A 118,058-nucleotide genomic window follows, 5' to 3' on the forward strand; every position below is an offset into this window, starting at 1 on the left:
TAAAAAATAAGTTTTATTACTTAAATGTTAAAAAGGCTGTTTTAAATTAGGTTAAATTCTATTAAAAACTAAACTAAATTAGAGTGTAAAATAGTTTTATACGAGCATTTAGAAAAATGTTTATCAGATTTTTTTTCCATGAGTAAATAGAGAATATGTTATAAAAATTTAGTATATTTCAATGCTGCTCAATTTTCTTAACTTGATGGAGGTTCAAAATTGTTTATAAATTGTGCCGTATATTACTTTTTTTTTTTTTTTGGTTTATATTTTACTCAAAACAACGTATTAGTACTTTTGTTTTCTCAAAACCACTTTGTTAAGTAAACTCTACGGTATAGAAAACAAATATTTAACAAAAGCAAGTTATGGAAATTAAATAACGGTTTGTATTTTATTATTAGTGTTTTTAAATCTAATTTCAGTTACTGTTTACAAGCTTAAAGTATCTTGTATACAATTAAAAGCAGTTAAAACCTTGGTATAAACAATAAAAGTTAATATTTTTAATCATAAAACACGCAAAAAAAAAAATTCGCTTTGTCAAGAATACATAACAACGCTATATTAAATAAAATAACTAATAAAATATATGTTTATCGATTACTAATTAATAGTTTCAAGTAGAATTTTATGCCTTAAAACTTTACAAATAATACATTTTATTAAATTTGAATTAAAATTGAGTTGTAAATTAATTGTATTAATAAAAAAAAATGACCTGATGTTATTTTTAATTATTGTAAAAACTCATATTTAAAAAAATTTAAAAAAGCTATTATAAAGCTAAATAAAAAGACTGAGTTAAAATAGAAACTATGTTAAATAATTCAGAAACTTTAATTAAAAACAAGCTACATAATACTCAAAATTTAGAAGTCTTAATAATATTGTAAGTGTAAAACAACAATGTTTAGAAAAATGATGAATTTGATTTGCTTAAAGTGAAGGATGACTTGAATAGAAGATAAAACTTAAAAATATAAAGATTTTAAAGCTGACATAAACAATTGTTCGTAACAAAAAAGAAAAATAATTTATTGTCCTTGTTTTGCTCGTATTTTTTTGTATTAAACTCGTATTAAACTATTAGTTTTTGATGTAATCGCTTTGAAAATTGTTTTAAAACAAAACTAGTCATAAAATACTAAATAAGTTAGATTTTAGTACGTGATCATTAAATAAAATCAGTTATGTTTTACCATAAGTTAGTTATTAAAGTTAACTTACATAAAACTTATTATATATATCTCTGAATTAAAAAAATTTGAATATAACTTTTATTGAGAATTAGTTGTTAGTTTTGAAGATTTTAATAGTTGAACTTATTAAGAAAGTTTTAAGAACGAAATTTGATAAGTTAAATAAACTAATAATCAATGTTTATCATTTATCAATGAGCATTTAAGTGTTTTGTTAGCTTTTAAGTAAGTATAAGTTTTATGTGAGACATTAATCTTTTCAAAACTCATTAACTATAGGATGTAACAATTATAAGATCAGTTAATGATAAGCGTTTTACTATGTTTTTAATGAATTTTCGGACGATAATTTGCAAACTACTTTGCCCGAAAAACAATATGAAGAAAAAATAAAAGTACGTAAAGCTACTTTGATGTAATTGATTTATAGTGCGAATAACTAAATAATGATGAATTGTTTTGCCAAGCTTGTCATAGTAACAATATGTTGTGTACTAAACATGAGTCTCAAGTAGCATAGAATTTGTACATCCAAGTGTAGCAAACATGAAATATAATAAGTTTTTTTTTCATAAATTTGAGAATAAAACTTTTGCTTTGACCAAAAATTGTCTACTTTTAGAACTAATGACAGTTTTTTGTGAACTTCTTTCTGAATACTTTTTGCGTTATTTTTTACAAATCGTAATAACATTAAAAACTAGTTCAAAACTAACTTAAAACGGACAATAATATCTAATATTTTTTAAATTTTTACGTTAAACTTATATCTTATGTGTTTTTTTTTAGTTTTAAAACTAAATTTAAACAATATTTTTAAAACGTTGGGCTATTTTTATTGAAAGTAAATCTATCTGCTTTAACAAACAATTACTCAAACCTAAAATACTGAAACATAATACTTTTGTTTAAGAGTACGTGTTAAATATTTTCTTAGTGGCCTTTTTATAAATTTTTAGTGAAGTAAATTATTTAAAAATAAACATGAAATTCATGTATGTGTGAAATATACTTTATAATACTTTACATGTCATGTGGCGAATAATTTACTTCAATATCCGCGTAGCATAATATTTCGTATCAATATGCTGCGACTATTAAAAATTATAACGTTTTTACAAACGTAGTTAAAAATAGTTTAAGTAAAATCTAACAGTAAAATTTAAATCTGTCAAAGTATCTTTAGAAAAATTTGTGCATTTTAGGCTTACCAGAAATAACAGTTATGAACTGTTTGTGTAAGAAGTCTGTTTCTTAAAATTTTCTATTTTGTGCTTATAAAACTTTATTTTAGCTAATTCATATTATTTTAAAATCTTCTTATTTTATACTAAGCTTAAATGTGTTTATGGAGTAGAAATAAAACACACAGAAAATTGAAAAATGATGATTATTACCAAGACAACAAATATTAGTTATACTAACATTAAAGAAGATAAAAATCCATTTCAATTATAGTTTTGTATTTTCATACTTTTTTAATGATAAAACTTAAACTTTTGGTTAAAACTCTATAATAAAAAGTTTTGAATATAAATGTATATCAAAAAGATTTCAAAACAAAGCTCTGTAATTATTTAAAACAAAAAAAAAACATTAGACAATGTTATTTGAAATGTATTAAAATTAAAGTAATGACCAGTTTTTATCGAAAATTTATTGTTTAAAACTAAAAATATTATTAAGCACAAGTTAGTCTCTCACATAAAAAAAAAGCAACATACTTTTGATTCAATCGCAAGTATACAACTTTTAGGAAGATCTGTAAAGTTATTAATTTAACCGTTGTATTAAAGTGTACAAAACTCTACAAATAGAAAAAAATTTACTTTTCCGTTAGTAAAATACTAAAAAAACATTCTCGTTATTGTAGTATACAACTAAACAACCTTCATCTTTAATCTTTATTTTCACCTGTAAAATTAAGTGCAGCCAAAATCAAATGTGCTTTTTTGTTTCCGTTGATAAACGTAAACATAAAAAATGGTTTGTTTTATATGTCTAAGCTTACATAATGTTTATAAAAGTAAAGTTAAGTTCTTTTACTAGTGTTCTAAAAAATATAGTTGCTTTTAGTTTTACCTTAAAATAAATTCGGTTTTTAAGTTTAACCTGAGTTAAATTTACTAACATTAAATGATATGTTAAATAATATGTCAAGTACGGGTTTACTTGCGAAAAAGCAAAGTAATTTTTTCGTAGTCGACGAATATATCAGGATTTTTACTTAATTAATGTTGTATGTAAAGTTTTTTTTATCGAATGCAGTTAAAAACTATTTATCAAAAAAGGCAATTAAGTTTTAATTGAAAAAAACTTTTAGTTTCAAAATAATACTAAAACATATTTCGTTTAAAGTTTGTAGTTTTGTTACAAAAATAGATAATTTAGATTCAAATAGACAGTTGGTCACACATTTAAAAAACCTAGAGGTATTAAATGCTTTTCGACATTAAAACAGCAAGGTTTGATCAAAAAAAAAATAATCTAATTTAAAGCGTTGTTATGAGGTCAATATATTTTTCAATCATAATACAGTTTTGACCTTTATAAGATTTTTTTTATTAAACCAATACACCCTAATCTTGTATATAAACAGCGGTGCAACCGCTCAATTATCTTTTAATTAGGCATAATATTTAGAAACTAACATTTTTATTTTTTTTAAATTGTGTGTTAATATATGTAAACAGTGTTAATAAAGTCTAAAAACTGATTTGCACAAACTAGGTAAAGTTTTTAATAAACGTTGTTCTAGATAAACTAAAAGTGTTTAGAAAAATCTGACAAAACTTTATTGTTAATATGTTTGTTTGACGCATTATTTTACTTAATTTTTATCTTAAACAAAAAACGTTGTGCTTTACTAACGTACAAAATTGTATATTTATTTACAAAAAAAATTGTGAAGTTAACATTTTAGTCAGTTTGGCAGACGTTCTTTTTTAAATAATGGTCAAGTTCTTCAAATTATTTTTTTGAAATTATAAATGTACAAAATATAATTATTTAAATATTTTATAACTAGATTTAGTTGTGATTAAAGGTCTTATTTCTAATTCAATAGTAAAACTAACTAGTCATAAATTTTAGTTTATATAAACATATGATAATTAAAAACTACTAATTAAAATAAATCGATTTGGTTTTAAGAATTGGTGGTTCTTTTCTCACAATATAAGTTTTTTTTATTCAATTTTAAGTTTAAGTTTCTAGAACAAATATAATTACAAAAATTTAGCAGATAATCTAAAATATAAGTTTTTAATACTTCCTTTAAACTATCTGTTAAAATTTAAACAACTACGAATAATAAAAACTAGTTTTACTTAATAAATATCAAATGGTAGCTTTATACAATAGGCTATGAAAAAATTGAGCGCTTACAAAAACTTATCTACAAAAACTATGTATGTGTAAAGACTTACTGGCTTTATTGTTTATTTTTCATTAGTTAGCAAGTTACATGTTGTTAGAATTTCTCACTTTTATCAATTGGCAACTTATATTTTAGCTAATTAGGTTTTTTTAATTTTAAGCACAGATGAAAACAGGCTAGCGGGAAAAAACAATTAACTGCTACTTAGTTTAAAGTATGGGACATTTTAAGCCAAGTGTAAATAAAACAACATAATAAATAATTTTATGTTTTATGTAAAAATTTAGATTTTCTAATAAATAAAAGTTATAAATTAAAGTATTGTTATACAATATGTATTTGTATACTATCAAAATACACTTGCGTTTAAAATCCACCATCTATTTTTTTATTTTTTCTTTATTTATTAAATTTTCTTTATATATTTTTTGAAATTTTTAAATTAATCTTTTTATTTCTGTTTCACTATCACTGTTACCCCTTACTCTTACTATCGATAAGTAAGCGGTTCTCGTATTTTAATGAGTGGAATTTGAAAGTGTGGATTTTGAATGCAGGTGGACTTTGATCCCGGGTTGATTTTGAACGTGTCCCTATATATTAGTTTTCTATTTTGGCTAATATCATTATAGGTAAGTTTATATTCACCGGTTTATCCAAATCCAGTAAAAAAATTAAATAAAGCTGCTTACTACGTTTTAACCTAAAATTAATTATATACTTCAAAGTAAATGTTTTTGTTTCGAAAAAGTTTTGTGCGCAATACTTAAGTATTATTAATAACAGTTTAAATAAACAAAAATTAGTTGATTTTGTGTTATTTTGAACTATTTTTGTTTACAACTTGCTAATAACTTTTTTTTAATGAAAAAAAGTCAAGCGTCAAAACTTATTATAAACAGTTTTCATTTGTTTATTTCGTCTCTATTGGGATTAAACCAATTTATAATGGTAGAAGATGAAGAGATATTTATCAAAATCGTCTAACGTATTTTAATTATAATAATTTATCTACAATAACTTTTTGTTTTAACTTAAAACTACAAAATCCCCAAGCTGTATAATTGCTTTGAGAAAAAAAAAACTTAATCAACGAAATTTTTTGTTTTTAATAAAACAAAAAACTTACTAAAATTTTATTTAGACGTAGAATGATTATAATGATAGTTTGATTTATAATTCCAAAAAATATCTATAATAAAGATAAAATCGACTAAAACTATTTTGAAGATCGAAACGGTGTGCCTTGTATAACAGAGTTAATATATTTAGTAATTTACCTAAAAATTTTAAGTCGATAATTTTTTTATATTTAATTTTAAAAAACTTTAAAAAAACATTTTTAGTTCAACATCATGTGATTTTTATTCTTATTTACGACTTTGTTTTTTTAGCATGAACTTGTTATGTCAAAACAACATATCTTATAACAAATTTCAGATTTTAAATTGTTTAAATGTTTTACTAAAAGTCACAAGATCGAGTTTAAAAACAAAATACCAAAAGAAAAAGGCGAACGAGAATGTTTGTAAACTTCAAATTTAAAAACATTAGTTTGACAAGTACAAACATTAAAGTTTTTAAAAATAGAATTCAAAGTAAATGTGTTTCAAGAGTAGATTTAAACAAACATAGTTTCTTGTTATATTGTTGGTCATTTTAGTTTTTAATAAGTTTTTTTAATTATAAAAGTACAAATGTACCAATCAAGATAAGCACTAAAGAAAGCTTCTTAATAAAACTAGTAACGAAAAGTAGCTTGTTTTTATGATTTTTCTCATATAATAATAAAAACTGAACATAAACTCATAACAATTGATTTTATTTTTGTTTTTAGATATGTATAAACAAAACTAAATCATATATTTATGCAAAAATAAGATTTTTAAAGAGTTCAATAACGTAAATCTTTAAGTTTTATGGTTCCTTACAAACAAATTTAAATTAATTATAAATTTTGATAAAATTGTTATTCATCTTCAAATTATAAATTCTTTTAAGTTCTTTAAAATACTTAGTAGTAGAAAAAAATCGTTAAAATATAGATTGCTTAGACACAAGTATAAACAACACTGCAGAAACTTTAATATTTTCAATCTATTAAAAAGCTTTTAGTTTTATTCTATAAATAATACTTAAAAGCTCAGGTCAATGATAATAATGTTTCAAATGCTTCATTAAGAATAATGATAATATTGATAAGGCTTAGGGTAAAATAACGATTTAAAAATGGTTAAAAATTGCAAATTCGATAATTAATTAAATTGATAACAGTTAAAGAAACCTTTTTTTCAAAACCCAAGTTAGAGATAAACATGTAATTGAAGCACGAGCGTATATAAGTTAGCAATTAAAAAAATATTTATACTTTACGGAACAAGTGTTTTAACAATGAATTAGCTTTTTGATAACACTTTAAATACAGAGTAAATAGCTATAATAGTAAGAAACACATTACAAAAAAAAATCAAGTAATAAAATTTTTTACGATAAATCAAACATTGACTTTTTATTTTATTGACTCATCAAAAAAGTATTTAATTACAATAGTGTACATGTTTTAGTTTATATTATTTAATAATATTAAAAAAGAAAAAATTGCGAACGTCTATGATATTATATGTTTACAACTAAATGTTATTGCAGCGTACTTAAAAAATAAAAGTATACTTCAATTACTTTGTTTTATTTTCACATAATTGCGACATTACTTTGTTTTGCTTTATTTGACTTGATAAATATATCTAGGAATTAAATTTTCTTTGTAAGAAAAAGTTTTATTGCAAAATAATAACTTTAAAAAAGTTAAAACAATAAACAAACAAAAAATAAATTTGTATTTACTAATACTTGTTTAGCACACTTGATTATTTTGGTAAGTATTATTTTAAATTAAAACTTTAAACTAACTTACTAAACTAATTAGTGATGGGTTTGTAACAATAAGAATGCTAAATTGAAAACTCAAAAGTCAAAACTTAAATGTTATTAGATTTTTTATAAGTTTCATTGTTTTTTGTTATCAAAATATTTTTAATTGTTTCAAAAGTACATATACTTAACTTTAAAAACTTCAGCTATTCTATTTTCAAATATGTCTTTTTATAATAACTTGTTTTTTAATTAAAATTAATATTAAAAAGTCCATCAGCTACGTAACTGTTTTAATATTAGAAAAGTATTAAAAAATTATTTGTTGAATACTGCAATCTGTAGCAATTATAACCACATCTAAAAACAGAAATAACAAATAGTTATAATTATAAGTTATAAAATGCTTTATGTAACATAATTACATGGTAAGTATATTCAAAAAAGAAATTCTTGTAAAAGTAAAAGTTTTGTTTTCAAATTACATGTTTTTTTTTAGTATTACAAACCTAATTAGTTAAACTGTATTTAGGTCAAACTCACATGTTTTTATTTACTTTTACGATCTTACTTTTGTTAACTTATTTCTAGGCCAAATCACATACTCTTGTAATATTTTTACTAATTTTTTTCTAGTTTTTGTTTATGTCAAAATTACGTGTTTTTTTTTAATAGTAGCAATTTATGTTTTTGAATAAAATTCAGTAGATCAACCTAATAAAAAAGGTAATTAAAACGAAAATAGACAAAAAGATATATATATATATAAACTTGAAAAAAGAAAGACTTAAGTTAGCTTAATACAAGTATTGTTGTTGTTTGTGTTTAAAAAACAGAGTTAGACAGTTATGGTGATATACTTTGTTAGAATATTGTTTATTTTTAGTTTTGAATTAGTTTCTAAGTCTAAAAAAAGTAATTATACTGAAAATTAAAGATAATGTCTTAGAGAAAACTTTAAGAGCTTTTGTAAAAAAAAACTGTTATAATCACTAATTAACTTAATCTTAAGTTATTTTTAAACAATAAATAAACTATTAAGTTTCACTTTGTATAGCAATTTGCATAAAGGGTTTATATACATAAAATTAGATTATTTAAGTTTAGGAGCTGAACAGTTAATCTTACACAGTTTACAGAATAAAGGCATGGTGAAAAATTAAATTATACGATGAAATTTGCTTTTACCCTCCTAGTAAGTTCTAAAAAAACTACTAAACTTAACTTAAATAAATAAAAATTATTTTGCTTATTAACTTAACTTTATAAAATTTTGTTAAAGTTCTATTTATTACAAAAAATCATTAAGAATAATTCAAATAATACATCTAATTATAAAATAGTATTAATAGATGTGTTTTTTGCTACAAAAGTAGTTGTAAACATATTCATGTGTTCTAAATATTTAAACTGCTAATTAATTCAATCTTTTGCAGGTTATAGCAACGTTCATTGTATCAAGCCATTCTAGTGAGTTTAAGTTATAATTGATATTCATCTTGAGATACTTGTCTGTCTAAGTTTCAAACCTGAACAAAATTGTTGCCATTGTTAAATCAACAAAAGTTAAAATAAAAAAATATGAAATTTTTTACATAGTAATTTTTATATTAAAAACATGTACTATGTTTGAGTATAGTGGAAATAAAAATTAAAAAAAATAATTTTTTATAAATTAACGCAAGTTATATTTGAAAAAATTATAGAACCTCTTTTAACTTAATTCTCTAATGTTCTTCCAAGTATAGTTTTATCGAAATTAGCTTAGCTCTTCAAACAAAAATTTTTATATATAGTTACACCAATTAACAGTTCATAGGATTTTTAAACTTAGTTGTGACGACATTCGACAACAGCTATTGTGATTTCAGCAACTGGAATGGGGTAACTCCCGAATACGGGAACACTTGCGTCAGAAATTATAAGACCTGGGCTTGGTGGACATCGCCCTACCCTTGGTGCTACCATGATGATGGAAGTTGGGACTACTGTCAAGGTTGATTAGTTTTTTGTTGTATATTAAAAAAAGAGTATAACTTTTGTAGTTGAGTTATAATTATATTTTACAAAGTTATATGAAATTTTGTCTACGTTTAAAAAACTTGCGAGTCAGTTTTATTTCAATTTTTTAATTTATATGTTAAAAATGATATTCAATCAACACTTTTTGCTACAAAGCTTTAAAATCATTAAGCTTAAAAACACCTGTGCACCCCATGTACAATTTTCTCATTATATCTATTGTAAGTTTCAAGATTAACTTTAAAAACCCTCGAAACTTTTTTTTTGTTCTGCATCAAGAACTCAAGATTATCTAGTTCAATATTTTAAGAATATTTTTCCTGCGCCCCAAAACAGATTTCGTTCACCCCAAAACTTTCGTGCACACTTTGATGACCACTGCTTTGAAGCGTTGTATGTTTTTAAAATCTTTGTTATAAAAATGTTTCTTTTTTTCTATAAATTAATGTATAAAGTTCCTATAAGTAAAAGTTCTATATAAAATTGAAAACACACATAAAATAGTTTTTCTTTTTTACTTGTTATTTTCAAATCCTCTGCAGTTTAAATTTGGGAAATTGAATTACCTGAGGACAGACATTTGATCGAGAAAGAATCGATAAGGAAGCAATATTATTACAATTATTATCAGACTAGAACTACTTACGACGATGCGAGAAAAATTTGTCAGGACAAAGGTGAAGAGTGGGATTTTGCCAGCTTTCAATCGGAGATCGTATTGCATTTAAAACATGGCATTTTAAAATACTATTGAGTTCATAGAACTAATTATGAAACTTTCGAGAAATCAGTGAAAATTGTTAAGTGAGTCTGTTTAAAAAATTTTTTTTTTGCAAAGTTTGACTAAAAATTAGTTTACACCACGTGTTCGAAATACATTTACATGTTGATTTGATGGGTTGACTAAAAGTAAAACAACCGAAACTAAAATTATAGGCAGGCACTCGGTCCCTTGATCCAAACTTGGGATGCGTTTTGGATGAGAAATGTAAACAATGATCATGTGTATGTTGATGAAGGATCATTACGAGCTGTGTGGTTTGGTGTTGGAGAGTTGTTACAGAAGAATGCTCATCTCGCATGGTCCAGAAGTAGGACGGAGCTCGGCAAGTTTGCAAAACCGAAAAAGTCTAATTTTGTTTGTGAGAGAGATTTAGACTGATCAGTTTAACCACTTCTGCTTCTTATCGACATTATTTTATTCGAATAATTTTTAAGACTAAACAATTGAAATATTTTGAAAAAGCTATAGTGTTATAAACAAAACGGTGTTCGTTTTTATTGGTATTACCAAGCTGATGATGAATTGTATGATGTTTACTGTAAAGCAAACTGACAAAATATATGCTTTGGAATTTCGACTTTGTTTGTAAGTTTTTTTAGATGTTTATAGTAATCATCAATAAACTAGTGTACTTGTAGACTTTTTTATCCTTTTTAGTTTTCTATTTGTTTCGAAATTACTCTGATTTTAAATAAAAATTTTAATGGGATAAGTACAGAGACGAGAGTCTAATTAAATGTAGGTTGCAAAAGTTTTTTAATCAAGTTTGTTATAACTCAAATTTATTGGAAGAATTCGGTTAGCACTTATTGTAAATATTATCTTCAATAATAAAAATTTAAAGTTTGAATATAAGTTAAAAGTGTTTAAGCACTAAAATGTTTAAAATTTAATTTAAAACCTGTAATTTTTGAATTCTTAATCTTTTTCTAAAAAAAATGTTTTTAGTGATTATGCATATTAAAATTTTCTTACTTTTATTAAAAACTGTTAGTATTATAAAAGTTTTACTATGGATTGGTTTTAAAAATAGGTATTTAATGTTAAGTTCAAAAATTAATTCTAACTTTCAACTAAAGTGCAAATAACATTTAGATACATTGTAAATTGGGACAAATTAAGTAGCGTAGATAAAAATAAAAAATATGGTTTTAGAAATAAGAGTAGATAAAAGTTGTAAAAATATTAAATTTTAATTTAATAAAACTTTAAAAAAAATATATAAATATTTATCTTTTAGTTTTAATAGTTTCATTTGTCATAGACATCTTATAAGCTTAAGTAAGGATTTTATTCAAAAAACAGCGAAAAAATAATAGGTAGTGATTGTAATTATGACGACTTCCGCAAAAGTTTAAAATGAAAGATCAGAATACAACTTTTGTACCTAATATAAACATAATAATTTACTTAATCAATTTTACGATAAATATCTTTTTTTTTTATTTTTTAATATATTTTTACAGATAATTTTATTTTATAATTTGTTTTCTATAACTAACTGCTAAAAATTGTTTAAGTTTTAATAATTATAACTTTAAACTTTTATAATTTGATAAAAATTTGTAGTGTTCTAATGTTTTAGGAATTTACTTAATCAATATCTATATGATTACCTCTTAACGATGGTCCAGGTCGTTTATGAATAACGTTATTGCCTAGTAATCATTTTTAGGCAGGAAAAATAATACGACCTTAACTACAAGTCAAAACTGTCAATTACATATAAATACTAAAGGAATTTTAGCAACTAATATATACGTTCTATCGCGGTTTTTAAAAACTATATCAACTCTACTTTTATTAGCATAAAAAAGTTAATAGATCGTTTATATTATGACAAGAATGTTTTAAATGATTTTTAAGTTGGCAAACTTACATTTTAAGTATTTTTTTGGTCTATCTTTTTCGAATTTAAAATGGTAGGCTTTTTTTTCTAATTAGCCGCAAACATAGTTGTCAGAAATATCCATCCACCGATCACACTCCTATCAGATTTAAAAGAAAATCGAGGTGTACAATTCTTCAACCGTTCAGTGTCGCCAAAGATCTAAGTTTGACTGTCTTAGAAAATAAATGAATGATTTTACCTACAGATAAAAAATTAAAGTAGATTGCTTTTCTCATGAATATTTAGTTTACGAAAGTAAATTTCTTTAAAAAAAACACTTTTGCAACCGAGTAGTACGAAGTGCAATATTATTCTTTAGCTGGTTGAAAAGTTGCTTTAAACATATGCACTTAAGCATTTGGCACTAAACTCACTTAATTACCTGATTAAATTACTTTAAATGTTTCCATTGATCTTAATCATGTGAAAATGTTTCTCAGAAAAGTCCCAAAAGGAAGTTTTGTTCCAATAACCTTCTCTTAATCTGACTAATCATTAAGCTAAAATGATTTTATTAGTAAAGTTTTAAATATAAAGATAAGTACTTAGTTTGTGGTTCGCTACATGCTAATTCAAGTAAAAGTCTTAAAGTCCAAAGAACCTTACTAGACTTATGTTCATTTATCTGGTATAATATTCAAAGAAATTTTTTTTAAATCATATAATTAAGATGTTTGGTTCCGTGAAAATACTTAAAAATCTAATGAGAAATGAACAGTTTAATTTTATAATAAATCCAAATGATGTAATACTTTTGTGTTTAAGTTAATGTTTAAAAATTTTTTGGACAACTAATACATTTAACTGCTAGTACAAACATTTATCATGAACAAATGTGCACTTTCCATGAAAAATAATATTTTACATAGATCTAGTTATTAAAAATATAATAATAATCGAAATAAGCAAAAAATGACTCGAAAAGTTTGATGTACAGAAAATAGAGAAGAAAACTATAAATTTCAAACTTAAAAGTATTTTAGTACACGATTGTTTTTCGAAATAAGTTAATTGCTTTAGTGGTAATCAATAAACACAAAAATATTTTTTTGTTGCTAAAAATTCACAACAAAGTTTAAGTGGGATCACAAGCAATTTAGTATGTAAATCGTGTTATCATTGTATACAATTTATGGGTAGTTTTCTCTGCATTTGCTTATATAAACTACTAATTTCAAGTTCACAATTAACAATAGAAAAATGCTTTCTGGGTCGTTAAAACGACACTTAAGAACCCTTGGTTTTCGTTGTTTATGTTGCAAAAACTCCAACTTACTATTGACACATATGTCTGTCTAAGTTTTAAAACTAAACAAAACTGTTGCCTTTGTTAAGTTAAAAAAAAATTAAGATGAAAAGTATTTTATAAAAATAAAGATGTATTTTATATCGTGATTTTATTTTTAGTTTAAGTTTAAATAAATTATAAAAACTAAAATTAAGAAAAAAAAGTTATAACTTAAAGCAGAGTATATATTGAAAAAATGTAGAACCTAACTGTATAATGTTCTTCCTTATAATAAATTTAATCGAAATTTTCTTTACTCATCTCACCATAATTTTCACATATAACTTATTTAATTTAAACTTCAAAGGGTTTTCAAACTTAGTTGTGACAACTTTCGACAACGGTGTTTGTGATTTCAGCAATTGGAATGGGGTAACTCCCGAATATGGGAACACTTGCGTCAGAAATTACAAGACCTGGGCTTGGTGGATATCACCCTACCCTTGGTGCTACCATGGTGATGGAAGTTGGGACTACTGTCAAGGTTAATAAGTTTGTTGTTGAGCATTTTAAAAATGTAAACTTTTGTAGTTGAGTTGAAATTAGGTTTTATAAGGTTATATAAATTGTCGTCTACGATTTAAAATCTTACTAGTTCGATATATTTTATTTGTTGGGTTTTATGTGTCATAATTGATATTCCATTAAATTGTTTTGCAACAAAGCTTTAAAGCAGTGTTCAATAAGCTAAAAAACATCGTTGCGCCCTGTGTACAATTTTTTCATTATATCTAGTGTAATTTTCAAGATTAGCTTTAAAACACTTGAGACCATTTTTTGCTCTTCATCAATAACTAACGACTATCTAGTGAAAGGTTTTAGGGATATTTTTCTTTCGCCCCAAAACAGACTTCGTTCACCCTAAAACCTTTGTGCACACTTTGATGATCTTTGATTTAAAGCGTTACATATTTTCGATACCATTGCGATAGAAAAGTTTTTCTATTTTTCTTTAAATTGATGTTTAATGTACCCATACGTAAAAATCTATATGAAATTCAAAACATACCTTGAAAAAAGTCTCCCTTTTTTTACTATTTACTTTTCAAATTCTACAGAGTACACTTGGGAAATTGAGTTTCCCGAAGACAGACATTTGATCAAAAACGAATCTAGAAGGAAGCAATATTATTACAACTATTATCAGACTGCAACTACTTACGATGATGCGAGAAAAATTTGTCAGGACAGAGGTGAAGGATGGGACCTTCCCAGTTTTCAAGCAAAGCCTATATCGCATTATGACGATACCTTTGAAAAATTGGATTACAGCCCCAACCACGAGACCTACGACAAATCTAAAAAAAATATCAAGTGAGTTTGTTTTGAAAAAAGTTTTAGTTTTCGATTTTTGACTGAAAAATAATTTACTCTACGTGTTTGAAATACATTAACAAGTTAGATTGATTTATTCTAAATCACGCTACTAAAACTAAAGGGAAGCGCTTGGACCCTTGATCCAGACTTGGGATAGTTTTTGATTGAGAAAAGTTTATCTGTACTCTGACAGCTGGCCTCTCTTATACTTCAACGGTCACATCAGGTGTAACAAGCACAAAAGATACGGGGTTAAGTACAACAAAAAAGATTTCTTCTCGCTTACTAGCAGTTTTGTTTGCGAGAAGGATTTGTACTGACCGGTTCAAATCGTTTTTTGCTTCTTATCGATATTATTTTATTCAAGCATTTAAAATAAATAAGACAATTGAAATGTTTTAAGTAGCTATTTTCTTCAACACAAAACGGTGTTCGTTTTTATTAGTATTACCAAGCTGATTTTGAATTGTATGATGTTTACTGTAAAGCAAAATGACAAGGTGTATGCTTTGGTATTTTGATTTTGTTTGTACTTTTTTTTAGATGTTTATAGAAATCATCAATAAATTAGTATGCTTGTAGACTTTTTCGTCCTATTTAGTTTTCTATTCGTTTTAGAATAACTTTGTTTTTGTAAACATTTTAAATTTATAAGTACAGAAACAAAAGTCTGAACTAAATTAACGTTGATAAAATTTATTAATGAAATTATTTTTAAAGCAAATTATTGGAGGAAGTCGATAAGCTATTGTTGTTAATGTTATCTTCAAAAATTAAAGCTATAAATGAAAATTAAATTAAAGTGTAAATAGCACTAAAATTTTTGACAACTAAATTATAAATTAACTAAATTATAACATACAACTTTAGAATTTGAAGTCTATTTCGAGAAATAAAAATGTTATTAGTGTTTTTTATACATTAGCATTTATTTACTTCTAATGAAACTGTTAGTATAATTCAAGTTTTACAATGGCTTGGTTTTATAAATTTGTAATTCACTTTAAGTTCACAGTTTAATTTAAACTTAGTGCGATGAACTTTTAGATACTATGTTAATTGGGACAAGTTTAGCGTAGATAAAAATAAACAAGTCGGTTTTAGAACAAAGATTTAACAAAAATTGTAAAAACATTGAATTTTAATTAAAAACTTTAAAAAATGTATTAATTTTTATTATAACTTTATACCAAAATAATTATTATTACTATTTTATCAAAAATTCATTGCTTAAAATAGTTGTGTTGCAAAGTAAATTTCTACAACCTGTTTTAGTAGCAACTAATAAAAATTGATTAAAATTAAACTATTAAACATTTTGAAAAAAAGTAGACATTTTACAAAAGTATTTGTTCCAAAAACTACCGTTTGAACCCTTAACTCTAAAATATAAAACTTATAAAACTTCTTTGATAAACTTAAGTATAAGAAGTCAATAACTTATTAAGCTGTCAATATATTTTTAATGCATTGTTTTAATGTGAACTAGTTAATGTTTGAACGTCTATTAATACAGGTTTTCATACGTTAGAAAGATAAATATAGTTACACTGGTTTGTAAAGTACACTCGTTTTAGTTAATTTCAAACATAGTAATAAAAAGTTAAATATGTTTTTAGCGATAGTATGTTTGTATATTAAAGTGCAGATTTGTAATGGAAAGGATGTTTTATTTTTTTTATAAATTGATACTTCAGCATTAAAGTATTTAAACTATGAAACTATTTCACTAATATACTACAAAAATAAAAGAACACACAAAAATAGTCCTTAAAATTTCAATATTTTATAGAGTTTTGCAATTCCAACTTATAAGCGATTCTGCAACGAACTTAGCTAAATAAGTATCAATAATTATGTTCATTTCGTTTTAGAATTTTTAAGATACTCATAAAATTATAAATCATGTAATTGCCTGTTGTGCACAGTTTTTTTTTTCAATTTTACGCTGGTTAGTTCAATTAACCGCCAAAACATATATTTTTTATGCAATTTAAAAAAGCAACTATGTTTTTTTAACTATCATAAGAATTATTTTTCGATGATTTACTTATCAAAATGGAATACAAAACACTAACGCAAGAATCTAACTCAGGGGTCGGCAGCCTTATGTGACTCGCGGGCCAATTTTCTTAGAAAAAATTTCTCGCGGGCCGGATTATTTAGAAAAAATCTTTGAGGGCCGCACTTATCTAAAAAATATTCTAGTAATCAGTAGAAAAATATTATTTAACATCAAAAATATAACAAGTTAATTGATATTAGACTATTAATAAAGAGTATTTATTGAATTAAGAGCCTGATGTAAGTTTTTTTCACAAAAAACATAATTTTTATTGTTTTTGAAATATGTATATTTTGCTGAAAAGGAGGTCGCGGGCCGCAGATTTTGAGTTAGAGGGCCGCATTTGGCCCGCGGGCCGCAGTTTGCCGACCCCTGATCTAACTGTTAATTTATAGCATGTACAAAAAAATGTTTTAATGAACCTTAATAGACCAGTTTTAACAAGTTCATTTGTCATACACACTATATAAGTTTAAACAAGGCTTAAATTTCAAAACAAAAAGCGAAAAAACAAAAGGTAGTAATTGTAATTATGACGACATTGACATAATATACTAAATAAAGATCAGAATCTAACATTTATACCCAATACAAAACATAATAACTTACTAAATAATACTTCGGTAAAAGTCTTTTTCTTAATCTTAAGATAGAATTTCTATATTATATACATATAACTTTATTTCACAATTTGTTTTTTATAACAACCTGCGAAACATTGTTTATATTTTAATAATTACAATTTTAAAATGTTTATAGTTTGATAGAAGTTTGTAGTGTAATAATGTTTCAGGAATTTACTGAATCAATATCTAAATGATAACCTGTAAACGGTGGTCCAGGTCGTTTATCAATAACGTTATTGCCTAATAATCATTTTTAAGCAGAATCGATAATACGATCTTAACTGCAAATCAAAACAGCCAATTACATGTAAAAACTTTTTTTTAAACTTGTTAATTTTAGCAACTAGTATATACGTTCTATCGCGGTTTGTAAAAACTATACCAACTCTACTTCTATTTACAAAAAAAAAATGTTCATAGATTGTTTACATTATGACAAGAATATCTTTTAATAATTTTTGAGTTTGTAAGTTTATTATTTTTATTAGTTTTTTTCGGTTTATCTTTTTCGAATTGAAGAGTTAAAACAAATAAAAAAAATATCTAATCAACTACAAACAAAATTGCCAGAATTATTCATCCATTTATAGTCCTCATATAAAATATATAAGATAATTGACGTGTACTATTCTTTAATCGTTTAGTGTCGCAAAAGAGTTAAGTATGACTGTTTAGAATATAAATGATTGATTCATTCTACAGTTAAAAAGTTATAGTACATTGCTATTCTCATAATTTTTTAGTTTACGAAAGTAATCTTCTTTTAAATTTAAACAAAATCAAAAAAAAATAATATTTGCAAGCGAGTAGTAAAATTTCCGATATTATTCTTTAGCTGATTGAAAAGTTGCTTTAAACTTACGCACTTTAACATTTGGCGCCAAAACTTAGTTGGTTACCAGATTAAATTACTTTAAGTATTTCCATTGTTCTTAATTATGTGAAAATGTTTCTCAGAAAAATTCAAAAAAGAAGTTTTGTTCCAAAAACAATTTTTTAATCTAATTCATCATAAAGCTAAAGTGATTTTGTTAGTAAAGTATTATAAAAAAAAGATAAGTTTCTAGTTTGTGGTTTGCTATGCTAGTTCAAGTAAAAGTCTTAAAGTTTAAAGAAGCTTACTAGATTTATATTCATTCATCTGGCATACTATCCTAAGAAAATTTCAAAAGTTATGTAATAAAGATGGAACTTTCCGTGAAAGTACTTAAAAGTATAATGAGAAATGAATGATTTAGTTTTATTAGTATTCCAAGTTATGTAATACTTTTGTGTTTGAGTTGATGTTTTTAAAATTCTTGAATCAGTTAAATAATTTAACCGCTAGTACAAACATTCATCATGTGCAACTGTGCACTTTTCATTACAAATATCTTACATAGATCTAGTTATCAAAAAAAAGAATAATGGGAATGTGCACAAAATAACTCGAAAAGTTTGGTGTACAAAAAATGGAGTAGAAAATTATAAATCTAAAACTTTAAATTCATTTTAGTATACTAGCACTTTTTTGAAATAAGTTTGTTGTTAGAGTGGTAATCAATAAATACAAAACATTATTTTGTTGCGAAAAATTAACAACAGAGTTTAAATTGGATCACAGCGATTTATTATGCAAAATCGTGTTATCATTGTTTATAATGGATATGTAGTTTTCTCTGCATTAGCTTATATAAACTATTAACTAATCAAGTTCACAATTAAAAATAGGAAAATGTTTTCTAGCTCGTTTCAACAACACTTTAGACCCCTTGGTTTTGTTGTTTATGTTGCAGAAACTTCTACTCACATGAAATTATATAAGCAATTAATCACAATAACAACAAAAGCACAATAGTATTTATGCTTTATTAGGCAGAAGTACATAAGTGACATCTATAAACAATGGAAAACTAAAAACTTTTTATGATGGAGTGCTTGGTACAAATTGAAATTTTTAGTGGAAATAACTTATAAAGTTGAACTTTTTGAGGATGTGAAGTGATAAACATGTCAAATAGGCCAGAAAGCGGCTTTTCAAAGATCTTAAATCGTTGGCTGCATTATCACGTCATTGATTTTTTTTTTGTTAGGTTGGAAGGTATTTAAAAACTAATACTAAGGGAAAAAGCTAAATATACATTTTTTGTTTTATAAACTCAACGTTTTATAACTATAATAAATTTTCCGTGAACTATTAACCAGTGAATATTTTTGAGGTTACTTTAATATAAAATATAACGACTTAAAAAAACTTTAAAGACAACACACGTGTTGGCAAATGATTAAAAGATATTCTATTAACCACAACACTAAACACACGCCAAAATTTCCACGAAAACTTTTAAATAATGTCGTCATAAACCTACGTCTTTTTCCTTTGCCAAGTTACTCCAGTTTTTCTTCCTATTTTGTAAAAAGTTTTTTTTAATTAAAAGAAATACGTTTAGAAGAATTATGAGCAATTTTTAGTGTAGATATTATCTAGTTTACTATAAAACCAGTACAATAACTAAAGAAAAAATTAATTTAAAGTAAATTGATGAATTAAAAAAAGTTTAAGTTTTTCTATAGTGCAACTTTTTTTTTCAGAAACAGACTGTTGTATCGAGTTTTTTGTTTACTACAAAGTATGTGTCAAGTGATCATCATAAAGGCACTAATCTACTAACATAATTGCAGCATTGTTACGTCATAATCGTTGTCGAATGGCAATTAGTTTAGCATTGTTATAAACGTATACAAATTTAATTACAACTACATTTACCGTATAATCATCATTCGAACTTATTATAAGCGTTTTTGAAAGTGAGAGTTTTTAAATTTAAAATCTCATGGACAACAAAGTTTTGAAATATTTAGTCACGCAAAAAGCTTTTTAATGCTTTGTATAACCGCAAAAATACAAACGTGTCTACGTTTTGATTAGAAATTGAAAATTTAAAAGTCATTCAATTGTCATTGACAGTATAAATGTCGCCTTACATAGGTCTACTTTATTCTTATTTTTGATATCAATATCAGACTGGTTTTAGGTAACAGCTATATAATATTTTCTTTCATGTTTCTGGAAAATTTAATCTTTTAAGTAAAAATAAAATTTGATTGAAAACAACTTTATTTAATCTTTTTATTTAAAACGGGCTTTGAGTTTTTATTTACTCAGTCTATTTTAGAACAATTTATAAAAAGATTGTTTTTTTTAAACAATAAGCATTTTTTTTGAATTAATCGAAATTATATTCTTGCTTACTATAATAAAGCAACTGTTACAGGTTAGGAAAAAAATAAACATAGTTTTGCATAGTGAGTTATTAAACGTACATTTCGTCATATTTTCTGTTAAAATTCCAGACTATTCCGTCAAAATGACCTAATTTATTTCAGATGCGACTTCTTGAGAATAATATTAGCAAAAATAGTTATGATATCATTTACAGAAGCTATATTAGCAACTTTTCATAAACATTTATACAGAAAATAAAAGTAATTTAATAGTGTTGGTAGTAAATCAGATATCCAACAATGTAGAAGTTATCCAAAAATATAATTTACATTTACTAAAACGGCTACTAAACTTTATAGTAAAACATGCTATACTTTCTTACTGAAAACAATAACTTGTGTTTTCTTAATTTATTTAATAATTAAAGTGAATTTATATTAATAGTGAAATCACGAGTTAGCAATTAGTAAATGAGAACATGTGATGTCAATAAAAAATTGAGCACGTGAGTAGCCATGAGGAATTTCAGTAAATACTTGAACTTTGTAGTATTGAGTTGCACCAATGATGTTTTTGTATGAAGCAGATTTTTTTTTTGTGCTTTTAACGTCGGCAACATCAGACAGAAGCTAAATGAAAACATATTTACTTGTTGCTTTGTTAAAAACTAATAGCTAAACATTTTTGTTATATTTTTAGCTTCGTAGCGTTAGTCTAAGTTACACTGCTTGTGAATAAGTTTAATAAAATATTTTGTGTTTATTTTTTTGAGATACTGGTGTTAATGTGGTTTTTAATTTTTTAAGTTTTTTCATCTAAAAGATGCTTTTATATGATGACAACAAATAATCACAAAGAAACAATTATGATGGCTTATTTTTTGCAGACAGATAGTCATCTGTAAAAAAAAATTATATTGATTGTTAGATTTAATATACTATCATTGATTTTCTTTTTAGTCAAAACACATTTACTAAATAAAAAACGTTCAGCTATTTTTCATTAGAAAATCAGCATTTATCTTTTCTAAATAGAGTTTTTAAACATTTTAAAGGTAAAACTGTTCTATGTATATCATTTATAAGAATTTGTTTTCTACATAACTGACTACTTCAAAGGAAATTCTTTATAATTACGCGAATCAGTTTAAACTTTTACACACTTACATCATAACACTTCTTTAAATCAAAGGTAATTTGTTATTAAATCTTATGATTTTATCAAATAGATGATTACAAACAGTTATTTATTAGACTGTAACAACTAAAACAATTTAAGAAGGTTGTAATAAATTTTATTAGAAGTTTCATAATTTTCTTAACTAAACTTTTTTTTTAAAGTTCTAGTACAGAAAACGTGTACCATTAAGTTATCTAAAACTAATGTTAAAAAATCTTATAAAAACTAAAAAAGTGCTTAAGTATACTAAAGTACACTATATACTTTTAGATATCAAGAAACCTTGTTTTTATAAAATATTAGGTGAAAAGAACTTTAGCTGTTTGTTTTATTAAAATGTTTTTTCGTGCACCATGCCCTAGGGCCAAATATTTTGGACATTTTTTGTTGTGAAATAACCTTGGTTAAACGGTAAAATAAAAGTATATTTTACTTAATACTCGTGTTTTTAATGAAAATCGCAGCAAATGAAATTAAACTTCAAACATAAAGTTACTTAGAAATTGAACTAAAAAATTGTCTAAATTGTGCTTATTGTATCACGAACATAAAATGTTTAATTAAGCCGGCGACTTAAATCAATTATGTCATGATTAAATCTATAATTTAAAAATATTTGATTAAGATATAACTTTGCCTAAGGTCCGGAAATTTAAACTGATAAGAGAAAATAATCTAATCAAATTCAACCAGGTTTTATAAAAGTCACACGAAGGAAACTTCTAATTAAAAAAACTTTTGCCCAACATTTTTGCACATGGTTAAACCGAATAAGGTGAAATTTTATTATGACGTATAAAGTTTAGCCGATTGCAGCAAATATTATGCAATAATTGTGCAAAGTTTTCGCTTACAATTTACACTTTCACTACATGTTTGTATATTACATCTTAATTTTTAACAACTTTAAGATCTAGTGTTAATTTTTTTAAAAAAAGGAATACAGTTAAGTAAATAGTTAAGTTTTTATTTTAAAAAGAAGCACGTAGTAGTATCATTAACTGAATAATATAAGTTTAGCTAATTTCATAAGAGTTCAAAACTGACTTTATATAACAAAGTTGTCGATAAAAGGGCTTTTTGCATACTCTAATTTCGATACTTATCTCAAATATTATTAAGAAATTGAAGTTTAAAATAAGTGAACTGATATCGAGGTATTAAATAAATATAGTACTAGTAGTATTTTACTTTTTTTTATACTTTAGGTATTTGATAATAACTTCAAAAAATATCTATTGATATTGTAAAAAAAAACTTTCTAATTGTCGATGTGTATTTTTTCTGAGTTTTTTGTGCCAAGTTTTATAGTGTTATTTGTTGTTCTTTGGCCATGAATCTAACTTAGCAAAATTATTTTGTTTTATTAAAACCGTTACTAAAAAAAATCTTAGATAAAATGTTTATCAACAAACTAAAAAATTGGTAAATGTCTTTAAGATTACGTTTAGTGTCAAATTTTCATTAACTGCCCACTTTTATCACAATTTTTTTTTTGTCTAAGTTGCTAAAAGTGTAAACTAAAATATTTTTATTGATCACGGTAGGTAGATAAACATCAAATAAAGAAAAATTAAAATTAAAAAAAATAACTGAATTCTATGTTGGAGAAAACAATAATTTAAAGGTAAAAGCTAACATATCAATGTTATATAAGTACTAAAAATTTGGCGCTTTGTTTGTTTTATGTTACTTTTAATTTAAATAATTTTAAATTTTAAATTAAAAAATGCAGTTTTTAATTTACTTGCAAAGTATTGAAGCTTCAGCAATAGCAACTTTTTCTCTTTTCAATTCTCTCATACTACACTTCTATCGTATTTAAAACTCTATATTTAAAGAAACTTATTTACAATTTTTAGTCGAATTTTTCACGAACTTAAATTGAAGTCACAGTTTGTTTACAAATCTATACACATATTATTGTATATTATGTTAATGTAATATTATTTGGATAAGCGAAAAATGTAGGTTTGCATATGCTTTGTACTCGATGTTATAAAATACTTAGAAATATTAGTCGAAGTAGTAGTTATTTACTGTTAAATTGTTAATGTATTAATGCCTTATTACTAATTGTTGATAAAATTTTATCTCCAAAAATAATTTGAAAATAGTTAAAGTTAAATTGTCTTCAGATATTAAAAATTTTCAAAAACAAGTTAAACTAAAATAATAAAAAAAAATACAAATTAAATTAAAGGTCATGAACTTAAAATTAAAACACATTATGTCATTTTTCAAATATAGAAATAGCTTAATAATATGGAAAGTGTAAAACCACAATTTGAGGAAAATTTATTTATTTGATTTGCTTTGATTGATGCATGACTTAAATAGGAAATAAGACTTGGATTTTATACTGACATAACGATTGATCGTAAAAAAAAGTAAAAGTTATTTCTCATTATGTATATTTTATTTGGATTTTTTTCATATTTAATTGTTCATATCGGGTGTAATCTTATTGTGGTATGTTTCCGCACAAAACAACACATGAAAAAAACTGTTTTTGAAAATAACATAATCGTCATTTTTAATATTGTAGATAACGTAAATAACTGACAGGCTTTTTGTTTTTTTTTAAGTTTTGCATGTTTTACTAATACTAGAACTTTTAATCAATAGTGTACATTTTAATAATTTATATTACCGACGACTTAATAATAACTTTATAACTACTCAATTGTTGTAGGAATTTTATAAACCATATGTTGACTAGTTTTGGTTTTTTTGACGTAATAAAACTTTAAATCAACTTTTAAAAAAGTACAACTGGTTTTGAAAAGTAAAGCTATGTTCAAATAAAATTTGAAAAGCTCATAAATTTAACTTAAAAACTTTTGAAAAAAAGCTATATAATATATACCATCGCAATCCTTAAAATACAACAAGATTTTTAATTCATCAAGTTTTAAAGCTTAAGATAAATGTTATAAGAAACAATATCTAATTTTCTTTTTACATAAATAATTTATTACTTGTAATCTTAAAAGAGAGATATTGTTTTAATGAAATTCTTTTAACTTAATGAAACTTTGAACAATGTTTATATATTAATCAGTTGTTGCAAAATTTGTTTTTGAGCAAACTTAATTTAAATTATTTATAATAGTTTCTTATTTTTACTGCTTCAAAACATTTAAATGTTTTAAAATTTATAACGTTAAATTAAAAAAAAAACTTTAATAAAATAAGCACTAGTAAAACAAACCTAGGTAAACCTTTTTTATTTATTTTGACGTGACAATGATACAGCTAACTAAATATGATTATGTTTTAGTAATTAGACTGTGTTTATTTTACTATTTATAAATCTTTGATCAAGGTTTACACACAAAAATTAAATTATCACGATTTGTATTTTAAAACGTGAAAACTTGAAAATGTTCTTTGATGTTTTAACCCTATAGACTAAATACGCTTGAAAACGTGATTAAATTAAGTAATGATGTTGAAATTATTTTTTTCAAATTATTTTAACACTAATAAAATGTGCATACTAAACATAAATTCAAACATTAAAGAGCATATTTTTTTACACTAAAGTATAACATAAAACATGAATATAATAATCTGTCATGTCTATAAACAATTTTATCTTGCTTTTATAACTTGAACTTTTGACTGATAACTACAAAACTATAATTAATAATATCTTAAAAGTAATGACAGTTGATTTTCTATTTTTTTAATTTACGTTTTTAATATCAAAATTGTTAATTTATTTAGTTATCAAAGCTAACAAAAAGATGATTGTAATAAGTACTGACATCAAAGAAGTTTCGAGTTTAATTAACAATAACAGTAAGTATATTTAGTTTCAAGTAAAGAAACTTTTATTTCATTAATTTAAGTGTTCATCATGGCAAATGAAAATTGTTTTATTTTCCCATCAAGTATTGACTTGTTAAAGCAATTTAACCCTAAGGTTACAAGCACAAAAATTAACATGTACAGTAACCTCTCGTATCTTTACGCACTCGTGACGTTACGCACTCATGATGTTACGCACTCTCGTTTGGTACGCATTTTAAAATTCTAAAGTTTTTCTTTTTTTGGCAAAAATTAGGTTTATTGTACATTTTTATTTTAAAATATATTATAATACCAACTCACCTCTCTATATCTTTAGATTTTGTAAACTTATGTTTGTTGACTGATTGATAAACATTTAGTTATACCTCAGTATATCAGAAATTTTGTTAACAATAAAAGATTAAATTAAAATTCTAAAAGAAATATGACTGTGTAAAATGATGAAAAAGTAATAAGAGTTCAAAACCCAAATAAATATTACAGCACTTTTGCCCTAATTATAAATTGAATTTGCATTGTAGAATAGAATAAAAATGTTAAGCATCAAATAAGTCACATTTGAAAAAGATAAAATCTACTTATTATTAAATTTAGTAAAATTTTTCAATGAGTATTATTGTTTTAAATAAATTAAATCCTTTTTTTATAATATATGTATAGTTTTATCTTTTGTTTTCATATTTATAAATAAAGTAAACAAATTGTTAAAAGTGGGAAAGTCTCCAATCTGCTTTTAACTAGAAGCAATATCAAAAAACAGCAATTATAGTAAGTTTTTGGTACCTCTCGTATCTTTACGATATCTTATATCTTTACGCATTTCTTTCTTTCTGTAGACACAATGTGCGTAAATAAGCGACAGGTTACCATACTACTTTCATGTTAGATAGTTTAAACTAAACCATAAAAGAAGTGATTTGGTTTATCAAACATAAAACAGTTATAATGTGAGCCTTTAAGGTTTTAAGGACCAAAAAATAAGCACATATAATATTTTGTTTATAATTAAAAGAGAGAAATGAAAGTATGTAGAATAAAAATTACTTTTTCTTTAAAAAAAATAAAATAATCATTAAATAATAAACTTCTATAAGCTTGTTATATATGGTTAACTACTCTAAAATACTTAAATCAGTATGCAGCATATAATTTTGCTAAATAGTCGCGTGGCAAAATTTTCGCTAAGGATGGTAAGATTATTAAGACTTATAAAGCTTCGAGGATAAAAATCTAGTATTTTACTACTGAATTACAAGTATGTTTAAATTTGTCAAAATACTTAAAAAAAGTTATTTTCAGAATAAACTAAACTTATAACAATGCTAAAAATTATAGTTTAAAGTATTTGTATTTCGTAAAACATATTTTATAGAAGCACAAATGGTTATAAATCGTTTGAATTCATCTTTTGCAAATATATTTTCGTATATTTTTACTGCTTTATTCATTTAATAAATTTTAGTAATCAATACTTTTAAGCAACTTTGATTCAACAAGTTAAAATCAGTATTTATGTCTGATAGGATTCAACTTATTATTATATACTTTACAACTTAATTTATCAGTTCAGAAAAGCTAATCCTTTCTAATATTACATTTGAGAAACTAATATTGAGTTTTAAAATTATAATAAAGACTTAGAAAAATTTCGCTTGGTTACCAAATGTAAAATTGTTTTTTTTATTTAAATCATTGATCAAAAATACTACTTTTTTTTTTTGACTTTCCTATTGTTTTCTTATTCGTTTAAATTAATCATTTATTATCATTACTAAATATAAATGTGCATTTTAAATATAACAGTTATTCATTTTGTAGTCTTTGAATACTAGCACTTTATTTAGTGTTACATTTTGATTTTACAAATTGTTTAACAAATGTCCAGCCATACTTTTACAACTTTCTAATTTGCTTAAAACTTTACATAATACCAGGTATACAAGCAAATTTAATTAAGATTAAAAATTAAACATGCTTTGAAATTGTTTTTAGTTTATTTGCTTGTAATTAAAATATAGAATGAAAACAACAAATCGAAATAACACAGACATATTCATAAAACAAGAAACTTGTATTTTTGAAAATTTATAAGTTTGAATTTATTTTCACTTAAGAATAGCAAAACTAAATCTTTAAGATATTTTTATTTTATTTAAGGTTTTCTTCAGAAATTTGAATAAAAATATTTTAAACAAAAACATAACTGTATAATTTATTAGGAAATTTTAGTTTTGAATTTGATCTTACTTAGAAATAAATTAAAACTATTTTAGGCTAATACTGTATTTAGTTTTAGGTTCAATACATAATTTCGTACATTAAGCTATCTAAAGAAAGCACTGTAAGCAATAAATACGAAAGCAAAAAAAAAAAAAGCTCTTTAGACAATTGTTAACTATACACAACAAAAGTTTAGAATGTATAAAATTATGATTAGTTTAAAAAACAAAATTGTTCAATATTAAAAGAAAGTTTAAAGTTATGTACAAATAACTAAATATTAGTAAAGTGATTAATCTAATTTCAGTTTATTAAACAATAAATTGTTATCAAAAATTAAGTTTGTTTTCAGGAAATTGATTAAAAACGTCATAAAAATTTAATTAATCCATAAAATTCACTGAGACCACAGATTGACATGTTTTAAAGACTTCACAAAAATAAGTTATAACACCGAAGAAGTTTCGTAAAATCTGTTTTGAAAATAAACAGAACGTTTAGTTTTGAATGACATCTTTAAATTCGCACACTTGTAGGTTTCAAAAATAAATATACATACCAAAAAACGTATAGTGACAAAAATAAGTTGCACCTTTTACGTATCTATTCCGCAAATTTATCAGAAGGTTTGGTAAAACGTGACTTTTTGGTAAGAAGGAAAGTCTTACCTTAAATAGTTTAACTTAGAACTTTACTTAATTATTTTAAGTTTAGTACAATCAAGACATACTACACATTAAACTAATAAAATTATTTCATAGAACTACACATAAAATTTTAGGATGTTAATAAAACAAAAGCTAATTTGTTTTACAAACTTTTTATCAAAAAGTTTACAAATTTTGGACCATGGGCCGGTGTGCCATTGGGGAGGACAAATTACGTCAGAGTTGCATTGTTGCATCGTTGCAGGTTTTGATGACGTCACACATTCGTAATTACGAAACAAAAGATCCCCGGATGCAGTCAATGACATGCACTTGACCTGCCTCGATTTTATGCCGCCCCCGCAACTTCTGCTGCATTCACCTTAATCATCCGACACCCATCTGGATAAGTTTAAATAATGATTTATATTGAGAAAAAATTTTACGCTATTATTTTTTGAATTTTACAGTTGTTTTACTAAAGTTACAGCGATTTTTAAATGCTTAGAATAAGCATTTGAATTCTTTATGACAAGTATTTTAGATTATTTTAACATTAATGGTAAACTTAAATCTAATGTTTATTTTAAATTACTGTATATTTTTTATTGTTACAACGCCTTGTAATAACAATTTACAAATTAAAAAAAAAATTTTAATTGATGATTCGCAGTTATAATCAGATACTGTTTGTTTTTTTATGTAACACCTTTTAATGTTTGTCTCCTAATACAGCTTACTTGCAGGGAATTAAGTTTTAAACGGTTACTTTTACTAGAAGTTTGCATTAGTTTGCTATTACAAAATACTTTATTTAATCTAGGTTTTTTGAGGATAACAACTACAAAATCAAAAATGATATGTTAAATTTAAACTTCGAAACAAGGTTTTCTATTTTATATATTAATCTTAAAAAAAAGTATGTAAATCTGAAAATTAAAACACCAAAAACAAACAAAGGAACATTGAGTATATTTACAAAATTTTGTTTAAACTACTTTATCTATTTCTTTTTTCTTTTTTATATTTCAAAAACTTTTTATGTTTTAAATCTTTTTTTTCTTTTTTTTTGTTTCAATTAAGCTATTATATGTATGAATTTGCAGCAACACATAAAAAATTAAATTAAGTAACTTACAAGATTGTATCTAAACTTAGTACTTTCTGTAGCTAGCATATATTTTGTTTCACAAATTTCTATTCTTTCACAACATTAAGTCTTACATATTCCTTCCTAAATATATTTGTTATTTCATAAGTTTGCAAAAATAAATAATGTAACGCTACTGTCCTTTTAGTTACAACTACCAGTTTTAAATTTTAGCGCTAATACTTAAATTGACTTAGCACATAACATAAATAAAAATTAAATGGAACATTCTTTTAATTTTGAAATGCTGGTTAATTAAGGCTTAAAAAGCAAATAAAGCAAACTGATTTAAACTGAATTAAACTAGAAGTAAATTAAATGTCAAAGGCAACTTTGTGTAGTTAGCTGTGTAAATATTATACATCTACAAAGACTTGCCGGCTTTATTGTTTGTTTTTAATTAGTTGGCAAGTTATAAGCAGTTAACATTTCTCTCTTTTATCAATTGAACACTTGCAAAGCTAATGACTAACTTGACTTTAGTATCAATGCACTGGTGATAACCGGCTTATTAGTTTTTTAAATCAGTTTTTATAGTTCAGTAAATGTTAATCTTTTGCTTTAACTTACTTTGTAACTTTCATTGTAAACTTACTTAACTGCTGTAGTAAAGTTTAATTGTTTTACAGTAAAAGCCATTAGCATTTAAAAGTTAATCAGCCTAGATTAGTATCATATCTTTGGGATCTATAACAGTGTTAATTAATTAACTTAGTCGTAAAACCAGCTACTAGTTAACGTACCGTAGCAGGCTCAGATACAATTAACTTGTAATTTATATAAAAGTTACAAAACAACTAAATTATTTTTATAACAAGTTACCACCTGCAAAAACTTAAAAATGGACCTTTAAAAAGAATTGCAAACTTAGTATACGAATTTTCTTAGAAATATTATCAGGCTAGTAAGTAGAACTAATGTGACTTAACTGCTAATCTACTGATTTTGGCGCTAAAATCTTAAAATTAAAGTAGTGCTACTATTTACTGTACACTTAACTTTTAATTCTATAACTAGAAAACTAATGTAAATACATAAAAGTAAGAATTCAACTAACAATTTTTTAATGGAAAACAACAGACCACTAAAAGTTTGAGTTTACCTAAGAACAAATTTGTAAAATTTTTAAGAATTTACACAAATTAAAGCTATGCATATACAGGCGTTGTAAATATAATTATTAAATGCGTTATAAAGCTGATATTGCTCATAAAAAAACCTTTAATGTTATAACGTAGTTAGCAGATTCGACTGGTAATTAAAATCATAGGTTTTTTATGTTTACAGTTATTAAACTTTTGAAGAAAACTAAATAAAAGTAACATTATAAACATAATAACATGTTTAACACCTGTTTATGCATAGCTTTAATTTGTGTAAATTCTTAAAAGTTTACAGATATGTTCTTATTTAAACTTCTACTTTCAATTGTCTGTTGGTTTCTTTAAAAAAATGTTGTCAGTTAAGTTCTTATTTCTAAAAATTTACATTAGTTTTAAAGCTATAAGATTAACAGTTGAGTGTACAGGTTAATGTATTACTCTAATTTTAAGATTTTAGCGCCAAAATTAGTAGGTTAGCAATTAAGTCACATTAGTTTTACGCACTACCCTGATAATATTTCAAGGAAAATTTAAATACTAAGTTTACGGATCCTTTTAAAATGTTTTTTAGTCTAATTCATAAAAAACATGTAAACTAATAGTAGAGTAATACAATTTACAGTTAAGTACATAACTTGTAGTGAGGTAATACGTAAAATCGGTAAAATTTTGCTACAGCGAAACGCACATAGGGTTTAATCGGCAAATGTTTATGACGAAATGTTAAGTCATTGAAAGTTTGTATTCAAATACTCATAAATATTTCAAATAACTTTATTTGCGCAAGTCATGTAAATGCGATATTACTTAAACAAAATACTATGGTGTTACAAGATTGATTTTAGTTTAAATGTATCTTATTATAAACTTTTTTTTAACTTTAATCCTTTTAATTTACATCCAAATAAAACTTTTCTATATTCTTAATTTTCAATAAGTAAACTGTTGTACTCCTTTCAACATTTTTATGCTTTTCAATGAAGGTCTTGTCAGCGACCACCGAAGTTTCAATTCTCTTATAACTAATTTTTCGTCTCTCTCATAATAACTCGATCTTCCTCTCAAAATTGACCTGCAAATTACCTCTCTCTTCTTTTTCATGTTGATCTTCCTGTGAAGATGTACGAATTTCTTTGCTTGAAAAGATATCAGGGTCTTGTTTTCAATATTTTCACTGACTTCTACTGGGTCTGTTGTAAAATATAAGTATCACTTGATTAACGAATATTTTAATATAGAATAATTTAGGGAATAGTTATATGACCAGCAATTAGAAAGATAAAATAGTCTCATTATTATATTAAGTGTTCAAAATGGCATAACATGAGTTTAAGTTAATGTCTACAACTGTACAATTAGTTGATAGAGACAAAAAAAAATAAAATACGTCAATTACAATCTGACTTAAGCTTTATGCCGAAAAAGTATACTATTATATAGCTATAATGGCTTTTTCCGTTAAAACATTTGAAAACGATACTAGGAAACGAAAAGTTTGATTTTATGAAGTTAATACTAGTGTACCTTTATGTTTAAATTTTTAATCTTTGTTTAGTTTCGTTCAATTTTACGGCTAATTAGTACAATTATCCACCAAAACAGATGGTGGTCATGCTATTTAAAGATAGAACAGCTTTTTGGTCAATAATAAGACATATTTCAAGCTCATTTAAGTTGTTAAATAATCACCATACAAAATTTAAAAGTGTGAGTAGTTATTAGTTTATATTGAAAAGATAGATAGACATAAATCACATGTTTTTGAAATTCATGATTACTTGTTTGGTTTGTAGTATATATTTGCAGAAGTTTTAAATTAAAGCTTAGTTTGTTTAGCAAAAAAAAAGTAACACAAATAACTGCTTTTTCATTTTAGACACTGTAGAAATTACTTGTATGAAAATGTTTCTTATTATTATAATTCTAATATTAAAATTTATACTTGTTGATATTTCTTCATTATAAACGTGATAAATGAATTAATTGTTTTATTGTTATTTTAACTTTAGCAAAGAATTAGAATTGATATCACAAGCGATTTGGCTGAGTAAAATCAAGCTTATCATTGTTTAGAATAGAAAGGTAGTTTTCTCTGTATTTGCTTATATAAGCTACTAATGTCAAGTTCAAAATTAACAATAGAAAAATGCTTTCTCGGTCGTTTCAACGACACTTGTGACCCCTTGGTTTTTGTTGTTTATGTTGCAAAAACTCCTACTCACATGAAGTCGTATAAACAAATATTCACAATACCAACAAATACACAAAAGACTTTATGCTTTACTAGACAGAAGTACATAAGTGACATCTTAAACAATGGAATTTGGAAAACTTTTTGATAATTGAGTACTTGGTACATATTTAAATTTTTATTGTAAATTATTTTGAAGCTGAACTTTTTAGAGGTGAATGATTAAGTGGTAAAAATGTCAGGTAGGCCAGAAAGCGACTTTTTAAAGATCTTAAATCGTTGGCTTCATTATCACGTCATTGAATTTTTTTGGTAGGCTGAAAAATGTTTTAAAACTAATACTAAGGGAAAAAGTTAATTATACATTTTGTGTTTTATAAATTCGACGTTTTGTAACTACGATTAAAATCTTGCGTGAACTTTTAATCAGTGAATATTTTTGTGGTTGTTTTAATAAAAATATAACGACTGAAAAAAAAAACCTGTAAACACAACACACGTGTTAGCAAATAGTTAAAAGATTTTTATTAATCACAACACTAAACGCACGCTTATTTTCACGAAAACGTTTCAACTATGACTTCATAAACTTACGTTTTTTTTTCAACTTTAATGTAGTTTTTCTTGCTTTTTTTGTAAGTGAAATATTAAAAGTCAACAAAAATAGTTATAAAAGAATTATTAGCAAACGTTAGTATAAAAATAACCAGATTTAATTAAAAAAAGTTCAAAAATTTATAAAATAATTTAATTTTATCTAAACTGATAAGTTAAAAAAAATGTTTAAGGTAATCTATATTGTAAAAAAAATGTTTTATTTTCCAAATAGCAAGGTCTTGTGTCGAGTTTATTGTTTACTACAAAGTTTGTGTCGAGTGTTTTTTATACAGCACTCATCAGGTTATATAAGTACATCATTGTTACGTCATTGTGCTTATAGATTGTTGTAACTAACAGATGGCAATGAGATTAAAATGTTTTAAAATGTATACAGCTTTAATAACAACTACATTTACTGTATAATCCACATTCAAACTGTTAGCACTAATGAAAGTGTGAGCTTCTAATTTGAAATTGAAAAAATGTCAATAAATTTCATGGAAACCAAAGTTTTGAAATATTTAGTCACGCAAAAAAGCTTATTATACTTTGTAGTTTGTATAACCGCAAAAATACAAACGTTTTCACGTTTTGATTAGAATTTGAAAATGTAAAAGTCATTCAATTGTCGTTGACTCTACAAACTTCGCCTTACATAGGTGTAATTTATACTTATTTTTGATATTAATATCAATTTGGTTTTAGGTTACTAGTTTTAATTTTTTTTTTTTTCATGTTTCTAGAAAATTTAATCTTTTAAGTAAAAATAAAATACGATTGAAAAAAACTTTTTAAATTTTTTATTTAAAATATGCTTTGAATATTTATTTACTCAGTCTATTTTAGTATAATTTATAAAATCATTGGTTTTTTTAATACAAAAAGCATTTTTTTGTGAATTATTCCTTAAACAATACTTTTGCTTACTATAATAAAGCAACTGTTACAGGTTATAGAAAAATAAATATAGTTTTTCATAGTGAGTTATTAAACGTAAATTTCGTCATATTTTTTGTTAAAATTCCAGACTAATTCGTCAAAATGACCTAATTTATTTCAGATGCGACTTCTGAAGAATAACTTTAGCAAAAATAGCTATGACATCATTTACAGAAGCTATATTAGCAACTTTTAATAAACATTTATACAGGATATAAACGTAATTTAATAGTGTTGGTTGTAAATCAAAATATATGCAGCAATGTAAAAGTTATACAAAAATATAATTTACTTTTATTAAAACGGCTACAAAACTTTATAATGAAACATGCTATTATACTTTCTTACTGAAAACAATAATTTGTTTGTTCTTAATTCATCCAATAATTAAAGCGAATTAATCTTAATAGTCCATTCACGTATTAGTAATTAGTAAATGAAAAATTGAGCACATGAGTAACCATGAGGAATTCCAGAAATTAAAGTCAAACTTTATAGTATTAAGTTGCACTAATGATGTTTTTGTTTAAAGCGGAAATAATATTCTTTTTTGTGTTTTTCACGTCGGCAACATCATACAGAAGCTGAATGAAAACATAATCTAATGTTGATTTGTAAAAACTTATAGCTAAATGTTTTTGTTATATTGTTAGCTTCGTAGTGTTTGTCTAAGTTCTACTACTTGTGAATTATTTGAATAAATGTTTTGTGTTTATTTTTTGGAATACTGGTGTTAATGTGGTTTTTAATTTTATAAATATTTTCATTTAAAAGATGCTTTTATATGATAACAATAAATAACCACAAAGAAACAATTAAGATTTTTTTTTACAGACAGATAGTCATCTGTAAAAATAATATATATTGATTATTAGATTTGATATTCTATAATTGTTTTTTTACTAATAACACATTTACTGGATAAAAAACGTAAATAATGAAAAAGACAACTTTTTTCTTTTCTTAATAGTGTTTTAAGTATCTTAGAGGTAAAGTTGTTCTATGTATGTCATTTATAATAATTTGTTTTTTTTTTTCATAAACTACTTCAAAGGAAATGCTTTATAATTCCGCAAAAAAGTTTAAACTTTTACACATTTACATCGTAACACTTCTTTAAACCAAAGTTAATTTGTTAATTTAAATTTAATAATTGTGAAATAGTTAAAAGTTATTTATTAGACTGTAGTAATTAAAATAGTTTAAGAAATTTGTATTAAACTTTAAAGCTTTTTTAGAAGTTTAATAATTTTTTTAACTAATTTTTTTTTTATTCTAGTATATAAAAGTGTAACATTAAATTATCCAAAATTAAGTTTAGTAATCTAAGAAAGACTAAAAAGTGCTTAAGTATAATAAAATACATTATATACTTTTAGATATCAAGAAACTTTATCTTTATAAAATATTTAGTGAAAAGAGCTTTAGATGTTTTTTTTTTAACCTGCGTAGCTGGTAGATGTTTAAATAATTTTTTGTGCACCATGCCCTAGGACCAAATATTTGAGCATTTTTGTCGTTCAATAACCTTGGTAAACGATAAGATTAAAGTATGTTTTACTAAATGCTCTTGTTTTTAATGAAAACCGTAACAAATAAAAATAAACTTTAAACATAAATTGACTTATAAATTAAACAAAAAAAATTGTTCAACTTGTGTTTATTATATCAGAACAGTGAATGATTAATTAAGCTGGCGACTTATATCAATTATGTCATGATTAAATCTATGAGTTTAAAAATCTGTAATTAAGATAAAACTTTGCCTAAGGTCCGGAAATTTAAACTGATAAGAGAAAATAATCTAATCAGATTCAATCAAGTTTTATAAAAGTCACACGAAGGAAACTTCTAATTAAAAAAAGCTTTTTGCCCAATATTTTTGCACCTAGTTAAACTGAATAACGTGAGATTTCATGATGACGTATAAAGTTTAGCCGATTGCAGCAAAACAACTATGCAGCAATTGTGCAAAGTTTCCGTTTATAATTTACACTTTAACTACATGTTTGTATGTAATATCTTAATTTTTACAAACTTTAAGATCTTCAGTTAAATTTTATAAAAAACAAAAATAATGCAGTTGAGTAAGTTGTTTAGTCTTTGTTTTAAAAAAAGCATATAGAAATGTCAGTAATTGAACAGTATAAATTTAGCTAATTTTATAAGAGTTCAAAATCGACTTTATATAACAAATTTGTCGATAAAAGGTGTAATGTATACTTTAATTTCGATACTTATCTCAAATATATTTTAGAGTATATATTATTAGGAGGTTGAGTTTTAACATAAGTAACATAAAAACAAGGCGCCAAATAACTATAGTACTTGTAATGTTTTACTATTTTCTTATTTTTTGCTTTAATTATTTCTAGAAAAACTATTTATTGATACTGTAAATAAAAAAATTTTATATGTCGATGTGTAGGTTTTCAAGTTTTTTGAGCAAAATTTTATGGTATAACTTGTAATTTTTTGACCATGAATCTAACTCTGCAATACTATTTTGTTCAATTAAAACAGTTACTAAAAAAAGTTCATAGATAAAATGTATATCAACAAACCGAAAAGTTGGTTAATGTTTTATAGTTGTTTCCGTTTAAGGTCAAATTTTTATTAACTGCTAAACTTTACTATAATTTTTTTTTGGTCTAAATAGCTAAAGGTGTCAATTTAAATATTTTACGGATCACAGTAAGTAGATAACATCATAAAAAAAGGAATTAAAAAATACTAAATACTATGTTGGTAAAAACAATAATTTAGTAGTAAAAACTATCAAATTAACTTTAAGTATTAAAAAACTTTACGCTTTGTTTGTTTTTTTGTTACTTTTTATTTTCTCCCGAAAATACAGTTTTAAATTTATTCGCAAAGTATTGAAGCTTCTGCAATAGCAACTTTTTATATTTTTCAACTCTATCAAACTACACCTCTATCGTATTTCGAATTCTATATTTTAATTAAACTTATTGCTAGTACAAAAGATGTACAAAAGCCAACTAATATATTTGGTCCGCATATTTTTATTAAGCAAAGTTGAACAGCGATGAATATATAAATTAATCGAGTTTTTACACGAACTTAAACTGAAGTCACATTTTATCTTTACGAACCTATAAACGAAGTACTATATAAAGTATTAACGTAATATTATTTAGAGAAACGAAAAAATATAGATTTGCATACATTTTAAACTTGATGTTATAAAATGCTTAAAAATATAAATATTAAAAAAAGTAATAGTCATTTACCTTTTAAATTGTCAATATACAAGTGTGATAATACTTATTGTTGATAAAACTTATCTATAAAATTTAATTGAAAATAGTAACAGTTAAAATGTCTTCAGATATTAAATTTTTTTTTTAAAAATAGTTAAACTAAAATTATAAAAAAAATTACGAATTAAATTAAAGGTTAAACACATTGCATCATTTTTCAAATATAAAAAGCTTTATAATATGAAATGTGTAAAACCATAATTTGTGGAAATATTTGATTTGCTTTGATTGATGCATGACTTAAACAGGAAATAAAACTTGAAATTTATACTGACATAGGATTGATCGAAATAATAAGTAAAAATATTGCATTTTTTTTTTGAGATTTTTTTTTCATATTTAATTGTTCTTATCGGATGTAATCTTATTGTGATGTGTTGTCGCATAAAACATAACATAAAAAAATTATTTCTGAAAATAACATAATCGTCTGTGTTTAATATTGGACATAACGTAATTAATTGACAGGCATTTGTTTTGAAGTTTTGCATGTTTTATAAAGTTTTAATTCATATAAATATTACCAACAAGTTAATATTAACTTTATAACAATTCAACTGTTATAAGAATTTTATAAACAATATGTTGACTAGATTCGTATTATTGACATGATAAAACTTTAAATCAACTTTTATAAAAGTACAACTGGTTTTAAAAAGTAAAGTAATGTTCAAATACATTAAGAAATTAAGAATTTACATTAAGAATTTGAAAACCTCATAAACCTTAATTTAGAAACATTTGAAAAAAAGCTATATAAATAAATACCATCGCAATCCTTAAACTACAACAAGATTTTCAATTTATTAAGTATTATAAATTAAGGATATAAGAACTATAATCTAAAAATTTTATTTTATATAAATAGTTCACTGGTTGTAATCTTAAAAGAAAGCTGTTATTTTAATAAAATTAACTTAACTTAAGGAAAATTTGAGCATCGTCCGAATCTAAATCAGTTGTTGCAAAACTTATTGATTATCTTCCTTAAAATTACTTAATTATTTATTGTAGTTTATTGTTTTTACTGTGTTATAAAAGTTTAAACGTTTTGACATGTAAAATGTTGAAATTTTGAATATAAAACTTTTAATAAAATAAGTATTTCTAAAACAAACTGAAAACTAAAATATTTTAACCTAGGTAAAGATTTTTTATTTATTTTGATATGACAATGATACATAGCTTACTAAATACAATTTTATTTTAGCTTTGTTTATTTTAGTACTTATCAATCTTTGGTCAAAATTTACAAGCCAAAGTTTAATTATCACGGATTGTATTTTAAAACATGAAAATAAATAAATTTTCTTTGTTGTATTAACCCTATAGACTAAATACGCTTAATAGCGTGATTAAATTAAGTAATGATATTGAAGTAGTCTTCTTCAAACTATTGTAGTACTTATAAATTGTGCATACTAAACATGAATTACAACCTCAAGCAGCATATAATTTTTACATCAAAGCATACCATTGAACTTTAATATAATAATCTGTTTTGTATATAAATAATTATATAACTTAAGCTTTTGACTAATAATTACAAAATTATGATTAATAATAACTAAAAAGTAGTGACACTTGACTATTATGCTTTAATTTAATGTTTTTAATATCAAAGTACTAACTACATCAAAGCTAACAAAAAGTAGATTGTAATAAGTATTAACATCAAAGATTTGAGTTTAATTAAAAGTAACAGTAAGTATATTTAGTGTCAAGTAAATATACTTTTATTTCATTAATATAGGTTTTAATCATGGTATATGAAAGTTGTTTTATTTTCTCGTCAAATATTGACATTTTAAAGCAATTTGAACCTAAGCTTACAAGCACAAAAAATAACATTTACTAATTTCATAGTTTCAACTAAACCAAAAATAAAAGTGTATAGTTTCATTAAATATGAAACAGTTATAATGTGCCTTTAACAAGCACATATAATATCTTGTGTCTAATTAAAAGAGAGTAATAAAAGTATGTAGAATGAAAATCACTTTTTCTGTAAAATTAGTAAAATAAAATAAACATTAAATGATAAACTTCTATAAATTTGTTAAATATGGTAAACTACTTTATAATACTTGAATTATTATGTAGCATATAATTTTGCTTAATAGTCGCGTGGCAAATATTTTCGTATTAAGTTGCTACGGCTGTTTAGACTTATAAAGCTTTAAGGATAAATATCAAATATTTTACCACCGAAATACAAGTATGTTTAACTTTGTCAAAATACTTATAATAAAAAAAATCAGAATAAACTAAACTTATAATCTTGCTACAAAGTAATTTTATATTAGAATTAAACTTTAAAGTATTTTTATTTTGTATAATATTTTTTAAATAAGCACAAATGAGTATAATTGTGAATTTTTATCTTTTATAAATATATGAAGAATTAGTTTTACTGCTTTATTGAACAATATTTTTAATTAAAAACGTCATAAAAATTTCACTGAAACCACAGATTGACATATTTTAAAGACTTCACAAAAATAAATTATAACACCCAAGAAGTTTCGTAAAAATTGTTTTGAAAATAAACAGAAAGTTTAGTTTTGACTGAATTCTTTAAATTTGTACACTTGTAGGTTTTAAAAATAAATATACATACCAAAAAACGTATAATGACAAACATAAGTTGTACCTTTTACGTATATATTCCGAAAGTTTATCAGAAGGTTTGGTAAAACGTGACTTTTTGGTAATAAGGAAAGTTTCCACCTTAAATAGTTTAACTTAGAAATTTATTTTAATATTTTAAGTTTAGTACAATCAAGACATACTACACATTAAACTAATAAATCTATTTCATAGAACTACACATCAAATTTTAAAATGTTAATTAAACAAAAGCTAATTTGTTTTACAAACTATATACCGAAAAGTTTACAAATTTTGGACCATGGGCCGGTGTGCCATTGGGGAGGACAAATTACGTCAGAGTTGCATTGTTGCGTCGTTGCAGGTTTTGATGACGTCACGCATTCGTAATTGGGAAACAAAAGATCCCCGGATGCAGTTAATGACATGCACTTGGCCTGCCTCGATTTAATGCCACAAACTTTTATATGATTATATTTTAAAAGTTTACAGTTATTTTACTAAAATTAAAGCTACTTTTAAATGCTTAAAATAAGCATTTAAGTTCTTTATGAGAAGTATTTTAGATTATTTATACACTAATGAGATACTTTAATTTAATGTTTATTTTACCCTGCTGTATATTTTTGAATGTTACAACGACTAGTTATAGGGTGCACGACGATTTAAATTCGAAAAATTCAATTACAAAATAAAAATTTAACGGCAACAACTAAGTTGTACTTATTTCAAAAAATTAAAAATATGTTTGTTCGTTTCATTGATACATTTCTTTTTTTTTCTTTTCTGAAAATATTAAACTTTTTTTATGATATGGCTAAAATAAGTTTAAAAATATACTTATTTTTGTAATTTTTAAATATATTAAGAAATGTTGAGTATTTTACAAAAATAAAAAAATGGCTTGTAGATATTAATAAGGCAAACACACATATTTTTTATTTTTCTTAAACAGATAATATTCTTTAAGTTGTAACCCTTTAAATTAATCTTTTAGATTGTGAATTGTCGAAATTTGAATTGTTCGAATTTAAATTGTCATCTTACCCTTGTAGTAAAAATTGGTTTATCTGATGATTCGCAGTAATAATCAGATACTGTTTGTTCTTTTTATGTATTTCCTTTCGATGCTTGTTTCTAATACAGCTTACTTGCAGGGTAAGTGAGAAGTTAGATTTCAAACGATTATTTTTATTAAACGTTTGCGTTAATTTTCTGTTACAAAATAATCTGTTTAATTAAGGTTTATTTTGAATTAAACAACTACACAATCATAACTAATATATTAAATTTGAATTCAAAACAAGGTTATTTGTTTTGTTTATAAATTAAAAAAAAAAAATGTAAATCTGAAAAATAAATAACCAACAGCAAACAAAGTATGTTAAGTATACTTACAAAATTTTGAATAAACCATACATTCTATTTATAATTGCTTTGTAGCTTTTTAAAAAGTTTTTATGTTTTAATATTTTTTTTTCATTTTTTTACTTCAAAGAAGCTGTTACATGTTTGCATTTGTAGCAACACATTAAAAAAACAAATTAAGTAACTTACAAGGTTGTTTACAAGAGAAAACCCAAATTTAGTACCTTCTGCAGCTGGCATATATTTTTTTTTCACAAATTTCTCCCTTTTCACACCATTAAGTCTTACATATTCATTCCTAAATATATTTTTTATTCCATAAGTTTACAAAAATTAATAATGTAATGCTGTTGTCCTTTTAGATACAACTACCGGTTTTAGATTTTAACACTAACACTTAAATTGACTTAGCACATAACTTCAAAAAACATTGAATGGAATATTTCTAATTTTGTAGTGCTGTCTAATTAAGACTTTAAAAAGCAAATATGAATTGAATCGAATTAAACTAGAAGTAAATTAAATTCAAAGGCAGCTTTATCTAATTAGCAGTGTAAATATTTAAGATCTACAAAGACTTGATGGCTTTATTGTTTGTTTTACATTAGTTGGAAAGTTATAAGCAACTAACATTTCTCTTTATATCAACTTAATTTTTGCATAGCTAATGACTTATTTGATTTTAGTATTAATGCTCTGATGGTAACCGGTTAATAGTTGTTTAAATCAGTTGTTATATTTTAGTAATTGTTAATCTTTTGCTTAAACCCATTTTGTAGCTTTTATTGTAAACTTGCTGAACTGCTGTAGTAAAGTTTAATTGTTTTACAGTAAAAGCCATTAGCATTTTAAAGTTAATCAGTCTTGATTAGTATCATATTTTTACGATCTATAACAGTGTTAACTAATATTAAATTTAGTCATAAACCAGCTTCTAGTTTTCGTACCGTAGCAAGTTAAGATATAATTAACTTGTAATTCATATAAAAGTTACAAAACAACTAAACTGGTTTTATAATAAATTACCACGTGCAAAAACTTAAAAAGGAGCTTTTTAAATAGGGGTAAGCAACTTCAATGAACGGGCCGGATCCGGAAAAAAACAATTTTTTTGTGGGCCGGAGCATTTCAAATAGTGATTTACCGGATCCAGCTGAAAAATGACTTTTTAGATCCGAATCCGACTGAATACTAATTTTAAGTCGAGATCCGGACCCAGTCAGACTTTAGTTTAAAAATAAAGTTTTGGATCCGGTCGGAATCCAACTTTATGGATATAGTTGATCACTTTTTTGTATCCTTCAAATTTACAAAACTTCCTAAAGTCTGAAAAATTAAGATGTAGATTGAGACGTGTTAGATGTTTAAATTATGTCTATATAAAGAATTGACATTGTAACGGACAAAGGTACGTACGTATTTGCTTGGGGTAATTTGGCAAAAAGATATTCCAACTAAGCTAGAATAACACAAATTATTAGGACAAAATGGTGTACTTATTGTTTTACATTAATATATAAAGTCATTTTTTAGCATGTTTTTAAATACAAATTTTTGAAGTTTTGTACAAGTATTATAAAAAGTTTTATAAAGTTTTTGGAATATTGACCCTTCGCGGGCCTGTCACTTTGCTCGCGGGCCGGTTATTTTCATTTGCGGGCCGGATCCTATTAAAATTCAAAAAACGGTCAGTGGCCGGTAATTTTCACTCTGTCGACCGGATCCGGCCCAAGGGCTGTACGTTGCCCATGCCTACTTCAAAAGGAGTTGCAAACTTAGTATTTGAATTTTCCTAGAAATATTATCAGGGTAGTACGTAGAACTAATGTGACTTAATTTCTAATCTACTGTTTTTTGGCGTTTAAACTTAAAAGTAGTACAATTTACACTTAAAAATCTAACTTGTGGTGAGGTTATACCTAATAGTGGTAAAATTCTGCTACTGCAATACGCACTTGGGGTTTAATCGGCAAATTTTTATGACAAAATTTTAAGGCGTTGAAAATCTGTACTCAAATACTTGTAAGTGTTATAAATATCTTTCTTTGCCCAAGTCACGTAATTAAGATTGTATTTATATGAAATACTAAAGTATTAATGTATTATTTTTAGTTTTAATTTGTTATATAATAAATTGTTTTTAAATTTAATACTTTTAATTAAACACCAAACTAAATTTTACCATATTCATTATTGTCGATATGTAGTTCTATTAATTTTATTATTTTTATGTTTTTAAAAAAACTACTTGTCAGCAACCACCAAAGTTTCAATTCTCCTCATAACCGTTATCTCGTCTCTCTCATAATAACTCGACCTTTCTCTCGAATATTTGACCTGCGAAATCTTCTTTCTGCTTCAATTCTCTCTTCTTTTTCATTTTGATCTTCCTGTGAAGAAGTATTAATTTAACCATTTGATAGGATATTCAATGTTTTGTTTTTTATATTTTTACTGATTTCTGCTGGATTTGTTGAAACATAATAGTGTATTTATTGGAAAAATTTAAACTTAATATTTTTATAATTTCATAAATAGTCACATAGATAAAATAGTTCTAGTTAGTTCATTTACTAGACTAACTGATTAAAACAAACTAGCTTACAAATATTTATTCTAGGTTGTTAATTTAGTTTGGTAAAGATAATGATTAAATTACAACGAGCTTAATTTACAGTAGTCAAACTGTACTCATACTAGTTTTTCGAATTGTATACTGTTAATAGAAGTTTCTGTGCAAATGTTTAAAAACTTAAGATGAAAAAAATATTATATTTACAAAAAATGTCAAGTAATGCAACACTATTTAAAATTTTTCAATATGCATTTAATTTTCTTCAATTTTATGACCAGTTAATTCAATTAACCGTTATCACAGATATCCGTTATACAATCATAAAAAAAATTAATTATTTTATTCTTAGAGATAAGAAGCTATTTTAAGCTTATTTAGGTATCAAATAACCAGCGAATATTGTTTAAAAAAGTAAATGTATGTTAGTTTATACTAAATAGAATAGATAAACACCACGAGGGACTTAGCTGAGTGAAATCAAGCTTATCATTGTTTAGAAGAGAAAGGTAGTTTTCTCTTCATTTGCTTATATAAACTACTGATGCAAAGTTCACAATTAACAATAGAAAAATGCTTTTTGGGTCGTTTCAACGACACTTAAGACCTCTTGGTTTTTGTTGTTTCTGTTGCAAAAACTTCTACACACATGAATTTGTATAAACAATTATTCACAATAACAACAAGAGCACAAAAGAATTAATGCTTTAGTAGACAGAAGTACATAAGTGACAACTTAAACATTGGAATTTCGAAAACTATTTACTTTTTGTTGGTCGGATTTTTCGTAGTCATTAAAAAGTTCCATTGTAAATTAGCACTAGCATTGACGTTTTTGGGGTTGTTAAGTGATTAACATGTCAAATAGGCCAGAAGGCGGCTTTTCAAAGTTTTCTTAACAGTTTTATTACTCACGTCATTGAATAACTTTGGAAAAATTTTAAAATTATGTTGTAATTATTAATATCAAAATAATGCTTACTATTAAGTATTGAAATATTAATAGATGAAGTTTTACAATTATTATTAAAATCAGGCTTTAATTTCCAAGTTATTTTTTCTGTGGTGACCTTAACAGAAATTGTAGTAACTTTTGAAGAAGTTTTAGAAATACAACGTAGCTCTAATAATTTTAGGCCAAATTTTTAAAACGTTTTTTATTTACCACAGCAATAAAAGCACGCCGATTTTTCATCGGAAAACGTTTTGATTATTTTGAAGACTTACGTCATCCTCCATCGGTAATTTAAATATAACCCCCCCCCTCCCCCCTTAACAGGAATCACACATTTACCAGTTTACCCATCAGCTTTTTCGCCCTTTACACCTTACTGCCCCTTTATAGACAAAGTCATCTTTAAGAAACGATATTTTGATCATTTTGTGAAACCTTTATTTAAAACCATTATTAAAATTGCCCAAACTATTTTTAAAAAAAGTTTGGATTTAAGATAAAAAAAAGGTATAGAACTAATGAAAACAAGAAGTACATTTTACAGCGTTTTAAAAAACATTTTAGTTGTTCATGTAACGTTTTTGAAAACATTTTTTATAAAGTGAGATGCACAGTTTAGATTCAAAAAAAGGTTGACTGACACAAAACTTTTGAAAACTAACGGTTTAATTTTTAACAATTTCTACTCTGACACTTAATAGCTACTAAAAAAGTGATTAATTTTCCTTTAATAAATTTTGACAATTAAGACATAAACCACAAAAAAACAAACTGTAAATTTTGAGTATTACACATTAAATTCTTTGAAATAAAACAGCAACTTTTTTTTGTAAGCTAAAGTCGTGATAACGAACAGAGTTTTTTTAATTAAGAATTAAACTTTTAACAATTATGTCATAGTTAAATCAACGAAATTAAAAACCTCCGGCAAAAAATTAAACTTGTTTAAAACCGGAAATTCTAATCCATATGAAAATTTATTCTAATTAGATTTAATCTAGTTTTTTTAAAGTCACACCAACATTTTTCCTGAGTTTTTTTAAACGTTTTTCTGCACCGGTAAAATGAATGAAGTTTTTTTATGCAAAATAAATGCAGCGTTATTGATTGCAGCAAACAAGAGAATATAGCAGCAATTTTTCAGCTTTGTTGCTTAAAACTAAAATTTAAGCGAGTTTGTAAAAATAGCTTCCTCTCTTTTAGTTTTATGAAAGTTAGTAAATTTAAATTATAAAAAAACAATATATTAAGACCATAAAAAAAACTTAATTGTTATAAAGAAGCAAAAATAAATGTAACTAAAGTTGGATATTATTATTAAATGATATTACACTGGTTGTTTTAAATAACTGATACAAACAACAAGGCTAAGTAAACTAAGCCTAAATAATTTGTGTATTATATGTATTTGTATACTACATATAAAACTAATATTTTTTTTTATATTGCGTATTGACCAGTTTTCAAAATTTATTTTTATTTAGAGTTAAACATTACAAACAAGAAAGCTTCTAGATGTTGAATAAAAATTAGTTTTATGGCTAGCTTGGATTTTGTTTTATAATAATTTTCAGGCTATAAATTGAATTTTTTTTTCATTTAGAAACTTTAACTATAAAAAAATCAAAAAATAGTAAATTAAAAATCTTTTTAAAAGCTTAACCTAAAAGTTAAATTAAACATATGACTTAGTTTTATTTAAAATTTAGTTTCTTTTATTTTGTTAACACATAGCATAATTGCAAACAAAACAATTTTGCTGATATTTTGTAAGTAAATAACATTGTTGCTTTCAACATCAATTGGAGTTTACTTTTAATTATTTTATTGAAATTTTATATCTTTCCGCAGAATTATTAACGTTTTCACCAAATATTGCAGCTCAAACATTACCAACTTTTTCACATTTAAATTCTCTCATGTTAAACATCTTGTATACTCACACTTATGCTCCGAGTATTGAATTTTAACGAAACAAAAAATTGTAAATTAAAATATACATAATTTGGCAAAACAACCATTATAAACTATTATTGAAAGTTGTGACACTTATAATTACATTTTTCACCAAAATAATCAGTAACATTTGTATTAAAGATTTTTTTCTTAACTAAATTTTATATGAACTACTATTTAGTTATCAAAACAATGTGGATCTAAAACTAATGTTTGGTATATTAAAAAGTTTACATTTAAAAGTTTCAAGTAAAAGTTGATTATATAAATGTACTAATCAATATTTACTTTGTTATTAAAAGTTGGTTGGTGTATAAAAAAATCGTTTTATTTTTTGAATAAAAGCATGAAAGTTTTTTAATAGGTGTAAATTAAAATCAATTGAAATATTATACTTAAACTAAGTTTATTAGTGTAGAAGTTGAACAATAAAATTTGAAAACTGTTTGAAACAAAATTTTAGTAATTAAGTCATAAGTCATGAAAATTAATTGAAAGCACATTACATTATTTTTCAAATATAGAAATCTTAATAATATGGAAAGTGAAAAACCATAATTTTGAAGAGAAATGATGTATTTGATTTGCTTTGAGTGATGCATGACTTAAATCGGAAATAAAAATAAAAATTTATTAACTACTATACTGACGTAATTGATTGATTATAGATAAAAGTAAATTTAACTCATTATGTATATCATGCTGGTATTTTACATTTTTAATTATTCATATCGGATGTAATTTGTTGTGGTATGTTTTCACATAAAACAGAACATAAAAAAACTACTTATAAAAATAAAATAATTTTCATTGTTTAATATTGTACATAGCGTAATTAATTGAAAGGTTTTTTGTTTTTCTTTATTTTTGCATGTATTAATACTTGCATAACTTTTATTCATACAAATATTATGAATGAGTTTATGATAATAGAAATATTATAACTACTCTACTGTTATAGGAAAGTTATAAGCTATATGTTGACTAGTGTCCTTTTCTTTTGACAAAATAAAAATTTAAAAACAACTTTAAAAAAGTAGAACTGGTTTCAAAAAGTAAAGCAATAATTCAAAAAAAGTTGTAAAAGCAAACTTATGAATTTTTGGAAAAAAAAAGTATGTATATATATATATATATATATACCATCGTAATCCTTAAACTACAACGAATTTTTTAACTTAATGCGTTTTAAAAGTTAAGGTAAAGGTTATAAGAACTAACATCTAAAAAAACGTTTTATTACATATATAGTTTATTAGTCATATTCTTACAATGAGAGCTAATATTTTGATAAAATTCTTTTAATTTAAAGAAAAATTTAAACAGTGTTCATAGTTAAATCAGTTGTTGCAAAACTTATTTTTAAGTTTAATAAAAACTACTTGATTATTTATTTTAGTTTATCATTTGTACTGCTTTTAAAACTTAAACGTTTTAAAAAAAATTAAATGTTGAATTTAAAAACATAAGTTTTAATGAAAAAGCATTCGTAAAACAAATCCAAAGCTTACATTTAATTTGTAAAGAAGTATTTCTTTAAATTTTTACATGAAAGTAATACGAGACAAACTAAAATTATCATATTTAAGTAACTATACTGTGTTTATTAATCTTTCGTTTAAATTTACACACTAAAAGTTTAATTATAACGGATAGTATTAGAAAATATAAAAATTCATAAATTTTCTTTGATGCATTCACCCTATAGATATACTAAATACACTTAATAGCGTGATTAAATTAAAGATTTATGCTGAAAATGTTCCCTTTAAAATTTGTAATACTAATAAACTGTGCATACTAAACATGAATTACAACCTCAAGCAGCATATAATTTTTACAACAAAGTACAACATTGAACATCAAATGAAATAATCTGTTTTGTATAAAATAACTTTATAATTTGACCTTTCGACTAATAACTACAAATTATTATTTATTATTTTTATAAAGTAGTAACAGTTGATTATTATGCTTTATAATAACCGTATTTAACATCAAAATTACTAACTACATCAAAGCTAACAAAAAGTAGATTGTAATGAGTATTAACATTAAATATTTGAGCTTAATTAAAAGTAACAGTAAGTATATGTAATTTCAAGTAAAGAAACTTTTATTTCATTAGTTTAAGTGTTAATCGTGGCACATGAAAGTTGTTTTATTTTCTTATTAAGTATTGACTTGTTAAGGCAATTTAAACCTAAGCTTACAAGCAAAAAAATTAACGTGTACTACTTTCATAGTTTCAACTATACCAAAAATAAGAGTGTATAATTTCATTAAATGTGAAACAGTTATAATGTGTCTTTTAGGTTTTGAGCATCAAAAAACAAGCACATATATTATTTTGTGTCTCATTAAAAGAGAGTAACAAAAGTATGTAGAATGAAAGTTACACTTTCTGTAAAAGTAGTAAAATAAAATAAACACTAAATAATAAACTTCTATAAGTTCGTTATATATGGTAAACTACTTTATAATACTTTACTTACTATGTAGCATATATTTTTGCTTAATAGTCGCGTGGAAAAAATTTTCGTATTAAGTTGCTACGGTTATTAAGACTTATAAAACTTTAAGGATAAAAATTAAATATTTTACTACCGAATTACAAGTATGTTTAACTTTGTCAAAATACTTTTTGAAAAAATATTTGCAGAATAAACTAAACTTACAACCTTGCTAAAAATTAAAGTTTAAAGTATTCGTATTTCGTAAAACATTTTTTAAAGTAGCATAAATGGTTATAAATCGTTTAAATTTATCTTTTGTAAATATAATTTTAAACTCACAGCTTTATACATTTCATAAATTCTATCAATCAATATTTTAAAGCAATTTTGATTAAAAAAGTTAAAAACAATATTTAAATGTAATAAGATTCAACTGTAACATTATATACTTCACAGCATATTTTATAAGTTCTGAAAAGCCAATTTTTTCTAATACTGCATTTGAGAAACTAAAATTGAGTTTTAAAATTATAATAAAGACTTTGAAAAATTTTGCTTGGTTTCCAAATATAAAATTGCTTTTTGATTAAATCATTAATCAAATATACTACTTTTTTACTTTCCTATTGTTTTCTTATTTGTTTTAATTGATCATCTATTAATAATATTAAATATAAATGCGTATTTTAAATATAACAGTTATTCATTTAGTAGTCTTTGAATACTAGCACTTTATTCAGTGTTACATTTTGATTTTACAAATTGTTAACAAATGTCCAGCCATACTTTTACAACATTCTAAATTACCTAAAACTTTACATAATACTAGGTATACAAGCAAATATAATTAATAGTAAAAATTATATAAGCTTTGAAATAATTTATATTTTATTTGTTTGTAATTGAAAAGTAGAATGAAAATAACAAATCGAAATAATGCAGAAATATTTATAAAACAAGAAACTTGTATGTTTGAAAATTTATAAGTTTGAACTTAATGTCACTTAAGATTGGCAAAACTAAATCTTCAAGATATTTTTATTTTGTTTGAGGTTTTCTTCAGAAATTTGAATAAAAATATTTTAAACAAAAACATACCTGTATAATTTATTAGGAAATTTTAGTTTTGAATTTAATCTTACTTAAAAATAAATTAAAACTTTTTTAGGCTAATACTGTATTCAGTTTGAGTTCAATACATAAATATGTACATTAAGGTATTTAAAGAAAGCAATGTAAGCAATAAATACGAAAGCAAAGACAAAAACGCCCTCGAGACAATGTTAACTATACACAACAAAAGTTTGGAATGTATAAAATTTGTTTCCGGCTTAAAAAATATAAATGTTAAATAACAAAACTAAGTAAAAACTTATGTTCAAATAACTAAATATTACAAAAGTGATTAATCTTATTTCACTTAGTTATATAATGACTTGTTATAAAAAAATATAGTTTTAGAAAACTAATTAAAAAATACTAAAATATAGTAAGTCCTATTAATTTCACTGAGACCACAGATTGACATGTTTTAAAGACTTCACAAAAATAAGTTATAACACCCAAGAAGTTTCGTAAAATCTGTTTTGAAAATAAACAGAAAGTTTAGTTTTGAATGACATCTTTAAAGTTGTACACTTGTAGGTTTTAAAAATAAATATACACAACAAAAATCGTATTATGACAAATATAAGATGTACTTCTTACGCATCTATTCCGCAAATTTATCAGAAGGTTTACTAAAACGTGACTTTTTGTCAAAAATAAAAGATTTTACTTTTATATTTAGACTTTGAAATTAACTTATAATTTTTAAATTTAGTGCAATGAAGACATAATACATACAAAACTAATATAACTATTTTATAGAAGTACACATAAAATTTTTTAATGTTTATTATACAAAACTATTTTTATTTTACAATTTTTAGACCATGGGCCGGTGTGCCATTGGGGAGGACAAATTACGTCAGAGTTGCATTGCTGCGTTGTTGCTGGTTTTGATGACGTCACGCATTCGTAATTAGGAAACAAAAGATCCCCGGTTGCAGTTAATGACATGCACTTGACCTGCCTCGATTTTATGCCGCCTCCGCAACTTCTGCTAAATTCACCCCAATCGTCCGACACCCATCTGGTTAACAGAAGTTTTCATTTATGGTTCTATAGCAAATTTTACAACAAGTATATTTATATGTGTACATTTTATAAATATAATGACGTACAATTAAAACTTGGCATACAGTACTCTATGCTTTATAGGTAAAGTAGAACAAAGTATATATTAACACTTGAATTACTAAATTTTAAAACTATTAGATTAGTTTTTCAACGCTTGGGGCTTTCACACCGGTGAATACTTCATCTGTCACCGCGGCCACAAGTACTCGAGCACGATTACCAAACATCAAATGTGATCCATCCTCCGTTTATTCTATTTAGGACTTGACTTATAGTGATATATTCTCCTCTCCTACTACTGTTGAGTGATTTGAAGTTTAAGAACACTTAAGATAACAATGAAAAATTCTTATTTTAAACTTAAAAAATATTTGATAGTTTTAATTTTTACTTATTTCAAAAAACTGTTTTTTGTTTTTTTTAAATCCATTTAGTTTTATATTTATAGATTTAAAAAAAAATTAAAACTAATAAGAATAAATACGTACATTTCATGCAATCTCTATCCATATTACAAATGTAGCTATGTTTTGAAATAATAAAATAATAATATCAAAATAACTAACAAGTTTGTGTCAACATTTTGTACATTCTGTAGACAGCATATATTTTGTTTCACAAATTTCTCCATTTACACACCATAAGTCTTACATATTCTTTTCTCATAAAGTTTTTCAATAGAATTAAAAGATAATTTTAACTGAAACATAAACACAGCTTATGAAACACCTATTTCTTTCCAAAAGCCAATAAATAGTTAATTTCCTTTTTAAGTAAAGCTTATTTGTTGTAGAAGTTAACAGTAGTTTTTATATTATTATAATTTATAATATTTGTTTGATTTTGCTTACAACCCGAGCAAAATATTTTATAAATTTTTATTGTTTTTAAAGAAAAAATTTTAACAGTTTGTTTAAGGTTTAGTGACTAAAATAGCTATAAACCGCAATGATCGATAATTAATACTAGATATCAATGTCAACTTATTTTAATAAGCTGTGCAAACATAAAGTTTATATCTACAAAAAATTTCCGACTTTATTGTTTGTTTTCAATAAGTTGGCAAGTTATAAGCAGTTAACTTTTCTTTCTTTTATTAATTTAACATGCATTGCTGATAGTTAAATTTGTTTTAATATAAAACGCTAATAAAACCGGCCAAAAAGTTGTTTTAATCAGTTTTTATAGTTCAGTAACTGTTAAGCTTTGTTTTCTCAGAGGTTATATCTTTCACTGTAAACCTATTCAGCTGCATTAGGTGAGGTAATATCTAATAGCGGTAAAATTTTGCTACTGCTAAACGCACTTGGGGCTTGATCGGCAAATTTTTATTACGAAATTTTAAGGCATTGGAAATGTTGAGTCAAAAACCTTGAAACACTATAGATAACTATCTATGTGCAAGTCATGTATCTAAGATTGTAACTAAACAAAATACTATGGTGGTACTGTCTTTGTTTTAGTATTACCTTATTTTTTAATGTTTTTATTTTAACTTCAATACTTTTAATTTAACACCAAACAAAACTTTAACATACTCATGATTATCAATATGTATATTATTATACTCCATTCACCATTTTTATGGTTTTCTTTTAACTTTTTATCAATATTTATATTGTTGTAATATTAAAGTTTTATGTACACTGGTGTATTCAAAATTTCGTAAACACCCATATATATGGGTGAGTGTCACTTTTGCACGAGGGGACACATTTGCACGAGGGTCACTTTTGCACGAAGGGTCACTTTTGCACGAGGGGACACTTTTGCACGGCGACTCTTTTGCACGAGCGTCACTTTTGCACGAGGGGACACTTTTGCACGGTGTCACTTTTGCACGGAGGGTCACTTTTGCTCGGCGTCACTTTTGCACGAAGAGACACTTTTGCACGGCAACATTTTTTCATGATGATAACTTTTGCACAGCGGAATTTTGCCACGGTGACTTTTTTGCACGGAAAATTAGTTTTGCATGTATGCCGATTAAAAGTATTTTAGCTAGTCTCAAATAAGTAACATAAAAAGAAACTAAAAACGAAAATTTTATAATGTACTTACATTAAAGGCAAAAAATAAAAGGTTTAAAATATTAAACAGTAAAAGTTAATGTTAGTAACTAACTAAGGAAAAGATAGAATAAAATTATTTAGAAAAGATTCATACCAGGGACAAAAAGTTTAATTTATTTAGAAAATGGGATAAAAAATTATTTAAGTGTAAGTAAATTGTTCTAGTTTATTTTTTTTATATATTTTACTATACGGTTACAAGTTTATTGTTCATATGATGAACCCAGGCATTAAAACTGGAAGACACATAAAGAAAAAATAAATTAACACAAATAGTTTATTTATTATAAAAAAGATAAAAAAACTTAATTTGATATAAAATTTATAGGTTAACATAAAAAGCGAAATTTTAACAACAAACTTATATTTATTTACGCTTTAATGTAGAACGATCAACATCAAATATTTAAATGCATTGACTAACAACAAAAATAAAAACCTAACGCTCCAAGGACATTAACATTAGGCTCTCATTAGCTTATATTATAATCATGAAATGCTGGTGTAAGCAACTCTTAATACTTTTGATGAACATAAGTTCAAACTTTCAAATGTTACTCTCTAATTGGCTTATCATGATCATGCAACATTATAGTAATGAAATAATCAAAGTTTGAATCATAAAAAATGCGCTGTTTTATTGTTTTTTTTATTCTCACGCTAAATTGAAAAATAAAAGTAAACATTAAGTAAAGTCTGAAATCCCTTTACACTCGTATACTAACTAAATCTTTTTTTATTGAGTTTAACAATTGTTTGAAATTAAAATAAATTTTTAATAATTTTTTAACAACTATATAATGCTAATTTTAACATCAAGAGAAAATAAGTAAAAAGTAATACTCAAAAATTGTGTTTTAAAGCTTTACTAAATTAAGTTTATCTTTCTGTTTAAAAATTAACAAAATTCAGATTATTTTCATTTAGTGTATTCAAAATTGTTTTTATTTAAAGTTGTTAATATCTAGTTTGTTTAGATTGAGATAATAAATATAAACTAGTGAATTGTGGTACCTTATTTTATAGTTCTACGTAAAACTTGAAATAAAAACTTTACATTAAAATTTCATTAAAAAACTACCACATTTTATTTATTCAAAACAACTTGCGTGTAAAAATAAATATTATTTAAGTTGACTTAAAAAAATTATTTGTAATTTTATAACAGAAAATAAAAATTAGAAGCATGCAAAAGTGAAGCTCCAAAATTGTCTGATTGTTTAAACTTTTTGCAGTTTATAAGTTAATCCGTGAAAATATAACGCTGTGCAAAAGTGACGCTTTGCAAAAATGTCGCTATGAAAATGTAACGTCGTGCAAAAGTTTTGTCGTGTAAAAATTTTGCCGTGCAAAAGTGCCCCTCCGTGCAAAAGAGTCGCCGTGCAAAAGTGTTTCCTTGTGCTAAAGTGACGCTCGTGTAAAAGAGTCACCGTGCAAAAGTGTCCCCTCGTGCAAAAATGTCTCCTCGTGCAAAAGTGACCCGTTCTCATATATATAGTATATAACTATAAGTTATAGTGCTATAGTTAAGGAATAAGTCACAATAAGTCACTATCACCTAATTTAAAAATAATAATAATTAATATCATCTTAAAGATTATTAATAATTTCCTAATTAAGATGTAAGTTTCGTGCAAATATTTATAGACATAAAGTGAAAAAAAAATTCATAAGGTTTTAAGTAAACTATTTTTTTGTGAGAATTAACAATTTTCATTTAGATTGCTTCAAATTTACGGCTGATCAAGTGAATTTACCGTCAATACTTATATCCGTCAGGCATTTTGAAACTACAACAACCATTTTTTCTGATATTTTATTTAATTAAAGTTTAGGATCGTTTAATACTACACTTATTTAAAAAAAAAATTAATTGCTAGCTTATATTAGAAAAAATCATTAAACATACGACATGTGATTTCAATTTATTTTGTTTAATGTTTTATTTGTATACATTCAAAAAAAATTGAAATACAACCTTAAATTTATACTATGTATAATAAAAGTAAAATACATTTAAATTTGTTACTGAAATCAAGTAATAAAAAACACAAAATCACTACCATAAAGAAAAGAAAGTTTGTAGAATGTGTGATAAAATAAATAATAATTTCTTGTTAGTATAGTTTAAAAAAAACAAACGTTTACTAATTTTTCTTTTTAAATTATATGGCAAATAATTTTTCTATCAAAGAGGTAACTAATGAAGAAACGAATCACAAAGTAATCAAACTAATGTCACAAGATAACTAGGCTAAAATTGATTTATCATTGTTTAGATTGGAGAGGTTACTTTCTCTGCATTTACTTATATAAACTACTAATTTCAAGTTCACAATTAACAATAGAAAAATGCTTGTTGGGTCGTATAAACGACACTTAAGACCCCTTGGTTTTTGTTTTTATGTTGCAAAAAACTTCTACTCAAATGAATTTGTGTAAACAATTATTTACAATGCCAACAAATACACAAATAAATTTATGTTTTACTAAACAGAAGTATATAAGTGACATCGATAAACATTGGAATTTGGAAAACTTTCTAATAATGAAGTATTTTGTACAAATTGAAAGTTTATTTTGTGAATTACCCTTAACGTTGAACTTTTAAAGGTTGTTAAGTGATAAACATGTCAAATAGGTCAGAAAGCGGCTTTTCAAAGCTTTCTAAATAGCTTAGTTGATACATCAAAAACTTACTTTTGAAGAAGATAAAGTATGCTGTAACTATGTACATATATATTTATGTATTATTTTAAGTTTATCGATAATGCAAAGGTTTATTTTTGTGCTAGTAAACTGGTATATAGATATATATTTAACACAAAGCAGTATATAATAATAACGAAATGAAGTAATTTATGAACTGCATATATTATATATGTTTGTTCATAAATTTAAGCTTTACATTAATAATTAAAACCATACCTGAAAATTTCTATTAGTTTTTCGTAAGTTTCAGTACCTTTAACCTACAAAACACTTTATTTTTTGTTATCAAAACGTAAATTTGGTGATAATTTTGAGACAATTATTAAATGATTTAAAACTAGACCTCGACACTTTTCCACAAAAACATTTGAATTATGACGTCATAAACTTACATCTTCTTGCTACAGCACTGTAGTTTTTCTTCTTTTTTCTCCTTGGCGTTGATGCACGTGATTGTGACGTTTCTCTTAGATGATGTGAGGATCCGATTCGAACTTACAACCTTCATCTCCGCTTATATGGCTGTTGCTTATCGGTTCTATTATGATGTCATCATCGTTTGTTCGCATAACACCAGTCTGTATAAATAATTTTGTTGTGGCGTATAAATGTAAAAACAAACTAAGCTTGATTTAAACAAAAATAAAACGTTTTATAAAAAAAACAGTAACATTTTTTGCAAAGTATAATTTAAGCTTGGGATTTAGTGTGAATATGTTTTTCTGTTAAAAAACAAGTGGTTTTGTTGAGTTGTTTTGTTTACTACAAAGTTAGTGTCGAGTGATCAATATACAAGCACTCATCTACTGTTATAATTGCAGCATAGTTACGTCATAATAGTTGTTGAGCCTTGTACCTTACAGATGGGAATGAGTTCAACATGTCAATATATTATTACAATTTTAATTCTAACTAAACTTTTAGTAGCATCGCAATTTATTTTTTTAAAAATTTTCAAAAGGAAGTTTTTAGTTTGAGTTTTACAAAACCTAAACGAGTTTCACTGAAAACAAATTTGTAAAATATTTAGTCACGCAAAAAGCTGTGAAAATTTTAGAACAAAAAAATTTTCAAGTTTGCGCGTTTTTGTACGAATTATGTAACGTACAATTTACTTGGTTCAGTTTAATATGATAACCTTTACGCTAGGTCATTTTTTCTTTTATTTTCCTAGTATAACTTAAAAAAAAATGTTATAATACTTTTTCTTGTTTTTGGCAACAAGTAATTTTTTTAGTAAAATGTATTTGAACAATAATGTTTTGTTTTGCCAACTTTTTTTACGTAGGTTTTGGACGCTTTTGTAATTGAACTACTTTTGTATATTTTGCGTAAACGCATAAATTTGTTTTTAAACTACAAGAAGCAAATTGTTTAAAATAGTCACTTTAAACAATGTTTTAGCTGACTACTACAGGTTATGAGAAATAATCTAGAAGTGCATTTTATAAAGAGCTGCTGAAATTAAGTTTGGTTAGAATCGCTGTTAAAATTTAGACTAATCCGTAAAAATGTCCTAGTTTTAAATGAGACTCGTATTTAAAAAAATAATTTTAGCAAAAATAAATATGATATCATGTGCAGGTACTTTAATAGTTCTAAAAGTTTACAACTTCATACGAAAATGCAAAAATTAAACTAAGTAACAAGCTTTTACTTAAACTAGGTATCAAAATATGGTAAAGTTGATAGAAAACAATTCTCTATAATTCTTTTTTTGTAAAACAATCAATTGACTATCTTTTATTCAATCCATTCTTAAAGTGTACTGATCTTAATAATCCGATAACTTAGTAGTAATTAAAGATGATAACATGTAATATTTGTAATGAAATAACTTTAAAGAATTTTAAAAATTAGTTAAATTTTTTAGTGTTGCATTTCACAAATTATAAAATTGGTTCTTAGGCAGAAATCACGTAATCGTAAATAGAGATAAGAACATGTAATAATTGTAAAGAAATAACCACAGAAATAAATTTAAAGAAATCAAAAAAATGGTAAAACTTTTTAGTGTTGCGTTTCACAAATGATGTTTTTGTTTGAAGCGGAAATAATAAGTTTTGTTACTTTTCAACGTCGGCAACATCAAACAGAAGCTGAATGGAAACATATAATTGTTCTTTTTTTAAGTTTTATTGCGGAACGTTATTGTTATATTGTCAGTTTCAAAGCGTTGGTCTAACTTTATATGTTTATGATTAAATTTAATTAATTATTTTGTGTTTGGGTCTTTTTTAATGTTGCTGTCTTAATAAGTGTTTGATGCCTATTAAGCTTATAAGTATTATATAAAGAGCTTGCTTTTTATGATGACAATCAATAACCACTAACGAACAATTATGTACTTTTTAGTAGACATATAGTTATCTATATAACACAATATTTGTTTTTAATAGCTTTTTCATTAAAGCTTCCTTCGACTTACACAACAATTTAAAAAAAACCTATAAATGAATAGAAGAAATCTGTGCTTTTTTTCTAAATAGCAATTTTCAATAGTTCAAAAATAAAGTTGTTCTGTGTATATCACTTATAAGAAAATGTTTTCAACCTAACTGAATACTTCAAAGAATTTTTTTTAAAATTACGCAAAGAAGTTTAAACTTTTACATTCTTACATCATTACACTTCTTTAAATCAAAGGTAACTTGTTAATTAAACCCTTATGATTGTCAAATAGTTAATAGTTATTTATTAGACTGTGGCAATTACAATTATTTCAGATATGTAGGCTTGATATTGACTTATTTACTGGTTTTCATAACAATACTTCAAATTGTTAAAAAAACAGTTGTTTAAAACATATACTGTTAACCTTTTATATATAAAATCATAAACACAAATTAGACTTTGAAAGTTTTACCAATTTTATGCAAAACAAGTTAACTTTCTAATGATTTAAATATCATTGAACGTTGAAAAAATTATCATGCCAACACATCTATGAAACTTGTGAAGTACTTGGAGTGTGTAAGAGTCCTTTGGACAATTAAACTAGAGATCATTGTTATGAATATAAGATGCTTTGAAAAGTTATTATCAAATCTAATTTACAAAATAATCTGGTCACTAACCAGTGTGTTGCCGGCAACTGGTCGGTCACCATACGACACCAAGCGATCGTGGTAGTGACAGTCCCACCCGTTTCCCTCAATAATCCGACTTCCGTTTTTGTCCATTCTCTTCACGTAGAAATTGGGGGACAGCAGTTGTGAGTTGGGCCTAAGGTCGAACAGGAAAGACTGGCCGGGACCACGGACTCGATAGTGGACCACTTTGTAAGTTTTACGGCTTCTATCTTCATTTAAGCTTCTGCGATGTCTTTTTGGTATCTTATGGTGAATCTGTGGATTATTGAAACTTCTATTTGTTTTTAGCGGTGTCACATTACAAAACGTAGAGTATATTTCTGTCAGTATTTTTATTAAACTTTGTTTAGCAGTTTAAAGCTTTAGTTTGAAAGATTTTTAAAACTTTTGCACACGTAACAATAAAAATTTATTTGAAAAACTCTTAAAATCGTTCAATTTATCTTACATATATAGTAGAATAGTTTATTGAACGAAAAAAAAACAATCAAAATAATTGGTCCTAGGATCTGGAGTACAAAAAACCTTTCGGTTAACGAGTCGTACTTAACTTGGATACAGTTTAATGTCATTGTATATAGTTTATAATAAAAACAAGTAAATTTATAAAACTTTGACATAAATTTAGTACTGTTTAGGCAAGTTTTAAAACTACTTAACTATTTTTTTACATTTTAAACAGTGAGTACAATAAGGTTTATGTGCACTCTTTTGGAATCATAGAACTTAAAAGAAAAATTTTAGAACAAACTGCGTTGTTTTATATCTACCTTCTCCCATTATAACTAAATAACATTATTTATAGGCTTAATGTTTTGGACAAAAACCGCAACAAAAAAATTGTAAGTTTTGATTATTAAACATGTAATCCTCGGAAATGAAGCAGCAAACATTTTCTGTAAGCTAAAGTCGTGATAACGAACAGAGTTTATTTAATTAAGAAGAAAACTTGTTACAATTATGTAATAGTTAAATCAACGAAATTGGATACCTCCGGCTAAAAATTAAACTTGTTATAAACCGGAAGTTCAAACCATTATAAAAATTAAATCTAATTAGATTTAATCTAGTTTTCTAAAAGTCACACAAACATTTTTGCTGTGTTGTTTTGAACATTTTTCTGCACCGGTAAAAACTGAATGAAACTTTCTCTTTATGATTTATTAATTGCAGCGTTATTGATTGCAGCAATCAAGATATTATTGCAGCAACTTTGCAGCTTTGATGTCTAAACTTAAACTCTTTTGTATGTGAGTAAATATATTTTAGTTTCTTTTAATGTTCCGAAAGATAGCTATTTTTCACTAAAACATAGCAACTATATTAAGAGTTAAACTAATTAAAAAGAAAATTTAAGTTCTTTTATTTTTTTTTTGTTATAATAGCAATACTTATTGTATATAAACTTCGATACTCTCATTAAATAAACTAACACTGCTTGTTTTAAATAAGAAAGTTGATACAATTAAGAAGGCTAAGTAATCTTATTTATTTTACATTTACATATACCACAAAACATCTTTTTTAACTTTAATTGTTGACTAGTTTTCAAAACATGTTTGTATTTAAAACTTAAGAATACAAATAAGGAAAATTCTAGATGTTGTTTTAATTTGAGTTTTTTATGCAAGCTTGCATCTTGTTTTATAATGATGTTCAGGCTATAAATCCTAATGTTCTTTTTTAACATTTAAAAACTTTGACAATAACTAAGTCAATAAAAATAAATTGAAAAACTATTTTAAAACTGTAATCAGATCAAAGAAATATTAGTGATATAGTAAAGTTTTGTTTACTTTTTAGTTTTATTATCAAATTATTCTCGATTAAACAAACCTCAAAAGTATAGCGGCATGCAAAACAGTTTGTTAATCTTTTGTAAGTAATTACACAAGTAACCATATAGCGTGAATATTCTTAGAAAGTTAAATACATGTTTGTATAAAACAAAATGCAATTTTTGCTTTCAACATCAATTATAGTTTACGTTTAATTATTTTATCAAAATTTTATATTTTCCCCGGCAATTGTTAACGTACTCTCCAAATATTGCAGCTCAAAAAATACCAACTTTTTTACTTTTTATTCTCTTATATTAAATATCTCGCATATTCTCACTTATGCTGCGATTATTTAATTTTAACAAAAATAAAAGTTGTGAATCAAAGTATTTAGTCAGGCATTACAACCGGTACTAACTTAACTAAAACTTTTGATACTCATAATAACATTTTTCACCAAAATAGTCAGCAGTAATTTAATCTTTTTTTTTGAATGAAAAAAATAAATATACAGCTAGTACACTACCTATTAGTAGTGTACTAGCTGTATATTCATGTAGATCTAAAACTAATGTTTGATTTATCAAAAAGTTTATATTTTATATTTTCACTTAAAAGTTTATTTTGTAACTGTATTAATTGATTTTTACTTGGGTGTTGAAAACCTAAAAGTTCATTGACATTTAATAAAAATATTATTTTTTGAATAAAAGCATAAGAAAACCTTTTACAGGGTTAAATTAGAATTAATTGAAATATTATACTTAAACTAAGTTAATTAGTCTAGAAACTAAATAATAAAACTTAAAAACTACTTGATACAAAATTTTTGCTAATTAAGTCTAAAAAGTCATGAACTTTAATTAAAAACATATTACATCATATTCCCTATTTAGAAATTTTTATAATATGAAAAGTGTAAAACCATAATTTTGTGAAAAAATGATTTATCTGACTTGCTTTGAGTGATGCATGACTTAAATAGAAAATAAAACTTAAATTTTATTACTTTCTATACTGACATGACTGATTGTAATAAAAACTAAAACTCATTTTTTATATTTTGTTTGCAATATTTTCGTATTTAATTGTTCTTATTGGATGAAAGATTTTTGTGGTTTGTTTTAGCATAAAACAAAACATGAAAAAGTTATTTCAAGAAATAAAATAGTCGTCACTGTTAAATTTTGTTTATAACGTAAGTAACTAAGAAGTTTTTACTTTTTTAAAGTTTAAATTCAGCATGTTTTATTGACAGTTGCGTAAATTTTATTCATACAGTTATTGCAAACATGTTTACGTTTGTAACTTTTATAAAATCATACAACTGTTTTAACATCGTAGTCAACTAAAATTTACTAAGTTGTTTTTATTCACAACTTATAATAAATATTTTTGTAAATAAACAATTGATAAAACAGAAATGTTTATTTTTATTATCAGAAGTTTGCAAAAGTTCACAATATAAATCTAAAAAGTTTTATAATAAAAATCTATGCAAAGTACCATAACAAGTCTAAAATTTAATAAAATTTAATTATTTGTTATTTATTAATTTAATATAAAAGTTATTTAATTTATAAATTTCTTAACTTAAACTAAAAGATAAAAAAAGTTATAAATAAACTAAATGTTGCAAAGCGTTCTTTCAAGTTTGAAAATAATTATTTAGTTATTTATAATACGTTAGTTTTTTCACTGCTCCGTGAAACTTTAAATGTTCTTTCATCTATAAAATGTTGTATTTTTTAGAAAAAAAAACTAATAAAAAAATATTTAAAACCAAAATAACAGTCAAAATTTACAATAATTTTTTATATAACTTATATAAAGAACTTTGTTAATAACTTTAAGCTGTGATACTTAAAAATCTAAAATGATTATACTTTAATAGCTACAGTGTGTTTAACTAAATATGAATAAAACTTTGGTTAAAAGTTTTCACACTGAAATATTATTTGTTAAATGTAAATAATTTTCTTTGATGTATTAACCCTATATACACTCATACACTTAATAGCGTGATTAAATTAAGTAATGATGTTCAAATTGTTTTCTTGAATTCATTTTAATACAAATAAATTTTGCATACTAAACATTACAATTACAACCTTAAATAGCATTTTGTTTGTAAAAAAAATTACAGCATTGGAGATACATTCTGTTTTGTGTTTAAATATTTTTGTCATCAATGTTTAAACTATTTGTTTAAATTTTTTTAGCATTGAAAATTAACATGTATTATTTGTATAGCAGATAGTTATCTTTATTTCACAAATATATGAATAAATAAACAGGAAACAATTGTAATGTGGAGCTTAAAAGCTATTACCGACAAAAAAAAACAATTACTTACACTATGTATGCTTAACTTTAACAAAATAAGAAAAGTTTGTAAACTAAAAATTTAAAGTTTTTGTTATAGTAGTGTTAAGATATACATTAAGTGATATATTTGTTACATGTAGTAAATTCCTCTATAATACATTAAATATAATATGGTACATAATTTAACTTAATAGTCGCGTGGCTTTACTTTTCGTATTTAGTGGCTACGGATGTTAAGACTTTATAAAGCTCTAAAGATGTTTTACTTTTGAACTAATATTTTATTAAAAATGTTTAAAACAACTTATGCTGAAAACAAGCTAACAATTTCTAGACTAAAAACTCCTTTTTGTTTAAAAATAGTATGATGAACATCAAAAAAGAATTTATACCAATATTTACAGATGCTAAATTTTTCTTTAATACGTTAAATATTATGTGGTAGATAATTTAACTTAATAGTCGCGTGGCAATCTTTTTCCGATTTAGTTGTTAAGACTGTTAAGACATATAAAGCTTAAAAGATAAAAGTAAAAAACGTTAACTACCGATTGGCAAATAAATTTAGTTTTTTCAAAATGTTTACATCTATGATTGTCAAGGTAACCTAGATTTTAAAATTTATTAAAAAATACCATTAAATAAACCAAAATTATTTTCTAATTTGTTAACCTTTTCTAAACATATATATGTATGTTGTACTTACATGAATATGTAGATAAATAACTTGTTTTTAACCTTGAAAAAGTACTTAAAATCTTTTTTAATAACTAAAGTACAGAGATGCTATGTTCATATTTGAACCAAATATTAACATTTTTTAAATATAAAAAAACAATTATTTTAACAAATCACCAAAACCTATTTTTTTCTTAAAAATATATTTGATAAACTAATTTTAAGTTAAAAAAAATGTTTTGTTGAGAAAATTTTGAGAAGTTTTTATTGGTATGAGAACTAAAAAAATTATTAAGTTCTTCTTCAACAGACTTACTTTTCTAATTGTTAAACTAAATGGAATCAAAAAACAAAATTTAAACTGTCAGTCAAAAAAGTTTTACAAGTAATAGTTTCTTTAACTACAAGCCAAAAACATAAGTTCATATCGTTTAATTTTTGCCGTTGCCAAACGTAAACACTAAACAAAGGGATTTGTTTTATGAGCTTGGACTTACGTAATGTTTATATAAGTTAAACAAAAGTTTTACTGTCTTCGATCAATACGTTTTCAAAAAATGTTTTGTCGTTACATTGTTTGAACTTTGTTATCAGTTATTTATATTTAAGATGCATGAAAATTTAAAAATCTGAAACTTAATATAATAGATATTTTAGATTTAGAAACATTGTATCGAAATTTTTACTAACTAGTTCCCATGATGTCCACTGCCAAGTGAACTTTTTGACTCTGCACTTTCTAATAAGACAATTCTGTCTGCTGATTAGTTTAGTGTTTGTACACTTGATGCTTCTCAGTGTCTGAAGTTCTGATTGACAGAAAACAGTTCGATGTTGGTATCCTTGCCCGCAACGTCGAGAACGCGGTTGTCATTTTGTTTTTAAATATCAAGTTTCTGTATTGAACATAACAAAAAACAACAACATTTCAGTCTTACTAAACGCTTAAGCATCTTCCGTTTTAGGAAACAAGTTTAGAATAACATATTAGTATTCTATCTCAATAAGTACTAAATTTTATTTGATTTCAGCTCAAAGTTATAGTTCATACTGAGAAACTTGTTTATAGAAATCTGCATGAATATGGTTTATTCTCAAGACTGTACTTAATTACTGGATGCAAATATTAAAAGTTAGTAAAACTTCGCCTTTTTTAATAAGTTAAAAATAGTAATTAATTAGTGTTAAGTTTAAAGTTACGTAAAAACCATTAAGTCTTAGTAAATTGATTAATCTCATTTTAAGTAGTTATACAATATTTGTTTATGAAAAAAATAAAACTAAATTCCAAAAATTAATTAAAAACAGGGGAATTAAAATACAATTAATCCTATCAATTTTACCGAGACAACAAAATGACATGTTGTTAAGAATTTACAAAAATAAATCATACCACCCAAGAAGTTGGTGAAAACTCTAACTTAAAACAAAATAAATAGTTTATTTTGACGGAAATCTTTAAATTTGTACAATTTTAGATTGAAAAAACTACAATGATGATTATAATTTGCTTCTTTTACTCCACATAATAACAAGTGATTTTGTATAAAGTCACTTAAAAAAAAATAACCCTTATAACTTCAAGCAATTAGCTTAAAGCTTATGGATTTAGTTTCTTAAATATATAGACTTTATCTTACTTTCGTTCATTTAGTTGTATTAATTTATTTTAAATATTTACTTTGGACCATGGGCCGGCGTGCCATTGGGGAGAACAAATTACGTCAGAGTTGCATTGCTGTGTTGTTGCTGGTTTTGATGACGTCACACATTCGTAATTGGGAAACAAAAGATCCCCGGATGCAGTCAATCACATGCACTTTACCTGCCTCGATTTTATGCCGCCCCCACTACTTCTGCTGTATTAACCCCAATCATCCGACACCCATCTGGTGTTCCAGGTGTTATTTACTTGGTTCACTTTGACATGATAAACTTTACGCTAAGTCATTTTTCTTGTCTTTTTTAAATATCACTTTAAAAATAAATGGTTTTTATTTTATTTTTTCTCGTTTTTCGGCTTCATGTAATCTTTTAGTAAAATTTATTTGTTCTATTACATTTTATTCTGTAAAAAACTTTTTAAGTAGGTTTTGGACGCTTATGTTCTTAAACTACTTTTGTATATTTTGCATAAAAGCAGAAAATGTTTTAAACTACAAAAAGCAAATTGTTTTAAAAAGTTACTTTTTAAACAATGTTTTAGCTGACTACTACAGGCTATGAAAAACAATCTAGCAGTGAGTTTTGTATGGAGCTATCGATATTAAACTTAATCGTATTCACTATTTCAGACTAGTCCGTCAAAATGACCTAGTTTCAAATGAGACGCGACTTAAAAGAAAATTTAACAAAAATAAATATGATATCATATGCAGGTACTATACAAGCTTCACATTTCACAATTTAATATAAATATAGACTACAATAGAAACCTAATAGCAATTATTGTGAACAAAAATGGGTAAAATTAAAAGAAAGTCATGTAAACTTCAATCTAAGTAACAAGTTTTCGTTAAATCTAGGTATCAAAATGTGGTTTTTAAAGTTAATCAAAAACATTGCTTTATAACTTATTTTTGAAAGCAGTCATTTGACTGTCCTTTATTCAATCCAATCATTAAAGCCTACTGATCTTAATAATCCAATCACGTACTAGTAATTAGAGATAGGAACATGTAATATTTGTAAAGAAATAACCACTAAAAAAACTTTAAAGAACTCAGAAAAATTATTAAAATTTTTAAAAAGCGTTTCACAAATTATATTTTTATTTTCAAGCAGAAATAATAAGTTTTGTTGCTTTTTAACGTCGGCAACATCAAGTAGAAGCAAAATGAAAATATTTCTACCAGTTTTTGAGTTAATATTTAATAGCGAAAAGTTTTTTTATATTTTTAACTTCGTAGCATTGGTCTAACTTCAACTGTTTGTGAATAAAATTAATCAATTTTTGAATGTTTTAATTATTTTTAAGTTTGGTGCCTTAATAAGTGATTGATGATTATAAGTATTTTACAAAAAAAAAAGCATTTTATGATGACAATCGATAACCACTAAGAAACAATTATGTACTTTTTCAGAATACAGATAGTCATCTGATTAAAAAAAAAAATTTTTCAATAGTTTTTTCATTAAATTAAAAATTTATCCAACTATAAAAAAGTCTATTTGCATAACCTATAATTGAATTATAAGAAAACTGTGCATTTTTACTAAATAGCAATTTTCAATAGTTCAAAAATAAAGTTGTTCTATGTATATCACTTATAAACATTTGTTTTCCAAATTAACTGATTACTTCAAAAGAATTTTTTTTTAAATACGCAAAAAAGTTTAAACTTTTACATTCTTACATCATAACACTTCTTTAAATCAAAGGTAACTTGTCAATTAAAACCTTATGATTGTCAAGTAGCTAATAGTTATGTGTTAAACTATAGCAATTACAATGATTTCAGACATGTAGACTTGATATTGACTTATCTACTGGATATAATAACAATATTTCAAATTGTTATAAAAGTAATAATCAAAGCATATGTTGTTGACCTTCTATAAATATAAAATCGTTAAAATAAATTTAACTTTTAAATTTTGACCAATTTTATGCAAAACAAGATAATTTTCTAAAGATTAAAATATCATTTGAACATTGAAAAAAATTATCATGTCAACACATCTATTAAATTTGTTAAGTACTTTGAGTATGTTTAGTCTATAGGGGAAATAAATTAGAAAGCAGTGTTTTATACATAAGACTCTTTGAAATGCTATTAATAAATTAAGTTTATAAAACAGTCTGGTAATAAACAGTGTGTTGCAGGTTGTCATGGCAACTGGTCGGTCACCATGCGACACCAAGCGACCGTGGTAGTGACAGTCCCACACGTTTCCCCTGATTATCCGACTTCCGTTCTTGTCCATTCTCTTCACGTAGAAGTTGGGGGACAGCAGTTGTGAGTTGGGCCTAAGGTCGAACAGGTAAGACTGGCCAAGACCAAGCACTCGATAGTGGACAACTTTGTAAGTTTTGCGGCTTATTTCTTCATTCAAGCTGCTATGGTGTCGTTTTGGTATCTAATGGTCAATCTGTTGATGATTGAAACTTCTATCCGTGTTTTACAGCGTCACAATTTCAAAACCTGCGAACTTTTTTAAAGTTACTCATTTTTACTATCGCTTTGTTTGCAGCTATTGATATTTGACCCAATGAATAGTTGATATATATCGCCAAATTACTAGTAAATACCCGTTAAGTTTTTTGCACTTTACAATTTATTGCCCCCTAGTAGCCAGAGTTACCTCTAAGAGAGGATATTTTGTCCACTTTGGAAAGCCATGGTTTAAAACAATTAAGAAGTAAATTTAGAGTAAATTTTGGAATATTTTAAATGTTTATGCACATTTTTGTAAACATCTTTTATAAAGTGACATATAAAAGTGAACACTTTAATAATTACTAGTTAAAGTAGATCAAAACTTTTAAGAAATAATGTTTAAATTTTTTTATATCTCTACTCGGACACTACATAGCTGCTAAAATAATGGTTTATCTTATTTTTCAACAACTTTTTGACAAGTTAAATAAAACTGCACGAAAAATTGTAAGTTTCGAGTTTTAAACTTGTAAATTCTTGGAAATGCACAAAAAAATTTACTGTAAGCTAAAATCGTGATAATTACTGCAAAACAGAAAATGTTAATGAAGCTGAAAACTTGTTACAATTATGTCATAGTTAAATTAGCGGAATTAAAAACCTCCGGAAAAAAAACAAACTTGTTTAAAACCGGAAATTCAAACCCAAATCAAAATATAATCAGATGAGAAAATCTGCTGAAATTAAAAGTCACGTGAAAGAGATTGCCGAAATCAAAGCAAATTCATTGACAAGCATAATTTTTGCACCGGTTAAACTGAATAAACTTTTTCTTAACATTATGATTGGATTAACAGAGTAATAATGCATGCTTGCAGCGAGACTTACTCAAAAATTAATGCTAATTTCAAAGTGTTTTCTTTGCACCGGTTAGTCTAATCGAATTTCTCTCTTAGTCTTTGTGAAGTATTGCAGCAGTAAAAAATGATTGCAGCAAGTTTAAAGCTTAAATGCTTAAAATGTATAATATGCTTATATGGTAACATGACAATTCAAATTCGGACAATTCAAAACGGTAAAAAAATATTTAAAAGACGATATCTAAAGAAAGCAATATAAATTTAAAAAATTAAAAATTCATATAAAGATCTTATTGAAATCTACAAGCCCTGTTTTTAATTTTAGCAAAATATTAAATACTTTTTATGATTTTTAAAAGTTACTAAAATTAATTAAATTTTTTACTTTATTTAAGCCATGTCTCAAAAAATATTTAATGTTTTACAAAAGAAAATAGCGGCTTTATTCTATATTATTTTTATATTTGATAACAAACACTACTGTTTTAGTTGTGGCCCTTTCTTTTTTTTTTTTTTTCAAGATTTTGAGTTGTCTGAATTTGAGTAGTGTTGCACCTTGCTTAGAAATTGGTTAAACATCTATTACATAAACTTAATTAAATGCTGATATCAAACAGAACAAACATAACTAGAAAGTTAACGGTAAGTACGAAATAATACTTTGTAAGACAATTTATAAACTTTAAAAACAAATATGTCTATAAAATTAATAGCTCAGTTTTGAAACAGTGTTTAATTTAAAATCCTTGTTGTTAACAAAATTTTATTAATTTAGTTTGTGATAATTACAATTAAGCATTTACGTAAAGTAATAGGTTTAAGTTAAAAAATTGAATAAACAACTAAACTATATAACTTTAGCAACTATGTTAAACTTTTATTTAATAATTATTATTTTAAGAAAAATAATAAGTAACTTTAAAGAATAAAAGAAAGAAACATTCATCAATTTAATCTTCTTCATTCAATTTTTTATTTTACTGTTAAAATTATTAGTTAAAAAAAAATTATACAATGTTATTTCCGAATAGACAGAAATTTTACTCATAAATTAGGTTGAACACGTAAAAATATTTAGCTAACAAATTTTAAAGCTTAAATTAAATAATGTTACACACTTGCAAACGTATTTAAAATTATGATAATAAAAAAACTTATTTAATTTGATTTTTGTTACTCATACTATTACCTAGCTATCATATGATGGTTTAAAATAAATTTGATATTCTGTTTTCATACATAGGTAGAAAAACAATGATTTAGAATTTAAGCCTAATTACTACTTTTTTGCTATATATAAAACTTCCCGCGCAAAAAATTTGTTGATAAATTACTAAAGTTTTAACAAACAAAACTTTTGCACTTTTCTAATCTCTCAAATTTAATGCGTCTCGTATTTCATATAACTTTCATAATTTCACTAAGGTTCTAAACTCGTTATTTAGTTATTTTTCGGTTATTTAAAAAAAATCTCTTGACAACTATTTCAAATTAAATGATTTTTGTATATATGAAAAACAAAATTTTTGATTTTTTTTTTTTAAATGAATTATAACATTTGCATAAACATTAAAATGAATTTAACATAATAATATGTGTAGTGTACAACACAAACTATACTTATTAATGAATATTAGTTTTTAATTAGCTCTGACAATTTATAGTTTAAGTGTTTTTTTGATTTACTTTTTATAGAACTTTATATTTAAACAAAACTTTAACTGATTAATTAACATTATAACGAGCTAAATAAAAACGATAGTTAAATTTTCTACAATCTTAAATAAAACAAATTACAAAATGTAAATTGAAAAAGCAATATTGCTAATAAAATTAATGAAGTCATGAACTTTAATTAAAAGTACATTACATCATTTGTCAAATATAGAAATCTTAATAATAGGGAAAGTGTAAAACCACAATTTTGTGGAAAAATGATTTATTTGATTTGCTTTGATTGATGCATGACTTAAATAGGAAGTAAAACTTAAACTTTATTACTTTATTTGCCGATATAACTGAATAATCGTAATTAAAAACAAAAACAGTTTTTATGTATATTTCATACGAATTATTTTATACTTGAATTGTTTTCATCAGATCTAACCTTATTGTGGTATATTTCCTATTAAAACAAAACAAGTAAAAGTGATTTTCTTATCCGTAATAAACAGTTCTTTAATAGTTTTTTTTAAGTTCAGCAAGTTTAATCAACTTTAGCAATTGTTTACAATTATTACAAACATTTCTATTTTTGTAATAACTAGGTTTTTATAAAACTTTTTATACAATATGATAGACTGAAATATGATAACAGGTTTTTTTTTTTGGTTTTTTTTTAAACTTATAAAAAGATCTTTTTAAAGAACAACCTAAAAAAAATAATTTACCTTGATATTTGAAGAAATACTACAATAATTTTATTTACTACTGAAGTTTACTGCTTATGATAAAATAATTAGAACACTTTAAAGCTGTTATCTTAAATATCTTATATTAAATTTAAAAAATAAGCTTAACTAAGTTCATAATTACATATTTTTTTGCAAAGCTTAATTTTGAATTTCTAAGTAAACACTGAATGATCTATAATTTAAAAAAATCTTTGCTGCATCATAACATTTTAAAATAAATATAATTAATAAAATGTTTCATTAATAAGAAGAAATGGTTTAAGAAATAGTCATTCAAAAAACAACGCACTGTTCAAAATTTAAAACCTTGTTATTATAACCTACATTAGAATTTTTCTACTTTGCCTTTGATACATGACTTACTAAATATTAGTATTTTGTCTTATAGGTAGACTAAATGTTTTTATTATTATTTGTAACAAGTTTTTTAATTGAATATTACTCAGCAGAAAATAAGTTAAAAATTTTTTCCAAAAGAAATTTTTTTTTTAAATTTAAAATGAAAATTTTAAAGTTTCATAGTAAAAAAAATTGTTTGTTTAAGTTTCATAGATTTTGACCATTGAGTTGTAGTTTAAAGATATCCTAGTATTACTTTCACCATATTTTTTCTAAACTTAATGTTAGCTTTGTACTTTTGTTAACTGATTTTCATAAAAGCAAACATTTTTAAAAGTTTTAAGTATTAAATTTTTCACAAAAAAAAATTTGAAAATCACTAAATAATAAGTATTTGTTAAAAAACTTACCCATTGAAAGTTTAATTGTCACGGATAACACAAAAAAGCATATAGTTTTACTTTCATCTAACCACCTTATATGCTAAGTACGCTTAATAGCGCAATTAGATTAAGTAATGATATTGTAATAATAACAAATTGAGCATACTAAACATGAATTTCTCCCCTAAACAGCATATAATTTGTATATCAAAGTATAACAGCAAAAATTAAATGATATAAACTATTATGTACTTAAATAAATTTTTATAAACTCAACTATATTTGTACTATGACATTTTATGTTAGAATCTACAAAACCTAGATTGATAATATTTGATAATTAATGGCAGATGATTAAGTTAAACTTTCAAACTTATTATTTACTATAGTTTATAATTTGTTAAAAACATCAAATCTAATGAGTATTATCATCAGTATTAAGTTAAAATAAAAGTAACGGTAATTTATTTTTTAGATTTAAGATGTATAATTAGATACTTGAGCTTAACCTAGTTTAAATTTAAATCATTTAATTTTAAAGTTATGTACTTATTCATTAAACATATTGAGTAGTGTAAGCAATTGAAACTTAAGAGTAAAATTTTCAAAAACTAGAGTGTGCTTTTCTGCCTAGTTATAGTTTATACTAATATAAAAGTAATAAAATTTTTTAATTAAGTATGAAGTAATTATAGCATATAAAAGTTTTTTTTCAATAATCCAATTATTTTAATCAAAGCTTTTTAAAAGCCTAAAGTCAAACACAAAAACATAAAAAGTAAATTTTTAAAAGTTTAGCTATAATTAAACAATAAAGTTTGCTTTTCTCAATCGTTTTTAACACAGTTACTTTTTAGTGTTCGACAAATTAGGAAAAGTTGATAGAATAGGCTGAAAGATACTTTTTCTGTAAGTTTAGTACAATGAATATTAAATAATAAATTCTTATAAATTTGTTACATACGCTAAAATTACTTCATAATACTTTAAACGTTGTTTTATAGATAATTTTACTTAATAGTCGCTTGAAAAGATTTATTGTAGCAACCTTTAGGACGTTTAAGGTTTATATAGATTTAAATCTCAAAATAAAAACGTTTAACTATCGATTTCAAAATCAGTATACCTTTTTTTTTAATTTTTAAAACAATTTAAGGTAAAAACAAGCTAAATGCTTCTAGACTTTAAATTACTTTTCGTGTGAAAGTAGTATGATGAATACGAAAAAAGAATTTTTACTAATATTTACAAATGCTAAATTACTCTTTAATACTTTAAATGTTGTGTGGTAGATAATTTAACTTAATAGTTGCGTGGTAACGATTTTTGTATTTAGTTGCTATGACTTTTAAGACATATCTCAACTTTAAATGAAAATCAAGCACAAAACATAAAGTGTTTATTTTCAAAACTTGAGATCTAATTAAACAATAAAGTTTGCCTCTCTCAACCTTCCTTAACGTGGCTAAATTTTGATTTTCAACAAGTAAAAAAAGTTAATTGGCTTAAAAAAACTTTTTTTGTAATTTTAGTAAGATAATTATTAAATAAAAAATTTCTATAAATTTTTTACATATGGTAAAATGTTCCATAATACTTAAAAATGTTATATGGTAGATTATTTAACTTATTAGTTTCATGGCTATACTTTTTGTATTTAGTTGCTAAGAGTAATAAAACTTTAGAGCTTTAAAGATGAAATTAAAAAAGCTTTTCTATCGAACTAATAATAATTTTATAATTTCAAATTGTTTTAAACAACTTATTTTAAAAACAAGCAAATCAATTTTAGACTAAAAATTACGTTTTGTTTAAATTTAGTAAGATATCCATTAAATAATAAACTTGTTAATCTTAAATATATGCTAAACTACTCTATAATACTTTTAATTTATGTGGTAAGTAATTTAACTTAATAGTCGCGTGGAAATACTTTTCGTATTAAATTGCTACAACTATTAAGATTTATGGAGCTTATAGATGAAAACAAAAAAGTTAACAATCAAATGACAATTTTTTTAATCAAAATCTTTAAAATTTATAATTGTCAAGATAGCGAAAACTTAGTTTTTTTTCAATAGTAAAATATTAACAATAACATTTTTTTATTTCCCCTTTAAATATATATATGTACATTAAACGCACGTGAATATGTAGATATATAACAAGTTTTTAATTTTGCTAAATATATTTAAAACTTTTTCAAACAACTTTAGTACAAAGATATTATGTTATTGTTCAAATCGAATTTTTCTTTTTTTTTGTAAACGTTTACATAAATAAGTATTTTAACAAACCACTGAAGCCTAGCTTTTTCTATAATTCATATTTAATAAACTTCAATCAATTAAAAAAATTTTTAGGTATATAATTTTGAGAAACTTTGCTTGATTCCAGAACTAATAAAAATAAACAATTTCTCGTTCAACAGACTAAGTTTTCTTAACTTTTTTTCTTGCTTAGTTTTAGTTTTTTTAAGTGTTAGTTTATTAACATTAATAAATCAAAATTGTATTCTAATGTAATATAAAGCTCTATAGATTGTAAAAAATGCTTATTAAAAAGAAAAACCATAACTAAATACGCAAATATCTGGAAATAGGGAAATAACCCAAGTAAGAAAATGTTAGCTCAGTTTTAGTCGTTAATAAAAGCTTAATTTTAATAGCTCAGTAAAACTATTTCACAATCAACCTAAATTTAGAATTTTTAAACAATTCAAAATAGATAACGAGCGTTGTTAATATTTTTAAAATTTATTTTATTAAAAGTTTAAAATTTATTAATAAAAACATTATGTATAAGTTAATAGCATTTAACTTCGTATTTTTTACTGCAATTAGCTGTGAGTGCAGCATTTATTTCTTTTATTTCAATTTTCCTTGCCCCGGCTGGAATGTGAACAACTTTGTAGTACCCTGCATTCATTGTTAACAGTGAGAAAATAATTAGGAAACAAATGTACTACAAACTCAAAAAATTTTTGAAAGCCGGCTGATGTTACATAACCTTTTGTTTTTTAACTTTGGTCTTATTTTATTTTTATATATAACTTGTTTGTCGATAATAAACTATTGTTAGTATGCTTTTAACTGGGAAAACACAAAATAAAAGAGCAGATCTATTGTTTCATGTTTAAACAGTAATTAAAAAGTTCGTTCAATGCAAAAATTAAAAAAATACTTAAATGTTTGAATTTTGCAATCAAACTTTTTGATTTAGGAAAAGATTTTTTATGTTTAAACTTAAGTGTTTGAAATTTATAACTAGATTTTTGGTTTAGGGTTATATTTTTCAGGGTCAACTTAAAATTTGATCGTACCAATTTCAAACGAAACTTTGTCGAAAAAATACATTTAAAATTCTTAAAAAAAATTCAAACAAACCGCTATTAACGACTTTTCTATCGTATACACCACTTATTATTTGACATGTAGAATTGTCACCATTACATACTCTACATGCGTCTATTGTCGCGTTTGAATTTATTTTATTGTCACATCCTACTCTCTATAACAAATAAAGCATACTATCAATCAATAAGAATAAAAATAAAAAAATGTAACAAAAACATAAAGCATATATATTTTGTACTTTAACTTCACGAGTGAGTTCATAATATAAAATTCTACCCTAATCCAGTTAAAAGTATAAGCAGTGGTGATAACCACACAATTAATTTTCAATTAGGCATAAAGTTTCGGAACTAACCTTTCTTATTTTGAAACAAATTTAATGTGAATGTTAAACATACCAACAATATGAGTTTACAATAATTAGATTTGTAACCTCTATAATAATCTGACTACTTTGAAAATAACATTCAGTTAGTTATTAAAAGATATAAAAAATTAACATTAGTTACTTTAACAAACTACTTTTAAATTTAAAAAACATTAACAGAATGATAAAAAGTAGGGTTAAAATATATTTACTTTCATTTTATTTTGATACTTTAAACTACTCAAAAATTTTAAAATAAATAACTTCTAGAAAACCATTTAAACTGACCATGCATTTACCCTGAATACATAACATATTTTTATCTTCAGTACAAGGTGTTCCATCTATAACTTGATCAGCTGACATATCGAAAAATCCGAATCCTTCAGCTTTACATAATAATTCGCATTGTCCTCGATCTAAAGATAAAAGTTGTACCTGTTTAGTTTTAACTATTTAGACAAAACTTAAAAAGCTATTGATCTACTTAGTTAAGCTTAAGTATAAACATTTTTACAACTGAATTAATACAAAAGTAATAATCTGTATTTATGAAAATTTCATAAGATTCACAAAAACTTAAGGTAAATATTTTAGTTTTTTTTATTATATAAATACTTTTAGACTCTTCACTTACCAAAAGTAGTGAATTTAGTGAAAGGTATCCATTTGTAACAAGATCTTCTGTAAGGTTTTGAATCAAATTTTGAACGTTGTTGCTCTCTGAATGTCTTTGTTGAAGGCTCACAATCCTGAATTTTAAAAGGTTATTAAACTAATAATTGAAATAACTCATGGCAATATCCTACAAACTAAAAAGAAATAATATTACAAAGTTGTAGATAAGAACTCAGCAGTTAGAAAAAAACCTCTGGGCTGCAAATTTCGTACTGTTTGTCTTCGCCATTGCAGGGAATTCCCCCAAATCGAGGCTTGGGGCTGTCACATTGCCGAACTCTCCATCGGACACCGCGGCCACAAGTCGTCAAGCAAGATGACCAATTATCAAATTTGCTCCACCCTCCGTTTATTCTATTTGGGACTTCCCCTAATGTGACACATTCGCCTCGTCTGCACCACTGTTATTAAAATGTTTTGTTGATAAACAGAATTTAATTTTTTATTATAAGTTACTGAATAAATTATTATAACTTTTACTTTCCTAGTTATTTTACTTGAATTAAAAAAATAATTAAATAATAAGAAAAAATCAATTTATGTTAAAATTTGGATGGTTTCTGTAAATGTTTTATGTTTATTCAAAGATAGCATGCAGTTAAGTTTTGTTATATATACATATATATCTATATATACATCAACTACTAACAAGATTGTGTCCACATTTAGTACCTTCTGCAGCTGGCATATATTTTGTTTCACAAATTTCTCCCCTTCCACACCATAAAGTCTTACATATTCCTTCCTAAGTAGAAATATTATTCTATAAGTTTAATTAGGTAAAATGTATATACATATGGTAAAATATATAGTATGGTTTACAGAAAATAAGAACATTGTAAATAATTTTCTTTTGAAGTATAACTTTTTGTTTTAGCTTGTAAATCAATAGTATTAAGAATAGTTTAGACTATGTGCTTAATAAACAGCAAATGAAGTTGTATGTTAGCTTTGTAATGCTGATCAACTAACTCTTAGCAAAAATAAATAAAATAAATCAGATCGAACGAAAAGTAAACTAAAGTATCAAATATCAACTTAGTTTAAAAAGCTGTGCAAATATTTTACATCTACAAAGACTTGCCGGCTTTATTGTTTGTTTTTCATTAGTTGGCATGTTATAAGTAGATAACTTTTCTCTCTTTTATCAATTAGGAACATGCATTGCTTGTTATTAAGTTTGTTTTAATATGAAACCGCTGATAAAACTATCTTGATAGTTGTTTTAATCAGTTTTTATAGGTCAGTAAATGTTAAGCTCTGGTTTAAACCAGGTTGTATTTTTTTTAACATGTTTAGCTGCAGTACAATAGTTTAACTATTTTTACATTAAAAGCAATTAGCGATTGAAAATTAATCAGCTGGAATTAGTTTACTATTTTTACGATCTACGACGGCTTTAATTACTGTTTTAAAATATTTTCAAAACCAGCTAATTACCTATGGTAGCATAAAAACAACAAAATTTGATATTTAAAAGAGTTGCAAAACAAGTCAATTTGTGTTTTATTAGGCTAGCGTGTGCAAAAACTTGAAAAAAAATTCAACTTTAATATTTTTGTATTGATTTAAAAAAATTTTTTAAAAAGCTACATTCGCAGCTCACTGAAACAATAAAATTTTTGAGAATGTATGTATTAAGCTTGCTTCTACAAATATTTATTTTATAAGTACAAAGTGTTTATACTTTTTGATTGCTTCTTTCTGAAAACTAATGTACATTCGTGTATAGCTTCTCAAAGAAGCATGTAAAAATGTTGACAAGTTAAATTAATTTTACGTTCGCTTGTCTGTTTTGTAACACCTTTTAAAGGCTTAGTAATTTAAAGGCGAGTAATACGTTTTGAAGTATTTTAATTGACTATTACGTTAGAAATAGCGGAAGCATAGATCAAGATCATAAAGAAATCAAGCTATGCTCAAAATTAACGACTAAGCTCAAACGTTTTTTATCATAGTTTGAGTTGACTTGTTTTTAAAAATATTTTTACTTAAACTAACAAGTCCATGATTGTATTTGTGTTTGCAAAGTTGTGTTTTGTTACCAAACTGCCATCTACATTGTTCTTCAGCCAAATAAGTTTGTCCCGGTTGCTGTGACGGATAATCGAAATCAGAAGTTATTTCTGATGGACTGTCGTTCATACAATAACTGTCTGAACTCCTGAAAAAAATATTATATTTATAAAACTAATTTAAAAGAAATTTCTACCTTTTAGTAAGTGATGTTATTTAATGTTTGATAGCAATTTTCAAACTTTTGTCTTATGGTCAATTGGAATTATTTACTTGAGGAAATCTTTTAATGACTCTTTGCTGCATTGGGACCAAGTAAATACCCCATTTAGAGAGTTTAATGTAGGTGACATAATATTTCCTTCGCTCAAATTACACGTATTGCTTTCACCATCATGTCTCATTCCAAGACTGTATGAAATTAAAATGTTAAACTTGTAATTTTTTAGATTAATAGAATTAGTACTTTCTGGTATTTACAACAATATACAACACATACCTATGTCCAGTTTCATGAGCGACAGTAAAAGCAAGTCCAAGACCAATGTCCTCGTTAATTGTACAACTTTCTTTTCTACGACACATACCTCCTACTTGTGCCAGACCTGATAATGAAAACAGTAAATAATAAAATAATTATGACTGAATTATTAGTTAGTAAATGTAGTTTTGTATCTGTCGTAAAGGGTACAACCAGGGACGTAGCTAGCTCAAAAAAGTTACGAATCTGCAAAAACTAAAATATCCTAAATAACACGTCCTAACGGGAACACAACAATTTAAACTACCTCTAATATTATTAAGTTTAATCTGAAAATATGCAGTTATGTTAATACATCAAAAATGAAATGTTGAAGTACGAGTGATAACGGTATACAAGGCAATTTATTTTGCAATTTATATGTCAAAATTATCTCTCAGGAGTGCATAACTAAGCATAAATGGATACTAAAAGCTAAGAAAGCAGAGTCTTTTCAAGCTGAAATAAAAGCAATTTTTTTTCGCACTCAAGTATACGTTTCTGTAGATTTGCAAAAACGTACCAAGTCACGTGCCTGGGTACAACTATTGTTAATTTTTTTATTTAATAATTAAAAAACTTTACATACTGCGATTTAATAACTATTTAGATATTATTAACCTAATGTTGAACATGGTTTGTTCTTGTTAACACAAATATCAATTCCTGTGAGTAAAATTGAATGATCAGCTTTTCTACTGCCAATTTTATCTTGTTGTTTATGCTGCCATTCACAAAAATTAAGCAATGAAGTATCAGCCCTGTGGCTTAATTCCAGTTCCTTAAATATTAATTTAATGTAAAAAATACTTACATAAAAGTACTTTAAAATAAATAAGTATTAACATAAGTCATTAAAAACTTTACATGTATTTTAAAAACCTATTAAAAATAACTAACTGAATCATCTTCCAGTAAAACAATTCCAATAATAATGACGTTAACATCATTTTCTAATGAAGGATCAGAATATAAACTTGACACCTAAAATATTTTTTGACAGTTTATTCAATTAAAAAAAAATCAATAAAAGCCAAATGATTTAAAACAAGTCAAGCTAAAAAAGTGTAAAGAAATACTTTAAAGTTTTTTATAATTATTTTTAAAACAGTAATAGACTTTCTAACTAAACCACAACGTATCAAAAGAATTTAAAACACTTGTTTTAAATTATTCTACAGTTTAAAGAACATTTATGATCTTGCAAAGTATTATAAATTTCATAATCAAATGTTTAACAGTAAATAATTTCCAGGTGTTAAAGCAATAATATCGTTGCCTGATTTAGTTTTTTTAGCATTATAAACATCTAAAACCTACGAAGCTAATTACAAGTCAAAACTTTTAATTACCTTAAAACATTAAAGAATTTTTAACGAATTAGATCCGTTTTATAATAGTTTAAAAAATTATAAAAACACCTATCGCTGTGCAACTTATATTTATGAAAAACTTATATAACTACGAAAACACTAATTATTATTCAGTTTTAACTAGTTCCTAATAGCTTTATGAAACGGTAAAATCGTTATATGTTTACCAAGGATACCCGTAAAATTAATTACCTTTTAAGTTTTCAAAATATCTGTTTTCAGTTGAATGCAACTTAAGTTAGTATAACTTCTTATTTTTTTATCTGCACTTTATGTTTCTGGCGCTACAATTCAGTAGATAAGCGCATTAGTTACCTTAATTCTACGTACTAATATTGCTATTATTTCTAATAAATATCAAAACCCAAACTTGTGATTCCTCTTAGACCTTTTTTAATCTCATTTATAATTAACTTGAACAAAATAGTAAAGTGTTGTAGAATATAGCTGAGTAATTAGTTTTCGGTTAGATAATAACTTAAAAGGGGTAAAAATTTGCTACTGCAAAAAGCAGTCAGGGTATAATTTTCGAAAATATACTAGGAAACTTTAAAGAGAAACATGATTTAATCTTTAGAAATTTAACACCTAATAACTTTTAAAGTTTTAACTATTTCATAAATATTATTATTTAAGTTTGTACGATAAAATATAATAATGTTAAATAATAAGCTAACAACTTATATGTGATTGCATAGAAAGACTTGTTACTATTCTAACCATGTTCATAATAGTTAGTATGTAGATTGTAGTACTCCTTTCATCATTTTTGTGCTTTTCAATAAACTTTTTATCAGCCACCACCAAAGTTTCAATTCTCTTCTTAACTCTTCTCTCGTCTCTCTCATAATACCTCGATCTTTCTCTCGAAATTGACCTGCGAAATCTTCTTTCTGCTTCAATTCTCTCTTCGTTTTCATTTTGATCTTCCTGCAAAGAAGTACGAATTTCACCGTTTGACAGGATAGTCAGTGTCTTGTTCTCTATATTTTCACTGATTTCTACTGGATCTGTTGTATAATAAAATGCGTTATTTATTGGTACAGTTTGACTTAACTTGTTTATTCTTCATAAACTGTCGAAATAAGCAAAATAACTGTTGGTTTATCTAAAAAGCTAATGTAGTAGATAAAGAAAATAATTAAGCTTATTGTTTAGTAACAATTAAGATAAGCTCTCTTTACTTATGTAGATGTCTTCTGATTAAAATTTTAGTTTTTAAACAAACATACTAGCTTTAAAACAAACAAAATAGAAGTTTTCGATCAAATTATGAAAATATAAGTAGAAAAAATAACTTTATTTCATAAAAAATTTAAATGATGAAACTTAACAAGAAAACTTTTAATTTGATTTCATATCACAAGCAACTTAGCTCAGTAAAATCGACTTATCATTGTTTAGAATAGAAACGTTATTTTCTCTTCATTTGCTTATATAAACTACTAATGCCAAGTTCACAATTAACAATGGAAAAATGCTTGTTGGGTAGTTTTAACTACATTTGAGACCCCTTTGTTTTTGTTGTTTATGTTGCAAAAACTCCTACTAACATGAAGTTGTTTAAACAATTATTCACAACACCAACAAATACACAAAAGACGTTATGCTTTACTAGACAGAAGTACATAAGTGACATCTTAAACAATGGAATTTAAAAAACATTCTAGTAATGGAGTACTTGTTTCAAATTGTAAGTTTTATTGTAAAATACTTTTAGTGTCCAACTTTGAAAGTTGTTAAGTGATAAACATGTCTAATAGGCCAAATAGTGGCTTTTTAAAGCTTTCTATGTAGCTTCATAATCACGTCATTGATTTTTTTCGGAAAGATTTTAAAGCATGTTGTAAGTAGAAGGTAAAGCTAATTATAAATTTATATTTTATAACTCTAACTAAAATCAAACATCAACTTTTAACCATCAAATTCAAAACGGTGACTTTATTGCAGAACGAGTTAATTAAAAACTTGTTTTTTGAAAGGTTAATTTAGAACAAATAATTAAAAGCTTGTCTGTTAACCACAAAACTAAACACACGCCGACTTTTACACGAAAACGTTTTAGTTATGACGTCATAAGCTTACGTCTTCTTCCCTTGCCACAGTACTGTATTTTTTCTTCTTTTTTGCCTCCTTGACGTTGATGCACGTGATCGTGACGTTTCTTGTAGATGACGTGAGGATCTGATTCAAACTTTTGACGTTCATCCTCACTTATATGACTATCGTCTACCGGTTCTATTATGATGTCATTATCGTTTGTTCGCATCAAGCCCGTAACAACTTAGCTGATTAAAATCGACTTATCATTGTTTAGGTTGAATAGGATATTTTCTTTTCATCTGCTGATATAAACTACTGATTTTAAGTTCACAATTAACAATAGAAAAATTCTTTCTGGTTCGTTTCAACGACACTTGAGCCCACTTGGTTTTTGTTGTTTATGCTGCAGAAACTTCTACTCACATGAAATTGTATAAACAATTATTCACCATAACAACAAACACACAAAAGAATTTATGCTTTACTAGACAAAAGTACATAAGTGACATCTGTAAACAATGGAATTTTGAAAACTTTCTGATAATGGAGTATTTTGTACATATTGAAAGTCTAATTGTAAAATACATCTAGTGTTTAATTTTTAAAGTTGTTAAGTGATAAAAATGTCAAATAGGCCAAAAAGCGGCTTTCTGAAGCTTTCTTTACAGCTTCATTATTACGTCATTGATTTTTTCCGAAAAGATTTTAAAGCATGTTGTAACTAGAAGGAGAAAGCTAATAATAAATTTAACATTTTATAACTCTAAATAAATTATGCACGAACTTTTAAACACAAAATTCTAAATTTAAACCACCAAATTTACGGTGACTTTATAACAGAGTAAAGTACTTTAAACTTTATATTTTGTATGCACACTTGTTAGTTATTTAGAGCAAACAATTTAAAGGTTTTTAATTAACCATAACACTAAAAGCATGCCGACTTTTTCACAAAACATATCAATTATGACGCCATAAAATTACGCCTTCTTCCCTTGCCACAGTTCTGTAGTTTTTCTTCTTTTTTGCCACCTTGACTTTGATGCACGTGATTGTGACGTTTCTTGTAGATGACATGAGGATCTCATTCGAACTTATGACGTTCATCCTCACTTATATGGCTATCTTCTATCGGTTCTATTATGATGTCATAATCGTTTGTTCGCATTAAAACCGTCTATAAAAAGATGGCTTGTAGTAATTAAAACTAGAAAAAAGCTAATGAAAATAGTTATAGAAGTTTTATGAATAAATGGTAATATACAAATAACTTTTTTAATTATAAATAAGTTCAAAAAACAATAAAAAACTTCATCTAGAATATTAAAATAACAAAGTTTTAGCTGGTATATAGTACAAAATAAGTTGTAGTTTCTATTCGAAAAACAAGTTTTTGTGTCAAGTTTATTGTTTATTACAAAGTTGTGTCGAGTGATCATTATAGAAGCACTCATCTGCTAAGGTTATTGCAGCATTTTTACGTCATAATAGTCATTGAATGGCAATGAGTTCAACATGTTAAAGAATTGTAAACAAGTTTACTATAAACTAAGATTATGGCTGCATTCTAAATTAGTTAACTATTTATTAAACATTTTCAATAAAAATAAGTTATTTTAAGTTTCACAAAATTTAGACAAACTTTATGTAAAACTAGGTTTTGAAAAAAAAAATGTCCATAAATGTACTTATATAAAAATTTGTAGGTTTGAAAATCGTAAAGACTTGAATTGTTCACGTTTTGATCTAATTTCAAAAATGTAAATTTGTTTTATTCAAACTATTTTATTATTTTTAAATATGTTTGATGCTAAAATTTTTACGCAAAATTTAATTATTTTCGTTTTATTTTCTTTTGATATCACTTAAAGAAATATCATGGTATTCTTTTCTTTTTATTTTAAAATATTTAAGCTTTTACGCAAGATAAATTCTTTAAAATTTATTTTCGTCAAAAGCTAAATTTTAACTACGTTTTAAATGTTTATGTACTCAAAGTATTTTAGTTTACTTTACATAGAAGACAAAATTGTTTTTAAACAACAAAATTATTTTGTTTTAAAAAATACAATTGAAATATTCTAGCATTCAACAAACGTAAATGTGACAAATAATCTTGCAGTGTATTTTATAATTGGATAATAAAATTGAAATTTGTCAGATTTTCTGTTAAAATTACAGACTAACCCGTCAAAATGACCTAATTTTATATCAGACGCGACTTTTTGTTAATAATTTTATCAAAAATAAGCATGATTTTGTTCACAGGTGCTATAACAGCTTCTTTAATTACATTTTTTTGTAAATATAAAATACAAACGTAACCATAGCAGGCTGACTGTGCATCAAGAAATGCAATAGAATAAAACAGATTATTCGAAAAGAAAATAAAAACAAACATAAATTTTGAACAAAAATAAAATAAAAAGTTCAACACTACATTAGGATCACTTAAAAAATATTTTTAAACTAATTCAATCATATAACCAAAAAAATGTCAATAGACTAATCACGTAATAGTAATTAGTAAACGAGAACATGTGATAATGGTGAAATTGACCACGTGAGTAGCCATTAGGAATTCCAACAAATATAAAGACAAACTTATTAGTTTCCTATTGAGTTGTACGAAAGAAAACACAAACAGCAAGTCTGGTTGCTTTTGAACGTCGGCGACATCAAACAAAATTTCAATAAAAATATTTCTAATTGTTCTTTTGTAATAAGTTTATAGCGAAATACTTTTGTTATATTGTTAACTTCGTAGCATTGGTCTAAATTTTACTGTTTGTAATTTTATAAATTATTTTGTGTTTAGGTTCTTTTAGATGCCAAATTAGTGATGTATTTTAAGTTTTAAGTTTTTTCACTTAAAGTTTGTTTTTATCTAATGACAATCAATAACCAGAAGAAAACAATTATCTAAATATTTGCAGACAGATAGTCATCTATATAACACAAGACAACTAATTACTTTAATAGATTAGAGCTCCTTGCATTAGGTATAAACTTCCGAAACTAAAATAGTTTTACTTGTAATGAAAACTTTAAAATACATTCTTTTATAAGAAGCACTTTAAAAAATATAACAAACAAATTTTAGCTATATATAACAGTTACTAGAATTTGGAAGACTTTGTTACTAGAATTCCGACTACTTCAAAGGAAATTCTTTGTAATTACACGAAGTAGTTTAAACTTTTACACACTTACATCATTACACTTCTTTAAATCAAAGGTAACTTGTCAATTAAAACCTCATGACTGTCAAATAGGTAATAGTTACTTTGTAGACTGCGGCAATTACAACATTTTGAAAAATTAAGGCTTTAAAACAAGTTTATGTTTACTGGTTCTCATTATAGAGTTTTGTCGTGTTATAAAACAAATTTATTAAAACCTATAAGTTATTTTAAGTTGATAGATTTTAAAGTAGTATAGTTAATAACAAAAACAAGTAAGTTTATAGAACTTTTACGCATATGAAGTACTGTTTAGGCCAGTTTTAAAACAACTTAACCATTTTTTATAAATTTAAAAAAACGCGAAAAATAAGGTTCATATGTGCACACTTTTGAAATCATAGAACATAAAAGAAAAGTTTATAAAACAAACTGCAGTCTTTTGTACGTACCTTATAAACATACAGCTACTTAACATTATTTAAACAGTTTTTATTTAATAATTTATAGGTTCAATGTTTTGGATAAAAACCGCAACAAATAAATTGTAAGTTTTGAACATTAAATGTGTAAATTCTTGGAAATGAAACGGCAAAGTTTATTGTAAGCTAAAATCGTGATAATGAACAAAGTTTGTTTAGGTTAAGCAGAAAACGTTTTACGATTATGTCATAGTTAAATCGGCGGAATTAAATACCTCCGGCAAAAAAATTACAACCTGTATAAAACCGGATTTTCAAACCCATATCAAAATTTAATCTAATTAGATTAAATCTATTTTTCTAATAGTCACAAGAACATTTTTGCTGAGTTTTTTTAACATATTTTCTGCACCGGTATGTATGAGGTTTTTTTATGCAAAATAATTGCAGCTTATTGATTGCAGCAATCAAAAGTTTTTTGCAGCAATTTTGCAGCTTTTATGTTTGAATCTAAAATTTAAGCTAGTATGTAAAAGTAACTTCCTCTCTTATAGTTTTATAAAAGTTAGTTATTTTAATTAAAACAAAACAACAGTAACAATACCTTAACAAAATAAATAAACTAAGTTATTGTATAAAAGCAACAATCGATGTAATTAAAGTTGGATATAATTATTAAATAATATTGCACTAGTTATTTTAGTTAATAAAAGTGATACAAACAACAAAGCTATGTAAACTATTATATACAACTTATTGTATGTATTTATCTATTAAATGTTAAACTAAAACTTTTTTTTTTTGATTGTTGATCAGTTTTGAAAATTTGTTTGTACCTGCAATTAAACAACACAAATAAGAACCCTTGTAGGTGTTGATTTAGTTTGAGTTTTTTTTACAAGCGTAGATTTTGTTTTGTAATAGTGTTAAGGCTATAAACTCTATTTGTAAATATTTTTTTTAGAAATTTTAATATTAAAAAAAAAAAAAAACTAATTTTAATTTCTTTCTTTTAAAACGTAATCTAACAAAAAATGTATAGAGTTATAACGAAATTTAGTCTACAGTTTAGTTTAATTAATCTTGCTTTAACAAACCTCAAAAGTATAACTTCAAACTAAATACTTTTGCTGATCTTTTGTAAGTGATTACACAAGTAACCAAAAAGCGTGAATATTCTTAGAAAGTTAAATACATGTTTGTATAAAATAACATGTCTTTTTGCTTTCAACATCATTTAGAGTTTACTTTCAGTTTTTTATCAAAGTTGTTTTAATTTTCCCGCGCAATTGTTAACGTACTATCTCAAATGTTGCAGCTCAAACAATACCAACTTTTTTACTTTTAAATTCTCTCATTTTAAATATATCGTTTATTCTCACTTATGCTGCGAATATTTAAATCAAACGAAACAAAAATTTGCGAATTAAAATATATATGATGTGGCAGTACAGCCGTAATTAAAACTTTTGATACTTATAGTAACAATTTTAAAGTTTTTTGCCAAGTTAAACATTATATAAACTATTAAATTAGTTGTTGATAAAAACAAGTTAATTTAATATAAAACTAATGTTTGATTTATAAAAAAGTTAATATTTTAAACTATCAAGTTAAAATTGTTATTGTAAATGTACTAATCAGTATTACTTGATTAAAAAAAAATTAAAACTTTGTAAGCATATGTTTTAAATTAAATAAAATCTTTTGAATAAACGGTACTACAGAATTAAATTAAACCAAATAAAAGCTCTAACTATGTTCATCAATCTACAAATTATACAATAAAACTTAAGAAGTATTGAAACAACTGTTATACTTATTAAGCTAATGAACTCATGAACTTTAATTGGAAACACATTACATCATACTTTAAATATAGAAATCTTAATAATATGGAAAGTGTAAAACCACAATTTTGTGGAAAAATGATGAATTTGATCTGCTTTGAGTGATGCATGACTTAAGTAGGAAATAAAACTTAAAGTTTATGACTTTCTATGCTGACATACCTGATTGATTATAATAAAAAGTAAAGATTTTTCAATATGTATATTTCATCATATTATTTTCGCATTTAAATGTTTTAGTCGGATGTAATCTTATTGTGGTATAATCTTACATGGAAACTAAATATGTAAAAGTAATTTGCTTAAACAATATAAACATCATTGTTTAATGCTATATATGTTATTAGTTAGTAAGTTTTAACATTTTTTAATGTTCAGTATGTTATACTGTAATTAGAACAACTTTATCTCATGTAATAAATACAAACATGATTATATTAGTTGTCACTATATAACCATACAAATATGCTTAAAGTGTTGTAAATTAAATATGTTGTAGATAATTAGTTTGTATTTACAATTTTTAATAAACGTTTGAAAAAAGTAGAATTTAACTTTAAGTTAATCAATAGTTTAATACATTTACTAATGTTTACTTTCAGAAAATCAGAAAAAGCTTATAATATATCATTGCCAGCCTAAAGTAATGACAAAGTTTTTAATTTATAAACTTTTAAAACTAAAAAATGAGGTTTTATAATTTATAATTTAGTTTAACACTTTTAATTACTTAACCAGCTACAATCTTATAATGAAAACTATTACTTTAATGATACTCTTTTAATCTCAAGAAAAAAACTGAAAAACCTTCATAGTTTAACCAGATTTCATAAAATTTAGTTTCAAGCTAGCTAAACAGTGACTAAAATGTTTACAAATGTTTCTAATGTGTACTGAATCATAAGAAAATACATTATATTATTATAAAAGATTGCATTTTTTTAACAAAAAAATAATAAAAAGCATATAAAAAACCAAAACAATAGTCAACATTCAAGGGTTTTTTGTATAAAAAATTTTGGAATAAAAATGTTCGTTTTAGTTTTGCCTATGATACATAACAAACTGTGTGTGTAATTTACTATCAATAAAAATTTGGTTCAAAATTTGCACCCCATAAGTTCGATTAGTACATGTAACATACTAAACATAAATTTCTTTGATGTATTCAACCTATATACTAAACACGCTTAATAGCAATGATGGTAAAATTGTTTTCTTCAAAATTTTTAGAACTAATAAACTGTGCATACTAAACATGAATTACAACCTCAAGCAGCATTTAATTTTTACATCAAAGTCTATCATTGAACATCAAATGAAGTAATCTGTTTTGTGTTTTAATAATTTTATCATATATTTAAGTGTAATGACCTTTTAACCAATAACTAGAAAAATATAATCGATAATGTTTAAAAACTTATGACAGTTGTTTTTGATTAATCTTATCGTTTAATTTACATTTCTGAAACCAAAACTATTAAATATATCAAAGCTAATAAAAACAAGTTTACAGCAAAAAAGGTTTAATTTTAACTAAGATTAACATTAATTATATTATTTAAGTGTTAAGTAGCAAAACTTAGTTACTTCAACTTAAATTTTCTTTATTTTTATTAAAGCACATAAAGTTTTTTTTCATCAAGAATTGATCCGTCAAAACAATTTATATTATAAATTCATTAGCATCATTAAATTAATATGTGCTAATTTCATAACATGTATTTATATTCATACGAAAAATGTATGATTTAATGAGTACCTTAAAGGTTTTGAGAAGCAAAAAAATAAGCATTTATACTTTTTGTGTTTAATTATTACGATGCCAGAAAAGTTTGTAAACTAAAAGTTGCTTTTTCTGTAAAAGTAATAATTTATAAGCTAAAATTGATAAACTTCTAAAATAGTTTACATTTACTAAATTACTATATAATAAGTATTTTACATATGCTAAATTACTCATTAGCACGATATGTTATGTGGTAGATAAGTTAGCTTAATAGTCGCGTGGAAACATTTTTCGTATTTAGTTGCCACGGCTATCGAGACTTTTAAAGCTTTAAAGATCAAAAAAAAAATATTTTTACCATTAAATTGAAAATCAGTATTTTTTTTTCTATATGTTTACAAAAATTTATGTTAAAAACAAGCTAAAAATTTCTAGATTAAAATGTACTTTTTAAGTAAAATTAATATTATGATTATCAAAAATTGAACTTCTGTCAATCTTTTACATTTGCTAAGTTAAATTAAATATTATAAATAAGTAAAATTGCTCTATACCAATATAAATGCAGGTTGGTAGTTAATTTAGCTTAATAGTCGCGTGGCAATGCTTTTCGTATTACGGTGCTACGACTTTTAATATTTTGAAGCTTGTGGAAGAAAACAAAAAAATTTAAACTATCGAATGGCAAATAAACTCAGTATTTAAAAAAGTTTTATCTATTATTGTCAAGATAACCAAGACTTAAGATTTTATTTATAAAGTTAGCATCAATAAAACAATATTTCTTTTTTTAATATGTTGTAAGTCGTTATCTAATTATATATATGCACATTGTACGTATATGAATATGTAGATAAATAACGTGTTTTTAACTATGCGAGAAATATTTATAATTTATTTTGAACAACTTTAGTACGGATATATTGGATTATATTTTAAACCTAATATTTTATGTTTTATAAATAAATTTAATACTATTTCTTTTAATTAATCACTAAAACCGAGCTTTTACCAAAAATTTACAATTGTTAAAGCAATATAGAGTTTAGAAAAAGCTTAGAAATTTTTGAGAACTTTTCTTGGCTAAAGAACAAAAAAAAAAGATTTATTTATTGGTAAACAAATTAAATTTTCAAATCTTTTCTTTTAGTTGGTTTTGAGCCATTTTAATTGCTAAATTATAAACAGAATTAAATAAAATAAAAACATGCATTTTTTTTATTTTTAAGTTTTTTAGTTTGTAATCAATGCTCATCGAAAAAAAAAACACGACTAAATACGCAAATATCTGGAAATGGAAATATAGCCTTATTAACAATATATTAGCTCAACTTTCGTCGTTAATTTTAGTTTGAAAAGCCTATTCTTATAACTTAGTATAACTACGTCACAAGTTTTTTTAATAAAAAAATACTCAAGTTGCAAATGGTATTTAGATACAATAAAAATACCTTTTGACAATAAAATAAACAAAATAAAAGGCATTATAAATTATTATAAGTTTATTTGATAAGAAACAGTACAACGAAAAAACTAATCAAAATAACACAACAAAATATAAGAAAACATGTTCCTGTAAAACTCACAAGTTTGTAATTATTGTATTGTAATTAAAAAAATACTGTAAAATAACTATGTTTAGTTTGAGGTTTCATTGTTAAATTAGTATAAAAATGTTGCAAATAAAAAGATGATGATTAGAATATTTATTCAAATGCCACAAAGAAATAACCAAATGAAACATATTGTTATATCAATTATTTTTGAGTTAAAAGTTTTGCACTTGATAAAAATTAGAATATTTTTCTTTCTAGGCTTAATACTGTATTTAATTTGAGGTTTAAAAGATAAACTTCTGTATAAAGGTATCAAAATAAAGCACTGTAAGCAATAAATACGAAAGCAAAGAAAATATGTCCTTTAAAAATATTGGACTAAACAATAAAAGTTTGGAATGTGTAAAAGTTATGATCAGTTCAAAAATATAAAAGTTTTAGTTGAGATTAAATCAAAAATGAAACCTTTATAACCTCAATTAGTTTATATTTATTTATATAAAAGTGTTGTAAATTTAAATTATCAATATTTATGAATTAAAGGTATATCTGTAAAAAAATCAATTAGCTTTACATAACTAGTCATATTGATATAAAAAGGTGATAAGTTTATAAAATTGTCTTCATATTTAAAGTCTTAAAATTAAACAAAATAATTTACCTATACATATATTTAGTTCTTTTGTTCTTGTATTTTATAGCTTCCTAAAACGAAAGTGTTTAAAAGTGATGAAAAAACGTCGTAAAGTTTATAAATGGGCAGTGATTAAGCTCTTATTTTAGATTTAAAAACTGGTGAAATTGTAATCGACTTTTTATGGTACTTTCACTCGTTTTATATTTATATATATATATAAACTCAGGAATTTACAGTAAACGTATAACGTTGCTATAACTTTAATTTGGCTTGCTTTAAACAACTTCTCTACTTCTTCTATAAACCACTTTTCAATAACTTTTTATTTTATACATCGCTTTATGGTTAGTTCTATCGGTAGCTGATTGATTTAGTTTGAGCTTTTTGACAAGTTTCGCAGCAATTTTTACCGAAATAACTGTGTGAACACTGGTTGTTTTTTGGTACAAGGTAACACCATTTGAAGTTGTCCACACATTTATCTGAAATAAAATGAACAATTTTATAAAACAGTAAATTAACTTCTAAAACTCACAAGCTAGATGTTTTTTTTTTACTAAAGATTTAGTTAAAAATATTTAAGCGTATTATACATATATGACCAGCGTCAACTAAATAACAAAGTTTAATTTTTTTATTAGAATTATAAATTTAACGACATATAAAAAAAAAGAAAGCTTCAACTGTTGCGTCATAACCACGATATAACCTCCTTCGAGTTTTGATTAAACAATTTTATAGCGCTAAGTGCTAGTTGTAACAAGCTTAATACTCGCTTCGAAATAAAAAAATAAAATCCCACTTTTGTTATCGACAGGACATTTGTTGGTGTTGCAAGTTTTTCGAATATCCGGTTTTTGTCCGGGTCGGCATTTAACCGAGGGTCGACCGAACAACAGACATCTGACAATTCGCATTTGGTATCCACCACCACAAGTTACTGAACACTGAAAGAAAAATATTTCAGCTAACAGAAATAATTTCTAACAGTTGAACAAACGTTTGAATGATTATGAATACTTTTTCAGATAATGTTTTTAATTTAGTAGTTTATATTTGTTTTAGATTCAAAGTCATTGTAAAAGCTAGTAAATTTTAAGTTTCTCAAAAAGTAGTAAACTACATTATAAGTAAATTCTGAAAAGATAAGAAACTTTTTATTAGTAGTTATTCTGCTGAGTATAAACATATGATACTTTATTATTCTAACCTGTTGCCAATTACCAGTGATCCAGCTTGCTTCAGTGAGACCTGTTTGTAGAGCTGATTCTCTCTCATTCACCTTAATCCGTCTCAATCTTTCACTAGTCGTCCTAACAGTGGTGGTTGTCGTGGATGTTGGGATGGTTGTCATGGCAACGGTCGTCGGGCAACTTCGCACCAAACAAATGGCTGTCCTGTCGGCTTTCCAGTCGTTGGGCTTCTTGATTCGCTTGCATCGTTTGGAGCGGACGTGATAGATCTTGCCGCTTCTCGACTTGTAAGTGCATTTCAGTTGCCTTCTTTTAATGCCCTCATCGCAAAATTTCGAACACTGGAAAAAATTTAAATATTGTAAAACTTAGCTTATTGTGTAACTGAACGATTTTAAATACGAGAGGAAAAAAACTGTCACTCAACAACATTTTGCGCCCTTCTTAACAATCGTTGCAGTAAAATTTAACTGCAAGCCAAAAATATAAGTAGTCATTGTTTGAGTTTTGCGGTTAACATATGTATACACGAAACAAAAGGATTTGTTTTAAGAGCTTGGGGTTACGTAATGTTTGTATAAGTAAACAGTCTTTTTACAAGCTAGTAAAATTTTTGATCTCTTTTACTTTGATAGAAACTTTTATTGAAATGTAAACTAGTTTTTGTAACAACCGAAAGTTAATTTAGGATTAAGTTTTCTATGTATAAAATATAACTTGAACATTAAAAATTTTAATCTAAAAAAGGCAGCATATTAAATTTTTTTACTAACTTGTCCCCATGATGTCCACTGCCAAGTAAATTTTTTGATTCTGCACTTTCTAATAAGACAACTCTGTCTGCTGATTGGTTTGGTGTTTATACATTTGATGCTTCTCAGTGTCTGAAGTTCTGATTGACAGAAAACAGTTCGATGTTGGTATCCTTGCCCGCAGCGTCGAGAACACTGTAGATTTTTTTGTTAAACTCTATCTATACTTTTTTAGAAATAAGAGTTTTATAACAGTTTGTTATGAAAGTAACTGTTAAAATAACAAAAATATCAGTTAGTTAGGTATTTATTTTTTTTTAAACGACTAAACAACTAATTTTTCTTCTTTTGTTTGTTTTAAATTGAAAATGTAATATAAAAAAAGGTTTTACCAATACTGATTGATAAAGATTAATTTTTAAAGTTTTAGTTAGTTACTGGATAAAAAATGTCAATTATTCAAATTTATTTTTATTAGACTTAACAATCGAATATTGTAAATAGAGTGAAGTTATTATTCTCTTATTAGTTAGTTATTTAATGAATTGTTATAAAAAAACCATTTTCAGAAATTAAATTATAAAGGACACTAAAACAGAATTAATCCTATCATTTTTACCCGAGACCACAGATTGATATGTTTTTAAAAGTTTCAAAAAAGTAAATAATAACATCCAAGAAGATGAAAACCACTTCCTCTTAAAAACAATGAATTTTGACTGACATCTTAAAACTTGTTCACTTGTAAACTTTAAAAACAAATACACTGTAAAAGTACAATGGCGAAAAATAACTTGTTTTTTTTACGTATGGTTTAACAAAATTAACAGGTGATTTTTCAAAACGCGACTAGTTATAAAATTAATTATATAACATATACCTTATTTAACTTGACGGGGTTTTTAAATATTATATCTACTAAATAAGATGTTTTTTAAATGTTTGTTTAATAAAAACTTATTATTTTAACGTAATTCAAAATTCAAAATTTTTAACTACGGGCTACCTTTTTGGGTTGAAGTTAGTTAAATTCAGGTAAGGCTTGTTACATTAATATAAGTTTGAGTACATCAACACATTTAATTTATACGAAAATTAATTGATTCTCAATAAATTTATAAAATTTACAAACTTTGGACCATGGGCCGGTGTGCCATTGGGGAGGACAAATTACGTCAGAGTTGCATTGTTGCGTTGTTGCTGGTTTTGATGACGTCACGCATTCGTAATTAGGAAACAAAAGATCCCCGGTTGCAGTCAATGACATGCACTTGATCTGCCTCGATTTTATGCCGCCCCCGCAGCTTCTGCTGCATTCATCCCAGTCATCCGACACCCATCTGGATAAGTTTAAATAAATGTGTTATGTTTATTTAATGGACAAGTTATTATTTATTTTTAACAAAAAAATTAAAATTTTATACATCTTTTACTTTTTTATTTATATATTTAAAACAACTAAATTTAAAACTGTATTTTAAAACTATTTTTGCAACTATATAAAATAAAACCTTTAGGAAACTAAACAACAAAAGTTCTACTCATAAAAACATATTTAAACTTAAAAACAATTTTCAAACCTTGCCGGACATTTTTTAATATTACAACGCCTTGTAATAACAATTGGTTTGTCTGATGATTTGCAGTAATAGTCAGATACTGTTTGTTCTTTTTGTGTAACTCCTTTTAATATTTGTCTCCTCAAACAACTTACTTGAAGAGTTTGTGATCCTGAAATTTACATTATTATTGTACATCAATTGTTATAAAAAGTTTGTGATAGATTTAACCATAAAATCAGCAGTTTTTTATTCAATTTTCATCAAATTAAAACTAACAGAATAAATACTAGTTTGAAAATATATACTTTTGAAACTAGTATTGTTATTGTTCCACAATTTTGAAAAAACTTTAAGTTTAGAAGTCAAATAGTCAACAAGAAACTTAAAAAGTGAAGTATTTCTACCGAAAGATAGAATCGATAAAAAGCAAATGGAATAGCAATATATACTTTGTAACGTTAAAGTTGAGTAAACGATAAGCGCTTAACTTTGTGACGTAATAATCTGTTCTAGAAAAACAACCGGTGCACTACATAGAATATAATGCTTGTATCAATAACCAATATGTTGCACTTGTTTGTTACATTCTTTTAATGTATTTCAACAAAAATAGCTACTTTTATACCTCTTAAACTATTTAATACCTACTAAAGGTCTCTTAAAATGTAATGTGAAACTAATGTCTAGTTTTTATCTAATATACTCAAAACATTATCAGGAAATTAAATCAAACTGTATGGTCTGAAAACCTTTAAGTTAAAAAAGTTGTGTTTTTTACTCTCGCTTAATTGATTTATCAACAAATAACTTTATTAAACAAAGCAATTTAGCTCTCATCTTAAATACACAGAGGCCAAAAATTAATATAAAATCATACTATAATCATTATTTATAAAATAATCAACGGCTTGTAAAAATGTCCTTTTGGTTTTATACTTACTATTTTAGATTTAAAGGCATTATTATGAACTATTTCAAACCTCCAGCACAAGATTTAGTGCATTCTGAATACTTTTTACTCCAAACATATTTTTCTATTGGAGCGACCAGCTCATGTTCATAAACAACCAATATTCTTGGTTCAGGGTAATTTCGTTTTTGTGTTGTGTAAGTCCAAGTTATACCCGGATTATCAGTTACTACTAAAACCTTAAAACAGTTTGATAAATTAAAAAACATAATTATTTTGAACTTAAACTTTAGCTATACTTTATAGTTCTTGACAGTACAAATTTAGCAGAACTCTGTAAAAAACCAAGCAAAAATTTAAACCTCGATTATCAAGTCTTGATCTATCGGGCCTTCGGTTGAAAGAGATTCGGTTTTATACGGTGTTCGGTTGTATAACCATTCACTTCCGGCAAATTTCCGATCTCCTTGCATATTAACTGCCCAGTTTCCATTGAGGAAATATCTGGAAAAGTAAAAAAATCAAAATGGTTTATCAAATAAACGAAAGTTAAAAATTCTTTTAAGCGTTTTTATTTTTTATTACCTTGGTATTTACAATATGTAATAAAATGTTCTGTACACTTAAAATTTTATTTTTAGTTATTTTAAACTATATACCCAAACTTTGTTGCAGCTAAAATTAAAGCTTCATGAAAAAATAAATTTAGCTGTAAAACATTAACGTAGAAGTTCAATAAAAACTCACTTTGTATTTCTTGTGTTTGCATTTTTCACTGCAATATAGCTGTGAGTGCAGCATTTATTTTCTTTTATTTCAATTTTCCTTGCCCCAGCTGGTATGTGAACCACTCTGTAGTACCCTGCATTCATTGTTAAGTGTGAGAAAATAATTAGGAAACAAATGTACTACAAATTCCAAATATTTTTGAAAGCCGGCTGATGTTACATAACCTTTTGTAATTAAACTTAGGTCTAATTTTATTTTGATATATAACTTGTTTGCCGACATTAAACTATTGTTATTGTGCTCTTAAATAGGAAAACGCGATATAAAAGAGCAGATCTGTTGTTTAATTTTTATATGGTAATTAAATAGTTTGTGTAATGCAAATATTAAAATATACTTAAGTGTTTGAAATTCATAACTATATTTTTGGTTTAGGGATATATTTTTATGGTAAACTTAAAATTTGATCGTAACAATTTCAAAAGAAATTTTGTCAAAAAACTACATTAAATATTCTCAAAAAAATATTCAAACAAACCGCTATTAACGACTTTCCTATCGTAGACACCACTTATTATTTGACATGTAGAATTGTCACCATTACAAACACCACATGCGTCTATTGTCGCATTTGAATTTATTTTATTGTCACATCCTACTCTCTGTTACAAAAAAAAAGCATACTATCAATCAATAAGAATAAAATAGAAAATGAAACAAAAAACATAAAGCATATATGTTTTGTATTTTAACTTCACGAGTGAGTTCATACTAAACAAATCTACCCTAATCCAGTTAAAAGTACAAACAGTGGTGATAACCACACAAATAATTTTCAATTAGTATACAATTTCGGAACTAATCTTTTTTATTTTGAAACAAACTTGGTGTAAAACTTTAATACTTAAACGTACCAAAATTTTGTAGTTACTATTATTAGATATGTAACCTTTTTAATGATTTGACTATTTTAAGAATAACATTCAGTTAGTTATTTAAAGATATAAAAAACTAACAAAATATACTTTAACAAACTACTTTTAAATTTCAAAAACATTAACAGAAAGGTAAAAAATAGGGTTAAAAATATATTTACTTTCATTTTATCTTAATACTTTAAACTACTTAAATAAATTGAAATAGATAACTTCTAGAAAACCAATTAAACTGACCGTGCATTTACCCTGAATACATAAAATATTTTTATCTTCAGTACAAGGTGTTCCATCTATAACTTGATCTGCCAACATATCGAAAAATCTGAATTCTTCAGCTTTACATAACAACTCACATTGTCCTCGACCTAAAGATAAAATTTGAATAAAATCTGTTTAGTTTCAGGTATTTGAAAAGCTATTGAGCTATTTAGTTAGGCTTAAGTATAAGAATTTCTACAGCTGACTTAATTTAAAAGTAATAATCTGTATTTCACAAAATTTGGAAGTTAAGACTGTCATAAACATGTTTTAATTGTTTTGTATTATATAAATACTATTAACTTATTTCAATTGACCAAAAGTAGTGAATTTAGTGAAAGGTACCCATTTGTAATAAGATCTTCTGTAAGGTTTTGGATCAAAATTTGAACACTGTTGCTCTCTGAATGTCTTTGTTGAAGGCTTACAATTCTAAATTTTAAAAGATTATTAAACTAACAATTAAAATAACTCATGGCAATATCCTACAAACTAAAAAGAAATAATATTACAAAGTTGTAGATAAAAACTCAGCAGTTGATAAAAACCTCTGGGCTGCAAATTTCGTACTGTTTGTCTTCGCCATTACAGGGAATTCCCCCAAATCGAGGCTTGGGGCTGTCACACCGCCGAACTCTCCATCGGACACCGCGGCCACAAGTCCTCGAGCAAGTTGACCAATTATCAAATTTGCTCCACCCTCCGTTTATTCTATTTGGGACTTCCCCTAATGTGACACACTCGCCTCGTCTGCACCACTGTTACCAAAAGCTTTTATTGATAAACAGAATTTTATTTTTATAAGTTACTGAATAAATTATTATAACTTTTACTTTACTAGTTATTTTACTTGAATTAAAACAATAATTAAATAATAAGAAAAAATCAATTTATGTTAAAATTTGAATGGTTTCTGTAAATAGAATGTTTTATCTTTATTCAAAGATAGCATGCAGTTAAGTTTTGTTATATATATATATATATATATATGTATATATATGTCTATATATAGTTAAACTACTAACAAGATTGTGTCCACATTTAGTACCTTCTGCAGCTGGCATATATTTTTTTTCACAAATTTCTCCCCTTCCACACCATAAAGTCTTACATATTCCTTCCTAATTAGAAATATTAATATATAAGTTTAAATAGGTTAAATTTATATACATATGGTAAAATGTATAGTATGGTTTGCAGAAAATAAGAACATTAGAAATAATGTTATTTTAAAGTATATCTGTTTGTTTAAGTTTGTAAAACAATTATACTAAGAATAGTTTAGATTATATGTTTTATAAACATCAAATAAAATCGTATGATAACTTTGTAATGCTGCTTAACTAACTCTTAGCAAAAATAAATTAAATAAACCGGATCGAACCAAAAGTAAACTAAAGTATCAAATATGAACTTAGTTTAAAAAGCTGTGCAAATATTTTACATCTACAAAGACTTGCCGGCTTTATTGTTTATTTGTCATTAGTTGGCAAGTTATAAGCAGTTAACTTTTCTCTCTTTTATCAATTAGAAACATGCATTGCTTGTAATTAAGTTTGTTTTATTATGAAACCGCTGATAAAATAGCTTAATAGTTGTTTTAATCAGTTTTTATAGGTCAGTAAATATTAAGCTCTGGTTTAATCAAGGTTGTATTTTTTATTTTAAACATGTTCAGCTGCAGTACAACAGTTTAACTATTTTTTCAGTAAAAGCAATTAGCGACTGAAAATTAATCAGCTGCAATTAGTTTACTATTTTTACGATCTACAACGGCTTTAATTACTGTTTTAAAATATTTTCAAAACCAGCTAATTACCTATGGTAGCATAAAAACAACAAAATTTGATATTTAAAAGAGTTGCAAAACAAGTCAATTTGTGTTTTATTAGGCTAGCGTGTGCAAAAACTTTAAAAATGTTTAACTTTAATTTTTTTATATTGAATTAAGTTTTTTTTTATTAGCTACCTTCGTAGCACATTAAAATAATGAACTTTTTGAGTATTTAAAAAGACTTTTTTAATAGTATAAAGTGTTTATACTTTTTGCTAGTTTTTATCTGTAAACCAATCATTCGTATATAGCTTCTCAAAGAAGCATGTAAAAATACTGACAAGTTAAACTAAGTTTATGTTCGTTTGTCTAGTTTGTAACACCTTTTAAAAGCTTAGTACTTTAAAGGCGAGTATTAAGTTTTTAATTATTTCAATTGACTTTTTACGTTAAAAATAGCGGAAGCATAGATAAGGATCATAAAGAAATCAAGTTATGCTCAAAATTGACTACTAAGCTTAAACTTTTTTTATCATAGTTTAAGTTGACTTGTTTTAAAAATATTTTTACTTAAACTAACAAGTCCATGTTTGTATTTGTGTTTGCAAAGTTGTGTTTTGTTACCAAAAGACTTCTACATTGTTCTTCAGCCGAATAAGTTTGTCCCGGTTGCTGTGACGGATAATCGAAATCAGAAGTTATTTCAGATGGACTGTCATTCATACAATAACTGTCTGAACTCCTGAAAAAAGTGTATAACTATTAAACTAATTTAGAAGAAATTTTTACCTTTTAGCAAGTAATGTTATCTAATATTTGATAGCATTTTTCCAACTTTTGTCTTATGAACAATTTGAATTATTTACTTGAGGAAATCTTTTCAATGATAAATTTTTAAAATTTTATTACAATACAATGTTTCACTCGTTTAAAAACAACGAGATCTTCAGTTGTTTAAAATCTGTAAAAATTTATGTGATAACAAGTAGGAAGACATTAGGCTAAACTTGAAATAAAAGAAGTTAAAAAGAAAAAATGTATAACAAAAAACTGAGTAAAATCTAATTAAAACCTATAGTTTAAAGTTATTAGCGTATGATGATTTTAATGTTGCTAGGCTAAATTTAGGAAAATGCACGTTACTTAATAATTATACAATCTTAAAACTTAAACAAACAAAAAAAAAAAAAAAAAAAATACAATAAAAAATAGTTCTACTAACATTTAGTGGCCTTGTGAAATCTTTAGATAACTAACAAAGAAAAACATCTCTTTAACTAAACCTTTAAGTTAAGTTTACTCGTTTAAAAAAAGTTTGGCTATTGTATTATGACGTATTTATATAGTGGTTTAAGTACTTGTATAAATTAAAATAGATATTTTTTTATCAAAACGCTCTTAAGTTTTGAAATAAAGCTTCTTAAAGTGTATACAAGAACATATTAACTCGTTCCTTTTATTTAATGATGTTTCCCCGTCAGCGTTCGCTATTTCCATTTTTTCATAGGAGCAGGTCCTGCAGATTCTCTGCGGTTTCCTTATGTGTCCGATGTGGTGTAAAATTTCCCATTTGATGTTGTAGTTAGTGTTGTTGCGTTTTAGTTTCCAAATATATTTGGATAGTTCGGTTCCGTTCTCCTTGTAAATTTTTATATCTCTTATGTGGCTATACCACCTTTTCTTGAAAGTTCCTCCTGTGCTTCCTACGTATTGCTTTAATTCTTTTTTCGTCGTGACCGTAGCTTTATAGATAACATTAATAGTTAGGCATTTGTTTTTTAGCGGGCATAAGTTTTTGTTTCTGCAATTACATAGTGACTCTTCTTTGTCGGTATTTTCAGTTTTTTCTGCATTATTTAAAGTTTTTTTGTTGTGTCCTTGGATTAGCATTTTTATGTTACTCATGCAACTATACGCTAACTTACAGTTGCTTTTATTTATTAACTTGTTTAGACTGTTGTTCTGATTAAAATGCTTGTTGATTAATTCAAAAAATATTTTTCCTATGTTTGTTTTTACTGATTCGCAAAATGGTGGGTTGAAATAAATTATTTTTCTTGTTCTGTTTCTATTCTTTTTCTGTTTGCTAAAATCTTCCTTATAAGTCAGTTTATGTTTAAAATTTGATTTGTCTAAAGCGTTTTGGTATGCGTATGCATTTTGATCAAAAATATTTTTGTTTTTAGATAATTTAATCAGTCTATTTTCTATCATTGCCGGTAAGTTCTTTTTAATAATTTTAGGATGGTTAGAGTTTCTATTAATGTATCTAATTTCTGTGTTTTCTTTTTTGTACGGTTTAAATAAGTTATTTGAAAGGTCTAATGTTATATCTAAAAAGTTGCATATAGTTGCACCGGTGTCTATCGTTATTTTAAAACCAATATCTCTGAATATTTTTATTGTTTTTTTCTTTTTATTTTCTAAATCTTGGTTGTTTTTTGGTTGGATAATTGCAAGGCCGTCGTCTCTATACAAACCGATCTCTTTAGTATCATAAAGAGGTTCAAGCTTGCTCAATGCATATAGTCCGATTAAATCGCATAACTCGGCGCCGAAGAAGGAGCCCATGGGAACGTCGAATAGGTTGTTGTTATCTTTTTTGATCCAGGTTTTTTTGTTAAAAGTCAAAATTGTTTTGCAGGTGTGCTTAATTAATTTTATGTCCCTGTCTTCTATTATGGTGTATTTTTTTGCAAAGTTTATAGCGTTAGTTAAATGATTTTCAGTGATACTGGGATAGAAATTCACAATATCGAAGTTTATAAAGCATTTTCTAATTTCTTTTCCTAATGTCTTCCTACTTGTTATCACATAAATTTTTACAGATTTTAAACAACTGAAGATCTCGTTGTTTTTAAACGAGTGAAACATTGTATTGTAATAAAATTTTAAAAATTTATCATTGAATCATTCTCCTTTTTAAGTCGAGAACTTTGATTGCAACCTTTAAAGCAAAAAGTACGCGAGGAAATCTTTTAATGACTCTTTACTGCATTGGGACCAAGTAAATACCCCATTAAGAGAATTTAATGTAGGTGACATGATGTTTCCTTCGCTCAAATTACACGCATTGCTTTCACCATCATATCTTATTCCAAGACTGTAAGAAACTTAAAATATTAACTTGTAATTTTTTAGGTTATTAGAATTACTACTTTTTGTTATTTACAACAATATACAACACATACCTATGTCCAGTTTCATGAGCGACAGTAAAAGCAAGTGCAAGACCAATGTCCTCGTTAATTGTACAACTTTCTTTTCTACGACACATACCTCCTATTTGTGCTAGACCTGATAATGAAAACAATAAATAATAAAACAATTATGACTGAATTATTAGCTAGTAAATGTAGTTTTGTATCAGTCGTATAGGGTATAACTAGGGACGTAGCTAGCTAAAAAAAGTTACGAATCTGCAAAAACTAAAATATCCTAAATAACACGTCTTAGCAGAAACACAGCAATTTAAACTACTTCTAATATTATTAAAATTAATCTAAAAATATGCAGTTATGTTAATATATCAAAAATGAAATGTTGAAGTACGAGTGATAACGGTATACAAGGCAATTTATTTTGCTCCACACCCCATATGACTCTTTATGTCATGCCACTAGTGTAAACCCAGAAAACATTCATTAAAAATAAATATAAAAAAATCACAATTTAACTCAAAAACATTAATATTGTTTTCATTGTTTTCATTCAAACATTTAAACGTATAAAATCAAACATTTAACGTAGTCAATAGTAAAAACAAGTTATGCAAATTTTTGTAACATAAATTTGTATGATTTTTATTTTTGAAGCTACAGCTTCCATTAGATTGAATTTTGCATTATAGCTTTTTGACAAAACAAAGCTTTAACGCGCTAAATGTTATAATTTGGATTTGTTTAATTTTTCATTTTTTTACGACACTAAAAATGCTAAAGAATACATATATGTCAAAATTATCTCTCAGGAGTGCATAACTCAGCATAAATGGATACTAAAAGCTAAGAAAGCAGAGTCTTTTCAAGCTGAAATAAAAGCAAGTTTTTTTCGCACTCAAGTATACGTTTCTGTAGATTTACAGGAAAGTACCAAGTCACGTGCCTGGGAACATTTACTGTTAATTTTTTTATTTAATAATTAAAAAACTTTACACACTGTGATTTAATAATTATTTAGAATATTAATAACCTAATGTTGAACATGTTTTGTTCTTGTTAGTAAAATTGAATGATCAGCTTTTCTACTGCCAATTTTGTCTTGTTGTTTATGTTGCCATTCACAAAAACTAAGTAATGAAGTATCAACCCTGTGGCTTAATTCCAATTCCTTAAGAAATATTAATATTTTATAAATACTAGCATAAAAATTATTTTAATATAGTGAAGTATTACTATAAATCATAAAAAACTTTGCATGTATTTTAAAAACCTATTACAAATAACTAACTGAATCATCTTCCAGTAACACAATTCCAATAATAATGACGTTAACATCGTTTTCTAATGAAGGATCTGAATATAAACTTGAAACCTAAAATATTTTATGACAGCTTATTGAATAAAAAAAATCAATAAAAGCCAAATGATTTTAAAAAAGTCAAGCTAAAAAAGTGTAAAGAAATACTTTTAAAGTTTATTCTATGAATTTATAACACAGTAATACACTTTTAAATTAAACCATGACGTAACAAAAACTTTTTAAACGTTTATTTTCACTTATATTTTAATTCGAAAAACATTAATTGTCTTGCAAAGAATTTAGTAATTCTTCAATTGAATGTTTACCTGTAAATAATGTTCCAGGTGTTTTATTAGCAATATTGTGTAATTTAAATTCTTTTAACACTATAAACATCGAAACCTACCAACCTAATTACAGGTCCAAATTTTTAACTAGGTTAAACCATTAAAGAATTTTTAACGAATTATATCCGCTTTATGATGGGTTATAAAAATTTTAAATACAACTATCGATGTGCTAACTATACTAATGAAAAACTTTATTTACAACAAAGACACTAATTATTATCCAGTTTTAACTAGTTTCTAGTAGCTTTATGAAACGGTAAAATCGTAATATGTTTACCAAGGATACCCGTAAAATTGTTTGACTTTTTAGTTTTTGTAATGTCTGTTTTTAGTTTAATGCAATTAAAATTAGTAGCATTTCTTATCTCTTTATATGCACTTTATATTTCTGGTGATACAGTTCAGTGGATAAGCGCATTAGTTACCTTAATTTTACGTATTATTATTGCTAGTATTTCTAATAAATATTAAAGCCAAACTTGTGATTCCTTTTAAGACCATATTTTAATCTAATTTATTATAATATTGAACAAAATAGTAAAGTATTTTGATATACAGCTAAGTACATAGTTTGTGGTTAGATAATAACTAAAAGGGTCAAAAACTTGCTACTATAAAAAGCAATTAAATTATAATCTGCAAAAAGATTCTAGTAAACTTTAAAAAAAAAAAAACATTTGGCTTTAAATAAAAGCCAAATGATTTAAAACAAGATAAGTTAAAAAAATTTTGAAAAATACTTTAATGTATTTAATATTTATTTTTAATACAGTAATACACTTTTTTTTAAACCATAACGCAAAAAAAAAAACATTTTAAAATATTTGTTTTCATTAATTTTATAGTTTAAAGAACATTAATTGTCTAGCAAGGAGCAACTTATTCTTTAATCAAATGTTTACCGGTAATTAGTGTTCCAGGTGTTTAGCAACATTATTACTGTATAATTTAAACACTTTTAGTATTATAAACATCAAAAACTTACAAACTTAATTAAAAGTGAAAACTTTCAATTACGTTAAAACATTAAATAACTTTGACGAATTCTATCCGTTTTATAATGGGTTTTTAAGATTATAAAAACATCTATTGGTGTGTAACTTATACTAATGAAAAATTTTAATAACTACAAAAACACTAGTTATTACCTAATTTTAATTAGCTTCTATTATCTTTATGAAACGGTAAAATCGTTATATGTTTACTAAGAATGCCGTTAATACTAGTTGCCTTTTTGTTTTTAAAACGTCTGTTTTCAGTTTAATGCAATTAAAATAAGTAGTAATTATTATCTCTTCAAGTTTATAGTTCTACAATTCAGTGGATAAGCGCATTAATTTACTTAACTCTACGTATTAATATTGCTAATATTTTTTATAAGATTTAAAACTAAATTTGTAATTCAGCTAAAGAGCTTGATTTAATCTCATTTATTATTATTATGAATAAAATAGTAAAGTATTCTAGTATACAGCTAAGTACATCGTTAGCGGTAAGATAATAACTAAATAAGGTAAAAATTTGCTACTGAAAAAGCAATTAGGGTCTAATTTTTGAAAATCTACCAGGAAACTTTAAAGAGAAACATGACTTAATCTTTAAAAATTTAACACCTACTAACTTTTAAAGTTTTAACTATTTCATAAATATTATTTTTAAAGTTTATAAGATAAAATGTAATAATGTTAAAAAGTAAGCTAACAACTTATAAGTGATTGCATAGAAAGACTTGGTACTATTCTAACCATGTTCATAATAGTTAGTATGTAAATGGTAGTACTCCTTTCATCATTTTTATGTTTTTCAATGAACTTTTTGTCAGCAACCACCAAAGTTTCAATTCTCTTTTTAACTCTTCTCTCATCTCTCTCATAATGACTCGACCTTTCTCTCGAAATTGACCTCCGAATTCTTCTTTCTGCTTCAATTCTCTCTTCTTTTTTATGTTGATCTTCTTGTGAAGAAGTACGAATTTCACCATTTGACAGGATAGTCAGTGTCTTGTTTTCTACATTTTCACTGATTTCTACTGGATCTGTTGTAACATGAAACGCGTTATTTCTTGGTACAGTTTGACTTAACTTGTTTATTTTTCATAAACAGTCGAAATAAGCAAAATAACTGTTGGTTTATCTAAAAAGCTAATGTTGTAAGTTAATGGAAATAATTAAGCTTATTTTCTAGTGACAATTAAAATAAACTCTCTTTACTTATGTAGATGTCTTCTGATTAAAATTTTAGTTTTTAAACAAACATACTAGCTTTAAAACAAATAAAATAGAAGTTTTCAAGCAAATTATGAATATATAAGTAGAAAAAAATAACTTTATTTCATAAAAAAATTTAAGTGATGAAACTTTACGAGAAAATGTTTAATTTAAGTTCATATATATTCTATTTTAGCAGTGATTAATTCAATTATTTGTCTTGCACTTTAAAAACACACCATAGTTTTGTTACGTCATAAAACATGTTTCATGTTGATTTAGTAGTTTTTTTGAAGTTAAACATTAAACTATAAATAAAGATAGACATACTTGATAGTTTGGTCAAATTAAAAAAAATAATAACATAAAAAAACAGCTGTAGAAAAAAAGAATATGTAAGAGATTTTTGGAAAATTTCACAAAGTAACAAACTTATAAAAGTTTAATTTATGTGGTCTTAAGTTTTTCTAGTTTAATTTACAAAAAAAGCATTCGAACAACCTTCAATTTATATAATTACTATTGTAAATAATTTATCTATATTAAGTATATCAAATATTATAATATTGGGTTATTTCAACTTCTCAATAGAATTTGATTTGATATCACAAGCAACTTAACTGAATAAAATCGACTTATCATTGTTTAGAATAAAAACGTTATTTTCTCTTCATTTGCTTATATAAACTACTAATGTCAAGTTCACAATTAACAATAGAAAATGCTTGTTGGGTCGTTTAAACGACACTTAAGACCCCTTGGTTTTTTGTTGTTTATGTTGCAAAAACTCCTACTCACATGAAATTGTTTAAATAATTATCCATAATATCAACAAATACACAAAAGACTTTATGCTTTATTAGGCAGAAGTACATAAGTGACATCTTAAACAATGGAATTTGTAAAACTTTCTAGTAATGGAGTACTTGTTTCAAATTGAAAGTTTTAATGTAAAGTACTTTTAGTTTCCAACTTTTAAAGTTGTTAAGTGATAAACATGTCAAATAGGCCAAATAGTGGCTTTAAAGCTTTCTATGTAGCTTAATAATCACGTCATTGATTTTTTTTCCGAAAAGATTTCAAAGCATGTTGTAACTAGAAGGAGAAAGCTTATTATAAACTTGATATTTTATAACTCTAACTAAAATCATGCACGAACTTTGAACCAGCAAATTCAATTTGCAGTGACTTTATTACAAAACGTTTTAATTTAAAACTTATACTTTGAAAGGATATTGTTGGTAATTTAGAGCAAATAATTGAAAGGTTTTTGATTAACCACAAAACTAAAAGCACGCCGACTTTTTTACAATGTTTTTAAATTATGACGTCATAAACTTACGTCTTCTTCCCTTGCCACAGTATTGCAGTGTTTCTTCTTTTTTGACTCCTTGACGTTGATGCACGTGATTGTGACGCTTCTTGTAGATGACGTGAGGATCCGATTCGAACTTATGACGTTCATCCTCGCTTATATGGCTATCGTCTAACGGTTCTATTATGATTTTATCATCGTTTGTTCGCATAAAGCCCGTCTGCATAAAGATGGCTAGTTGTAGTTAAAATTAGAAAAAAAAAGTTAATTTTAATAGTTATAGAAGTTTTATAATTAAGTAATCATATACAAATAACTTTTTTTACTCGAAAACCAGTTCAATAAACAATAAAAAACTTCATCTAGAATAATAAAATAACAAAATGCAAAACAAGATTTAGTTTCTGTTCAAAAAACAAGTTCTTGTGTGAAGTTTATTGTTTATCACAACGCTGTGTCGAGTGATCATTATAGAAACATTCATCTGCTAACGTAATTGCAGCATTGTTACGTCATAATAGTCATATTGAATGGCAATTAGTTCAACATGTTTAAGAGTTGTAAACAAGTTTATTATCAACTAAAATTCTGGCAGCATACTTAATTAGTTAACTACTTATTAAAAATTTTAAATAAAAAAGAGTTAATTTAAGTTTTGCAAAATCTAGACAAACTTGAAAAAAAACAAGGTTTCAAAACAATTTGTCGATAAATGTACTTATCCAAAAATTTTTAGGTTCGGAAAACGCAAAAACTTGAATTGTTCACGTTTTGATCTAAATTTAAAAATGTAAAATTTGTTTCATTCACGTTGAGGCTAAAAGTTTTACGTAGTATCTAATTTTCGTTCTATTAACTTTTGATATTCAATAGTTAAAGAAACATCTTTGTTTTCTTTTCCTTTTATTCTAAGACGTTTAAGCTTTTACGTAAGATAAAGTCTTTTAAAGGTAGTTTCGTCAAAAACTATACTTAAAGTACGTTTTGAATGTTTATGTATACAAAGTATTTTAGTGTACTTTAAATAGAAGACATAATTGTTTTCAAACAACAAAAGTATTTTGTTTTAAAAATCACAGTTTAAATATTTTAGCTTTTAACTAAAGAAAATATGACAAATAATTTTGCAGTGTTTTTTATAATTAAGTAGTGAAATTTAAAGTTGAAAATTTCTGTTAAAATTACAGTCGAAAACCGTCAAAATGACCTAACTTTATACCAGACGCAACTTTTTGATAATAATTTTATCAAAAATAAGCATGATTTTGTTCACAGGTACTATAACAGTTTCTTTAATTACTTTTTTTTTGCAAATATAGAACACAAACGTAACCATTGTAGGCTAACTGTGCGTCAAGATATGCAATAGAATAAAACAGATTATGCGAAAAGAAAATAAAAAGAACCACAACTTTTGAACAAAAATTGAATTAAAAGTTCAAAGTTATGTCAGGATTTTTCACTAAAAAAAATATTCTTAGATTAGTTTAATCATATAACCTAATTAATATCAATGGTCTAATCACGTAATAGTAATTAGTAAACGAGAACATGTGATTATGATGAAGTTGACCACGTGAGTAGCCATTAGGAATTCCAACAAAGATAAAGATAAACTTATTAGTTTCCTATTGAGTTGTACCAAAGAAAAGACAAACAGCAAGTCTGGTTGCTTTTGAACGTCGGCGACATCAAACAAAATTTCAATGAAAATATTTCTACTTGTTCTTTTGTTATAAGTTTATAGCGAAATACTTTTGTTATATTGTTAACTTCGTAGCGTTAGTCTAACTTTTGCTGCTTATAATTTTATAAATTATTTTGTCTTTTGGTTCTTTTAGATAACAGTTGATTGATGTATTTTAAGTTTGTAAGTCTTTTTACTTAAAGTTTGCTTTTATTTAATGAAAATCAAAAACCGCAAGAAAACAATTATATATCTATTTGCAAACAGATAGTCATCTACATAACACAAAAAAAATAAGTTATTGTTTAATAGATATAGAGCTCCCTACTTTTAATATAAACTTTCTAAACTGAAATAGTTTTACATGGAAATAAAACTTCAAAATATATTTCCTTCCAAAAACCAATTTTAAAAATATAATAAATAAATTGTTCTATTTATGATAGTTTCTAGAATTTGTTTTTCACACAACTGACTAATTCAAAGGGAATTCTTTATAATTAGACAACGAATTTAAACTTCTACATTCTTACATCATAACACTTCTTTAAATCAAAGGTAACTTGTTAATTAAAACCTTATGATTGTCAAACAGTTAACAGTTATTTGATAGACTGTGGCAATTACAAAAATTTGAGAAATTTAGCTTGATTACAACTTATTTGTTTACTATTTTGCATCGCAATATTTTCTATTGTTGTACAAAAACTTATTTAAAACACATATTGTAAATCTTTAAGCAAATTTTTTACTTAAACAAATTTAACCTGTTATTAATAATATGCAAAATAAGTTAAATTTGTAGTGATTAAAACAACACTAAAACATCTAAAAAAACTCATTGGTTAATACATACTTTTGATCTAACTACTTTGAGGTGTGCACAAGTTCTAAACAAAATTTATAACAAATTTACTTAGCATTTGTTTAAACATCAAACGCTTTAAAAATTATTACTGAAACATATGTACAAAGCATTCTTGGTTACTAACCAGTCCGTTGCAGGTTGTCATGGCAACTGGTCAGTCACCATGCGACACCAAGCGACCGTGGTAGTGACAGTCCCACCCGTTTCCCTCGATAATCCGACTTCCGTTTTTGTCCATTCTCTTCACGTAGAAATTGGGGGACAGCAGTTGTGAGTTGGGCCTAAGGTCGAACAGGAAAGACTCACCGAGACCACGGACTTGGTACTGGACCACTTTGTAAGTTATTTGGTTTATATCTTCAATTAAGCTTCTATGATGTCTTTTTGGTATGTTATGGTCAATCTGTTGATGATTGAAACTTCTATTTGTTTCAAACGGTGAAAATTTTTAAAACCTAGATGTATTTTCTGTCATTATTCTAGTTAAACAGTCTTTAGCAGTTTAGAATACTAGCTTACAAGCTTTCCAAAACCTATGCGTTTGAAGCAATAAAAATCTATTAACATAAACAACTTATATAAAGGTTAAACTTGTCTTATGTATATTGTTTATATAAAAAACACGTAAATCTATAGAGTTTTGACACACATGTATTTCTGTTTATGCAAGTTTAAAAATATTTTAATTTTTTTTTCCACATTTAAAAAAGTTAGTACGATAAGGTTCATAGGTATACACTTTTGGAACCATAGAACTTAAAAGAAAAATTTTTATAACAAACTACTGTCTTTTATACATACCTTCTCACCTTATAACTGTTTAACATTATTTAAACATTTAGTGTTTAATTGTTTATAGGTTTAATGTTTTGGATAAAAACCACAACAGACAAATTGTGAGCTTTGAATATTAAACATGTAAGTTCTTGGAAATAACACGGCAAATTTTTTCTGTAAGCTAAAATCGTGATAACGAACAGAGTTAATTTAATTAAACTGAAAACTTGTTACAATTATGTCATAGTTAAATCGGCGAAATTAAACCCACGGAAAATATTTAAACCTATTTAAAACCGGAAATTCAAACCATTGCTTAATTTAATCTAATTAGATTTAATCTAGTTTTCTCAAACATTCTTGATGACCTTTTTTTAAACATTTTATTGCACCGGTAAAATGAATGAAATATTTTTTATGCAAAATAGTTGCAGCGCTGTTGATTGCAGCAATCAAAAAATTATTGCAGCAATTTTGCAGCTTCGATGTTTGTAACTAAAACTCTAAAACTTAAACTAGTATGTGAAAATATATTCCTCTTATTTAATTTTTAAAAGTTATTTGTTTTAAATACAAGTATAAAAAGACCTTAATAAAAAATAAACTAAGTTATTATATAAAACACACAATCAATATAACTAAAATTGGATATTGTTATGAAATAATATTGCACTGGATTGTGTAACTAATAAAAGTGATACAAACAACAAGACTAAGTAAACTAATATATATTATTTTTTGTATGTATTTATCTATTACATGATAAACTAAAACTTGATTTTTACATTTACTCTTGGCCAGTTTTCAAAACATGTTTGTAGTATTAAAATTAAACAATACAATTAAGAACACTTTTAGGTGTTGATTTAATTTGAGTTTCTTGTACAAGATTGGATTTTGTTTTATAATAATGTTCAGACTATAAACTCTAAGATTTTTTCTGTTTTTATTTATTTACAAACTTTGACAAACAATAAAGGAATTTGAAAATCGTTTTTAAAACGTAACTTAACAAAAAAAATTAGAGATATAATAAAGTTTTGCTTACAACTTAGTTTAATTAATCTTTGTAAAACAAACCTTGAAAGTATAAATGCAAAAAAAAAACTTTGTCTTATCTTTGGTAAGTTATTACACAAGTAACCGCAAAAAGTGAATATTTCGAGAAAGTTAATAAAATGTTTATTTAAATTAATATGTCTACGTTGCTTTCAACATTATATTGAGTTTACTTTTAGTTATTTTATAAAAACTTTTTATTTTTCCCGCGCAATTGTTAACGTACTCTCTCAAATATTGCAGCTCATACAATAGGACCTTTTTCACTTTTAACTTCTCTCGTATTTAATATCTGTGTATTCTCACTTATACTGCAAATATTTAGTTTTAACGAAATAAAAAATTGTGAATTAAATTTTATATAGTTTAGTAGTACAACCGTTAAAAACTATAATTAAAACTTTTGATACTTCTAATAACAATTTTAATTTTTTTTTTATTAGTTATTAAAAAAAGAAAGTTGATGTAAATCTAAAACTAATGATTGATTTATAAAAAAGTAAGTATTTTAAACTTTTAAGTAAAAAAAAATTAAATGTACCGATAAATATCAAAATAAATTTAAAGCATATGTTTTAAATTGAATAAGAAAAATAACAAATGCTTTTACAGAATTAAATTTAAAGCAAATAAGTATTTTAGTTATGTTTAACAATCTAAAAGTTATACATTAAAACTTAAAAAAATATTGAAACAGTTGTTATACTTATTAAGTTAATGAACTCATGAACTTTAATTAAAAGCACATTACATCATGTTTCAAATATAGAAATCTTGATAATATGAAAAGTGTAAAACCACAATGCTGTAGAAAAATGATTTATTTGATTTGTTTTGAGTGATGCATGACTATAATAGGAAATAAAACTTCAAGTTTTTGACTTCCAATGCTGACATAACTGATTGATTATTATGAAGGATTATGTATATTGTTCATATTATTTTCACATTTAATTGTTCTTATTCGATATAATCATATTGTGGTATACTTTTTTATATTTTTATACAAAAAAAAAACATGACAAAATGATTTAGTCAAACAATATAAATGTCATTGTTTAATCTTATACATGTAATTAGTTGGTAAGTTTTAGCTTTTTTTAAATTCAGTATGTTTTACTGAGATTAGAAAAACTTTATCTCATGTAATTAATAGAAACATGTTTATGTTAGTTGTCTATACACAACCATACAATTATTTTAAAAGTGTTGTAAATTAAAAATATTAACTAGGTTATTTTAATATAATTTAAAATAAATGTTTAAAAAAGTTCAACTGTATTTCGAAGTAAATCAGTAGTTTAATACAAGTGTTTATGTTTACTTTCTGAAGTTGCAAAAGTTTACAAATTTTAACTCAAAAATTCAAAAAAAGCTGTGTAATATTTCATTGCCAGCCTTAAGTAATGACCAAGTTTTTAATTTAAAAGTTGAAAAAATGACGTTTTAAGATTTATAATCTAAAACAACACTTTTCATTACTTGTAAATTTAACCAGCTACCGTCTTGTAATAAAATATATAACTTTAATGATGCTCTTTTAATCTTAAGAAAAAACTGTAAACCTTCATAGTTAAACCAGATTTTACAAAATTTACTTTCAAGCTTGCTAAACATTTACTAAAATATCTAAAATTTCCAATGTGTACTCAATCATAAAAAATACATTATATCATGTTCAAAAGGTTGTTTTTTTTATTAACAAAAAAATAATAAAAAGCATATAAAAAACCAAAAATATAGTGAACATTCAAAGGTTTTTTATATAACAAAGTTTAGGAAACAAAAATGTATATTTTAGTTTTGCCTATGATACATAACAAACTGTGGTGTAATTTACTGTCGATAAAATTTTGTGTTAAAATTTGCACCATACAGGTTCTATTATTACAGGTAACATACTAAACATAAATTTCTTTGATGTATTCAACTGATATACTAAATACACTTAATAGCGTGATTAAATTAAATAGTGATGCTGAAAATGTTTTCCTCAAAATTTGTAATACTAATAAACTGTGCATTACAACCTCAAATAGCATATAATTTTTACATCAAAGTATGATATTAAACATCAAATGAAGTAATCTGTTTTGTGTTTAAATAAATTTATCAAAGATTTAAGTGTAACGACCTTTTAACTAATAACTAGAAAAATATAACTGATAATATTTAAAACTTATGACAGTTGGCTATATTAGTTTTTTATTAATTTTTTTTTTGCTTAATTCACTTTTTTGATATCAAAACTATTTAATATATCAAAGCTAATAAAAACAAAATTAAAATCAAAAAAGGTTTAAGTTTAACTAAAAGTTTTGTTTTTATTAGCTTTGATATATTAAACAGTAAAAAAGATTCTTGAGTTAAGTAGAAAAACTTAAATACTTGAATTTATATTTTCTTTATTTTTAACAAAGCACATCAAGTTTTTTTTTCTCATCAAATATTGATCTGCCTATGCATTATAAATCATAAATTTGTTAGTATCATTAAATAGTATAGTACGTATATATATTTATACAAAACATGTATGATTAAATGAGTACCTTAAAGGTTTTTAGCATAAAAATTAAGCATTTATACTTTTTTGTGTTTAATTATAACAAAGTCAATAAGTTTGTAAGCTAAAAATAATTTTTTCTGTAAAAGTAGTAAGATGAAACTTAAATGATAAACTTATAATAATACTTCACATAGGCTAAATTATTCTATAATAAATATTTTACATATGCTAAATTACTTAAAAATACTATATATGTTATATGGTAGATAATTTTGCTTAATAGTCGCGTTGAAACATTTTTTGTATTTAGTTGCCATGGCTATTGAGACTTTTAAAGCTTAAAAGATCAAAATTAAAACAGTTTTACTATTGAACTGAAAATCAATAACTGTTTGAATTCAGTATGTTTAGAACAATTTATGTTAAAAACAAGCTAAAAATTTCTAGACTAAAATTTACCTTTTGAGTAAAATTAATATTATGAATATCAAAAATTGAATTTCTGTCAATCATTTATATTTGCTAAGTTGCTCTATATCTTTATAAATGTTATACGATAGATAATTTAACTTAATAGTCGCGTGGCAATACTTTTCGTATTACGATGCTACGACTTTTAAGACTTATGAAGATTATATATGAAAACTAAAAACTTTGAACTATCGAATAGCAAATAAATTTAGTATTTAAAAAAGTTTTATCTATTATTGTCAAGATAACCTAAACTTAAAATTTTATCCATCAATCATTTACCATCAATCATTGTTTTTAAATATGCTGTAAGTCATTATCTAATTATATATATGCACATTGTACGTATATGAATATTTAGATAAACAACGTGTTTTTAACTATGAAAAGATATAGTTATAATTTATTTCGAACAACTTTAGTACAGATATAGTATGTTAAAATTTAAACCTAATATTTTTTATTCTATAAATATATTTAATACTATTTCTTTTAAAGAATCACTAAAAACGAGCTTTTACTAAAGATTTACATTTGATAAACCAATATAAAACTTAGAAAAGACTCCAAAAATTTTGAGAACTTTTCTTGGCTAAAGAAAAAAAAAATCTATTTATTGGTCAACAGATCAACTTTTCAACACTTTTCTTTTAGTTGGTTTTTAGTCATTCTAATTGCTAATTTATAAACAGAATTAAATAAAATAAAAACATGCAAATTTTTGTATTTTTAAGCTTTGTAGTTTGCTCATCGAAAAACAAAACAAAACTAAATACGCAAATATCTGGAAATGGAAAGATAGCCTTATTAACAATATATTAGCTCAACTTTCGTCTTTAATTTTAGTTTGAAAAGCCAATTCTTATAACTTAGTATAACTACGTCACAAGTTTTTTTAATAAAAAATACTTAAGCTGCAAGTGTTATTTAGATACAATAAAAATCATTCTAACAATAAAATTTACAAGTTAAAAGGCGTTATAATTTGTTATAAGTTTATTTGATAAGAAACAGTACAACGAAAAAGCTAATCGAAATAACACAACAAAATATAAGAAAACATGTTATTATCAAACTCATAAGCTTGTAACTATTGTATTGTAATTAAAAAAATACTGTAGGATAATTATGTTTAGTTTGAGGTTTCATGGTTAAATTTGTATAAAAATGTTGCAAATAAAAAGACGATGATTAGAATACTTATTCAAATGCTACAAAGAAATAACCAAATGAAACACATTGTTATATCAATTATAATTGAATTAGAAGTTTTGTACTTGATTAAACTTAGAAAAATTTTTTTTTCAAGGCTTAATACTGTATTTAACTTGAGGTTTAAAAGATAAACTTCTGTATAAAGGTATCAAAAGAAAGCACTGTAAGCAATAAATACGAAAGCAAAGAAAATATGTCCTTTAAGAATAATGGACTTAACAATAAAAATTTGGAATGTAAAAAAGTTATGATCAGTTTAAAAAATATAAAAGATTTTTTTTTAGGTTCAAACAATAAATGAAAATTTTTTTGCCTCAATTAGTTTATATTTATTTAAACGAAAGTGGTGTAAATTTGAGTTATCAATATTTATAAATTAAAGGTATGTCAGTAAAGATTAGCTTTACACAACTAGTCATATTGAAATAAATGAGTGATAGGTTTATAAAATTGTCTTCATACTTAAAGTCTTTAAATTGAACAAAATAATTTACCTATACTTATATTTAATTTTGTTTTTGTATTTTATAGCTTTCTAAAACGAAAGTGTTTAAAAGTGATCAAAAAACTTTGTAAAATTTATAAGTGGGCAGTGATTAAGCTCTATTCTTTTAATTTAAAAACTGGTGAAATTGTAATCGACTTTTTATCGTATTTT

General features: G+C 25.0%; 1 protein-coding gene and 1 pseudogene across 1 annotated transcript; both read right to left on the reverse strand.

Moving 5' to 3' along the window:
- Positions 1-21,099: 21,099 nt before the first annotated feature.
- LOC145834780 (A disintegrin and metalloproteinase with thrombospondin motifs 18-like) lies at positions 21,100-84,099 on the reverse strand (annotated as a pseudogene).
- An 8,620-nt stretch (positions 84,100-92,719) lies between these two features.
- Positions 92,720-112,199, reverse strand: LOC145834791 (A disintegrin and metalloproteinase with thrombospondin motifs 18-like). The gene is made up of 24 exons (XM_082942307.1): positions 112,182-112,199; positions 111,535-111,775; positions 108,845-109,051; positions 107,041-107,330; positions 104,934-105,017; positions 104,676-104,697; positions 103,676-103,781; positions 103,450-103,587; positions 102,965-103,218; positions 101,932-102,226; positions 101,109-101,226; positions 99,736-99,831; positions 99,259-99,468; positions 99,028-99,142; positions 98,687-98,817; positions 98,053-98,176; positions 97,533-97,647; positions 97,148-97,289; positions 96,856-97,024; positions 95,894-96,044; positions 95,453-95,653; positions 93,579-93,681; positions 93,171-93,315; positions 92,720-92,850 (listed from the first exon to the last, which is right to left on the reverse strand). Exons 1-24 carry the CDS (start codon positions 112,197-112,199, stop codon positions 92,720-92,722), a joined length of 3,606 nt encoding a protein of 1,201 aa, XP_082798433.1.
- Positions 112,200-118,058: the final 5,859 nt, after the last annotated feature.

Source organism: Thalia democratica, chromosome 1 (genome assembly GCF_965202585.1).
Source record: "Thalia democratica chromosome 1, ktThaDemo2.hap1.1, whole genome shotgun sequence".
Taxonomy (NCBI): domain Eukaryota; kingdom Metazoa; phylum Chordata; class Thaliacea; order Salpida; family Salpidae; genus Thalia; species Thalia democratica.

Coding starts and splice junctions, on each gene's coding strand:
- LOC145834791 (XM_082942307.1), bottom strand. Junction 99,469..99,735: donor CTAAATGTGGACACAATCTT/GTTAGTAGTTTA, acceptor TTTTGGTAACAG/TGGTGCAGACGAGGCGAGTG. Junction 93,316..93,578: donor TCACTGGTAATTGGCAACAG/GTTAGAATAATA, acceptor TTTTTCTTTCAG/TGTTCAGTAACTTGTGGTGG.